This window comes from Ursus arctos, unplaced genomic scaffold (assembly GCF_023065955.2).
Source record: "Ursus arctos isolate Adak ecotype North America unplaced genomic scaffold, UrsArc2.0 scaffold_34, whole genome shotgun sequence".
Taxonomy (NCBI): domain Eukaryota; kingdom Metazoa; phylum Chordata; class Mammalia; order Carnivora; family Ursidae; genus Ursus; species Ursus arctos.
In genome coordinates this window covers 3,538,430-3,650,489 of record NW_026623030.1, presented here as the reverse complement: position 1 = coordinate 3,650,489, position 112,060 = coordinate 3,538,430, and the positions used below count along the sequence as shown (strand labels likewise).

The following is a 112,060-nucleotide window of genomic DNA, read 5'->3' as shown; positions in this document are numbered from 1 at the left end:
AGCAGCCTGTACTGCACAAAATGCCTGATTTGGTTTTCTATTCACTCAGCCCCACTATGATCACAGTAAGCTCTGTACCCTGAGAAAATCCCTCCATTTCTTCTTTAACAAAATGGGGACTGACGTGGGATGCCTCGGTGGTTTAGTCGGTTAAGGTCATGATCCCAGGGTCCTGGGATAGAGTCCTGCATCCGGCTCCTTGCTTGGCATGGAGCATGCTTCTCCCTCTGCTTGTGCTCACACTCGCTCTGACAAATAAATAAATAAAATCTTCAAAATAGGGGAGGGACTGACGTGCTAGGTGATTGGCAAGGGCACTTTCATCTTACTATCCAACCCATGAAACAAATCAAAAGCAGTCAGGAAAATCATTCCTGACTTTCAACAGAAAGCCATTAGAAGTTCATTGCCAACCTACCTGGCTCATTAAAATCTTACATTTATTGAGTCAGCTTTATCTACTCTCTGAAAAAATGATTTGAAACCTCCTCTGTTCTTTTCAAGCTCGGGCCCAAATGCTCTCTTCATGTTCTGGGCAGATAACCCTGTTCCCTACTTACCTAGAAGCTTCAGCTTCCAACCAGCAAATGTGCAGACTTTCTGCTCTCCTCATTCCTTTACTTTACAATAAAGCTATGCTTCCCCCGTCAGTGATCTATTGTTTCTATTGAACCCCTACCCAGCAACAGTCCTCAAAGTTATCTGGAGTTCCCAGGCCACTAGAGATCCATACACCTGTTCAGGATACATGGAAATTAAAGCAATTTCATAGTTGGGACTGCTGAGGTGACAGGCCTTCTCACCATATTCACAATTGCATTGATGGTGCATAATTAGAGGTGGGTACAACTGCTCATGCTTGAGCACAAATCGGGGTAGTGGCACCAAACTGTCCCAGTGTTCATTAGATTTTTCACATTTATGCACTCACAGTAATAAGACAAAAGAAAAAAAAGATCAATCTCATTTAAGAATGTTCACAATGAAGCAAAAATGATTATTGATTTTATAATTCTCCAACCTCGGGGTGCCTGGGTGTCTCAGTCACTTAAACGTCTCTCTCTTTTTTTTAAAGCAGATTTAAAAATTTCATTTATATTGGGGCACCTGGGTGGCGAAGTCGCTAAGCGTCTGCCTTCACTTAGGGTGTGATCCTGGCATTCTGGGATCAAGTCCCACATCAGGCTCCTCCGCTAGGAGCCTGCTTCTTCCTCTCCCACTCCCCCTGCTTGTGTTCCCTCTCTCACTGGCTGTCTCTCTGTCAAATAAATAAATAAAATTTTAAAAGAATATAATAAAAATAAAAATTTCATTTATTTATTTTTTAAAGACTTTGTTTATTTCTCAAGAGTGGGGGGAGCTGTAGGCAGGGCAGACAGAGGGAGAAGCAGGCTCCCCGCTGAGCAAGGAGCCCAATACAGGACTCAATCCCCGGAACCTGGGATCGTGACCCGAGCCAAAGGCAGACGCTTAACCGACTGAGCCACCCAGGCATCCCAAGCATCTGTCTGACTCTTGATTTCAACTCAGGTCATGAACTCAGGGTCCCAGGAACGAGCCCTGTGTTCATGGGGGAGTCTGCTTGAGGAATCTCTCTCCCTCTACCCCCCTCACACACTCTCTCTAAAATAAATATATCTACAAAAAAATAAAGTCTCCATCCTCAAGAACTGTGACAAAATGGAAAATATTCATAAAGTACTTGTGTACCTGCTCAAACACAGCTGCCTTGAGAAACGGTACTTGTGTGTGTTTTCAGTTGCCATGTGAACCAGCTGCTTTTGTCATGGAATGTTATTTTGCTACAAAGAGTTGACAAACTATGGCTATTCTGACTTGGGTATTTGTCATTTATGGTAACGTGTGTTGCCTTAAAGTGAACAAATATTTTTAAAGTTTCTCGTTTTAAATTTCTAACATGACAAATGCCTATAGATGTAACCCACATAAACAAAAGCTTTTTGGGAGTCCTGTTTAATTTATAAAACTGGACGGATGTCCTGGGACCCGAAAGTCTTGAGAACCGTCCTACAATCGTCAGGAAGCCATCACTATGGCCAGGCTCCTCAGAGACTGAGTCAAGGCCACCCAACAATCCAGCTGCCACCCTGGCTCGTTAAAGGCACAATTTCTCACTAGCCGCCTGCACCTGCCGACCCCCACGATGCAGGTCGCTACTGCCCTCGGGGCCCAATACACTCAGAGGACAAGCCAGAGGACGACCATCTGCTCGTCCCCATGGCCCCGGGCCTTCCGTGCCCACCCCAGCCCTCTCTTCTAGCCAACGCCTGCCCCCCCCACGGAACCCCGGTTCCGGCGTCTGTCCCAGTCTTGCCCCATCCTGTCGCCTCGCGTGGGGGACTTCGCCCACTCTCCCGCCTGGGCGTCCACAGACCAAGAGTGCTCGGGGTCCTGCCAATGCTGGCCAGGCCCCGGGGCCTTACCATGGTGAACTCAGCTGCTGCCCAACGCCGCTACTCGACCTCAACTGCCGCCAGAGACGCCACGCGCCCAACTGCCGCCCGCTGCACTGCGCACACTGAGGGGGATTGGCCCGCCGCTGCCCAGGCTCCTATTGGTCTTCAGCGCCTCGGGGCGGACCGAGGCCTGGAATCCCGCTTCCGATTGGCTATTGCTTGACTCACGGAGTATGGCCCCTTCTGATTGGATGCGTCTTTGGCGGGAAGGCTACCGCCTCGACAAAGGCGGAGCATTCTGGTGCATTTTTAGCCTTGAGGTTGGAGTGGCCGCGGTTTTCCCTGCGTGGGGCCCAGGACATTTTCATGCATGTAAGTCGCCAGCGTGCAAATGGCTTCAAGTCAAGATTGTGTCGCCTTCTCGCTTGGAGCCTCAGGCCCACTCATCTGCCTGGTCCTGATTCAGGTCTTTGCAAACATGACCACCTCGCGGAGGTCTGTCCGTCATCTACCTGTAACCAATCCAAAGGAGAGTTGCTGCACCCCATGCCCAGCAAGCCCGTAAAAGACTGGAGCCGCACTTTTGCCGTGAAGGTAGACTATTGGTGTGGTGCTGCACAGGGGAACGGGAAACCAATGCTCAAAGTCCTGAACTTCTGATGGTTTCTAAGTGAGGATTTTTGAGGGCAAGCTTTGGGTCAGGGGTCTCCCGAAAAGGCGGACGCTGTTGATCGGAGGCCCATGAAATCACGTTCACAGATGTTACCTTGTTACTTGAGGTGGCTTTCTCTGGTCCGCGGAAGTGTGCCCTATCTCAGGAGACTTGGAATCTGAAAAACATATTTGTTAGGTTAGAAATTGCATTAGGTACATGTGGTGATTGTGTGTTTGGGGTAGTGTGATCAGCTGCTTTTAAGTGACTGTTCCGTGAGTAGACTGGTGGGGTCATGGTCCTTTGAATAAGTAAGCATTCCTATCAAGAGATAGGCCTACTCCATTCCCTAGCCCGCCGAGCTGTGCTTGTGAAGGATATGACCTCTGGTGATGGTTCTTTCATCTAAACTAATAAGATGGATGTCAGCTTTATACCCAAAGTCTGCACACCCTTTCTTGTCCACCCCTTTTCTGGTGCACAAAGGCCTTTGCCATCCAGCACCTGGGAACCAGGCAGGATTTGATTACTTCTTTAATGTGAACTGGGTTTCTAGGGACACGGGACTGGAAGGGTATACCCCAGGCTCCCCCACGACCCCCAAGAGCTGGGTTGGAGCTCAGTGTCCCTTTTGGGGGACTATGGAACAATTGCCTGATTCTTCCATTCTGTAAAGACTGACTCAACTTTCTTTAGGATCCCATGTGTATTTATTTCTGAGAAAAGCAGGGTAAGAGGAATTCTGGCTTATTCCCGGTTTATCACCCGAATGCAACACCCTTTCTGGCGATTCCCTAGAGTGTGTTAGAACGGACTCTTACTTAGTCCTTAGAGAAGAATGGAGAACTCAACCCCTGCAATGGGGCACACAAGATAGAGGGGCTGGAATTTTTCTGTAGGCCTTGGGAACATAGGAATAGTATGATTAGGTCTTACCTTAGGCAGCTTTGGCAGCGGGGAGGAGGGAGATGGAAGGAGGTCAGGGGAGAGCCAGGGAAACCCGGAGAAACCTTCCCTGCTTCTTCTCCCCAGGAGAGTGATTCCTTCTATCTTAGTTCACCTGCCATAACAAAACACCACAGACTGGGTAGCTTAAGCACAGAAGTTTATTTTTTCACAGTTCTGAAGGCTAGAAGTGCAAGGTCAAGTTCTGGAACATGTAAGTTCAAGCCTACATGGGTGGGAGGACAGAGCAAGTTCTCTGGTGTCTCTTCTTATGAGGACACTAATCCTATCAGATGAGGACCCCACTCTTACGATCTCATTTGACATCAATTACCTGCTATCTCCAAATACAGTCACATTGGGGATTAGGGCTTCAATGTAGGAATTGGGGGGTACCCAATTCAGTCTATAGCACCCTCCTTTCTCAGGGCTCCAAACAAACCACATACATAATTGAATTGTAGCCTGTACCACATTTTATTATTTTTCAAAAACATTTATTTAATATTTAGAGAGAGGGAGAGAGCACAAGCAGGGAGAGGGGCAGAGGGGAAGGGAGACAAGCCGAATTCCCGCTGAGCGGGGCAGGGTGGGGGTGGGGGTCTGACGGCAGGCTCCATCCCAGGACCCTGAGATCATGACCTGAGCCAAAATCAAGAGTCAGATGCTCAAATGACTGAGCCACCCAGGCATCTCTCACTTTTTTTTTTTTTTTTTGGCCTCACGTTTTAAAGTACTATTCTTTTTCTGGTTATGAAAGTAACGCATATTCAGCATAGAAAGTGTGGAAAATGAAGAATAATAGGAAAAAAATTAAAATCATCCCCAAACCCATACTTTAGAGCTAAACATTATTAATATGTCAGGGTTTTTTCAGTCTTTTCTCCTGCATATATACACTTATACGTGTTTCTTACACAATTTGGATCCAACAATATGATTTGTTTTGTTTTGGTAACAGCTTTCTTGAGATACAATTTACATACTATACAATTCACCCATTTTCTAAAATATTTTTTACTTTTAAGTAATCTCTACACCCGATATGGGGCTTGAACTCACAACCCAGAAATCAAGAGTCACATGCTCTACAGACTAAGCCAGCCAGGCGACCCACAATTTTATTTTATTATTATTAGTGTTTAAAGATTTTATTTATTTATTTGACGGAGAGAGAGTGAAAGCACAAGCTGGGAGACAGGCAGAGGGAGAAGCAGGCTCCCCACTGAGCAGGGAGCCCGATGCGGAACTCAATCCCAGGAACCTGGGATCATGACCTGAGCCGAAGGCAGACACATAACTGAATGAGCCACTCAGGCACGCCCCCACAATTTGAAAGTGGTGTACAATCCACTGGTTTGTAGTATATTCACAGAGTTGTGCAACCATTACCACAATCAGTTTTAGAACATTTCATCACCCCACATTTCATTCCTGTTTCTGGCCAAATTCTAGGGGTATTCCATTGTATGGGGATACCATATTTTATTCATCCATTTATCCGTGGGTGGACATTTGTGCTTTGTGGATATTATGAATAAAGCTGTGAACATCTGTGTGCAAGGTTTTGTGTGAACATATGTTTTCATTTCTCTTGGAATTGCTGGGTCTATGATAAACTACATGTTTACTCTTTTGAGGAACTAACAAACAAACCATGTGATTTTTTTATCCTGATTTTCTCACTTAACATTAATCATGTGCATTTTCGTAAATGGTTAAATGTTCTTTGAACACTTGGCTTTTAATGTTTGCAGACTTCCAAATCGTAGTTAACCATTGCCCTGTGGGTGGGCATTTCGATTATTTCCAATTTTCCTATTATACACAGCATTTCAGTGAACATCGCTGGGCATCAATCTTTTTATGCAGCTCTGGTTATTTCTACAGAGCAGATTAACCAGACCATTGAATCGAAGAACACAGCAGTCTTAAGGCTCTTGGTGCATAATGATAAATTGCCTTCCAAAAAAGTTGTGTTAGTTTGCATTCTGGCAAGTCGAATTTGTACTTTCATTGTCTCCTGAGGTCACCAAAGTAGGGACTTTGGATATCTCTGACCCCATACCCAGCTCAATATGTAGCACATAGTACAAGTTACACAACTTAGAGTGAGCATAGGAAGACCCAGTCTCTGCGTTAACAGAGGCCACAGGATGGAGAGGAGGGTACAGGTGTCTGAGACCTCATCAACACAAGCTCCACAGGACTTACCGCCCAGTTGACATGGGGACTCCCTGCAGACACAAGTCTTAATAAGGCATCGTGAGGCCAAGAACCCTCGATGCTGACGCTGAAGTGGCCAATGTGAGATGAGGAGCCTCACACCACAGTCCCTGAGGGACAGACGCTGGTAGGGACGGGCTGAAGACCGGCAGTAACTTTTTCGTACTCTACTCTGTGGGCAGCAGTCTTTACATGGAGCACTGGAAGAAGTACCTTCACTGAGCTGGGGAGGTCATCAAACTCTCTGTCCACTTGGATATCCTGAGGAGAAACCCATTACAAGGCAGTACATTACCACCTTTTGAGAACTTCACTGTTTTTTTACTTAGACCACAAGGTATTGAAGAAACTCCTTAGGGCAGCTTCTCTCGTATGGATGACAATGTCATTACTCCCCAAACCATGAAAATAGAGAAGGGGGTGGCTCCAGAGGAGCTCCTTGGGGCCTGCACTATTTCTCAGTCTAGGGCCTGGTTGCATCGGTGTGTTCTGTCTGTGGACATTCCCAGCCCTGACCCACGTGCACTCTTCAGCATAAACATTACTCCTCAATAACAAATGAAAAGTGAGGGGAGGGGAGGAATACTAGCACCAATGGGGTCTTTCTCTACACAGGCCTTTTCTGTGGGGTCTGTTAGCTCATCCCCTCTTCACAATGAGCCTGGCTGGAAGATTGTAGCCCCATTTCACCTAAAGACGAGGCTGAAACCTGGGAAGGGTTTTACATGAACTGTCAGGATTCAGAAGTATTTCCCTTAGGGGCGCCTGGGTGACTCAGTCAGTTAAGTGTCTGCCTTCGGCTCAGGTCATGATCCCAGGGTCCTGGGATCGAGTCCCGCATCAGGCTCTCTGCTCAGCAGGGAGCCTGCTTCTCCCTCTCCCTCTGCTGCTGTTCCCCCTGCTTGTGCTCTCTCTCTCTCTGTCAAATAAATAAATAAAATCTTAAAAAAAAAAAAAAAGAAGTATTTCCCTTACAGCTAAGGAGAAAATCTAGGCTGGGGAGATTAGACTAATAACAGCTAAGGAACAGGAAAATAGAATATTGCATCTAGACTAGTGTTACTCTTCAATTCAGAAGATCCCATGTTGATGACTCAGGATTTGGTCCCAGGCTTATCTGATTCTCACCTCTGTGGTGCTTCCATTACATTAAAAGCTCCTGATAATAGCCATAGGTTGTATTGAATGAGCATATATTTTTGCAGAACATTTTTATATATCATTCCTTTATTTATTTTTTAAAATATTTATTTAAGTAATGTCTGCACCCAACGCGGCGTTCAAACTCACAACCCTGAGATCAAGAGTCACATGCTCTTCTGTCTGAGCCAGAGATGTGCCCCCTTCTTCTTCTTTTTTTTTTTTTTAGTGATAGAAGCCAATGCTAACAGGAATTCTCAGAGCGGGAGGAACAAGGTCAAGGCAAGCTAATCTCTGGCTTTGGAGCTGTAGAAACCGGGCAGGCAGAAGGAAGCAATGAGGCCATTTGGCATCAGTTGTCCCAAGCCTGAAGGATTAGAACTATAAAAACATGCATCTGGAACGGTTTTGACTTAAATCTGGGTTGACCTCAACCGGGGTTAGAATAAGCAGTGATGTGTGACTAGACTTCCTTTTAATAACTCATATTTGAGGATTCTCTCTTTAATGTTTAACTACTTTTAATTTTCTATATTAAAAAGGCACAATTGAATGAAAAGGAGTCTTAAGTTCTCTCAAGGCCACGTGAGTGAATCTTCCAGCACCATGATCCCCCTGCAGACAGAACAGGCCCGGGGGGGCCTTGCAAGTACTCAACGTGCAAATCCAAACATCAGTGAACAGCGAGCTTCCTGTCCTCTCAGCCACCGATTCTCTCTCAGCCAATGAGGAACCCAGGCAGGGGTTGGAGGTGAGACCATGGCGGTACCCCCCAGTCAGGAGTGGCACTGTGACCTTACAGTCAGGCCGGAGGTGGGACTCAGAGTCAGCCACACTAAGTATGTGGGCAGGGCACTCTATTTCTCTAATCCCCACTTTCTTCCTCTAAATGATAACTCAGGGGGCTGTTGGGAGTGTCACAGATGAGATTTATGAAAAGCTCTTACAGAGAAATCCAGGAGTTCTAGGCTGGACATTGGATTATCCCGGACAGACTTTAGAACTCCAAAGCAGCCTTCGCCTCGCATGGGATTCCTGGACATCTGAGAAACACACACACAGTTGAGAAAAACCAAGCCCAGGGAGGCTGGTGGAGCAACTCCAAAGGGAAGGAGGGACTCTTGATACCCACTGACGTGACTCAGGACAGCCCCACTGTCTCAGCTCAGAAGTTGTCTCCACTGACAGAATGCCCTTGGTGAGCCTGTGGGGCCAGGATAAACACTGGCGGAACACCCCCACCCCCATGTCCAACTCTGCCGGGCACCAAAGGTACCGACACACAGGGCACATCCCTGCCTTTAAAGAGCTCACCCATTGCGGGGAAGAGAGGAAGGAAACATTATGGAAATACTGGTGCACTGAGAGTGTGCATCGGCTCTCCTTGGGAGGTAAAGGGTAGGCAGGGGTTAAAACACCTGCCCTGACTTTACAGGTGAGGGGCGCAGCGCTGGGTATTTCAGCAAGAAGAGCAAGAAGAGCGAAGCAGAGGAGAGAGATTGCACCATGTGCAGAAAATTGAGAGCAGCTTGGGTGAGAGAATGAGTTTCACAGGTGGAAGGCAGAGGGGATGTGGCAGAGCCCGGAGCCCAGTGTGCAGTGAACGATGTACTGCTGAGCTTGGATTTATCCAAGGGGAGCTGCTGACACGCCAAGCAAGGAGGGACAGGAGCACGTTGCTGGTTTAGAGAGATCACCTAGTAGGTAAGAAGGAAGGGCCAGAGATAAGAAACCAGCTGGTCCACAGAACGTGAGGGGAAGTGAGAAATGGGAGCAGGTAGCCGGAGCACTCTGCAGGAAGTAAGATGAACGATGGAAGGCAGGGCAAAGAAAGGGAGGGGTGAGCACTGGGCCCCCCTTCTGACTCCATGCGGAGGCCCCCCACCTCCCCCCAACAGGAGGCAGCCCTTAGAGAGAGATGTCTTCAGGTTGCGCTTTGTGCCCATGGGGCATCCAGGGGACTATCCAGCAGGTGGCTGGAAATGGGGATCCAGAGCTTAAGAGAGGTCTGGGTTGCAGCCAGGGTGGGGTTGGAGGGGTGGGTGGGAGAGGAGTGAGCCTCAGGCTGGGTTGGGAGTGTATACAGGGCTCCTCTGCCAGCTGAGGGAGCTGAGAGCCAGGCAGGGCTGGGTGCCCCCTGGACCTGGCAGTACTGTCCTCTGAGCACTTGCTGTGGGCACAGTGGCCCTCACGGGCCTGCTCCACCCCCGGGTGCACACTCCCTTCTCTGTCCTTTGCTCTCAGCCCCGCCTCGCCTCTCCTACCCACTGGCAACTCTGAAGGAAAGGAACCCCTTGTGTGCACACGAGGCCTCGGGTAGGTCTGAGTATGGCCAACAGTACACCTGGGCTGATTGGGTGGACTGAGAAAGAGTAAGGACAGCTGGAAGGTGGGGTGACACTGCTGGGAGGGAAGGAAGGGCGAGGGAGAGGTCTGAAGAAGCGCATGGGTCAGGCCAGAGATGGGTGAGTGAACGGCAAGGGAAAGAAGTGGTCACAAGAGGAAGCCAGGAGGCCCCCTCCCTTATCTGGGCTCTAGACCCTGTGTACCCCACTGGAGTGGAAAGACGTTGCAGGGGAGGGATCTGCGTGGACACTTATAGGGGGCCTCGCCCATCAGGCTAGCACTCACAACAAGAATCCTCAGTGTCTGATTGGCCCGGAGGCCCAGGCCCAGGCTCAAGGCTCCCACTGCAGAGATGCGGTTGTTGCTGTAACAGAAAGACACAAGCATTTTGCTGCCTTCGGAGCGGCTGTGCAGAGCCACACTGCCCCAGGGGCCCAGCTGGTGTGCCCCGTGCATCCACCTGGTGGGACTTCACGTTCCAGCCTCCACTGATGCTCCAGGGACCCTGGGCAGGTCACCAGGTAATGGATGGATGGTGACCCTGCTTCGAGGCTCCCAGTGCTCAGGGAGATCACTCAGCAAACACACTAGAGCACCCCTCCCCCCAGGGGAAGTCAGCTCCGACTCCCAGGCCCTCAGAGCTCAGCAGGTCCTCCCACAAGTTCCACCCCCCATGAGCACCCCATTTCTATCAGCATGACATTGTCTGTTCTGGAAACCACCCAGCTCCCCCCTCACGTCCTCTCCTCCTTCTCAAGATGGACCTACACTCTGGCCCCAGCACCTCTCTTGGCCACTTCATCTCAGAGCCAGTCCCTCTTCCCTCTGACCTCGCAGACCCCAGCTCTGGCCTCGAATTCCAGCATGTCTCATAGCCTCTTCCGGCCCTAGTTCCTTCCATGGGAAGGACAGAATTGCATCGGGCAGACCCTGCCCACTCCAGGAGCCCCCTCCCGGGGGAAGTGCTCAGCCACAGCAGTCCAGGACCCGTTGGGCTTCTGGCTCTTTCTTTGCCTGTGGTTTGCGGTCCCTGCTCTGGTTCCTTGCTGAGGACTGGGATGCTGCCGGGGCCTGGAGCAGCAGCTCACACTCAGCAGGCACCCGGCGGTCACGTGCTGAGCAGAGCATGAGCACTCACCCCCACCAGGCTCGGCTGAAGATGTTTTCTTTGTTTGTTTTGTTTTGAAGTAGGCTCCACGCCCAGCATGGAGCCCAATGGAGGGCTTGAACTCACCACCCTGAGACTGAGACCTGAGCCGAGAGCTGAGATCAAGAATCAGACACTTCACTGATTGAGCCACCTAGATGCCCCTCTACTGAAGATGTTTTATATATATGTTTTCAATTCCCAGCCCCCACCCATGTAGCAGGAATTATGAGATCCCAACGTACAACGCTGAACTTGAGTGACGAGGACACAGCTGGGTGCTTGCTCTTGGATTGTGGCGCAAGCGCCATCATGGGTAGACAGTGGCATGTTTGGGAGGTAAGGAGGTAAACAGCAGCAGGATCATGGAGTCCCTGATCCCTCAGGTGGCTTTGGACTTGGAGGCTGTGACACGGGGGCCATCCTATGCTCCTCACCTCATGTTGAGTTCCTCCAACACGTTGTTGGTCTTAAGTGCCTCAGCCACTGCAGATGCCCCAGGATCTCTAAAGCCATTGTATGAGATGTCCAGGACTCTGAGGAAGATGTTTGCCTGGAATGCAAAAGAGGGAAGCCAGGAGACTTCCCATGAACGTGGCCAGGGACCACAGCCGCAGAGCCCAGGAAGCCTGACGTACAAAAAACACAGACTGAGAGCAGAAGGTCAGAGGTTCCAGGTAAGAATCTTGTGGCTTGAAAGATGGCGACCAGGAGAACGGAATGACTGGAAGCATAGAACCAAGGGTGGGTGTGGGTGTGGATGACCCTCAGAGCCTGACACAGCGATCTGACTCATGCCTACGTGGGGGGACCCAAGGGCAGGTACTCTGAGGCACAGAGCAGGATCCCAAAGGGGCTCCAGTGAAGGGTAGTTGGGACACTGTGATGGGGAGAAGGGAGGAGCTTGTAGCTGCACTGGGAAGACAAAGCCTGACCTCCCACTTGTGGAGCCAGAACCCTAGGTCAGCTCTGGGGGAGTGGGCAGAGCAAGGCAGCTGCTGCCATTTCCTGAGAACCCCACGAAGGTAGCCCGCACCAGGGGCATCCTGACAGGGGCTAGGAGCCACCCATTCCCAAGGCCTATGAACCACACCATCCAAGGAAGCGAGTGGGATGTTTGAGAGTGTGTGCTGGGACCCAAGGGCGCAGGGTGTCACCTCAGAGAAGCGTCTGCATATGCCCACAGTGAGCACGTTTCACCAGACCACACGGAGTCCCCTACCGGCCAAGCGTCTGTGACATCTATAGTATCTGGAGAAGGTATGCAACATTCACCCGTAGACCCTTCGGGAAGCGTCATGAGAGTGAGCATCGTGGTTTGGAGTCACGAAATGGGGCCGGGAAAATTAAAGTCACCACACAAAATATTTTTTAAGCTCTTCTTAAAAGATCCAAGGCTCATTTCTGAAGAGCTGTAAAAACAGGGAGCTGGCACCTGGGAGACCTGTCCCCGTAGGACAGGCGGGAAGGGTAGACAGGCTGCTGGGGTGTTCATACCTCCAGTCCCCGGGCAAAGGCTACAGCTCCCGGTCCTCGAAGGTGATTCCAGCTTACATTAAGCTCAGTGAGTCCTGTATTTTCTGCCAGGGCTGGTCCAAGTATCTCCCCTTCAGAAACACCAAGACAGGTGTTATTCATTCTGTTCATTCCTTCAGAAAATGATACTAATGACCGTGGTGTGCCAGGGTCTCTGCTGGGCTGCAGAGTCACCAAGCTGAACCCAATATGGGCCTGCCCGGTCCTCAAGGAATTCACATTTAATGGGGGAGATATAGTTGATCCTTGAACAACATGGGGGTTAGGGGCACCAAACCCCAGTGCGGTCGAAAATCTGCATATAACTTTGACTCCTGCAAACCTCAATGACTGACAACCTACTGTCGACCAGAAACAAGACCGTAGTGAGAACGTACAGTGTTGATTAACACAGTTTGTAAGTTACCTGTATTAGATACTGAATGTTTAATTTTAATTTTAATTTAATTTTTAAAATTTAAGTTCAACTAGACACTGTATTCATACAATAAAGTAAGCTAGAAAAAATATTATTTTTTTAAAGATTTTTGTTTATTTATTTGAGAGACAGATCGCATGCAAGAGAGAGAGAGCACAGAGGGAGAGTGAGAAAGAGAAGCAGACTCCCTGTTGAGCGGAGAGCCCGATGCAGGGCTCCATCCCAGGACCCTGAGATCATGACCTGAGCTGAAGGCAGACACCTAACCGACTGAGCCACCCAGGCGCCCCTAAAGAAAATATTACTGAGAAAATCATGAGGCACCTGGATGGCTCAGCTGGTTGAGCATCCGGCTCAGGTCATGATCTCAGGGTCGTGAGATGGAGAACCCTGCCAGGCTCTGCACTGGGTGTGGAGCCTGTTTGAGATTCTCTCTCTCCCTCCCCCTCTGCCCCTCCCCCTCTGCACACTTCCAATATCTCTCTGTCCCTCTCTCTAAAATTAATAAATAAATCTTAAAAAAGAAAACCAAATGAGAAAATACACATATAATACTGTACTGTATTTATAAGAACATTTGTGTGTAAGTGGACTCATGCAGTTCAAATCCATGTTGTCCAAATGTATATACAGATTAATGGGATATGAGATATTATAGATTACAAACAGGGATGTGTAGGAATAGGGTAGGGACTAACCCGGCCTTAGGGGGGTTGTCGGGAAACTGAGGACAGAGAGATAACCTTGAAGACTGAGGGACTCACCACCTGTTGATGCACGCACACTAGAGAACACACACAGGAAAGAGCGAATGTGTGGAGGCACGAGGGAGCATGGAGCACTTGCGGAAATGCCCACAGGCCTGGCAGGTGGGAGGAAGCCAGTGAAACAAGGTAGGAATCATGGGCACTGGAGAGATGCCAAGAGGCCTTCAATGCTCAGCCAAGGCTTTGGGGCACCAACCAGTTAGTGGTGAGTAGGCAGGGAGGGCTTTAATAAATGGCCAAGCTGGGCTCCTTAGCGGCAGGCGTAAGGGATGGACTGAGGTGGGCAGGGACAGAGATGAGAACCTTGGGAACCAGTTGGAAGGCTTGTGCTATGGTTTATAGACAAGAGGAGATGAGGCTGGTGCAGCTGTGTGGAAAGAAGGTACACGTGGCAGAGAAAGGAAGGAGGAAGCAGTGCAGACTAAGAAACCTTAAAATTTTTAGCATGTAAAAATGGACAGAAGACCCACCCAACCACCATGCTCTCTACTCTGTCAGCATTCAGCCAGTCTGATCTGCTCCCAGTCCTCAAAAGCACCAGCAACAACATGAGTCTGGGCTGTCCCCCTGGGTAGAAATTTGACCCCCTTCTTCACCTGGCTAACAGCTCCTCATCTTTCTTTTCTTTTTTTTTTTTAAGATTTTATTTATTTATTTGACAGAGATAGAGAGACAGCCAGCGAGAGAGGGAACACAAGCAGGGGGAGTGGGAGAGGGAGAAGCAGGCTCATAGCGGAAGAGCCCGATGTGGGGCTCGATTCCAGAACACCGGGATCACGCCCTGAGCCGAAGGCAGATGCTTAACAACCGAGCCACCCAGGCGCCCCAGCTCCTCTGCTTTCTAACCTGGGTTCATGGCATCAGGAAGCCTTGTCTGCCCAGCTGGGCTGTGCTGCCTTGGGCCCCATGTTCACTGTGCTTCCATCCGTCCAGACCCTGGTCCAATGACCTCTCTTTGCCTGGTCAGTCTCTCCCACCAGCCCGGGAGTCCTTCAAGGATCTGAATTTGACCCCTCCCCCTGGTCTCAGCTCCTCATGTGCTTTAGTAAGGCTAGTTTGAAGAAAGGCACAGAGGAAACACAGATGCTCTAACTGAGCAGAACTAGCTTGCTCGGGGGCGCCTGGCTGGCTCAGTCAGTACAGCTCGCGACTCTTGATCTCAGGGTTGTGAGTTCAAGTCCCACGCTGTGTGCAGAGTTTACTTAAAAATAAATTTTCTAGGAAAGGAGAAGGAGAAAGAGAGAGAGAGAGGAAGGAAGGAAGGAAGAAGGAAGGAAGGAAAGAAGATACACAAAAAACTAGCCTGCTGGGATGCCTGGATGGCTCGTCAGTGGGGCCTCTGCCTTTGGCTCAGGTCATGCTCCCAGGGTCCTGGGATCAAGTCCCACATAGGGCTCTTTGCTCAGTGGGGAGCGCTCTTCGTCCTCTGCCTGCTACTCCCTCTGCTTGTGCTCTCACTCTTTCTCTCTGACAAAGAAATAAATAAATAAAATCTTAAACAAACAAAGAAAAATACCTAGCCTGCTTGGTCAGATCCCACTGCAGCAAGATGTTTTAGTACCTTGGAGAGCTCCCTGCAAGACAACTGGGACTCCCTGTGCTGCCTCCCTGACGACAGGACTCTGGATTCCAAACCCAGCACTGGGTCTGACACCCAAAGATTCTCAGGTACAGGTATGTATTTCCCCCCTTCCTCAGACACTTCTAGGGCTGGGAGGAGAGGGTGGTGGTCCCCACTTTGTAGGGAAGCCCCTTCTTTGCTGAACAACTAGAAGGTGAGACGGTTCCTCTACATACATGAACTGGCCTCTTGAAATTCCAATGCTTGGACTTCACGACCTCTGCAGCCAATTATGAGGTAGGTGCTACCTTCGCCATGGGTCAGATGGGGAGACTGAGACCCAAGCTCTTCACCCTTCAAGGGAGTCAGGCCCACCCACAGATCCCCACTTGGGGAAACAAAATGGTCCTGCTGAGTTTGTCCTTTTCCGAGATGAAGACCTCCCTGCCACATATTTGCGCAGCCTTCCCAGGGCCTTAGCTTCCTGCCTTCTCCATCCTGGCTGCCTCTCTGGTACTTGCTTTTTTTACTGTGAAGGCCCAGGGGGACATCTATACTTTGTTTGTTGGAAGTCTGAAATGATCTTGTTTATTTATTGAGAGAGAGAGAGAGAGAGAGAGAGAGAATGGGCAGAGGGAGAGGGAGAAGCAGACTCCCCGCTGAGCAGGGAGCCCGACAGAGGGGCTCCATTCCAGGACTCTGGGATCATGACCTGAGCCGAAGTCAGGTGCTCAACTGACTGAGCCACCCAGGTGTCCCTGAACTTCTCTTTTAATTTCACAGACTTCTCATAATGATTTTCTTAGAAGGGAAACAGGCTCTCTGGCACTTAACTTCTAAGGCTAATCCTCAAAGGCTAAGGTTGGTACCACCCCCACTCGAAGCTGCTTGAGACAGGACAGTAATTCCCAAACTTTCTTGATCAGACAAATCTCCTAGGGCACCCATTAAAATGTAGATGCATGGGCCTCGCCTCACCAAGATTCTGGTTCAGCAGGTCCAGGGCCCAGGAATCTGGGTTCCTAACCCAGGGTCCCAGGTGATTCCTATACTTGACTGGAGTGGTTGAGGATGGACAGGTAGAAGTGCATGCTCCTAGCAAAGCAGATAGCCTTGTACGAAGGCCCTGGGGCATGAAAGTGGTGAGATCAAGGAATCCCATCAATGTCTTCCACAGCACTTGCAATAAAATATTCATATCTGCCAAGATTTATAGTCCTGCAGCCCTCTACTGCCTCTTCTGCTCCCAGTGCAGCCCCTCTCTCCTGGCTCACTAGGCCCGTCACAACAGTGTCTATCAGTCTGGGAAAGAAGCCTGCATGTTCACTGTTCCTCTGCTTGAAATGCTCTCTCCCTGGTCTTGCCATGGCTCATTCCTTCCCATACTGCCCATTTCAGCTTAAATGTCATCTCACAGAGCCCTCCCCAGCCACCCCTCTAAGGCAAGGGATCTCTATTCATCTCTAAAATCATGCCTTGTTTGTTTATTTTGTTGCACCAATAATTAGGGAGAATTCTCTTGTTAATAGGTGTTCCCTGAGGCCAGGGACTCTGTTTTGTTCACAACCAGGTCACTAGTGGCTAACTTAGCACCCAGCACATGCCGTAGCAGGCAAGGGCAATCTGGGGAATGGATTAAGAGTTCTGTGTGGAAGGAGTGTAGGAGAGCGGCCGGCCAAAGTGCGACATGGGAAACAGGAGCCAGAGTATGAATGTTCAGAGTGGTGCTGCCAACCTCCACCCGGCCCTGTCCCAGGAAGATGGGCTCCAGGGCCCCATAGTGGCCCTGGCTGGATGGTACCTGCATGGTCATTCAGCTGGTTATAGCTCAGGTCCAGGGATTTCAGGCCCGTGTGGGCCAGCAGGAGTTCAGCAAGGGACTGGGCTGCGTGCTCCTCCAGGCTGTTCCCTGCCAGTCGTACCTTCTGCACCGTTGGGTTCACCGTGATGGCAGCACAGATCGCCTGGGCTCCCGCCGCTCCCATCTGGTTCTCCGACAGGTCCACATCTAGGAGTTGGCAGCACTCCTCAGTCAGTGGGATCCCAAGCCAGGCGCCACCCTCTTCCACTTTCCTCTCTCCCCCAAACCTGCAGGCCTGAGGCAGCGGAGGAGACGATACAGCTGGACTATCCTGGGCTTGCATGGTGACTCCACCTCTCATCAGCTACATGCATCCCTTCGGGCCCCAGGCAGCTTCTCTGATGCCCAGCCCCCCTCCATGCAACAAGCTTCTTTGTCTAAGGGTTCCAACCTCCTACTTCACGGTGCTGTATAGGCACCCCGTGGACGATTCATGCGGGGCAGCAATATAACACACCCACAGAAGTCTTCACCGATGCATTTCTGGGAACTGGCAATGACAGCCCCGGTGGCCGTGCACGGAACACATACGTGAGTGAGGCACCTTGCTGAGCACTTCAATGCGGTTTCATTTCATACTCAGCACAACCCCAAGGGCTAGGTGCTAGTGCTGGGGCCATTTCACAGATCGAAAGACTAAGGCTTAGCAAGGTGGAGCAGCTTGCCTGGGGCCCCCTCGCTCATCAGTGGTAGAGGTGGCATTTGCATCCAGCCCCACTTCATTTCCACCCAGCCATCCACCTTCTCACATTGCCCATCCCCTGCCTCTCTGTTGGAAGACTTTCTCACCCATTTAGGGAATAGGAGGCCACCACATGCAGGGGATGCTGGCCAGAAGAGGAGAGGGGAGTGGGGGGCGGGCCGGGTCAGGAGAGGAGTAGTATCCAGCATTGGGGGCACCATAGAGAGTCTAACTCCACCCCCACCCACCACACCGTGTGATGAGGCCCCTGCCCCAGCAAAACCAACAGGGCCCAGGTGAGAAGGCCTGGCTGTGGAGGAGCCCACACCCCCCAGGAAAGGGAGGACTCAAATCTGCCCACCTGTCCCAGGCTCAGCACCTACCACAGATACTGCTGCTTTTACTCAGGGCACCTGCCAGGGCCTCCACGCCAGCCCCACAGAGCCCATTGTCTCGAAGATCAAGCCGCTTGACATAGGGATTGGACGTCAGTGCTGAAGCTAGAGCCCGAGCACCCTGGGACAAAGAGGGGCCTGAGGGACCTGGTCCTTCCCAGGGGTGAAGGCCCCACACACAGCCGGCTGCTACCCTGGCTCATTTCCAGGGCTCAGCCCCCCAGTGCCCTCCAACTGGAAGGCCCTCTCCTTCCCACATGCCCAGGGGGCACCTTCTTATCCTTCTAGGCTCCACCCAGATCTCACCTCCTGGAACCTTCCCTGACCGCCCCGCGCCCCCCCCCCCCCCCGCAGCAGGTTAGGGGCCCCCTGCAGACCTCCCAACCATTACACTGAATTCTGTCATAGCCCTGATCCCACCCGTCACCCAGATGCGGGGGATGGGACATGTCTGACGCTCATACAAGGCCGGGGAGTGTGTGGTATGGGCTCATGAAGGGGCCACTCCCATGGCTGCTGTCTCCCAGGTCCTGTCACTCCAAGCCTGACCCCAGGGTCTCTCCAGGGTTACCTGGGGCCCCAGGCCACGATGCCGCAGGTTCAGCTCTGGGCTGCTCCCTTGACGCAGAAAGCAGGAGGCGGGCACAACACTATGGGCCTGGCAAGACCTCAGGTAGAGGGGGTTCTTGACCAGTTCTCCAGGCCCACAGATGCCTGACAGGAGACAGGGAGATGATGAATGTGGATCCCTCTCCAGACACAGTCGCCCACTCCCCTGCCCCGTGTCACCTTGCAGCCTGTGTTTCCCTCTAGAGGCATTTCTTCCTGTGCTAGTAGGGGCACTGAAAGTCAGAGAAAGCAAGTCCTTTCCCTAAATTCAGACAGCTAGTAGTAGTGAACCCTGGCAGAGCCAGGATTAGAACCTTTCCTGTCTGGATTAGAACCTTTCCGTGCCAAAGTGCTCGCTGCGTCTTTTCCACTCGTTTGCAGAGCACGTTGTTTTGTGAATATTTTATGGGGGAAGAAACGGAAACAATTCTAAGTTCTATATACTTATTAGCTTAGTTGTTCTGTGGGTTGGGAAAATCCAGCCCTGATCCTGTTTTGGGGTGGGACACGCCTTCTTACACTGCTTGGCGGGCTTTAACATCACTCACTTTGGAGGCGTTTTCTAAAGGTGGAACTCCTGATGTCGCCAGGAGCATTGTGGGGAGGGCCCAGGGCTGACTGGAGGGGCCGCCGGCTGTCCTGAAGGTGTCCCACGGAGGGGTGCGCTCCCTGCTGCACAGGGGTCCCTTGCCCACTTGGCCCCAGCCTGCACCCTCCAGCCCTGCCAGAGAAGCTCCCTAGGTGAGGGGACAGGCCTGCCCACATCCCTGCCCGGGAGCACCTTCCATCTCCTGGTCCGAGTCTGAATCAACGCCCGAACCCTCCTCGGCCTCCTGGGCCCCTGCAAGACGCCCAGCGGCCACTGCCACCTCCTCCTCCTGCTCTTCCTCCTGCTCCTTCCCAGACCTTTTGCAGGCTGCCCTCATGGTTACGCCCATTTCTCAGTCGCTGGCACTGAGGCCGGAACTGCGCGGCACAGCACCTAGAGCGCGGCCCGGGGATATGGGCGGACCCTCCGGCTGAGTTGACCAATCGCATGTGGCGGACAGCAAACAGGCGCCCGCAGCAGCCCATAGTGACGCTCCTCCCCGGTAGCTGTCGCCCGGGCAACCCGGTGTTGTTGGTTGCTACGGAAACCGCCGCTGGCGTGGGCAGACATTAAGCCTACTCCCAGGTTAGGCAGATGAGAGCGTGCGCCAGGGTTCCAGCATCGCCCCCACGCCTTCCACGTACTGGGGAACGTGGCTGGCCTCAATGCCTGTGCTTTGTGCCTACGGCCTGCGGGCGCTCTGCGCAAGAGAGCCTGGGGAACCTTGCAAAGCCTGGTCACCCTCCTCCCTGGAGCCAGAGTCACCCTCTCACCCTGTGGCTGCCACGTCTCTCTCACGCTCTAGCGTCGCATATGCTGCTTCCTCCACCAGGAACATTCCTCTCCAGCTTTGCTTATTGAACTTCAGAATCTGCCAGTGTCAGCTCAGAGGTCACTTCTTCCCAAAGCTTTCCTTGACCCCTCCTCTGGACTCCTGCAGCCCCCATGCTGCCCTCTCACAGTACCTATGACACTTGTCATCTCCTCCTCCTCCCCTCCCCCAAGGAAGTGAGGCCAGAGGGTAGGGTTGCAGGGCTTCTCTCTGCAGGGCCCTGGGCCCCCTCAGGGGGACAGGGTGGGAGGTCCTGGGCAGCCAGGGGTTGGGACTGAACCCAGGGCTGGGGGGTGGAGGCTGGATCCTGTCCCCAGTGGAAGTGTCCCTTTAATAGCTTGCTGGCCTGGTCCAGCTAGGGCGCCTGCTTTACCTCCTCCTCAGCTGTGGCTGCAGCTGCTGTGCTGACTCATGCGCCCCCAGCAGCCGGCAGGAGCTGGAAGCATGGGCTCCCCAGGGGCCTTGGCGGGCTGGGGGCTTCTGGATTACAAAACGGAGAAGTATGTGATAACCAGGAATTGGCGGGTGGGCGCCCTGCAAAGGCTGCTGCAGCTTGGAGTCATGGCCTACGTGGTGGGGTAAGAGAAAGGCTCCTGGGCCACACTGGCTGGGGGGGGGATAATTACAGGGCCTACTGGGCTGAGGTTTGACTCTTCAGGGGTTGAGCTGGTGGTAGCAGAGGGGAGCAGCTTGGGACAGGGGAGGAAGTAGGCAGAAGGGAGGATCTTTGTCTAGATGCCAGGGGATACAAGAGCAAGCCCTGTACTTTTGTCTTCCTGTCTGCCCACCTGCTTTCTCTCCTGGGCCTTGTTTTCAGGTCCATATTAATCTCTGGGCACAGAGCAAGATGGGTCCCCATCTGTACCCAGGAGGCCCCTAGTGGGGCAGAGGTAGTCCCTGATGCTTGGGAGAGCTGGAGCACTAAGGTCTCTATAGGGACCACCAGTTTTAGCTGGGTCAGGGGAGTCTTTAAGGAGGAGTTGGGCCAAGTCAGGGCAGGGGGAGGGTGTTGGCTGTGAAGGAGGTGGTGCTGGGCATCTCTAAGCCCGTGAATGCCTGATAGGGGACACCCATGAAAGGCACTGGCTCTCTGATCATGGTTGGAGGTTCTGGCCTGTGCGGGGTGTTTGGGGTGGGAAATGAGGCTGGAGGGGAGGCGGGGGCCCTGAATGCTGGGCTGGGACCCCGGAGGGTGTGTGAGGAGAGAGGCCGAGAGGGGGGGGGCCGCTCTGCCACTGCTCACCAGGGACCAGGGACAGGCCACACTGCCCATCGCTTCTTCTTAAGGTGGGCTCTCCTCGCCAAAAAAGGATACCAGGAGCGAGATCTGGACCCTCAGATTTCCGTCATCACCAAACTCAAAGGGGTTTCGGTGACCCAGATCGAGGAGCTGGGTAACCGGCTGTGGGACGTGGCGGACTTTGTGAAGCCACCGCAGGTAGGTGGCTTGGTCCTGCTGCCGGGCAGTGACACCTCTGACACCGCCCTTGCGGCGAGTGTTGTGCGTGAGGGGCATGCGATGCCCGAGCGGGGTGCTGGCTCTGCATAGCACCGGGCTGGGGAAGGGCCTTACAGAGGAGTGGTGCCTGGACGGGGCTTTCCGGAATGTGTAAGAGGTTTCCAGGTGGACAAGGAAACGGACCAGGAAGCCAGGCCAGACAAGCAGCCTTTAGAAAGGCTGTCCCTGGCAGAGTGGAATGTTTCCGAACTCCAGGCTGGAGCTTGAGGGTGGGGCAGGAGGAGCCTAGAGACCAGCTTCTGGAGCTTCCTGAAGGCTCCCCTCCCTGACCTGGGGCACTGCGGTCAGGTGCTCCTCCTCTGCCCCTCCCACGCAGCATTTCTGGCTCCTTCTTCCCCCACCCAGACCGTGCACAGCCTCAGCTTCTACCTTTATCCTGCCAATGCCATAACTGTAGCCCCAGTGACCACCTGCCCCGAGTGCAGCTGTCTCCTGGGTGCACACCCACCACATCCAAAGAGAAATCATCTCCCTCTGCCGATATGGCCTCTTTTCATCCAGGGAGGGCCAAAGCTGGACCTGTGCCTCCCTTCTGTGCATTCCATCTCCTGAGGATATAAAAACACATGACTTAGAGGCCGAAGCCTAGACTGCTGTGGGAAGACAGGAATTCTCATATATTGCCAATAAAAGGGAATCTGACAATATCTACAAAATCACAGCCATCCACTTCTGGCATCACATATACAGCTACACCAGTTAAGAAAAGGCACAGGCACGGATTACTCATTGCAGCTTCATGCGTAAAAGACTGGAAAAAAACCCAAGTATCCAGTGACCCCAAACAGGCTGAATGATCTATAGGCACACAGTAGAATACTATGCAGCGGTAAACAACAATGCCGATCTTTGTGTGCTGGTACGGAGGGCGCTGGACTTTTTGTACAATGCAAAAACAAGGTGCAAGAGTGTATACTGTGTGCTACTTTTGGTGCAAGAAAAGGGAATATAAGCATATCTACTTCTGTTTGCTTGGTTTTGGGCTAAGAAATCTAAGTATAAACCCACCTAAACAGTGACGCCTGGGTGGCGCAGTTTAAGCGTCTGCCTTCGGCTCAGGGCGTGATCCTGGTGTTCTGGGATCGAGCCCCACATCAGGCTCTTCCGCTATGAGCCTGCTTCTTCCTCTCCCACTCCCCCTGCTTGTGTTCCCTCTCTCGCTGGCTGTTTCTCTCTGTCAAATAAATAAATAAAATCTTTTAAAAAATAAACCCACCTAAACAAATAAATACACACCTTATCTAATGAAGGAAGCAAGAATTTTCATCATATATATGCGTTTTCTATCATTCTTAATTCAAGACGCTGTAAATACTACCTATATAAGCGCCCTCATGAGCCCACTGAGTAAGAGAAAGTCGGAGAGAACTCGAGTGCAGCACCTGGTGTTGCTTAGGCAAAGAAGAGTCTGGAAGGGCGAGGATAGCGGGCACCAATCCATGACCCGCACGCTCCTGGGTAGCACAACCGTCCCGAAGCTACGGAGTCAAGGACACCCTCGCCCCACACTGCCACCTGGGTCTGCCTTCCACGCCCCCCCCCCCCCCCCCCCCCCGGCCCGAGGCCTCCTGTCATACTATGGCAGTCGCCTCCTGGTCACACGCCGGACTTCACCTCCTCTCAGTGTAATACCAAGAGCCCAACTGCCTGCCCTCCACGCTGCGTCCCGCATCCTGATTGGCTCGCTGCTCACGCGAATGCCATTGGCTCCGACCGCTTCAGGGGGCGGGTCCCAGGTGGGGACCTAAATCGTGATTGGGTATTTTCTTGCTGGGCGAAATCGCTTTTGATTGGTCATCACTTTGGGCGGGAAGTGGCGACCTGGTGGCGGGAATGCAGAGGCAGAGCGTCTCTTGGAACGTTGGCAAAAATTGCGGGGCTAATGCCCGCTGAGCGACTCTGGAGGGGTGGCCGCGGGGCGCCCCCGATTAGGGGTGGAGGCCATGCTACCATACCTTACACCAACCCAAGCCCCACATGTTAATCTGTAAAATGTAGTCCCCCTACATTTTTAGTTTTTACTTGTACAGGGGTGTTGGAAGTGACAACGGCTGTTAACAGTGAAAGGGTTTTGCAGACTTAAGCTTGAGCAGATACATTTAGGGGTTATTTCGTTATCAGCTTTTTACTGGTGCTGATGTTAGTATTCTGGGCTGGTAAGAATTTTTAAGTCCTGGGTCTCTCAGGGGCAGATGTATCAGGACTTCCGCAAGAAGAGGATATGATGTGGACCACGTGACAGGCTCCCTGCAGGAAGTGGCTGGGGAGCTGTAGGAAGGAGGGAGAGGTTAGTTTTCCCTTCTAGGAGGCCGGATTTACCGAGGTCTCAGAGAAAGTATCGCGAGTTTTCCAAGCAGCAAAGAGGCATAGGTGGCGTGGGCGGAGCGGGCCTGCAGACAGGGAGGTCTGAGAGTTGCAAGATTCAGCCAGGAGCACCTGGACTGCGGCGAAGAGGGTGACATTGAAGGTTCTGAGTGGGGCCGGCATGACCGTGACAAGACCAAGGAGTTTGACTTTACTGGGTGGGTTGGAAACCAGCCACAGATACAAATGGGATTGGCCAATTAAGGGAGTGCATAAGGCCACAGGGTGAGTTTCGGGGCAGGAGACCCCACATTGCTGAAAGCCAAAGAATTAGGCACCCGCCCACTCACAAACCTTGGTGAAAGGACACACAGAATTTGCAGGGTTTCTGGAAGGGAGTTTGATGCCTTCGTTTCACTACCCCATTCCTACTGCTGGTCCACGGGAGAGTCTGTGTTTACCCTACAGAAGAAAAGAGCCCCTTCTCTTGGCGCTTCTAAGTACTACCTGAATGAACTGGAATTTTCATATAGAAAACAGACCAGGGGCACCTGGGTAGCGCAGTCGTTAAGCGTCTGCCTTCGGCTCAGGGCGTGGTCCCGGCGTTCCGGGATCGAGTCCCACATCGGGCTCCTCGGCTGGGAGCCTGCTTCTTCCTCTGCCTCTCCCCTGCTGTGTTCCCTCTCTCGCTGGCTGTCTCTCTGTCACATAAATAAAATCTTTAAAAAAAAAAAAAAGAAAAAAAAAAGAAAACAGACCAAAAAGGAGCTAAATATTGAGAATATAAATAAATAAATACAAAGTATATATAGTAATATAAACATAAATTGTGTTATAATAATTTATCAATATAATGTAAAAATTTTCAAAAACACAGATGCAAAGTGCAGATTTCCTGCCCTGCCTACCACTTCTAAATCAATTGAGGTATGAGGTAACGTTCACAGTGGCAGTTCAAATGGTCTGGGTTTGAGCAACACGCCCACCGTGCAGTCAGTGGGAAGAACTCTTCAGATACTCCTCCCTTGCTCTGGCGGATTGCAGATAGAGTGTGGTCTAGAAGTAAGAAGAATTAGTGTGTTGAGAAGCCCAACGTGCTGTATTGACTTAAGAATATGTAAGGGTACCTGCTGGCTCAATCAGTGGAGCATGTGACTCTTGATCTCAGGATGGTGAGTTTGAACCCTATATTGGGCATGGAGACTACTTAAAAATAATAAATAAATAAATAAATAAATAAATAAATAAATAAATAAATAAATGTATTTATTACTACTTGCAGATCCCGAAAGTGCGAAGGTGCAATTGAGTGGCAACAGGGTTGGGGTGTGGGGTGAGGAAGGACAAGTCCTCTTCTAGGGTCACAAAACAGCAGAAGATAGAGAGCAGGGCAGCAAGCACCTATTACTCATAAGGTGGTTAGGGCGGAGGTCACTAACTTTTCCTGGACTTAACCGTCAGTAAATATTTTTATGTTTTATATTTTTTAAGACAGATTTATTTATTTATTTATTTATTTATTTATTTATTTATTTATTTCGATGACAAGAATCTTTCCGTGTGCTTACTGGATGTGTGTATATTTTCTTTGGGGAAATGCCTACTTAGATCCTTTACCTATCTATATTTATATATTTTTTTTATTATTTGAGTAGAGTTGACACACAATGTTACATTAGTTTCCGGTGTAAATCCTAGTGATTTGACAAGTTTATATATTATACTATGTTCACCACAAGTACAGCTACCATCTATCAGTTCCATTACTGATCCTTTACCCATTTTTTGACCCCTCCATTTTTTTTTTTAAGATTTTATTTAGGGGTACCTGGGTGGCTCAGTCAGTGGGCATCTGCCTTCTCCTCAGGTCATGATCCCAGGTTCCTGGAATCGAGCCCCCCATCGGGCTCCCTGCTCAGCCGCAAGTCTGCTTCTCCCTCTCCCTCTGCCTGCCGCTCCCTCCCGGCTTGAGCTCTCTCTGTCAAATAAATAAATAAAATCTTTTTAAAAAAATTTAAAAATAAAGATTTTATTTATTTATTTGACAGTAGAGTGAGCGAGCAAGCGAGCAAGAGAGAGCACAAGCCGGGGGTGGGGGGGGAGGGAGAGGGAGAAGCAGGGATCATGACCTGAGCAGATGGCAGACGCTTGACTGACTGAGCCACCCAGGCGCCCCTCTCCCCCCATTCTTTATGCATTTTTAAGTTAGGCTACTTACCTTTTTATCATTGGATTGTAAGCGTTCTTTATATATTCTGGATACAACTCCCTTACCATATATATGATTTGCAAATATTTTCTCCCATTCTGTGGATTCTTGCCTTCACTTTCTTGATGGTGTCCTTGAAGCACAAAAGTTTTAAATTTTAATGAAGTCCAGTTTATTTATACTTGTCTTAGGTTGCTTGAACATTTCGTGTCATATTTAAAAAAACATTCCCTAAACCACGGTCATGAAGATGTACTCCTATGTTTTCTTCTAAGAGTTTGAGAGTATATCTAAACTAGTCCATAATATTGCTGCCTCAGCAACTATTTTGTGTGGCTAAGTAGCCCGCAGGGCGCTTAAACTGGTATTGACTCCTCCCAAGAGTATATGCCCTAGATAACAGCCCACAGAGTCACAAGTAAATGCTAAGTTCCTGATATGACTCTCTTAATCGTCCTTGTGATAAGCATTCTCCAGGCACCTCCCAGGTGAAAAGTTTATTTTTTAAAAATCAATTTGCCCTAGATTAAAATTGGACAGAAATTTTTAAAAATTAATTGGTGGTGTTTCTGGATTCTCAGTCCCATCCCATTGATTCATATGTCTATCCTTTTTTTCTGTAACACACTGCATTGAATACTGTAGCTTTGTAGTCAGTTTAGAAATCAAGACGTGGAGTACTCTAACTTTGTTCTATTTTTTAAAGATTATTTTATTTTATTTTATAATTTTTTTTAGATTTTATTTATTTATTTGATAGAAAGAGAGAGCACAAGCAGGGGGAGCAGCAGGCAGAGGGAGAGGGAGAAGCAGGCTCCCCGAGGAGCAGGGAGCCCAATGCAGGGCTCGATCCCAGAACCCTGGGATCATGACCTGAACCGAAAGCAGATGCTTAACCGACTGAGCCACTGAGGCGCCCCAGATTTTTAAATTTTTTTAATAAAGATTTTATTTATTTATTTGAGAGGGAGAGTGAGCGAGAGAGAGAGAGAGAGAGAGAGAGCACAAGCCATGGGGGAGGGGGGCCGCCGGGAAGGGGGTGGGGCAGAGGGAGAAGGAGACTCCCAGCTGAGCAAGGAGCCCCAAGCAGGGCTCAATTCCAGAACCCTGGGATCATGACCTGAGCCAAAGGCAGACACTTAACCGACTGAGCCACCCAGGTGCCCCAGATTCTTTTATTTTTTTAAGTAACCTCTCCACCCAATGTGGGGCTCCAGTTCACAACCCTGAGATCACATGCTCCACAAACTGAGCCAGCCAGGCGCCCCTCCAACTTTGTTCTTTTTCAAAATTGTTTTGGCTATGCTGGGTCCCCTGCATTTCCATACGAATTTTAGAATCAGCTTGATAATTTCTGCAAAACAGGCAGTTGGGCCTCTGATAGGCATTACATTGCATCTGCAGACAGATTTGGGGAGTACTGTCATCTTAATAATATTGTCTTCCAGTCTATGAACATGGGATGTCTTTCCATTTATTTAGGTCTTCTTTAATTTCTTTCAGTGATGTTTAGTAGGTCTCAATGTGCAAGTATTGCATTCTTTTGTTAAATTTATTCTAAGCATCCTTTTTCGCAGCTTTATTGAGATATAATGGACATATTATTCTAAATATCTTTATAAATATATTTATTCTTTTTGAGACTATGTAAGCAGAGTTATTTTCTTAATTTCATTCTGGAGAGTTCATTGTTAGTGTATAGGAATACAATTGATTTTGGAATTTTTTTCCAGCTTTATTGAGATATAATTAACAAAAATGTAAGATATTCAAAAAATACATCACAATGATTTGATTTACTTATAAACACTGTGAAATGATTCTTCCCATCTAGCTCATCAACACACACATCACATACTTACTTTTTTGTGTGAGAACATTTAAGGTCCACTCTCTTAGAAAATTTCAATTATGTAATAACAGTGCTGTCAAATATAGTTACCACATTATACATTACATCCTCTGATTTATGTATATTGCTCTTGTATCCAGCACTTTCCCTGGATTTGTTTAATAGTGATTTCATTGGGTGGATTCCTTGGGATTCTCTATACATAAGATCATGTCATCTGTGATTAGAGATAGTTTTCACTTCTTTTCCAATTTGGATTCCTTTTATTGCATGTCCTTGCCTAATTGCTATGGCTACTACCTCCAGTAAAATGCTGAGTACAAGTAGTGAGTAGACATCCTTATGTTGTTCTTTATCATAATGGAAAGCTTTCAGTTTTTCACCATTGAGTATATAAGTCAAAGGTTTTTCATAGACAGGTTCTAGCAGGCTGCGAATGCTCCCTTTTATTCCTCGTTTGTTGAGTGGTTTTTTTCTGTGTATGTTAAGATGATCATGTGGTTTGGTTCTTTATTCCATTAGTCTGTCATGTTACATTGCTTGATTTTCCTATATTAAATCAACCTTGCATTCCTGGGATAAATTCCACTTGGCCCTTTTTATATGTTGCTGGATTCAATTCGCTAGTATTTTGTTGTTAAAGTCTGAATCTATATATATAACAGGTAGCAGTCTGTAGTTCTTCTTTCTTGTGATGCCTTTGGCTTTGTAGAATAAGTTAGGAGGTATTCCCTTCCCCCTCCCCCTCTTCCTTCTCTTCCTTCTTCTTTTTCTTTTTTGGTGCTTTAGGTTTCACTGAATCTTCATCAGGTTGCTCTTTGTAACTGCCTTTTTCAGCGGGGTTCCAGAACTTGGCCCAGTCATATCCCTGATATTTACAGTTCACTGTGTCAACCATGTTTGCCCTCAAATACGTACTCATATATGTGGGGAGAGCCTTCCCTGGATGGATGAAAAGTCAGTTCTCCGAAACGCTGCATACCAGCTCTCAGGTGGTTGTTGATAGGGCCTTGGGGGAGCTTCTGTTACAAACCTGCCCCAGTCTCTTGGGTTGAAATGCATTTTTCTACATTTTTGTGGTGGCATTTCAGAACAAGAAACATCTGCTCATTTATGTTCAGGCCAAGGGGGAGCAAGGTAAGAGAGATGTCATCCCTGCAGGAAGTGGGAGCCCATCTGAAGCTCTTCGAGGCAACATCAGCCGAATCTCAGAGGGGATCAAGGGGGGCGGCCAAGCAGAGTGCTCCAAGTGGCACCATCTTGTCTGGGAGCCCACCATCCTGTCACCAGCTCATTGATCCAGAGTGGCTGCCGGTACCCCTAACCCATCTGGGTTTTGCTTTGCTTGCATGGATTGTCATCATTTTGCTGTCACACCAACTTTTCCACTTTCAAAAAGTAGAAAGAGCAGGACAAAGACCCTTCAGCCCCAGGAATAAAAAAGCCTGAGGGGAATTTGTGATGGCTACATGACGGGACACGGGGACTGCCTGTGGTATGGGGAGTGGCATGGAGTAGGTGCTCAGCATATCACCTCTCACTGATACCCACAAGTGAGAAGCTGCTATTGGGGTCCCCCAGGGTTCTCCAAGCCTGACCGGTGCTCCTAGACCAGGAGGGGATGTCACTGGCATCTGTAGGGCCCTAGGGATGCCCTGAGCTGGAAGGCTATGGATTGCCGCCTTTTAGGACAAGGCTTAGAGCAGCCAGAATGAGTTCTTACAACTCACAGAATACTCCCAAAAGCTGTGCACTCCCTCGCCAATGTGTGAGGGTGGCTTACTGCCATCCCATTGTACAGGACATGTCAGGGATTGCCTGGGGCCACTCAGCCAGACCCATACCCTCATCTTACCAGAGGCTTGCCTGACTCTCTGCAGCCCCCCAAACGCCCCAATGTTGGGGGAGGGGAATTTGGATGGTGACCAGCTGAATGGAGTACATGTGCGGAGATGAAGAATCAAGGAGGGTTGGGCGCCTGGGTGGTTCATTTGGTTAAGCAACTGCCTTGGGTCAGATCGTGATCCAGCTGTCCTGGGGTTGAGTGCCACATTGGGTTCCATATTCAGCAGGGAGTCCGCTTCTCCCTCCAACCCTCCCCCCTCTCATGCGCTCTCTCTCTCTCTCTCTCTCAAATAAATACATAAAATCTTAAAAAAAAAAAAAAAAAAGAATCAAGGAGGGTTACTGCAGCAGTGTCAAGCGGGTGGGTTCCAGATCCCTCCAAACCAGGTCCTTAACCTTGCGTGCCTCCCAAGACCGCCCCAGCGATCTGGATTAGTCACTTACCTGGTGGCCTGGGCTTCCTCATCTGTGAATCAAACACAGTTAACAGGACTTCCCTCGATCTGGTGAGTTCAGGTCTCCATCGTGTGAGGTATGGATACAGTGGGCCAGCTGGGTGCTTGTGTGACAGCGAGGTGGGTGGGGCCTCATGCTGGATCTGGCGCAGGAGGAGTGGGGGCGGGCTCTGCGCGCAGCCGGCGTCAGCCGGGCAGGGCAGGCAGAGCGTGCAGAGCAGCGGCGGCGGTGACAGCAGGTGAGTCTCAGCGACTCCTGTAGGGACATGGTTAAGCCTGAGAGGAGGAAAAGGCTCGGACACCCGGGTGGAAGTGGCTCCGCCGGCGGTGGCAGCGGCGGTGGCCTGTCGGGGCGGGGGCAGGGCAAGGAGCTTTGGCTTGGGGTGCCGGGCCAAGAGCGCCCCGCCTCCTGGCCGCCGGGGGCGCAGATACCCAAGTCCCACAGGGCGGTGTGTGCGTGTGTGCATGTGTGGTGGTGGCAAGTGCCACTGTCTGAGCCAGGTGGCCACCTGGCTCACGCCCAGGACAGCAGAGCCCCTCCTGTTCCGGGTCCTGGAGGCCGGGCCCAGCTCCCGGGAAGCCTGGGGTTTCCACCTTGCTCTCCGATGCCAGACCAAGGAGCGTTTCCCACCCGCACTTCCTGGAGCTGCACCCTTTTCACCCTTAGCACCTCCCCCCCCCCCAAAGCGCCCAGGTCCAGCTGCACAAGGCTCCCTCACCTGCCCAGAGGCAGACAGGAGCTCCGTTCCTCCCTGTGACTGATCCCAGCCCTCAGGCAAGCTAGCTGTGCCGGCATTTGGGGCCCCAGGGGGATGAACGGAGCAGACTGAAGCCCTGGCTGGGCAACCTGTCATTCCCCTCTGGCCCTGGTAGGTGCCGGCAGCTGGCTTCCTGCTCCTCTCAGCTGCCCATCATGGTCAGGGGGCTGCCCAGCACCGCCAGCCTGGCGCGCTTCTGCCAGAAGCTGAACCGACTGAAACCACTGGAGGACTCTACCATGGAGACGTCACTGCGGCGCTGCCTGTCCACGCTGGACCTGACCCTGCTGGGTGTGGGCGGCATGGTGGGCTCAGGCCTCTATGTGCTCACAGGCACTGTGGCGAAGGAAATGGCTGGCCCTGCGGTGCTCTTGTCCTTCGCGGTGGCCGCCGTGGCCTCCCTGCTGTCCGCCCTGTGTTACGCAGAGTTTGGGGCCCGGTTGCCCCGCACGGGCTCTGCCTACCTCTTCACCTACGTGTCCATGGGTGAGCTGTGGGCCTTCCTCATCGGCTGGAACGTGCTCCTCGAATACCTCATTGGTGGTGCCGCTGTGGCCCGTGCCTGGAGCGGCTACCTGGACTCCATGTTCAGCCACCGCATCCACAACTTCACCCAGGCCCACACAGGAACCTGGCAGGTGCCCCTGCTGGCCCACTACCCAGACTTCCTGGCTGCTGGCATCATACTTTTGGCCTCTGCCTTCATCTCCTGCGGAGCCCGAGTTTCCTCCTGGCTCAACCACACCTTCTCCGTGGTCAGCCTGGTTCTCATCCTCTTTATCGTCATCCTGGGTTTTATCCTGGCCCGCCCGCACAACTGGAGTGCTGAGGAGGGGGGCTTTGCGCCTTTTGGCTTCTCCGGCATCATGGCTGGCACTGCCACCTGCTTCTATGCCTTCGTGGGCTTTGATGTCATTGCCGCCTCCAGCGAGGAGGCCAGGAACCCGAAGCAAGCTGTGCCCATAGCCATTTCCATCTCGCTCGGCCTGGCAGCTGCCGCCTACATCCTCGTCTCCGCCGTGCTCACCCTCATGGTTCCGTGGCACAGCCTGAACCCTGACTCCGCACTCGCTGACGCCTTCTACCGGCGGGGCTATAGCTGGGCTGGCTTCATCGTGGCGATTGGCTCCATCTGCGGTAAGGGGACTTTCAGGCAAGGTGGGAGTGAACAGGGCAGTGGGGCCCTGCCCTAAGCTTCCCGGGGAACACGTCTCCATCTGGGTCTGTTGCCAGTTGCATAACAGGTCCAGGATGGTGCTAATCATTAGACTCTCCACCCAGGCTTGTTGGAAGGACCCTACTCCCTGCCCGCTCCCAGTGGTACCTAAAATGTCAGTTCTGAGCATGAGCTTCCAGGTCCTTTCCTGGGAGAAGGACTCAGCCCTCATCAGATTCTCTGATGGGCCTGTCACCTAAATGAGGGTGTCCCATTCCTGGTGGTGGGGGTGGGGGGGTAACAATCCAACACCCCACATAGACTCAGGCTCATTCTGAGACCCCAGACAAGCTCATGCCCATGTTCCCGAGGGGTTGTGCATGCCCCGGCTCCCAGCAGGGGCCCCTTGGGCCTATCCACCATGCTGACCAGTCCCCCGCCCTCTGCCACAGCCATGAACACTGTCCTGCTCAGCAGTCTCTTCTCCCTGCCGCGCATCGTCTATGCCATGGCCGTCGACGGGCTCTTCTTCCAGGTGTTTGCCCGAGTGCACCCCCGGACGCAGGTGCCCTTGGTGGGCATCGTTGTGTTCGGGGGCCTCATGAGTTTACTGGCGCTGCTGCTGGACCTCGAGGCACTGGTCCAGTTCCTGTCCATTGGCACACTGCTGGCCTACACTTTCGTGGCCACCAGCATTCTTGTGCTACGCTTCCAGAAGGCCCCTCCATCCAGTTCCCCAGGCCCAGCCAGCCCTGGCCCTAGGGTCAAAGAGTACCACTCTTTCTCAGACCACATACAGCTGGTGGGCACCGAGCAGGCCTCAGCCCCCGAGCCCGGGCAGCTGCGGCCAGCTCTGAGGCCCTACCTGGGCTTCCTAGCTAGGTGCAGCCCTGGAGCTGCTGTGGCTTGGGCACTCAGCATCCTGGTGGCCTCGGCCATCACCCTGGCCTGTGTGCTGGTCTTCGGGGACTCGGCCCTGCACCTCCCGTACTGGGGCTACATCCTGCTGCTCCTGTTCTGCTCTGTCGCATTTCTGCTCAGCCTCCTCGTCCTGGGGGCCCACCAGCAACAGCACCAGCAGGACACCTTCCAGGTACCGCCCCCAGCCCATGCCCACTGGCTCTCAGCCCAGCTAGCTCGTTTTGCCCCTTCCTCCTCTGCTATGCCAGGACGAACCAGGCTTCACAGGGTGGGGGAGGCCCGTACACCCATCCCTGTCTCTTTCGGCATGCTAAGCGGGCTCTTGTTTCCCAAATCTCCAGAGATGGAGAAAGGCTGTGTGGACTCTTGAGAAATCAGGCCCTGAGCCAGCAGACCTTCCCTGCAGCCCAGCCCAGCCCCGCTCTTGCCCCGCAGATCCCCGTGGTGCCCCTGACTCCAGCCCTGAGCATCCTCCTTAACATCTGCCTCATGCTGAAGCTAAGCTACCTGACCTGGCTGCGCTTCTCCATCTGGCTGCTCATCGGTGAGTGGAGGCCAGGCTTGGGGCCCTGGGTGGGCCACAGGAAGAAGGCAAGCCAGGAGGGCAAGCAGGGCTGCGACCTGCCCCTCAGTCTCCCACAACTCCTGCAGGACTCGCCGTGTACTTTGGCTATGGCATCTGGCACAGCAAAGAGAACCAGCGGGAGCCGCCAGAGCTGACCACGACCCGCTACGTGGTGTTCCCCAGCACCAGCCTGGAGGAGACGGTACAGACCGTGCAGCCTGCCAGCCAGGCGCCCGCCCAGGAGCCCAGCCCCACAGAGCAGCCTGCCGGTCCGTGAATGGAGCTGGAGGCCTGTCCATGCGTGTTCTGCCGTCCCCCACATCCTCAGGAGCCCAGAGGGGCTGGGAGTCCCTTCTGTCCGAGCCAGCTCAAGTTTGCAGGCCTGCCCATGCTGAGGGGTCCTCGAGACCTTGGGGCCTTAGCCCAAGTGCCTAGTTTGGGGATGAGGGGAGTGGGCCATGGCCAGTGCCGCTGGGGTGAATATTTTGTCCAGCACCTTCCTGCTCATGAGCAATTCCTGCTATTCGGGTAGGTGGGGTGGGCTGGGGTGGGTGAGGGTGGGCGGGGGAGAGGCCCGCAGCCCCAGATATCCACAATAATAACCTCTTGGCCAGCCACGTGACCTGCTGCTGTGTCCACCATTTCATTCCTTGTGAAAGCACTGAGTGCTTTCCTGCCCCCAGGAACTAGGTGATTGTCTCCAATCCACAGCAAAGATGCCGCGGTTTGGCAAGAGGGAGGCACGGGCTCTGGGACAACCCTGAATCAGAGACACCACCCAGCCTGGGTCCTGGGGTCCTGTCCTCAGGCTGGTGCCCTCTGCCCAGCTCAGAGGGGAGCTATATACACCCCTACACACACCAGGAGAGGAGGGGGTCCATGAAAACAGCAGAGTCAGGCTCCCCCCCCCCAGCTCCCCCATGTCCCTTGAGGGGGCAGATCCAGAGAGCAGAGCCTGGGCCCCAAAAAGGTCGTCTAGAAAGGGCAGTGGAGTTCCAGGGTCTTCCTGGGTTCCCAAGGCTCCCAGAAAGCATAGCATTTCCCCGAGGCCTGCCCAGGGCTCCTCTGAGGCGTGTGCCCGCATGGCCTGCAGGGCTCCCTTGGCGGTGCCCACCCACCTGCAGACTGAGCAACAGCTGCTTCCAGCCTCGGGCTCTGGCCACAGCTGCCTGCTGTCACACCCGGCACTTCTCCCTCTCCCCCCCTTCCCTCAAGGGCTTTGCCATAACGGCTCAGGATGGTACGTGCATGTGTGGTATACACGCCTGCGTACGGACGCACAAGCACCTCCGAGCCCAGCTGGTGGCCGTGAGGCCCCGGTCCTTTGGGGGGGGTGTCCCCAGGCCCCCCCCCCACCCCTTCCCCCACTGGTCTTGCTAAAGCCATGCCATGTCCATCATAGATGCTTCCAACTCCCTGTTCTGCCTATAAGGACTACACAGGAAGCTGCTGGGTTTAGCAGGCTTTACTCCTTGACTCTCTGCAGCTATAACAGCTTTCTCAGGGCCCTGAGGACAACCAGGTACATGTGACCCCACGCCAATAACCAGGCCTCAGAGCCATGTTCTCTCACCATGGCTCTCCTGAACCTGCCTCCGCATGGACACTGCTCTGGGGATTGAGAAGCGGCAGAGACCCCTGAGGCTCCAGGTGCCAGATAATGCCAGATGCTAGGCCAGCCTGAGCCCCAGCCCTGGCCTCCCAGCTGGTCTTTGTTGCTCCCCCGCCAAGCTGCCAGCACGCCCCTGGTCACCAGGGACCCATGAAAGAGAAGTCCCTTGGCTTCCTCGGGAGGGCACTCCCAAATTCCTGCCTCTGCCCTGGGACCACAGGGAGTTTGGCTCCTGCAGCCCATGACTGTGGGACTCTGGGACAGGGGAAATTCTCCAGCAGGCGGGACTCAGACCACAGAAAGATACCAACCCAGCCCGCTGGGGGCTTTTGTGTCCTTTGTTAGGGACATTCCTTCCTGCCACTGGGCTCTGCCTGGGGTTAGGGTTAAGGTCTCCTGCATGCAGTTGCCTCGGGCTGGGACGAGCAGATGCTGGGACAGGTTCTTAGATATGACCTTGGGTAGCAGTGAATTCCAGATGTACAGCCTCCCTACCCCCATGGCTCCAGTAGGCAGGTTCTAGGGTTTGGGCTGGGGCTGGGGGGTTAATGAGGAGGCTTACAGAAGATCCCAAAGGACCCAGTGACCACCATCTCAGCCCCTCCGTACCATCCTCCCTATCCCAAACCCCATAGCCCAAGGGCTACTACCAGCGAGGGGCTGATGCTGATAAACAGCAGATGTGAGACCAAAGGGTGAATGTGTCCTGCCTGGGGTCCCAAGGGGTTGGATTATCTGCCTACCCACTCTTCATTCCATGGGCTAGGCCCAGAGTTGGGTAGGAACCTGGCCCAGGCAACCCAACAGCAGAGCAGCCTGACCTCTCTTATCAGGCTTCTTTCTACCTTGCTTCAGACTCTGGTTGCACAGTCCCCAGTGGAATACAGCTGAGAGGGAGGGGCTCTACCTATGATAGGGGTGCTACAATAGGGGTGCTGGCAGAGGGAGGAGGGCTGGAGTCTGCCACAGCCAGTGGGAGGGTCGGTGCTGACAGCTGGTGAGCAGGCCACTGCTGGGAACACTGGTGATGGAGACTAGGAGTGAGTTCTCTAGACCTACACACGGCAGGCACCCCACTGGACCACAGCCCTGCTGCGTGGGTGCCCCAGGGTCTCCCCTTCTCCGCGGCTCCTGTTCTGCTTCAAGTCTCTACACAGAACTGGCTTCTGTGCCTCCCTCCGCCGCCAGGCAGCACCCTGCTGAATCTGGATTCAGTGGAAGGACAGTCGGTCTGGGAGTGGAAGGGTGGGATTTTCCCCCAACCCCCACCCTGGTCCTGCTGGGGCTTTATCCAGCAGGTCCCCAAGACAGGACCCCCACCCGGCAAACGAGCAGGAAACAGTCACAGGCCTCGGGAGCAGGCCAGTGCGTGGGGGCTGGAGCTTGGGCATGGCCACTCTGGTGTTGGTGTCTGGTTCCCAGACTGGGTCCCCTCTAAGACACCTGGGCAGCTACGTGCGGGGGTGTAGAAGCTGGCTCTGTCTCCTCAGAGTTGGTGGTCACCTTCGGGGCCTTTGCCTGCAGATGAGAACATCAGATCAGGGTTCTGGTCAATATCCTCCAAAGTGTACAGAGCGAGGGTCTGGACAGGCCCGCAGCTCACCTCCTCATATTTGGTACTCCAGTAGAAATGGGCTTCTTCATCCACGTACAACAGCAGCAGGTCACAGAAGAAGGTGATCTGGGACAGGCGGGGCAGATCTGTGTCTTGGCCTTCAGCCTGCCCTTCGGCCACCTCCCCAGCTCTCACCCCCAGACTCAACGCCATGCACGGTGGGGGTCGGGGCGCTCGGTGTGCCCTTGGGCAGGCTGGGCGCACAGTCGCTGCAGCCAGAGGGAGCCCACGTTGGCCAGACTCACCACACCCAGCCAAGCTGCTCCGGTGCCCAGAGTGATGGTTGTGGGGATGAGCCCGAACTTCCCTGCCTGAGACCGACGTGGACTGAGCCTCCGGGGCTATGACCATCTCCCCCTCACACGCCCCCCCCTCACCCAGCGCCTCCTACCTGTCCAGTGACGAGGATGTCGAAGCGGACCCCAAAGAGCTTGAGCAGACTCCGGGCCTCCACACCTGAGGCCTTCCACCAGTGAGTGGCTGTCCTGAGGGCAGGAAAGAAAGTCTGGTGGCTTGCTCTGCTGCCACTCCTGGGCTGGCCCGACCCTCCCAGGCTTCTTCTTACTCATCCATTGACTCTATAAACCCCCAGCCCCAGCTGTCTCAGCCATGTGTCATTGTTTGGGACAGAGGGGAAAGACCAACTGGGACCTACCTGCCTCTTGGAAGCTCCTTGCCTGCTGAGGGGACAGAGGGGACAGAAAAATCCCTACACAGGCACTGGCAGTGGGTATGAGGGCAGGGAGGGAGGCAAGCCCTGGGCTGTGTGAGTCTAAAGGGTGAAGGGGAGGTCAAGGGGCATCCCTCCAGGCCTGGTGTCTGTTGTGTGCGTATGCGTGACAATGACCAGGTGACAAGAAGTGACAGGAGGATTCTGGCGGGCGGGCGGGGGGGGGGGGGGTGTCTGTTTAGGAGACTCAAAGATGTGACAAAAAATGCAATGCAAGATCCCTGGGTGTATCCTGGGTTGGAAAATAAAAAGATATAAGACTATTACTGGCACAGTGGAGGAAATTTAAATATTAGATTTATTCTTGAGTGTGACAATGGGACAGCAGTCACGTGGGGAAAGTCCTCATCTTGGGACAGTGTTGAGAGAAAGAGTGTCAGATGTCTGGCACTCACTTTCAAACAGTTCCCTTTCAAATCTATCTAAATATATCCAGCTCACTCTAGAGAGGGAGAGAGAAAGCAAATGTGGCAAAATGGTAAAAAATAAAACGCAAACCAAAAAAAAAAAAACCCAGTGAACCCAGATAAAGGGTGTATGGGTATGGATGTTCACAGTACTAACCTTTGAACTTTTCTATAGGTTTTTGAGAATTTTAGGATAAGACCTAAGGCAAAAGTAAAAAAGAAATCCCCCTGTGCTAAGGAGGGAGATGCGGGAGGTGGGGTGGAGTGGGGGAGGAGCTGGGGGTGAGGAGCCCCAGGGGACAGAGGGGGACCAGATCAGGAGAGAGGCTTGACAAGAGCCCCTGCGGGGGGTACCTGGTGCTGAGGAACACCCCTCCTGCCCCTGGGGCCTTCCTCGTGCACACAGTGGAGTGCCTGGAGGGATGGGCCACCATGTGGTGGGTCCTGGCTACCACAGGAGGACAGGTGGAGGGGGGACCTGGCCAAGGAGCAGGAGGAGGGCAGTGGGGGCCGCACCTGAAGTTGTAGCTCCTCTCCTGAAGCTGGAAGGAGTAGTGGGGCCGGCAGTCGGAACCCCCAGCATCCAGGTCACAATTCCAGTGGATTCGGATGCCCACAGCTCCTCCCTGCACATGGCACATTGCTGCTTCACCAGCACACAGGCTCCGGACCCTCTCACTGAGCCCTCCTGGAACCCTGTCCCCCATGGACACACCAGTAATGCCAGGTCCTCAAAGACCCCTCCAGCCGCAGCCACGAGGTCCCCAATGCGGAACACAGGGCAGTAGGGGCTGTAGCGTGAGTCATAGCGGCAGCGCTTGAAATAAGTGGCGTCCCAGGTGTCCAAGGCATTGGACCTGGAGGGTGGGGGATGGGACGGGGGGGAAAAGGTCAGGTAGGAGACCAGGAGGGTCTGGGGGCATCATGACCCACCCACGCTTACTTGGAGAAGTTGAACTTGCTGAAGGTGACAGTGTTCTTGATGAATAGGGTGAAGTTCTCCGCCTGGATCAGTAGGGGCTTCCTGTGGGGGGAGGGGAAGTGAAGGGCAGGAAGTGAAGGGAAGTGAAGGTTCTGGGGCCCTGCCCTGGAAGTGGGGGGGGGACACTTACACGGGCACAGTGCCGCTCTCCACGGGGCACCAGCCCTGGATCTCACAGGTCCTGTGGGTCCCGTTGAATTCCACACATTGGCCCGTTTTTATGCCTTGAAAACACAAGACAAACTCCAGGCCCTCAAATTTCCACAGGGCCGCTGCAGCGGTGGGGGCGGGGGGGGGGGGTCAGGGGGTGGCTGATAGAAAGGAGAGACGCAGAAACACCACTAGGCCTGCCCTCAAGAGCCACCCAGGGTCCCAGCCCAGCCCCTGGAGCCCCCACCCAGGGGAGGCACTGGAAGACAGGGCCCACAGTTACCGTGGCTGTGCATCCCCGTCTCCCCTTCGGGACAGTCCTCATCGGCCCAGCAATTAGCCAGCGGAATGGAGGGGTGCTGAGTGGGGAAAGCAGAGTTGCCAAGGGCCCGGGCTGTGAATCCCCTCTGTGACCCAGCCTTGAAGCCTGCAGGGACACAGCACTTTCCACCTTAGCCCCATAGAGATGCCTGAGTTTGGGGGGCGCATGAGAAAGCCAAGCCGGAGGCTACAAATAAAAGGAGGTGGTGAGAGGAGGGTGGCGAGCAGCCCCCCAGCCAGCTAGGTATGCAGGTGCTGTATTCCAAGGCAGAGCGAGCCTCCTTCCTTCCTGATACTTCGCTCCCCACCAGAGGCCCAGATCCTCTGGTCCAACTCAGGTGACAGAACGAGGAAGGTGAAGGGACTGTGGGAAGGGCAAGTTCATGCCAGGGTGGAGGCACGGGGTGTGGGGAACGAAGGGCGGGACCCTGGTTTGGCGGGGTCTGGGTAGGGAAGTAGGTAGGGCCACACACACTAGCTGGGGCCACAGGCCAGTCCCTTCCCTGGTTGTTCTTCCGTAAAACAGGGACGTTAGCGCCTGCACACTCACAGGATTCTAGGGATCCCTCAGTAGGGCGAGGTGGCAAGCTTTCTGGGCCATAGAGCCCTGGAGAGGAAGGCACACTCTCACAGACACCATTCTGCACCAGGCTGACGATAAGCACCACTGTTCGGGTTACCCGGCTCACGAGCAGCCCGAGGAGCACTGTGCCAGGCGGCAAGAAGGGCTCGGGGACTCCAAGCCAAATGAGACAGTGGGACTGTGGGGGGTGGGACTGTGATAAGTGGGCAGAGGACAGAGCAGGGCCACCTGTGTTCTGAGTCCACCCCTCCTCTCCACCCTGGCTGGGCTGCCATCTCCTCTGATCAGACCCCACGATGACCACCCCAGGGCCTGCACCTGTACCTCCACGCATTCAGCAGAGACCATCTCTGCCTCCGCCACGCTCCTGTGATGGAGTTCAGCTCCCAGCAGAGTTCACAGGGCCCCCCTGGCCACCTCTTTCCCAATCTAGGCTCTAACCCCACTCCGCAGCAGGTGACCCCAGAGGTGCCTCATCTCACACAGCTTGGGGCCTTTGCTCACACAGCTCCCTCTGCTTGGACATTCTCAAGATCCCGCTTGAGTCTCGAGTCCTGTGGGAAACCCTTCCTGAGGCCCTGGGCTGCCAGACACACCTCCCTGGGTCTCCAGCTACAGCCTGTGCCCGCATCACAGGAACTGCCGGCTTGGCTGCTTGAGGCACAAGGGGTGGAGTTTTGCATCCCCAGCGTAAGGCCTGCTGCCACATACACACAACACGCCCCGGGGCTCGGCAGGTGTTTGCAGGAGGCTAGCCTCTCCAAGGAGGACAGTGCATGTGTCGCGAGGGACCGGACGACCAGGAGCCCCGAGAGGAGCGGGCAGGAACGCTGGCTAGCCTCAGGAAGCCTCGTTGTCAGATCTGATGAATTCCTTCCGAGCCCCGGAAGTCTCATGGGAAGAGCTCAAAGCTGGGACATGAGGCAAGGAGGAATCCCATGGATTCCAGAAAACACCGAGTGAGGGCTTCAGCAGAATTGCAGGACAACCTACACACTGAATATCAATTAGATGTCTTCTGAACATTTAGAAAAGGAAAGACAGTGGGTGCATTTGCACACCCTTTGTGCACATGCTTCGCCCCCTTTGTGGATGGGGCCAGCCTGGGACATGTGATGCCCCCGCATCTGTGGTGGCACCAAAAACCAGGACATGGGGGACACGTGACCACATAGCCCTGTAAGCAATTAAATGTTAGGCTTGATTTTAAAAAGAGGTCACCATGGAGGTAGGCTTCCAGGGCTATGCCCTGGGTCCCGACTGCTCAAACAAAATCCACAGGTGGAAACCATACACTTAAAAATGGGTAAGAAGGTAAATTTTCCGTTACATGTATTTTATCACAATAAATTTTTTTTTGGAAAAAACCCCACAGCTGGAGAGAAGAGCAAGTGTGCTCTGTGACAGACACTGGATCCATGGGACATCCTTAGGCAAGGGGAAAAGGTGAGATTTCACGCGGAAAACCTGTGATTCTGGATGAGAAATGGACAAGAATAGGGAGTGGGAGACTCTGGTGTGACCACAGCTGTAGTGAAAAATCTCCAGGGATCATAAGTGACCCTGAGCTCAGCATCAGCAGGGTGTGCTGTGTTTGCCCACAAAAATGGAAGCTGACTTGGCACACGTTAATAGAGACTGTCTGGGGGCGGGGGGTGGGGCCCCCAGTCAGTTAAGCAGCTGGCTCTTGATTTTGGCTCAGGTCATGATCTCAGGGTCCTGGAATTGAGCCCCATGTGGGGCTCCTCCCTTACCAGGGAGTCTGCTTCAGGATTCTTTCTCTCCCTCTGCACCAGCCACCCCCCCACCACGCATACCCATGCTCTCTCTCTCTCTAAATATAAATAAATAAATCTTAACAAAAAAAAAAAGGAAACGAGAAGGTGATCTTCTAGCTTGTCTCTTGCTATTAGAGCTTACCTGAACCTTGTACCTAATTCTGGGTGTTATATTGACAACCTGGAGGGTGCCAGAGGTGGGACCAGGATGGGAAGGGCCTGGACATCTCACAGAGAGCTATGGTGGAAGGCTCCAGAAGACAGCTCAGAGGCCCAGAGGTTGGACAGCCTTGGCCACGTGAGTCTACCTTGCTGAGACCCTGGCTTCTCATCTTAAATGGGATCGTAGTAATTCCTTCCAGGCAGAGTATTTGTGAAGATTAAGTGGAATGATTCACAAAAAGGTTTTAGCTCAGTGCCTGAGACACAGTAGCACATACTGAACGGTCAGTTACATGGGAAGAAGGGGGGACATGGCTGGTGACCCAGGGCTGGCAGAGGAACAAGGGACCTGCTAGGAAGCTCCTAGACAGCCTTACCTCTGGGCATCTGTCCTGGACTTGTTCTGGCGTCACAAGAAAATTGGTCACCAAGAAGAACACGTTCTCTCCCTAGAAAGCAAGCGTCAGGGTTGGTCCCTGCTTCCCTCCCCCAAAGGGAGAGGCCAGAACTGGCAGCTCGGCCGGTGGGGAAAAGGGTCCTGGCCCGATCCCGTCATCAACTCTGTCCCAGGAAAGTGCCACCAGTGAGGCCAGCTGAAGTAGAGATGAGAGAATAGCTGGGTTTCTGGCTATTTCGAGAAGCCCACAGCTGCCTCTTTGAGACAAGCATATTTTTCATGTTCATACCCATTCTCTCAACCAGCATTGTCCAAGAGCCTCCTGCTTCTACGCACTGAAGATCTAGAGCTGAGTTGGACCGGGGACCTGCCTGAGCTAGGACCCCTCAATTGCACTCACGGTCAAGGGCCAGGGGAGCAGGTGATGAGCTCCACCTGGGCAAAGAGTGGCTAAGGACAGGCAGGGTGGCTGACATCCACGTGCCACATGTGTGCACTCTGCAAGTCTGGGGCAACGCACACACAGGAAGGAGAGAAGGCAGCGGGTGTGACAGTGGTCAAGAACTGGACTTGGTGGTCACCACCATGGAAAGGGAGTCTCCCCAGGGTGGAAACAAGGGCTGGCAGGCTCTGGTTGATATCACATAGGAAAGCTCAGGGTGGCTGCTGGGTGGCATGCACCAGGGGACCCACTAGAAGATGATGGCCTCATCCAGGTATGACCCAGACAGCAGTGAACACCACTAGGAGATAGAATGCACAGAAGGGAGGCACAGGTCCAGCTTTGGCCCTCCCTGGATGAAAAGAGGCCATATCGGCAGAGGGAGATGATTTCTCTTTGGATGTGGTGGGTGTGCACCCAGGAGACAGCTGCACTCGGGGCAGGTGGTCACTGGGGCTACAGTTATGGCATTGGCAGGATAAAGGTAGAAGCTGAGGCTGTGCACGGTCTGGGTGGGGGAAGAAGGAGCCAGAAATGCTGCGTGGGAGGGGCAGAGGAGGAGCACCTGACCGCAGTGCCCCAGGTCAGGGAGGGGAGCCTTCAGGAAGCTCCAGAACCTGGTCTCTAGGCTCCTCCTGCCCCACCCTCAAGCTCCAGCCTGGAGTTCGGAAACATTCCACTCTGCCAGGGACAGCCTTTCTAAAGGCTGCTTGTCTGGCCTGGCTTCCTGGTCCGTTTCCTTGTCCACCTGGAAACCTCTTACACATTCCGGAAAGCCCCGTCCAGGCACCACTCCTCTGTAAGGCCCTTCCCCAGCCCGGTGCTATGCAGAGCCAGCACCCCGCTCGGGCATCGCATGCCCCTCACGCACAACACTCGCCGCAAGGGCGGTGTCAGAGGTGTCACTGCCCGGCAGCAGGACCAAGCCACCTACCTGCGGTGGCTTCACAAAGTCCGCCACGTCCCACAGCCGGTTACCCAGCTCCTCGATCTGGGTCACCGAAACCCCTTTGAGTTTGGTGATGACGGAAATCTGAGGGTCCAGATCTCGCTCCTGGTATCCTTTTTTGGCGAGGAGAGCCCACCTTAAGAAGAAGCGATGGGCAGTGTGGCCTGTCCCTGGTCCCTGGTGAGCAGTGGCAGAGCGGCCCCCCCCCTCTCGGCCTCTCTCCTCACACACCCTCCGGGGTCCCAGCCCAGCATTCAGGGCCCCCGCCTCCCCTCCAGCCTCATTTCCCACCCCAAACACCCCGCACAGGCCAGAACCTCCAACCATGATCAGAGAGCCAGTGCCTTTCATGGGTGTCCCCTATCAGGCATTCACGGGCTTAGAGATGCCCAGCACCACCTCCTTCACAGCCAACACCCTCCCCCTGCCCTGACTTGGCCCAACTCCTCCTTAAAGACTCCCCTGACCCAGCTAAAACTGGTGGTCCCTATAGAGACCTTAGTGCTCCAGCTCTCCCAAGCATCAGGGACTACCTCTGCCCCACTAGGGGCCTCCTGGGTACAGATGGGGACCCATCTTGCTCTGTGCCCAGAGATTAATATGGACCTGAAAACAAGGCCCAGGAGAGAAAGCAGGTGGGCAGACAGGAAGACAAAAGTACAGGGCTTGCTCTTGTATCCCCTGGCATCTAGACAAAGATCCTCCCTTCTGCCTACTTCCTCCCCTGTCCCAAGCTGCTCCCCTCTGCTACCACCAGCTCAACCCCTGAAGAGTCAAACCTCAGCCCAGTAGGCCCTGTAATTATCCCCCCCCCAGCCAGTGTGGCCCAGGAGCCTTTCTCTTACCCCACCACGTAGGCCATGACTCCAAGCTGCAGCAGCCTTTGCAGGGCGCCCACCCGCCAATTCCTGGTTATCACATACTTCTCCGTTTTGTAATCCAGAAGCCCCCAGCCCGCCAAGGCCCCTGGGGAGCCCATGCTTCCAGCTCCTGCCGGCTGCTGGGGGCGCATGAGTCAGCACAGCAGCTGCAGCCACAGCTGAGGAGGAGGTAAAGCAGGCGCCCTAGCTGGACCAGGCCAGCAAGCTATTAAAGGGACACTTCCACTGGGGACAGGATCCAGCCTCCACCCCCCAGCCCTGGGTTCAGTCCCAACCCCTGGCTGCCCAGGACCTCCCACCCTGTCCCCCTGAGGGGGCCCAGGGCCCTGCAGAGAGAAGCCCTGCAACCCTACCCTCTGGCCTCACTTCCTTGGGGGAGGGGAGGAGGAGGAGATGACAAGTGTCATAGGTACTGTGAGAGGGCAGCATGGGGGCTGCAGGAGTCCAGAGGAGGGGTCAAGGAAAGCTTTGGGAAGAAGTGACCTCTGAGCTGACACTGGCAGATTCTGAAGTTCAATAAGCAAAGCTGGAGAGGAATGTTCCTGGTGGAGGAAGCAGCATATGCGACGCTAGAGCGTGAGAGAGACGTGGCAGCCACAGGGTGAGAGGGTGACTCTGGCTCCAGGGAGGAGGGTGACCAGGCTTTGCAAGGTTCCCCAGGCTCTCTTGCGCAGAGCGCCCGCAGGCCGTAGGCACAAAGCACAGGCATTGAGGCCAGCCACGTTCCCCAGTACGTGGAAGGCGTGGGGGCGATGCTGGAACCCTGGCGCACGCTCTCATCTGCCTAACCTGGGAGTAGGCTTAATGTCTGCCCACGCCAGCGGCGGTTTCCGTAGCAACCAACAACACCGGGTTGCCCGGGCGACAGCTACCGGGGAGGAGCGTCACTATGGGCTGCTGCGGGCGCCTGTTTGCTGTCCGCCACATGCGATTGGTCAACTCAGCCGGAGGGTCCGCCCATATCCCCGGGCCGCGCTCTAGGTGCTGTGCCGCGCAGTTCCGGCCTCAGTGCCAGCGACTGAGAAATGGGCGTAACCATGAGGGCAGCCTGCAAAAGGTCTGGGAAGGAGCAGGAGGAAGAGCAGGAGGAGGAGGTGGCAGTGGCCGCTGGGCGTCTTGCAGGGGCCCAGGAGGCCGAGGAGGGTTCGGGCGTTGATTCAGACTCGGACCAGGAGATGGAAGGTGCTCCCGGGCAGGGATGTGGGCAGGCCTGTCCCCTCACCTAGGGAGCTTCTCTGGCAGGGCTGGAGGGTGCAGGCTGGGGCCAAGTGGGCAAGGGACCCCTGTGCAGCAGGGAGCGCACCCCTCCGTGGGACACCTTCAGGACAGCCGGCGGCCCCTCCAGTCAGCCCTGGGCCCTCCCCACAATGCTCCTGGCGACATCAGGAGTTCCACCTTTAGAAAACGCCTCCAAAGTGAGTGATGTTAAAGCCCGCCAAGCAGTGTAAGAAGGCGTGTCCCACCCCAAAACAGGATCAGGGCTGGATTTTCCCAACCCACAGAACAACTAAGCTAATAAGTATATAGAACTTAGAATTGTTTCCGTTTCTTCCCCCATAAAATATTCACAAAACAACGTGCTCTGCAAACGAGTGGAAAAGACGCAGCGAGCACTTTGGCACGGAAAGGTTCTAATCCAGACAGGAAAGGTTCTAATCCTGGCTCTGCCAGGGTTCACTACTACTAGCTGTCTGAATTTAGGGAAAGGACTTGCTTTCTCTGACTTTCAGTGCCCCTACTAGCACAGGAAGAAATGCCTCTAGAGGGAAACACAGGCTGCAAGGTGACACGGGGCAGGGGAGTGGGCGACTGTGTCTGGAGAGGGATCCACATTCATCATCTCCCTGTCTCCTGTCAGGCATCTGTGGGCCTGGAGAACTGGTCAAGAACCCCCTCTACCTGAGGTCTTGCCAGGCCCATAGTGTTGTGCCCGCCTCCTGCTTTCTGCGTCAAGGGAGCAGCCCAGAGCTGAACCTGCGGCATCGTGGCCTGGGGCCCCAGGTAACCCTGGAGAGACCCTGGGGTCAGGCTTGGAGTGACAGGACCTGGGAGACAGCAGCCATGGGAGTGGCCCCTTCATGAGCCCATACCACACACTCCCCGGCCTTGTATGAGCGTCAGACATGTCCCATCCCCCGCATCTGGGTGACGGGTGGGATCAGGGCTATGACAGAATTCAGTGTAATGGTTGGGAGGTCTGCAGGGGGCCCCTAACCTGCTGCGGGGGGGGGGGGGGCGCGGGGCGGTCAGGGAAGGTTCCAGGAGGTGAGATCTGGGTGGAGCCTAGAAGGATAAGAAGGTGCCCCCTGGGCATGTGGGAAGGAGAGGGCCTTCCAGTTGGAGGGCACTGGGGGGCTGAGCCCTGGAAATGAGCCAGGGTAGCAGCCGGCTGTGTGTGGGGCCTTCACCCCTGGGAAGGACCAGGTCCCTCAGGCCCCTCTTTGTCCCAGGGTGCTCGGGCTCTAGCTTCAGCACTGACGTCCAATCCCTATGTCAAGCGGCTTGATCTTCGAGACAATGGGCTCTGTGGGGCTGGCGTGGAGGCCCTGGCAGGTGCCCTGAGTAAAAGCAGCAGTATCTGTGGTAGGTGCTGAGCCTGGGACAGGTGGGCAGATTTGAGTCCTCCCTTTCCTGGGGGGTGTGGGCTCCTCCACAGCCAGGCCTTCTCACCTGGGCCCTGTTGGTTTTGCTGGGGCAGGGGCCTCATCACACGGTGTGGTGGGTGGGGGTGGAGTTAGACTCTCTATGGTGCCCCCAATGCTGGATACTACTCCTCTCCTGACCCGGCCCGCCCCCCACTCCCCTCTCCTCTTCTGGCCAGCATCCCCTGCATGTGGTGGCCTCCTATTCCCTAAATGGGTGAGAAAGTCTTCCAACAGAGAGGCAGGGGATGGGCAATGTGAGAAGGTGGATGGCTGGGTGGAAATGAAGTGGGGCTGGATGCAAATGCCACCTCTACCACTGATGAGCGAGGGGGCCCCAGGCAAGCTGCTCCACCTTGCTAAGCCTTAGTCTTTCGATCTGTGAAATGGCCCCAGCACTAGCACCTAGCCCTTGGGGTTGTGCTGAGTATGAAATGAAACCGCATTGAAGTGCTCAGCAAGGTGCCTCACTCACGTATGTGTTCCGTGCACGGCCACCGGGGCTGTCATTGCCAGTTCCCAGAAATGCATCGGTGAAGACTTCTGTGGGTGTGTTATATTGCTGCCCCGCATGAATCGTCCACGGGGTGCCTATACAGCACCGTGAAGTAGGAGGTTGGAACCCTTAGACAAAGAAGCTTGTTGCATGGAGGGGGGCTGGGCATCAGAGAAGCTGCCTGGGGCCCGAAGGGATGCATGTAGCTGATGAGAGGTGGAGTCACCATGCAAGCCCAGGATAGTCCAGCTGTATCGTCTCCTCCGCTGCCTCAGGCCTGCAGGTTTGGGGGAGAGAGGAAAGTGGAAGAGGGTGGCGCCTGGCTTGGGATCCCACTGACTGAGGAGTGCTGCCAACTCCTAGATGTGGACCTGTCGGAGAACCAGATGGGAGCGGCGGGAGCCCAGGCGATCTGTGCTGCCATCACGGTGAACCCAACGGTGCAGAAGGTACGACTGGCAGGGAACAGCCTGGAGGAGCACGCAGCCCAGTCCCTTGCTGAACTCCTGCTGGCCCACACGGGCCTGAAATCCCTGGACCTGAGCTATAACCAGCTGAATGACCATGCAGGTACCATCCAGCCAGGGCCACTATGGGGCCCTGGAGCCCATCTTCCTGGGACAGGGCCGGGTGGAGGTTGGCAGCACCACTCTGAACATTCATACTCTGGCTCCTGTTTCCCATGTCGCACTTTGGCCGGCCGCTCTCCTACACTCCTTCCACACAGAACTCTTAATCCATTCCCCAGATTGCCCTTGCCTGCTACGGCATGTGCTGGGTGCTAAGTTAGCCACTAGTGACCTGGTTGTGAACAAAACAGAGTCCCTGGCCTCAGGGAACACCTATTAACAAGAGAATTCTCCCTAATTATTGGTGCAACAAAATAAACAAACAAGGCATGATTTTAGAGATGAATAGAGATCCCTTGCCTTAGAGGGGTGGCTGGGGAGGGCTCTGTGAGATGACATTTAAGCTGAAATGGGCAGTATGGGAAGGAATGAGCCATGGCAAGACCAGGGAGAGAGCATTTCAAGCAGAGGAACAGTGAACATGCAGGCTTCTTTCCCAGACTGATAGACACTGTTGTGACGGGCCTAGTGAGCCAGGAGAGAGGGGCTGCACTGGGAGCAGAAGAGGCAGTAGAGGGCTGCAGGACTATAAATCTTGGCAGATATGAATATTTTATTGCAAGTGCTGTGGAAGACATTGATGGGATTCCTTGATCTCACCACTTTCATGCCCCAGGGCCTTCGTACAAGGCTATCTGCTTTGCTAGGAGCATGCACTTCTACCTGTCCATCCTCAACCACTCCAGTCAAGTATAGGAATCACCTGGGACCCTGGGTTAGGAACCCAGATTCCTGGGCCCTGGACCTGCTGAACCAGAATCTTGGTGAGGCGAGGCCCATGCATCTACATTTTAATGGGTGCCCTAGGAGATTTGTCTGATCAAGAAAGTTTGGGAATTACTGTCCTGTCTCAAGCAGCTTCGAGTGGGGGTGGTACCAACCTTAGCCTTTGAGGATTAGCCTTAGAAGTTAAGTGCCAGAGAGCCTGTTTCCCTTCTAAGAAAATCATTATGAGAAGTCTGTGAAATTAAAAGAGAAGTTCAGGGACACCTGGGTGGCTCAGTCAGTTGAGCACCTGACTTCGGCTCAGGTCATGATCCCAGAGTCCTGGAATGGAGCCCCTCTGTCGGGCTCCCTGCTCAGCGGGGAGTCTGCTTCTCCCTCTCCCTCTGCCCATTCTCTCTCTCTCTCTCTCTCTCTCTCTCAATAAATAAACAAGATCATTTCAGACTTCCAACAAACAAAGTATAGATGTCCCCCTGGGCCTTCACAGTAAAAAAAGCAAGTACCAGAGAGGCAGCCAGGATGGAGAAGGCAGGAAGCTAAGGCCCTGGGAAGGCTGCGCAAATATGTGGCAGGGAGGTCTTCATCTCGGAAAAGGACAAACTCAGCAGGACCATTTTGTTTCCCCAAGTGGGGATCTGTGGGTGGGCCTGACTCCCTTGAAGGGTGAAGAGCTTGGGTCTCAGTCTCCCCATCTGACCCATGGCGAAGGTAGCACCTACCTCATAATTGGCTGCAGAGGTCGTGAAGTCCAAGCATTGGAATTTCAAGAGGCCAGTTCATGTATGTAGAGGAACCGTCTCACCTTCTAGTTGTTCAGCAAAGAAGGGGCTTCCCTACAAAGTGGGGACCACCACCCTCTCCTCCCAGCCCTAGAAGTGTCTGAGGAAGGGGGGAAATACATACCTGTACCTGAGAATCTTTGGGTGTCAGACCCAGTGCTGGGTTTGGAATCCAGAGTCCTGTCGTCAGGGAGGCAGCACAGGGAGTCCCAGTTGTCTTGCAGGGAGCTCTCCAAGGTACTAAAACATCTTGCTGCAGTGGGATCTGACCAAGCAGGCTAGGTATTTTTCTTTGTTTGTTTAAGATTTTATTTATTTATTTCTTTGTCAGAGAGAAAGAGTGAGAGCACAAGCAGAGGGAGTAGCAGGCAGAGGACGAAGAGCGCTCCCCACTGAGCAAAGAGCCCTATGTGGGACTTGATCCCAGGACCCTGGGAGCATGACCTGAGCCAAAGGCAGAGGCCCCACTGACGAGCCATCCAGGCATCCCAGCAGGCTAGTTTTTTGTGTATCTTCTTTCCTTCCTTCCTTCTTCCTTCCTTCCTTCCTCTCTCTCTCTCTTTCTCCTTCTCCTTTCCTAGAAAATTTATTTTTAAGTAAACTCTGCACACAGCGTGGGACTTGAACTCACAACCCTGAGATCAAGAGTCGCGAGCTGTACTGACTGAGCCAGCCAGGCGCCCCCGAGCAAGCTAGTTCTGCTCAGTTAGAGCATCTGTGTTTCCTCTGTGCCTTTCTTCAAACTAGCCTTACTAAAGCACATGAGGAGCTGAGACCAGGGGGAGGGGTCAAATTCAGATCCTTGAAGGACTCCCGGGCTGGTGGGAGAGACTGACCAGGCAAAGAGAGGTCATTGGACCAGGGTCTGGACGGATGGAAGCACAGTGAACATGGGGCCCAAGGCAGCACAGCCCAGCTGGGCAGACAAGGCTTCCTGATGCCATGAACCCAGGTTAGAAAGCAGAGGAGCTGGGGCGCCTGGGTGGCTCGGTTGTTAAGCATCTGCCTTCGGCTCAGGGCGTGATCCCGGTGTTCTGGAATCGAGCCCCACATCGGGCTCTTCCGCTATGAGCCTGCTTCTCCCTCTCCCACTCCCCCTGCTTGTGTTCCCTCTCTCGCTGGCTGTCTCTCTATCTCTGTCAAATAAATAAATAAAATCTTAAAAAAAAAAAAGAAAAGAAAGATGAGGAGCTGTTAGCCAGGTGAAGAAGGGGGTCAAATTTCTACCCAGGGGGACAGCCCAGACTCATGTTGTTGCTGGTGCTTTTGAGGACTGGGAGCAGATCAGACTGGCTGAATGCTGACAGAGTAGAGAGCATGGTGGTTGGGTGGGTCTTCTGTCCATTTTTACATGCTAAAAATTTTAAGGTTTCTTAGTCTGCACTGCTTCCTCCTTCCTTTCTCTGCCACGTGTACCTTCTTTCCACACAGCTGCACCAGCCTCATCTCCTCTTGTCTATAAACCATAGCACAAGCCTTCCAACTGGTTCCCAAGGTTCTCATCTCTGTCCCTGCCCACCTCAGTCCATCCCTTACGCCTGCCGCTAAGGAGCCCAGCTTGGCCATTTATTAAAGCCCTCCCTGCCTACTCACCACTAACTGGTTGGTGCCCCAAAGCCTTGGCTGAGCATTGAAGGCCTCTTGGCATCTCTCCAGTGCCCATGATTCCTACCTTGTTTCACTGGCTTCCTCCCACCTGCCAGGCCTGTGGGCATTTCCGCAAGTGCTCCATGCTCCCTCGTGCCTCCACACATTCGCTCTTTCCTGTGTGTGTTCTCTGCTGTGCGTGCATCAACAGGTGGTGAGTCCCTCAGTCTTCAAGGTTATCTCTCTGTCCTCAGTTTCCCGACACCCCCCTAAGGCCGGGTTAGTCCCTACCCTATTCCTACACATCCCTGTTTGTAATCTATAATATCTCATATCCCATTAATCTGTATATACATTTGGACAACGTGGATTTGAACTGCATGAGTCCACTTACACACAAATGTTCTTATAAATACAGTACAGTATTATATGTGTATTTTCTCATTTGGTTTTCTTTTTTAAGATTTATTTATTAATTTTAGAGAGAGGGACAGAGAGATATTGGAAGTGTGCAGAGGGGGAGGGGCAGAGGGGGAGGGAGAGAGAGAATCTCAAACAGGCTCCACACCCAGTGCAGAGCCTGGCAGGGTTCTCCATCTCACGACCCTGAGATCATGACCTGAGCCGGATGCTCAACCAGCTGAGCCATTCAGGTGCCTCATGATTTTCTCAGTAATATTTTCTTTAGGGGCGCCTGGGTGGCTCAGTCGGTTAGGTGTCTGCCTTCAGCTCAGGTCATGATCTCAGGGTCCTGGGATGGAGCCCCGCATCGGGCTCTCCGCTCAACAGGGAGTCTGCTTCTCTTTCTCACTCTCCCTCTGTGCTCTCTCTCTCTTGCATGTGATCTGTCTCTCAAATAAATAAACAAAAATCTTTAAAAAAATAATATTTTTTCTAGCTTACTTTATTGTAAGAATACAGTGTCTAGTTGAACTTAAATTTTAAAAATTAAATTAAAATTAAAAATTCAGTATCTAATACAGGTAACTTACAAACTGTGTTAATCAACACTGTACGTTCTCACTACGGTCTTGTTTCTGGTCGACAGTAGGCTATCAGTCATTGAGGTTTGCAGGAGTCAAAGTTATATGCAGATTTTCGACCGCACTGGGGTTTGGTGCCCCTAACCCCCATGTTGTTCAAGGATCAACTATATCTCCCCCATTAAATGTGAATTCCTTGAGGACCGGGCAAGCCCATATTGGGTTCAGCTTGGTGACTCTGCACCCCAGCAGAGACCCTGGCACACCACGGTCATTAGTATCATTTTCTGAAGGAATGAACAGAATGAATAACACCTGTCTTGGTGTTTCTGAAGGGGAGATACTTGGACCAGCCCTGGCAGAAAATACAGGACTCACTGAGCTTAATGTAAGCTGGAATCACCTTCGAGGACCGGGAGCTGTAGCCTTTGCCCGGGGACTGGAGGTATGAACACCCCAGCAGCCTGTCTACCCTTCCGGCCTGTCCTGCGGGGACAGGTCTCCCAGGTGCCAGCTCCCTGTTTTTACAGCTCTTCAGAAATGAGCCTTGGATCTTTTAAGAAGAGCTTAAAAAATATTTTGTGTGGTGACTTTAATTTTCCCGGCCCCATTTCGTGACTCCAAACCACAATGCTCACTCTCATGACGCTTCCCGAAGGGTCTACGGGTGAATGTTGCATACCTTCTCCAGATACTATAGATGTCACAGACGCATGGCCGGTAGGGGACTCCGTGCGGTCTGGTGAAACGTGCTCACTGTGCGCATATGCAGACGCTTCTCTGAGGTGACACCCTGCACCCTTGGGTCCCAGCACACACTCTCAAACATCCCACTCGCTTCCTTGGATGGTGTGGTTCATAGGCCTTGGGAATGGGTGGCTCCTAGCCCCTGTCAGGATGCCCCTGGTGCGGGCTACCTTCGTGGGGTTCTCAGGAAATGGCAGCAGCTGCCTTGCTCCGCCCACTCCCCCAGAGCTGACCTAGGGTTCTGGCTCCACAAGTGGGAGGTCAGGCTTTGTCTTCCCAGTGCAGCTACAAGCTCCTCCCTTCTCCCCATCACAGTGTCCCAACTACCCTTCACTGGAGCCCCTTTGGGATCCTGCTCTGTGCCTCAGAGTACCTGCCCTTGGGTCCCCCCACGTAGGCATGAGGCAGATCGCTGTGTCAGGCTCTGAGGGTCATCCACACCCACACCCACCCTTGGTTCTATGCTTCCAGTCATTCCGTTCTCCTGGTCGCCATCTTTCAAGCCACAAGATTCTTACCTGGAACCTCTGACCTTCTGCTCTCAGTCTGTGTTTTTTGTACCTCAGGCTTCCTGGGCTCTGCGGCTGTGGTCCCTGGCCACGTTCATGGGAAGTCTCCTGGCTTCCCTCTTTTGCATTCCAGGCAAACATCTTCCTCAGAGTCCTGGACATCTCATACAATGGCTTTGGAGATCCTGGGGCATCTGCAGTGGCTGAGGCACTTAAGACCAACAACGTGTTGGAGGAACTCAACATGAGGTGAGGAGCATAGGATGGCCCCCGTGTCACAGCCTCCAAGTCCAAAGCCACCTGAGGGATCAGGGACTCCATGATCCTGCTGCTGTTTACCTCCTTACCTCCCAAACATGCCACCATCTACCCATGATGGCGCTGGGGCCACAATCCAAGAGCAAGCACCCAGCTGTGTCCTCGTTGTCACTCAAGTTCAGCGTTGTACGTTGGGATCTCATAATTCCTGCTACATGGGTGGGGGCTGGGAATTGAAAACATATATATAAAACATCTTCAGTAGAGGGGCATCTAGGTGGCTCAGTCAGTGAAGTGTCTGATTCTTGATCTCAGCTCTCGGCTCAGGTCTCAGTCTCAGGGTGGTGAGTTCAAGCCCTCCATTGGGCTCCATGCTGAGCGTGGAGCCTACTTCAAAACAAAACAAACAAAGAAAACATCTTCAGCCGAGCCTGGTGGGGGTGAGTGCTCATGCTCTGCTCAGCACGTGACCGCCGGGTGCCTGCTGAGTGTGAGCTGCTTCTCCAGGCCCCGGCAGCATCCCAGCCCTCAGCAAGGAGCCAGAGCAGGGACCGCAAACCACAGGGAAAGAAACAGCCAGAAGCCCAATGGGTCCTGGACTGCTGTGGCTGAGCACTTCCCCCGGGAGGGGGCTCCTGGAGTGGGCAGGGTCTGCCCGATGCAATTCTGTCCTTCCCATGGAAGGAACTAGGGCCGGAAGAGGCTATGAGACATGCTGGAATTCGAGGCCAGAGCTGGGGTCTGCGAGGTCAGAGGGAAGAGGGACTGGCTCTGAGATGAAGTGGCCAAGAGAGGTGCTGGGGCCAGAGTGTAGGTCCATCTTGAGAAGGAGGAGAGGACGTGAGGAGGGAGCTGGGTGGTTTCCAGAACAGACAATGTCATGCTGATAGAAATGGGGTGCTCATGGGGGGTGGAACTTGTGGGAGGACCTGCTGAGCTCTGAGGGCCTGGGAGTTGGAGCTGACTTCCACTGGGGGGAGGGGTGCTCTAGTGTGTTTGCTGAGTGATCTCCCTGCGCACTGGGAGCCTCGAAGCAGGGTCACCATCCATCCATTACCTGGTGACCTGCCCAGGGTCCCTGGAGCATCAGTGGAGGCTGGAACGTGAAGTCCCACCAGGTGGATGCACGGGGCACACCAGCTGGGCCCCTGGGGCAGTGTGGCTCTGCACAGCCGCTCCGAAGGCAGCAAAATGCTTGTGTCTTTCTGTTACAGCAACAACCGCATCTCTGCAGTGGGAGCCTTGAGCCTGGGCCTGGGCCTCCGGGCCAATCAGACACTGAGGATTCTTGTTGTGAGTGCTAGCCTGATGGGCGAGGCCCCCCTATAAGTGTCCACGCAGATCCCTCCCCTGCCACATCTGTCCACTCCAGTGGGCTACATAGGGTCTAGAGCCCAGATAAGGGAGGGGGCCTCCTGGCTTCCTCTTGTGACCACTTCTTTCCCTTGCCGTTCACTCACCCATCTCTGGCCTGACCCATGCGCTTCTTCAGACTTCTCCCTCGCCCTTCCTTCCCTCCCAGCAGTGTCACCCCACCTTCCAGCTGTCCTTACTCTTTCTCAGTCCACCCAGTCAGCCCAGGTGTACTGTTGGCCATGCTCAGACCTACCCGAGGCCTCGTGTGCACACCAGGGGTTCCTTTCCTTCAGAGTTGCCAGTGGGTAGGAGAGGCGAGGCGGGGCTGAGAGCAAAGGACAGAGAAGGGAGTGTGCACCCGGGGGTGGAGCAGGCCCGTGAGGGCCACTGTGCCCACAGCAAGTGCTCAGAGGACAGTACTGCCAGGTCCAGGGGGCACCCAGCCCTGCCTGGCTCTCAGCTCCCTCAGCTGGCAGAGGAGCCCTGTGTACACTCCCATCCCAGCCTGAGGCTCACTCCTCTCCCACCCACCCCTCCAACCCCACCCTGGCTGCAACCCAGACCTCTCTTAAGCTCTGGATCCCCATTTCCAGCCACCTGCTGGATGGTCCCCTGGATGCCCCATGAGCAGAAAGTGCAACCTGAAGACATCTCTCTCTAAGGGCTGCCTCCTGTTGGGGGGAGGTGGGGGGCCTCCGCATGGAGTCAGAAGGGGGGCCCAGTGCTCACCCCTCCCTTTGTTTGCCGTGCCTTCCATCGTTCATCTCACATCCCGCAGAGTGCTCTGGCTACCTGCTCCCCTTTCTCACTTCCCCTCACGTTTTGTGGACCAGCTGGTTTCCTATCTCTGGCCCTTCCTTCTTACCTACTAGGTGATCTCTCTAAACCAGCAACGTGCTCCTGTCCCTCCTTGCTTGGCGTGTCAGCAGCTCCCCTTGGATAAATCCAAGCTCAGCAGTACATCGTTCACTGCACACTGGGCTCCGGGCTCTGCCACATCCCCTCTGCCTTCCACCTGTGAAGCTCATTCTCTCACCCAAGCTGCTCTCAATTTTCTGCACATGGTGCAATCTCTCTCCTCTGCTTCGCTCTTCTTGCTTTTCTTGCTGAAATACCCAGCGCTGCGCCCCCCACCTGTAAAGTCAGGGCAGGTGTTTTAACCCCTGCCTATTTTTACCTCCCAAGGAGAGCCGATGCACACTCTCACTGCACCAGTATTTCCATAATGTTTCCTTCCTCTCTTCCCCGCGATGGGTGAGCTGTTTAAAGGCAGGGATGTGCCCTGTGTGTCGGTACCTTTGGTGCCCGGCACGGAGTTGGGCATGGGGGTGGGGGTGTTCCGCCAGTGTTTATCCTGGCCCCACAGGCTCACCAAGGGCATTCTGTCAGTGGAGACAGCTTCTGAGCTGAGACAGTGGGGCTGTCCTGAGTCACGTCAGTGGGTATCAAGAGTCCCTCCTTCCCTTTGGAGTTGCTCCACCAGCCTCCCTGGGCTTGGGTTTTCTCAACTATGTGTGTTTCTCAGATGTCCAGGAATCCCATGCGAGGCGAAGGCTGCTTTGGAGTTCTAAAGTCTGTCCGGGATAATCCAATGTCCAGCCTAGAACTTCTGGATTTCTCTGTAAGAGCTTTTCATAAATCTCATCTGTTACCCTCCAAACAGTCCCCTGAGTTATCATTTAGAGGAAGAAAGTGGGGATTAGAGAAATAGAGTGCCCTGCCCACATACTTAGTGTGGCTGACTCTGAGTCCCACCTCCGGCCTGACTGTAAGGTCACAGTGCCACTCCTGACTGGGGGGTACCGCCATGGTCTCACCTCCAACCCCTGCCTGGGTTCCTCATTGGCTGAGAGAGAATCGGTGGCTGAGAGGACAGGAAGCTCGCTGTTCACTGATGTTTGGATTTGCACGTTGAGTACTTGCAAGGCCCCCCCGGGCCTGTTCTGTCTGCAGGGGGATCATGGTGCTGGAAGATTCACTCACGTGGCCTTGAGAGAACTTAAGACTCCTTTTCATTCAATTGTGCCTTTTTAATATAGAAAATTAAAAGTAGTTAAACATTAAAGAGAGAATCCTCAAATATGAGTTATTAAAAGGACGTCTAGTCACACATCACTGCTTATTCTAACCCCGGTTGAGGTCAACCCAGATTTAAGTCAAAACCGTTCCAGATGCATGTTTTTATAGTTCTAATCCTTCAGGCTTGGGACAACTGATGCCAAATGGCCTCATTGCTTCCTTCTGCCTGCCCGGTTTCTACAGCTCCAAAGCCAGAGATTAGCTTGCCTTGACCTTGTTCCTCCCGCTCTGAGAATTCCTGTTAGCATTGGCTTTTATCACTAAAAAAAAAAAAAGAAAGAAAGAAAAAAAGAAGAAGAAGGGGCACATCGCTGGCTCAGTCAGAAGAGCATGTTGTGAGTTTGAGCCCCGCATTGGGTGCAGAGATTACTTAAATAAATATTTTAAAAAATAAATAAAGGAATGATATATAAAAATGTTCTGCAAATATATGCTCATTCAATATAACCTCTGGTTATTTTTTTTTTAAGATTTTGTTTATTTATTTGACAGAGATAGAGACAGCCAGCAAGAGAGGGAACTCAAGCAGGGGGAGTGGGAGAGGAAGAAGCAGGCTCATAGTGGAGGAGTCTGATGTGGGGCTCGATCCTATAACGCTGGGATCACGCCCTGAGCCGAAGGCAGATGCTTAACCGCTGTGCCACCCAGGCGCCTCAAAACCTCTTGTTATTATCAGGAGCTTTTAAGTAACGGAAACACCACAGAGGTGAGAATCAGATAGGCCTGGGACCAAATCCTGAGTCATCAACATGGGATCTTCTGAATTGAAGAGTAACACTAGTCTAGATGCAATATTCTATTTTCCTGTTCCTTAACTGTTATTAGTCTAATCTCCCCAGCCTAGATTTTTCCCTCAGCTGTAAGGGAAATACTTCTTTTTTTTTTTTTAAGATTTTATTTATTTATTTGACAGAGAGAGAGAGCACAAGCAGGGGGAGCAGCAGCAGAGGGAGAGGGAGAAGCAGGCTCCCTGCTGAGCAGAGAGCCTGATGTGGGACTCGATCCCAGGACCCTGGGATCATGATGTGAGCCAAGGCAGACGCTTAACTGACTGAGTCACCCAGGCGCCCCTAAGGGAAATACTTCTGAATCCTGACAGTTCATGTAAAACCCTTCCCAGGTTTCAGCCTCGTCTTTAGGTGAAATGGGGCTACAATATTCCAGCCAGGCTCATTGTGAAGAGGGGATGAGCTAACAGACCCCACAGAAAAGGCCTGTGTAGAGAAAGACCCCATTGGTGCTAGTATTCCTCCCCTCACTCCCCTTGCTTTTCATTTGTTATTGAGGAGTAATGTTTATGCTGAAGAGTGCACGTGGGTCAGGGCTGGGAAGTCCACAGACGGAACACACCTATACAACCAGGCCCTAGACCGAGAAATAGTGCAGGCCCCAAGGAGCTCCCCTGGAGCCACTTCCCTACTCTATTTTCATGGTTTGGGGAGTAATGACATTGTCATCCATACGAGAGAAGCTGCCCTAAGGAGTTTCTTCAATACCTTGTGGTCTAAGTAAAAAAACAGTGAAGTTCTCAAAAGGTGGTAATGTACTGCCTTGTAATGGGTTTCTCCTCAGGATATCCAAGTGGACAGAGAGTTCGATGACCTCGCCAGCTCAGTGAAGGTACTTCTTCCAGTGCTCCATGTAAAGACTGCTGCCCACAGAGTAGAGTACGAAAAAGTTACTGCCGGTCTTCAGCCCGTCCCTACCAGCGTCTGTCCCTCAGGGACTGTGGTGTGAGGCTCCTCATCTCACATTGGCCACTTCAGCGTCAGCATCGAGGGTTCTTGGCCTCACGATGCCTTATTAAGACTTGTGTCTGCAGGGAGTCCCCATGTCAACTGGGCGGTAAGTCCTGTGGAGCTTGTGTTGATGAGGTCTCAGACACCTGTACCCTCCTCTCCATCCTGTGGCCTCTGTTAACGCAGAGACTGGGTCTTCCTATGCTCACACTAAGTTGTGTAACTTGTACTATGTGCTACATATTGAGCTGGGTATGGGGTCAGAGATATCCAAAGTCCCTACTTTGGTGACCTCAGGAGACAATGAAAGTACAAATTCGACTTGCCAGAATGCAAACTAACACAACTTTTTTGGAAGGCAATTTATCATTATGCACCAAGAGCCTTAAGACTGCTGTGTTCTTCGATTCAATGGTCTGGTTAATCTGCTCTGTAGAAATAACCAGAGCTGCATAAAAAGATTGATGCCCAGCGATGTTCACTGAAATGCTGTGTATAATAGGAAAATTGGAAATAATCGAAATGCCCACCCACAGGGCAATGGTTAACTACGATTTGGAAGTCTGCAAACATTAAAAGCCAAGTGTTCAAAGAACATTTAACCATTTACGAAAATGCACATGATTAATGTTAAGTGAGAAAATCAGGATAAAAAAATCACATGGTTTGTTTGTTAGTTCCTCAAAAGAGTAAACATGTAGTTTATCATAGACCCAGCAATTCCAAGAGAAATGAAAACATATGTTCACACAAAACCTTGCACACAGATGTTCACAGCTTTATTCATTATATCCACAAAGCACAAATGTCCACCCACGGATAAATGGATGAATAAAATATGGTATCCCCATACAATGGAATACCCCTAGAATTTGGCCAGAAACAGGAATGAAATGTGGGGTGATGAAATGTTCTAAAACTGATTGTGGTAATGGTTGCACAACTCTGTGAATATACTACAAACCAGTGGATTGTACACCACTTTCAAATTGTGGGGGCGTGCCTGAGTGGCTCATTCAGTTATGTGTCTGCCTTCGGCTCAGGTCATGATCCCAGGTTCCTGGGATTGAGTTCCGCATCGGGCTCCCTGCTCAGTGGGGAGCCTGCTTCTCCCTCTGCCTGTCTCCCAGCTTGTGCTTTCACTCTCTCTCCGTCAAATAAATAAATAAAATCTTTAAACACTAATAATAATAAAATAAAATTGTGGGTCGCCTGGCTGGCTTAGTCTGTAGAGCATGTGACTCTTGATTTCTGGGTTGTGAGTTCAAGCCCCATATCGGGTGTAGAGATTACTTAAAAGTAAAAAATATTTTAGAAAATGGGTGAATTGTATAGTATGTAAATTGTATCTCAAGAAAGCTGTTACCAAAACAAAACAAATCATATTGTTGGATCCAAATTGTGTAAGAAACACGTATAAGTGTATATATGCAGGAGAAAAGACTGAAAAAACCCTGACATATTAATAATGTTTAGCTCTAAAGTATGGGTTTGGGGATGATTTTAATTTTTTTCCTATTATTCTTCATTTTCCACACTTTCTATGCTGAATATGTGTTACTTTCATAACCAGAAAAAGAATAGTACTTTAAAACGTGAGGCCAAAAAAAAAAAAAAAAGTGAGAGATGCCTGGGTGGCTCAGTCATTTGAGCATCTGACTCTTGATTTTGGCTCAGGTCATGATCTCAGGGTCCTGGGATGGAGCCTGCCGTCAGACCCCCACCCCCACCCTGCCCCGCTCAGCGGGAATTCGGCTTGTCTCCCTTCCCCTCTGCCCCTCTCCCTGCTTGTGCTCTCTCCCTCTCTCTAAATATTAAATAAATGTTTTTGAAAAATAATAAAATGTGGTACAGGCTACAATTCAATTATGTATGTGGTTTGTTTGGAGCCCTGAGAAAGGAGGGTGCTATAGACTGAATTGGGTACCCCCCAATTCCTACATTGAAGCCCTAATCCCCAATGTGACTGTATTTGGAGATAGCAGGTAATTGATGTCAAATGAGATCGTAAGAGTGGGGTCCTGATCTGATAGGATTAGTGTCCTCATAAGAAGAGACACCAGAGAACTTGCTCTGTCCTCCCACCCATGTAGGCTTGAACTTACATGTTCCAGAACTTGACCTTGCACTTCTAGCCTTCAGAACTGTGAAAAAATAAACTTCTGTGCTTAAGCTACCCAGTCTGTGGTGTTTTGTTATGGCAGGTGAACTAAGATAGAAGGATTCACTCTCCTGGGGAGAAGAAGCAGGGAAGGTTTCTCCGGGTTTCCCTGGCTCTCCCCTGACCTCCTTCCATCTCCCTCCTCCCCGCTGCCAAAGCTGCCTAAGGTAAGACCTAATCATACTATTCCTATGTTCCCAAGGCCTACAGAAAAATTCCAGCCCCTCTATCTTGTGTGCCCCATTGCAGGGGTTGAGTTCTCCATTCTTCTCTAAGGACTAAGTAAGAGTCCGTTCTAACACACTCTAGGGAATCGCCAGAAAGGGTGTTGCATTCGGGTGATAAACCGGGAATAAGCCAGAATTCCTCTTACCCTGCTTTTCTCAGAAATAAATACACATGGGATCCTAAAGAAAGTTGAGTCAGTCTTTACAGAATGGAAGAATCAGGCAATTGTTCCATAGTCCCCCAAAAGGGACACTGAGCTCCAACCCAGCTCTTGGGGGTCGTGGGGGAGCCTGGGGTATACCCTTCCAGTCCCGTGTCCCTAGAAACCCAGTTCACATTAAAGAAGTAATCAAATCCTGCCTGGTTCCCAGGTGCTGGATGGCAAAGGCCTTTGTGCACCAGAAAAGGGGTGGACAAGAAAGGGTGTGCAGACTTTGGGTATAAAGCTGACATCCATCTTATTAGTTTAGATGAAAGAACCATCACCAGAGGTCATATCCTTCACAAGCACAGCTCGGCGGGCTAGGGAATGGAGTAGGCCTATCTCTTGATAGGAATGCTTACTTATTCAAAGGACCATGACCCCACCAGTCTACTCACGGAACAGTCACTTAAAAGCAGCTGATCACACTACCCCAAACACACAATCACCACATGTACCTAATGCAATTTCTAACCTAACAAATATGTTTTTCAGATTCCAAGTCTCCTGAGATAGGGCACACTTCCGCGGACCAGAGAAAGCCACCTCAAGTAACAAGGTAACATCTGTGAACGTGATTTCATGGGCCTCCGATCAACAGCGTCCGCCTTTTCGGGAGACCCCTGACCCAAAGCTTGCCCTCAAAAATCCTCACTTAGAAACCATCAGAAGTTCAGGACTTTGAGCATTGGTTTCCCGTTCCCCTGTGCAGCACCACACCAATAGTCTACCTTCACGGCAAAAGTGCGGCTCCAGTCTTTTACGGGCTTGCTGGGCATGGGGTGCAGCAACTCTCCTTTGGATTGGTTACAGGTAGATGACGGACAGACCTCCGCGAGGTGGTCATGTTTGCAAAGACCTGAATCAGGACCAGGCAGATGAGTGGGCCTGAGGCTCCAAGCGAGAAGGCGACACAATCTTGACTTGAAGCCATTTGCACGCTGGCGACTTACATGCATGAAAATGTCCTGGGCCCCACGCAGGGAAAACCGCGGCCACTCCAACCTCAAGGCTAAAAATGCACCAGAACGCTCCGCCTTTGTCGAGGCGGTAGCCTTCCCGCCAAAGACGCATCCAATCAGAAGGGGCCATACTCCGTGAGTCAAGCAATAGCCAATCGGAAGCGGGATTCCAGGCCTCGGTCCGCCCCGAGGCGCTGAAGACCAATAGGGGCCTAGGCAGCGGCGGGCCAATCCCCCTCCGTGTGCGCAGTGCAGCGGGCGGCAGTTGGGCGCGTGGCGTCTCTGGCGGCAGTTGAGGTCGAGTAGCGGCGTTGGGCAGCAGCTGAGCTCACCATGGTAAGGCCCCGGGGCCTGGCCAGCATTGGCAGGACCCCGAGCACTCTTGGTCTGTGGACGCCCAGGCGGGAGAGTGGGCGAAGTCCCCCACGCGAGGCGACAGGATGGGGCAAGACTGGGACAGACGCCGGAACCGGGGTTCCGTGGGGGGCAGGCGTTGGCTAGAAGAGAGGGCTGGGGTGGGCACGGAAGGCCTGGGGCCATGGGGACGAGCAGATGGTCGTCCTCTGGCTTGTCCTCTGAGTGTATTGGGCCCCGAGGGCAGTAGCGACCTGCATCGTGGGGGTCGGCAGGTGCAGGCGGCTAGTGAGAAATTGTGCCTTTAACGAGCCAGGGTGGCAGCTGGATTGTTGGGTGGCCTTGACTCAGTCTCTGAGGAGCCTGGCCATAGTGATGGCTTCCTGACGATTGTAGGACGGTTCTCAAGACTTTCGGGTCCCAGGACATCCGTCCAGTATTATAAATTAAACAGGACTCCCAAAAAGCTTTTGTTTATGTGGGTTACATCTATAGGCATTTGTCATGTTAGAAATTTAAAACGAGAAACTTTAAAAATATTTGTTCACTTTAAGGCAACACACGTTACCATAAATGACAAATACCCAAGTCAGAATAGCCATAGTTTGTCAACTCTTTGTAGCAAAATAACATTCCATGACAAAAGCAGCTGGTTCACATGGCAACTGAAAACACACACAAGTACCGTTTCTCAAGGCAGCTGTGTTTGAGCAGGTACACAAGTACTTTATGAATATTTTCCATTTTGTCACAGTTCTTGAGGATGGAGACTTTATTTTTTTGTAGATATATTTATTTTAGAGAGAGTGTGTGAGGGGGGTAGAGGGAGAGAGATTCCTCAAGCAGACTCCCCCATGAACACAGGGCTCGTTCATGGGACCCTGAGTTCATGACCTGAGTTGAAATCAAGAGTCAGACAGATGCTTGGGATGCCTGGGTGGCTCAGTCGGTTAAGCGTCTGCCTTTGGCTCGGGTCACGATCCCAGGTTCCGGGGATTGAGTCCTGTATTGGGCTCCTTGCTCAGCGGGGAGCCTGCTTCTCCCTCTGTCTGCCCTGCCTACAGCTCCCCCCACTCTTGAGAAATAAACAAAGTCTTTAAAAAATAAATAAATGAAATTTTTATTTTTATTATATTTTTTTAAAATTTTATTTATTTATTTGACAGAGAGACAGCCAGTGAGAGAGGGAACACAAGCAGGGGGAGTGGGAGAGGAAGAAGCAGGCTCCTAGCGGAGGAGCCTGATGTGGGACTTGATCCCAGAATGCCAGGATCACACCCTAAGTGAAGGCAGACGCTTAACGACTTCGCCACCCAGGTGCCCCAATATAAATGAAATTTTTAAATCTGCTTTAAAAAAAAGAGAGAGACGTTTAAGTGACTGAGACACCCAGGCACCCCGAGGTTGGAGAATTATAAAATCAATAATCATTTTTGCTTCATTGTGAACATTCTTAAATGAGATTGATCTTTTTTTTCTTTTGTCTTATTACTGTGAGTGCATAAATGTGAAAAATCTAATGAACACTGGGACAGTTTGGTGCCACTACCCCGATTTGTGCTCAAGCATGAGCAGTTGTACCCACCTCTAATTATGCACCATCAATGCAATTGTGAATATGGTGAGAAGGCCTGTCACCTCAGCAGTCCCAACTATGAAATTGCTTTAATTTCCATGTATCCTGAGCAGGTGTATGGATCTCTAGTGGCCTGGGAACTCCAGATAACTTTGAGGACTGTTGCTGGGTAGGGGTTCAATAGAAACAATAGATCACTGACGGGGGAAGCATAGCTTTATTGTAAAGTAAAGGAATGAGGAGAGCAGAAAGTCTGCACATTTGCTGGTTGGAAGCTGAAGCTTCTAGGTAAGTAGGGAACAGGGTTATCTGCCCAGAACATGAAGAGAGCAGTTGGGCCCGAGCTTGAAAAGAACAGAGGAGGTTTCAAATCATTTTTTCAGAGAGTAGATAAAGCTGACTCAATAAATGTAAGATTTTAATGAGCCAGGTAGGTTGGCAATGAACTTCTAATGGCTTTCTGTTGAAAGTCAGGAATGATTTTCCTGACTGCTTTTGATTTGTTTCATGGGTTGGATAGTAAGATGAAAGTGCCCTTGCCAATCACCTAGCACGTCAGTCCCTCCCCTATTTTGAAGATTTTATTTATTTATTTGTCAGAGCGAGTGTGAGCACAAGCAGAGGGAGAAGCATGCTCCATGCCAAGCAAGGAGCCGGATGCAGGACTCTATCTCAGGACCCTGGGATCATGACCTTAACCGACTAAACCACCGAGGCATCCCACGTCAGTCCCCATTTTGTTAAAGAAGAAATGGAGGGATTTTCTCAGGGTACAGAGCTTACTGTGATCATAGTGGGGCTGAGTGAATAGAAAACCAAATCAGGCATTTTGTGCAGTACAGGCTGCTTGGATTTAAGTAAGGCAAAGTGCACAATCTGGATATGCAAATGGTGTGATTGGGTGGATTCCAAGACTTTGCAGAGAGTTGATGACTTCCTTCTCTGAAGGGAGTGAGTTCATTGTCATTGGAGAAGTTCTTTCTGGAACTGCATGCTTCCTTCTGGGATAGATTCTTGGGGGATTGCAGCATAGTGTGAACCTCTGTGCCCCTAATTTGAGATTTGATGCTTGTGTAATAGAAAACAGGACTTCAAGTTCTTGGTGTACTGTGCACTAGGATTTAGGGTAGATGGGACACTGAATTTCATTTGATTTTCCTCTATGTATTTGTGAGGATAATGTGTCTAAAATAGAACAAATAATGAATGACTGTACAGTTAGTTCCTGGCAGGAAAGGTATAACGCAGTGAGAATACGTACTTTGAGGAGAATCTTTCAAAAGGTACTATCTATATAGCTGTGGGCAGGGTCTAAGGAAACCACCAAAGGCAGTGCAGTGTTGTAGCATCTGTGATGTCTGGTACCCTTTAACGCCCATCTTGGAAGGTGAGGTGAGGGAGTGGTTCCTAGAAGTTGAGAAGGCGGCTTTATGAAGAGCACTGACTGCTGAAAGTTTGTGGTCTTAACACACTCAAGGAACCCATGGCTTTCTGGCAGGGAGGGAGCCAGGGAGTGAGCACCCTAACCTCCCAGTCTCCTGCTGATGCCTGCCATTGGCTAAAGCAACCAGAAGCCAGGGACAAGGAAGCCCTTTTGATGCAGTCCACGTGGGCCAGCATTCCTGAGCACAGACCTAGATGGAGAAAAAGAGGGTAGATGTAGACGGGTAGATAGAAGACACACATACGGTGACCGGTGCCACTTGAACCGTGGTGACCCGTGTCCCAGTCCACTTTTCCTCCCCTAAGTCTATATTACCTGTTACCCTGTCTTTGGACAGGACACCATCAAGAACTAATATTCTTTAGATAGTAACTATGACTAGCCATAATGCGGAGTTTACTATTGACAGTACGTGTATATTAGCAAATACTTTTGTACAGGGGTTCAGTGTGGCACTTAGTACCTAGGGTGGTTTAGAGCATCTCAGTTTTCACAGTGACAAAAGGGTCACATAAGCCTTCTGGGAAAGGCTTGTAAAAGCTTTAGACACTGAAACATACATATATATGTTACTGCCATATATATGTTTTTCATGCCATATAGTGCTGATTGCCTTGCAAACAAGGAGGTCTCCATGTTTGTGTTCTGGTTCCCAGCGCGAGTGCATCTCTATCCACGTGGGGCAGGCAGGTGTCCAGATCGGCAATGCCTGCTGGGAACTGTACTGCCTTGAACATGGAATTCAGCCTGATGGTCAGATGCCAAGTGACAAAACCATCGGCGGTGGGGATGACTCGTTCAACACGTTCTTCAGCGAGACTGGGGCTGGCAAGCACGTGCCCAGAGCAGTGTTTGTGGACCTGGAACCCACCGTGGTCGGTCGGTACTGGGGCACTTGGGCGGCTTTCCTGGGACAGTGGGAGGGCCTCCTGAAGCCCCGTCCATGTCCCCTGTGCTCCTTTGAACCCTTCCACAGAAAGGATGGGACGTGCAGGTATAACCCTGTGGCTGTGTTAGGTGAGAAACTACAGGGTTAGTGCTTCAAGGCTCCTCATTTAGGAGAACCTAATGTACAGAAAAAAGGGGCTGGTAATAGACTCGCTCGTGGCCACCTCAGACCCAGGCAGGTGGTTGCATAGACCCCCCCCCCCCCGCAGGGTGCCTGGTCACGGCTCCCTCCTTAACCCTGTGCACATGGCCATGCTGGTGCACAAGAGTCGTGACCTGCATCTTAGACACAGAAGGTAAATAGAGGACATTCCTTGGGATCCTCCAGCTGAGAAGCCTGAGGTGGTGGTCAGGGAGAGCTGCACAGAAGGGCACCTTTCAGTGGCCACCCAGGAGAAGACAGAACGTCAGCCCAAAGTCTGTGAGACGCAGGCCCCCTAGGGTGCCCTGACGGGACTGCCTGGCGGAAGTCATGCTGACCTGGTGACCGTCTAGTATGTCAGGGCTTTTTAGTCACACTCTGACGTAGCTACAGTTGGGGAGAAATAATCACAGTGTGCGGGTGTGAGCGCATCCCCTTCTTTGGGCACCAGTCAGAATGGACCTTGTACCTCCAGTTGACTTCACCTGCTAGAGCCACAGGTCGCCATTGTGGTCTGCATGTGACACAGAGACGTTTGCCGTAAGACACTGATGCTGCTGACCGCAAGGCACAGCATGTGTGTGGTAGATGCAAAGGGTCCCCGAAGCCCTCCCCCTCGGTGGGCTAACAACAGGCCTTAAAGACCCGCGGCCCACGCGTCCTCTTTGCAGATGAAGTGCGCACGGGGACCTACAGGCAGCTCTTCCACCCAGAGCAGCTGATCACCGGGAAGGAGGACGCAGCCAATAATTACGCCAGAGGCCATTACACCATCGGCAAGGAGATCGTCGACCTGGTCCTGGACCGGATCCGAAAACTGGTGAGGGGGCGCCGAGAGGGCTTCCTGTGGACGTCGCCCTGGACGGGAGGGTAGGCGGGGATGGGGACCGGGAGGTCACTTTGGCCAAACCCCAGGCCAGAATCTTGAGTCCACGTCTTCCTTCACGGGTGGCTTCAGTGCAGCCATCGTCCGTCCATCTTAACGTCTGCCTTGCTTTGCTTCTGAGTGTCACGCGTGTGCGCTGCAGACGATTTGAACGCGTAGCGTCCTGCAGAGCAAAAGAGAAGTGACCGGGTCATTGGAGGTTGGGGGTGTGGCTTCTGCAGGCACTGACCCACGGTTTGTGATTTCTCTCAGGCGGATCTGTGCACGGGGCTGCAGGGCTTCCTCATCTTCCACAGTTTCGGGGGCGGCACCGGCTCTGGGTTCGCGTCTCTGCTCATGGAGCGGCTGTCGGTGGACTACGGCAAGAAGTCCAAGCTGGAATTTGCCATTTACCCAGCCCCCCAGGTGTCCACGGCCGTGGTGGAGCCCTACAACTCCATCCTGACCACGCACACGACCCTGGAGCATTCTGACTGTGCCTTCATGGTGGACAACGAAGCCATCTACGACATATGTCGGCGCAACCTGGATATCGAGCGGCCCACGTACACCAACCTCAATCGTCTGATCGGGCAGATCGTGTCCTCCATCACGGCCTCCCTGCGATTCGATGGGGCCCTGAACGTGGACTTGACGGAATTCCAGACCAACCTGGTCCCGTACCCCCGCATCCACTTTCCCCTGGCCACGTACGCCCCGGTCATCTCTGCCGAGAAGGCCTACCACGAGCAGCTGTCCGTGGCCGAGATCACCAATGCCTGCTTCGAGCCGGCCAACCAGATGGTCAAGTGTGACCCTCGGCACGGCAAGTACATGGCCTGCTGCATGTTGTACAGGGGGGACGTGGTCCCGAAAGATGTCAACGCAGCCATCGCCACCATCAAGACCAAGCGCACCATCCAGTTTGTGGATTGGTGCCCGACTGGATTTAAGGTAGGACTGGGCGCTGTGCAGTGGTTTTACCTGTCAGCAACAGCAGACCGAGCGCAGAATGTCCTTTGTGGGGCATACCCCTTTTCCATGGCAGCTAGGCTGCAAGGAGAACAAGTTTAGTAATTAATTTGCTAAGGGCTTGTCAACTACTTCATGAACCCTTATTTCTTAGAACCACCCTATAAAATTCCCTGGGCAGTATTACTAACATCTTACAGTTTAAAGACTGAGCTGAGAGCAGTTGTATCTTAAAGGCCCCATGGGCAGCAAGTTATGAAGAGCGCAGAGACGGCCTGACTGTAGGCCTGGTCTCTCCACATTTCTCTTTTGCTTACGGAAGTTTGTTAGGTCTGTGGTGTTGTTTTGTATTAGAAATAGTGTTTTTTAGACTTTACATAACTTCAGACATTTCTGTTCACTGTAGTTTAGGCAAAACTTACACATTTGTAAGCATTTTAAATGGGTTACACAGCGTTTATTATAGGGGCAGAAGAGTTCACTCCTGTTTGTCCAAACAACACTGGGATACTGCTTCGCATGTAAAATCACATTGATAATAGGTGGCTCTTTCAACTGTGTTTACTGTCACAATGAAATGTCTGCCAAGAAAAAGGGAACACGTACTTGGAAGGCAAATAACAGAATGTCAGGCTCTAGACCTATTGTGATTATGCAGTTAAGTGCCTCACCATGCCAGTGTTTGAGAACTCTGTTCACCCTTGGTTTTCTGCACTAGACAAAGCTCTGGACCCTGCATTTGTACATCCTGATGATTTCCTAAGGTGTTTGGAGAGTTGTATGTTCCAGAGTCATTCCAGTCTGAAAATGTTTAGAAGCAGAAGAAATGTGTGTCATCTGGTCCCACTTGGAATGGCTGTAGCTTATGTGTAACTGCACAGAAGTTGTTTAACCTGTCGGGCCCTGTCATCCCCCCTTTTGTCTGTGTTGGATACCTTGTGTGTCGGATACTTTGACACAGATCATCTCTGAGGGCATAAAAGTGATGGATTGATAGTGCCTCACAGGAAAGGGTAAACTTTATGACAGGTTTCACCAATCTGGAAATAGTCACTGATCTTACATGGGAAATTTGCAGACCTTAGAGGTTAGAGGTCAAAGTTGAAACCTTCTATTCCGTGTGTCTAATTGCCAAGTTCTTGACTTGAATGGAGGAAGTTCTCTCAGTCACTGTGAACTTCGGAAGTTAAGGATATGCAAGACAGCTTCAGCAGGAAGGCACTGTGGGGGGTGCCTTGTGCCCAAGCTTCCTCTCCTGAATCTCTGGCTCCTGTGAACTAGTAGGGAGGCCAGTCTGTGAGGAAGTACAGGAAGCCACAGCTTTTACTGTCCCTACAGAAGACAGTCCAGCCCCAGAGGGACCGTATGCATTCTCATGGCTCTAAGCTCCTTGTTGGCTGGAGTGTGGTTTCACTCCGTGTTCTCTATTTGCTCAGGGATACACTATATTCAAGTCTTTTCTATGCTTAAATGTTTAGTTTTTTATTATAAAAATGCATATATGTGGCAAAATATTAAAACAATATAGAAGGCTGAAAAGCTAAAGTCCTCTTCCCCTTCCCCAGAGCTTGCTTTGTTCTTCATTCTGTGCATTTTCAAGGGAATTTATACTTTTTGTTATCTAGGTGATGTTGAGGCCAGCAATATGGGCAAAGGATACAAGTTCTTTTCTTGTTGGTGGCAGAGTTGATTCAGTCCACACAGCCAAAGAAAGCAGGGAACTGGTGGTGCTCCCACTTGGGATGGACCAGCTGGCCTGGCCTTAAGAGCTGTGGGAGGGCACCCCTTGGTCAAGGTCAGAACCCCTGGGCCCCTCTCTCTCCCCCTAACAATTCTGGAGACTGGCTATGTGCCTAGCTGCTGCTAACTGCTATGTGCTCATCAGGACACTGCCTCAGCACACTCCCAGGTGTTCATCCTCCTCCACAATGATGTTCCCCCAGCCATTGAAGGCTCTAGCCTGTTTATTACTCTATAGGTATTTTAAAACATAAACACATAGTAAGCAACTTGCTTTTCTCTTTGCCAAGTATATAATATACCATGGTTATATGCCAAGACAGTTTTCTCATTCTTTTTCATGATCAGTGTTCCATGAAATGGGTTTATAAAAATTTAGTTCTCCATGAGGGACATTTGTTTCCATTTTTGCCATTTCAAACAGTACTTTAAACTAAATACCTAAAAATGTTTATACATGTAGCTTTGTGCTCTTGTGTGGGTAAATCCAAAAATTGAAAGCATATGGTCAAAGGATATTAAATTTTGATCAGTACTGTCAAAAAATAAAGTACCAGTTTACGTAGGGCATCATTTAAACTAGGTCCACGGCTCATTTTTAAAAACAAGCTACTGGGGTGCCTGGGTGGCTCAGTTGGTTAAGCGTCTGCCTTTGGCTCAGGTCATGGTCCCAGGGTCTTGGGATTGAGGCCAGCATGGGGCTCCCTGCTCAGCGGGGAGTCTGCTTCTCCTTCTGCCTTCCACTCCCCCTGCTTGTGCTCTGTGTCAAATAAATAAAATCTTTTAAAGAAATTTAAAAGGCTACCATTTCTGAGGCCACATTATAATCTCACATAATGTTCCCTTTCTCTTGCAGGTGGGCATCAACTACCAGCCCCCCACCGTCGTCCCCGGGGGGGACCTGGCCAAGGTGCAGCGGGCTGTGTGCATGCTGAGCAACACTACCGCCATTGCCGAGGCCTGGGCCCGCCTGGACCATAAGTTTGACCTCATGTACGCAAAGCGAGCCTTTGTGCACTGGTACGTGGGGGAGGGCATGGAGGAAGGGGAGTTCTCTGAGGCCCGGGAGGACCTGGCAGCTCTGGAGAAAGATTATGAAGAGGTGGGTGTGGATTCCGTGGAAGCAGAGGCCGAAGAAGGGGAAGAATACTGAATGGGAGTGCACCTGGCAGCCATCCCTTTGTATCGCCCCCACTATAACGATATGTTTACCTATTAAAGTTTCTGTATTGAAGCATCGTTTCCCTTGTGCTGCACCTTGACAGAATTCCCGATCCAGATACTCGCCTTTTCCAAGTGCATTTCCAGGGGAAAAAAACATTTTCCTCTCAGAAAAAATTAAGCATGTTTAGTTACTACTTTTCCCCTAGAAAGAAGGCTTCAAAAGGCATGGCTGAGGGAATTAGGAAAAATGTTTTGGTTTTTCTTAAATCTTTCACTTATTCTTGATGGTCCTTTGGAGAATGGAACAGTAATCTGTTTTTTTTTTTTTTCCCTAAATGTGGAGTGGCTACTTTCACCCAGTCTTGTGGGAGGGTCCAGGGAGGCAGCCCCACCCTAGTGCAAACTCATTTACTGAGGCTGTTTCCAGCAAGGCCTTTGTTTTTGGGATTTTTTTTTTGTTTTAAATCTTTTTCTTTTTTTAATCTATTTGAGAGAGCGAGGGAGTGAGCACGAGTGGAGATGGGGGGCAGAGGGAGGAGGAGGCTCCCTACTGAGCAGGGGGCCCAAACTGGGGCAACCCAGGACCCCAAGATCATGACCTGAACTGAAGGCAGATGCTTAACTGACAGAGCCACCCAGACACCCCATTTGGTTTTTTTAAAGAGATTTATTCATGTTCATTTTAGAGAAAAACAGACTGCAAGCAGGAGCGGCAGAGAAGGGGGAGGGAGAATCCCCAGCCAACTGCACTGCGGGCAGAGCCAAGGTGGGGCTCCACCTCAAGACCCTGAAATCATGACCTAAGCCAAAACCAAGAGCAGAATGCTCAACCGACTGGGCCACGCAGGCGCCCCTAGGCCCTTGTTTTTATACCTAACTCAGCCGCCTCCCTGCCAGAAGGAACTACAGCAGAGCCTTCTGCCCATCACATTTTCCCAAAATGTGATCAGTGCCCACCGCCCACCCATCCGATTTATAGGCACCTCTCCCGGAGTAAGCTGTGAGCACTGGACTTTGTCAGGTTCTGATCACGCATCCTGGCCCCTTTTTGTTCTCGCTGGTTTCCTTTCTTGCAGTCTAGCCTTTCCCGGGAGCCAGTGTGCTTCCTTCCCAGGCCCCTGCCGGTTTCCCGCTGCCGCGCCGCCAGACCCGGAGGCCGGGACTCCGCGCCGCCAAGCGAGGCCGCTCCTTGGGTGCCCGGGTGCTGACAACGAAGAGCTAACGCCCAAAGACAAAGAGGAGCCCGCGTGTGCGACGGCGCAGGCGTTCAAGGAGGCTGCGACGGCGCAGACGCGGCGGCGACCTTACGCTCCCGCTGCTTCCGGGGCCCGCCCCGCCCCTCGGGTCAGAGCCTCGCTCTTCCGAGTCTCTATGGTACCAACTTCCACCGCGCGCCACTCCTCGCGAGACTTCGGCGGCGCAGCAATGGCGAGATCGTGAGTGCCGCTGACGGGAGTCAGGAGAACGGGCTGGGACGGGGCTCGGGCGAGATCGGGCCGGGGGAGACCCGGCAGGCCAGGGCCGCCAGGAGCGGAGCGGCGGCTGGGGGCGCGAGGCCCCTCCGGGCCCGGACAGCCGCCCACGACCAAGCTCCCGCCTCTTCCCCAGATGCCGCGTCACTGCTCCGCCGCCGGCTGCTGCACACGGGACACGCGCGAGACGCGCAACCGCGGCATCTCTTTCCACAGGTCAGCGCGCGTGCGTGCTGGCGCGCGAAGGTTCACGTGCGCATGCCCCCCTTTCTCCCTCTTCGTGGAGCCACGATTGCGCACGCGCCTTCCTCCGTTTGGCGCGAGGCTTGTACTTGTAGGTGGGAAAGGTGAAGGGGGCGGTGCCGGTGCGACTGAGGCTAGGTGGGAGAGGGAGCACGGGAGGTCCACCAGCCTGGGGCCCTCCGTTCCGTGACTCTTACCTGGTAGGTGGTACTAAGGAAGTTGCTCTCTTGAGGCCTCAGTTTCCTCATCTGGGCTTGGGCGGACGGTGTTCACCGGGAGGGTTGAAGGGAGGTCTGGTGGCGGCATGTGCAGGACCAGACCTTGCCCTCTGGAGAGCTTGGGCAGCTGGAGCCCAGGGTTGCAGACACCCTGGGCTCACTGGTTTGTGGCCCTGCAGACTTCCCAAGAAGGACAACCCGAGGCGAGGCTTGTGGCTGGCCAACTGCCAGCGGCTGGACCCCAGCGGCCAGGGCCTGTGGGACCCAGCTTCCGAGTACATCTACTTCTGCTCCAAACACTTCGAGGAAAACTGCTTTGAGCTGGTGGGAATCAGGTGAGCCCCCTTGGCGGCCATCACTGGGGCAGGGTTTGAAGCATGAGTAGCTGGCCGATTGGGGCAGCTGTAGAGTCAGAAGAGGAGTATCCTGGAGTCACTGGCTGGGGGACAGACGGACCTGGTTCCCAGCGTGGCTGCCTCTTCCCAGCTTTGTACCTCGGTGACAGTAAGACCCATGCCTCAGGATAACTATGCCAGTGACAAGAGAGAAAAACATTAGCTCTTTCAGAGGCTTTTCCTTAGAACCCAAGTCCTCCCAGCAAGTCCACAACGAAATTATTCTTTTCGGCTGCTCAGCCCAGTTCCGGTGCAGCCTTTCTCCACACCTTAACTTTGAGGAGTCCTGCAGGGAAGAGAATGGTGTCTCTACCCTAACTTTGTATTCCCTAAATTAAGTGCTTGCAACATGCCTGCCCACCTCCCACAGTACTAGCATGGGAGAGGCTGACCCAGGGTGCTGGGGGCATGCTAGCTCTGTGCCCTGCGGGTTGCCCTGGGTGGAAGTATGTGTTATCCATCTCATCCAGGCCGCTTTCCCCCACAGTGGGTATCACAGGCTGAAGGAGGGGGCAGTTCCCACGATATTTGAGTCTTTCTCCAAGTTACGCCGGACAACCAAGACCAAGGGGCACAGTTACCCACCTGGCCCCCCCGACGTCAGCCGGCTCCGGCGATGCAGGAAGCGGTATGTGTGCTGTGGGTGGAGGGTGCCTCGTTCCCACCCCAAGTCTGAGAGAAGGGTTTATTTAGGGTGTCTGCCAGCAGCCTTGCTGGACAGGGTCCTGAGCCAGCAGAGTGGGCTCAGTGGGCTGGTGAATTGGGGTCTGCCAAGGCCTGGGCCTGACCTATTAAGTCTCTCTTTCTCTCTTCTCTCAGCTGCTCTGAGGGCCGAGGGCCCACGACTCCGTTTTCTCCACCTCCACCTGCTGATGTCACCTGCTTTCCTGTGGAAGAGGCCTCAGCCCCTGCTGCTTTGCCTGCCTCCCCCACCGGGAGGCTGGAGGCTGGCCTCAGCAGCCCCTTCTCAGACCTCCTGGGGCCCCTGGGTGCCCAGGCAGATGAAGCAGGCTGCAGCGCCCAGCCCTCGCCGGAACGGGAGCCAGAGAGACAGCCGTCCCCCCTCGAGCCACGGCCCGTCTCACCCTCAGCCTACATGCTGCGCCTCCCACCCCCAGCCGGCGCCTACATCCAGAATGAGCACAGCTACCAGGTGGGCAGCGCCCTGCTCTGGAAGCGGCGGGCTGAGGCTGCACTCGATGCCCTGGACAAGGCCCAGCGCCAGCTGCAGGCCTGCAAGCGGCGAGAGCAGCGCCTGCGGCTACGGCTGAGCAAGTTGCAGCAGGAGCGGGCACGGGAGAAGCGGGCGCAGGCGGATGCCCGCCAGACTCTGAAGGAGCACGTGCAGGACTTTGCCATGCAGCTGAGCAGCAGCATGGTGTGAGCGAGGGGCTACTGGCCCCAGGGCTGACTTGCAGGGCTGCCTCTTGGGCCTTCAGCCTCTTCCTCCCTTGGAATCCACCTGGAAAGGGATCCAGTCTGAGCTGTGTCCACCAGACCTGCCAGATGCCACAATAAAGTGGATTCTAGGAGGCCCTGGTGTCTGGCTCAGCTGGGGCTGGGACCCCTCCCCTGGAGTCTGAGCTCTCAGCTGTGGAGAGCAAGAAAGCCCAGCTCTTGCCCACCCTTCCTCATGCAACTCCAGGCCCCACAGGGTTTTCTGAGGGACAGGATAGTGTGAGCACAGGCCAGGGGCAGCACCAGGAACCCTCCTTGGTACCTGAAATGGCCTAGACTTAAGCATTCTCGTCTCTTTGAAAACACTTATGAAACCCAGGCCAGACTCAGTCTGTAAGGACGCCTGCATGGCTTCCATCCACTGGCCCAGTCTGCCCAGCAGTCAGTAGGGTGCAGCACCTCAACCTCAGCCTGCAGACCAGCCACCCCCTGACCACTGGGTCTGGCTTATCTGAAAAACACACAAGGATGGCGATTTCTGACCTGGCGCTGTATGCTTGGCAAGTAGGAGGAGCCCAGCAATGACCCTTCTAGTCTCCAGAGGTCTGGGAAGAGGTAGGGAAGCTTGGAGGCAGCCTTGGGGGCAGCAGTCCTGGCCTCGACCTGAGACCCCATTGTTCAAGCTGACTGGAATGTGGGCTTCCCTGCATCTGTGACGGCGAACAGCTCAGGGTACAGGGTGGTTTTAACTGTACATGGAACCTCCCTGCTGGGCTTTAGCCACAATAGCCCCAAGAGCATAGCTGCATTTCCCCTAGTCCTGGAGTGTGCCACACAATGTTCTGAAATTGGTTTTCTAGAGTCCTTGGTGTGTAAGTCCATTTATTCGTATGTTTAGAAGAGAAAGTCAAGCGACCACTGTAGAGCAGGGTTTGCAGATCATTCACTGAGGTTTCCAGACTCACAGAGGCTCATCTTACGCAGGGCCATTTCAGCTTGCTAGCGGCCTTATGGACTTGCCTTACTGGGGGTGCCCACCTGCCACCGGGACTCCCCATCCGTGTGTACACAGCACCTGGGGTTCTTGAGCAAGGGCTGAGGGGTGGCAGGTGCCATGTTTGCGTGGGGGGACAACTGGAAGGAGGATGTGAAGGACTGTTTCCCCCAAAGTAGTTTCCTGGTAGCCAGGGCAGAAGGGTCCCTGGGGTGCTTGTTGCCAGAAAGGAGGCAGACCAGTGCTTTTTGCGTCAGGGTGGACTCCCAGGGCCTTCTGTTGTGGGATGGGGGAGGATGCGGTGGCCAGTCCTTAGCTTCCCAGCCTAGGCGGGAGCCTCTAGTGAGCGTGGGAGCGAGACAGCCTCGGGACTCCAGGGTTTCCCTCGGGAGGGGAGCCGCTAGCCTGGATTTCTGCCACAGCCCTCCCCCTACACCCCCTCACCACTACTGGGTCGCCCCAAATGGGGCAGGAGTTGCTGACACGGATAGAGAACCGGACAGGACCGGTTGGTCCCAGCACTTGGGCCACAAGATCTGTCGTCCTCAGCTCAGGGAGGGCCTATGGCCATGAGGTGTGCAGAGATCAGCACTACTGTGGTCTTCATAGCATGTCTATGAGAAAGAATAAATATTTAGGGACAGATGGGGACCTGGGGGGGCACCTTCACTGACTCTTCCCTGGCACAGCCGGGGGCCCCTGATGTGCACACAGTGGAGTGGGATCCTGCAACCCGTCTGGAAGCCAGGCCCAGGACAGAGTGGCTGCCCCCTCAGGCTCGGAGCTGACTCAGGGCCCTTCACACCCCAAAATTCATCCGGAGTCAGATTCCATGTGCCCATTACTGTTGCCCACCCACAAGCTCCTGGCGATAGGGGCCCTTACAGCAACCTCGGTGAAGGCGAGGGGTTACTGTGTAGCCCCCACATCAGAGGGGCCTTGGCAATAGGACCCAGTGGCCAGATTCACAAGCCATGCCGTCCCTGCTGGATGGGCGGCCCCACCCCAGCTCCCTGGTGGGCTCTCCCATCGCTGGGCCCTGGCTTCCCATCCATGCCTCCAACTGAGGAGAGGGTTCCGCCTGGGGGGCTTGTTTCGCCATCCACTCCCTGTGGGACCTGTGTCCTCAGCAGTGCAATGGGGGCATTCAGACACCCCCATGACCCCTTTCCCTTTGGCGGCTCTGGGCACCCTGCCCCTTGGCTGGCAGGTCCAACCACTCTGCCTCAGGCCTCAGCGTGGCCGGCGTAGTCTGCAGCGGGCAGGGCGGGAGCAGGCATGGTTACTCTCGAGGGGGCCAGCACCGCGGGGGCCCTCATATGTCGGCACCCAGCTCCGCGCACTGCTTGTCGGAGATGTGGGAGGCCAGGGAGTCTATGATGTCAAGCAGCAGCTGCTGGCTCAGCGAGCGCAGGGTGGGCAGCTTGGAAACCTGCAGGAGGCAATCAGAGGGCCCAAGCAGGATGGAACCGGATTCTCCTGAGGGCCAGGGGTGGGCTTCGGAGTCTCCCCGGAGCGCCACCAAGCCAGGGCGTGGGCTGACTCCGAGTGGCCAGCGGCCGGGCCCTCTGCCTGGCTAACCCCGGGGGCCCACTGCTGTGGGAGATGAGCGGCTTCCACGCGCCCCACCCCGCACCTGGCCAAGGCCAAGGGGCAGCGGCTCCCGTGGAGGGGAGGGCGGCGAGCGCGGGGCCGGGAGGGCCCTGACCTTGGTGAACTGGTGCACGATGATGTGTAGGCAGTGCCGCTTCATGTCCAGCGCCTGCGTCTTGTCAGCCGCCTCCAGGATCTGGAACGGCAGCTTCCTTGAGGGGCTGCTCCCTCTCTCACGCACCCGCCCAGGTTCAGGGAGGCCCGGGGGCCCCAGTGAGCTACCTGAAGTACATTCTGCACCGTCACGTTCATCTCCAGGTTCTGCTTGCAGTACGCCTGCAGCCGGTTGTTGTAGAAGCCGTAATAGTAGGGGGCCGCGAACAGGTAGCTGCGGGCTGGTTAAGGAGCTGCCGGCCAGAGGGGCTCATCTCCCCACCACCTCCCCATCTCCCCCGAGCGGGCGCAGCCGGAGTCCGGGCCCAGCAGGGGCGAAGAAACCCGAGCCGCCTCCTGCTTGCTCAGAACAAGGAAACCACCCCAACTCCAGAGGCTGGCCCAGGGCTCTGCTCCAACTCACTCTCTACACGGACTCTTGAAGTACTCAGGGGGTCGAAGGCCCTAGTCCAGACCCCAAAAAAACCCCAGGAAGCCTCTCCCAAGAAAACAGCCACATGCCCATTTGCAGGACCGACTATGGCCTCACAGAGCCCTGAAAGTCCTCTCGCACCCGGTTCAGACCCCCAAGAAGTGCCGTGACCAGGAATGCCTGCGTGGCAGTCTACTCACCTGTCACACAGGACACTGACCGACCCCGTCCTCTGGGCAGTCATGAGGGTCAAGAACCCACCCACCCCTCCTGGCTGCAAACCCCTCCATGCCTGCCGACCAACCCCTTCAGGGAACCCCGGGAGAGCATGAGGCACCGGGGAGCCCCTGGGAGACCGCGCGGCCGAACTGCCGAGCGTGGGCCCCGGCGGGAGGATGCAGGGAGTCCTCGGGCGGCATGTTGACCTCGCCGTAGTAGATGTAGCGCAGCATGGACTCGAAGGCCTGCCTGCTGGGCACCATCTCCCCGATGGAGATGTTCACCTGGCCGTCCTCCGGCATGAAGGACCGGAACATGGCCTCAAAGTAGCTGCGGACAGGGGCGGTGGAGTCCCGGCTCTCGGCAAATGCAGCGGGGCGGACACCTGCCCGGCCCCGCCACCCCCCCCAACCCACCTGGAGCGGGCGGCCAGGATGGCCTTGTGGGCCGGCCTCGGGTGCCCATCCAGCAGCAGAGTGATGTCACAGAACTCCGCACCCGCTCCCTCCAGGTACGCCTTCATGTCCTGGATCAGAGACGTGCCTGGTGCGGAGGCCAGAGGGCAGTGTGGAGGGACCTGGAGTAGACGCCCCCGCCCCTCAGCAGACCCTGAGCCATCGGATTCGGGCCTTGGGGCCCCATGGACACTTCTTGCACACCTGCCCATGTTGCTGCCCTGAAAAAACCTCCCCCAGGGCCAGAAGCCCTACTCTGGCCCGCCCCCCAAAGTCTGACCTCCCCGACTCAGCCCAGTGAGGCCTCCTCCCCGCCCTTGAGCTTCAGCCCCCTCTGGGCCTGGCAAGCACCGTGTCCTGCCAAGTGTCAGCCAGGGCCAAGGGCCAGAGGCAGCACAGGCCCCGGGGAGTCAGGGGATGAAGGAGACTGTGCTGTCCCTTCCCGGCTAGGTGGGGACAAGGGAGGCACCAGGAGCGTCGGAAGTCTTCGGACCACGCTTACCCCTCGCTGTGCCCCAAAGGCTGGCCGCGCCTAGAAGGGCAGCTTAGCGACAGCCATTGTGACCGTGAGCACGTGGCTGCCAACGGAAGCCCTCAAACCTGATGTCAGTCAGGGCAGCCACCCTTGCCAGCCAGGGGCCCCGTGTCCGCCTCCACGAACGGGCTCAGGAGACTCCCCGCCCTCAGGTGCACAGCCGCAGTCGGATGGCCCGTGGGTCGGGGGCCTCTTCCTTCTAGTGAGCCTGAGCTGACTGCCCGTGCCGCTGAGCCCCAGGAGTGCTCTGGGTCCCCTGCGCCCATACCCCACCCCGAAGGCCAGGCCGGTACTTCCATGGCTCCCAAGTCTCCACCCAAGACGAATGCCATCCCTGTGTGCTGCCCTCAGGGATGGGGCCTGGGTCCCTACCGATGTCCACAGGCTGCTCTGAGGGGGCGCGGGGAGGCGGCTGCTGCTTCCGCCGCACGATCTCCACGATCAGTGGGGAAGAGAGGCGCTCGAACTCCTTCATCATGATCACCTGGTTGAAGTGGGACTCCTTCACCACGAAGTTCAAGCAGTGCTCCTGGGACACACAAGCCGGAGCAGGCAGGCAGGGTCAGGCCTTGGCTGATGGGGCAGCAGCCTGGCTGGGATGACTTTCGGGGGGTGGGCGGCAGCAGCCTGGGGTGGGGGTTGGCAGCGGGGGACAGGGCTGGCGGCGGCAGGCAGGGTGGGCCGTGCGCACCGGGCCCGCACCTTTAACTGGCCCAGCTGCAGCCTGGCGGCGCTCTCGCACACGACCAGCACGTTCTGCAGGTCCACGGAGGCCTCGATGTACTGTCGGCACAGCTGCTCCAGGCGGCACAGCTGGAAGCTCAGCGCCAGCTTGTACACGTCCATGATGAGCAGCACGTCCTCCACGTGGCCTGCAGCCAGAGCTCCCTGAGCCACGGGGACGCGGGGACGGGGAGGAGGTGGGGGCAGGGCAGGAGGGGGGAGCGTGGGTCCGGGACATCGGGCAGCAACTCCACCGCACGGGTGGTCGTGGCTTCCGAGCCTCGGGCTGCCCACCTGCCCACCCTGCCCCCACCCCCAGCAGCGCACCTTTCCGTGGGTACTTGATCTTGTCTGTGTAGAGGAACTGCATGAGCACCTCGAAGGGCCGGGCCTCAGCCTCGCGGATGGCCACGCGCAGCAGGGGTGGCCGGGCCCCCCCTACGGCCCCACCAGGGACCTCCCTGGGAGCCGGGGCTGCCTCCTCCTCTGGTTTCTACAGGGAGAGGAAGGGGAGCTCAGGGGCGCCCCGTGGATGCCGCTGCCCTGGCCGGAGGGGGCTGGGCAGCACCTCACCTGGGCCAGCCGCTCCCGCGCCTGCACGATCTTCCTGCGGAGCCAGCGGCTCCGGGCGGTGACAATGGCCACGTGGCCCTGCACACACTCCTCCTTCTGTAGCAAGAATGACATCTTGGTGGGGAGCACAGGACACTCCTCCTGGCAGGCACGAGTGGGAGGCCAGACATGCCTTGGTGCACAGCACCCACCCCGCAGCATGGCGGGCCGGCTGGGCACAGGGAGGGCACCCACCTCGCCCAGCACAAACTCCACGTCGCAAAACTGGCGGCTCTCCCACAGACGCCCGTAGTCCTCATGCAGCGTGCACTTGGGGTAACAGGAGAACTGCCAGAGGAGACCCCAGTGTTGCCACGGGAAGCCACCACTGGCCCAGGCCCTGCCGTCCTCCAGGCCACGCATCCCCAGCCCAGCTCAGCCCGACTCCAACCACCGGCCCACGCCTGCTCCCAGGCTTCCACTGGCTCCACTGTGAGCCCCCAATGCCGCCCCATCCACCCCACCCTGCACGGAGGTTCCTCAGACTGCCCTCGGCCTAGAGCCCCCTACCCCACCTGCCAGACTCCCCGGACGGGCTGTCATCCCACCAGACGCAGCCCTGACTCCGGTGCCTCGGACAAGCCCCACCCCCCGACTGGACCTCAGTTTCCATCATCTGGGGCCCCTCCACCCTGGCCAGCGCCCCTGCAGGCGGCCCATGAGCCCCACCTGGAACCGGTACATCTCCCCACTGCGGATGTTGTTGTCCACGGTGCCCCCGAAGATGTACATGGCGTCCGAGATGACGGCGGCTGCGTGGAAGAGCCTTCCGCTTGGCAGCTGGGCGGGAGAGGGGGCGGATAAGTAAGCCCGACACGGACTCCTCTGAGCCTCAGTCTCCCCGTCCGTGAGAGGGGCCGACCGCAGGACTGGCATCAGGGCGTGAGGGAGAGCGGTCAGGGCGCCAACCCTCACCTCGGAGGCCGGCGGGGCAGGCTGCTTGGCTGTGGTGGTGCCGAAGTCCAGGCCAAACACGTCTCGGGACTTCTTGAAGCCACCCCGCTCCTCAGAGGCCAGGGCAGGCGCCTCCTCGGACGCAGCTGCTCGCTCTGGCACCTCAGCCCCGCCGACCTGGAGCGGAGAGACAGGCGGGCATGGGGCCAGTCCGCAAGGGCCCCGCAAGGCAGCAGACACCAACCTCCTGCCGACCCTGTTCAAGAGCCAGAGCGCAGGGGGACACGTGGGAGGGGCGGGGCCGAGGACGGGGCCCTGGCGGCGCGGCTCGGAGGGGCAGCCGGCAGCAGTCAGGGTGGGCGTTCTGGGAGAGCATCCTCAGCACCGTGCAGACGGAATGGGAAGTGAAATGTTAAAAGCCCACAGGCTGCAAGAATGGAGGAGAACAGGGGCGCAGGGCCTCGGGTCGGGCCAAGGCAGGTGTCCAGGGCTGAGGGCCTCAGTCATCCTGGCTCTGCTCCTGGTGGCCGTCTGGAGCCCCGGGAGCCCTCTGAGGCTGTGAGGAGCTGAGGGCAGTGGGGAGCAGGTGAGTCAGGACCCCCGCCCCTCAGGCCACGAGCCCTGGGCACCCCGGCCACCGTGCCCGGCAGCACTCGCCTCGCTGTCGGAGCTGGGCTGGACGACCTCCCAGGTCTGGAAGTCCACATCATAGCAGTGCAGCTCGTTAGGCAGCGTGTTGTCCGCCGCGCCCCCGAACACATAGAGGTGGCGGTCAAAGGCCACCATGGTGTGCCCGTAGCGCCGCTGTGGGGGTGGTGGGGAGCCACGAAGCAGGTGCTCCGTGGGGATGCGCGTCCACCTGGGGGCGTGGGACAGTGAACCAGTGCTGGGGGGGCTCCTGCTCCCCAACCTCCACCTGGGTTCTGAGGCCTCCCTACAGCAGCGCCTGGGCAGACCAGCCGGCACAAAGGCGGGCCTGAGCACGTACGCTCAGCGCCCCTCATCCCCTTTCGCTCTGGCACCAGCCCGGCCTGAGCCCCGTCCTGCCCCCAGCCACAAAGTGGGCAGCAGCGACAGGCAGGAATGGGGGGCTCTGTACAGTGAGGCCATCCCACTCTTGGGAATGGCGACGCGCCCATCACTCTGACATGTGGAATGGTTCCCACAGCCAAGGCCTCACTCCCGGGAGCTACCGGGACCCCGTCTTCCGATGCTGCTCCTATGTCCGCTACCCTCCCAGGACTTCCCGACACCTTCCAGCACATCCTGTCTTTGAAACCCAAATGATCCAGGCGGGCCACGCTGCCAGGAGGCTGTTCAGCAGACGGGAGATCGGCCTGGGCAAAGCCCAGCTGGGGTGGGGCGGGGCGGAGGGTGCTCTGTAAGAGACCCCCGCGCTAAGCATCCGGCGCTAAGCATCACACCAGCAGCCTTCTGTGTGTCTCCACGGGAGATGGTACCTGGGTGATGCCCACACCGCGGGATCTGCCCACCTGCGCACAGCCTCAAGAAAGCCAGGCGCGTTTGTTCCCACCTCTGGGAGGGCGGGGGCAAAGGGCACAGGCATGAAGCTGGGCAGGCGGCCATGTGGGGGGCTGGAAGCAGGCCAGCCTGAGGAAGGCGGCACCACACTGACTCCACCCCATGGGACTCCCCTGCTGCCGGGGGCCACTGGGGTCTCCTAACACCTGGCCTGGGCTGCTGCTGGTGGCAGGATGCCCCCCTGGTTTCCTTCATACCCCTGTCCACTCCGCCTCGAGCTGCAGCTCTGCCCCCAGTTCTGGCCTGGGTCCCTCACCCTGCAGCCCTCTGTCCCCTCAGTGCACCCTCCTCAGCCCCACACCCCTGAGCAGCCCTCAGGCCCTGTGCCTCCCCCAGTAGCGGCACCCCGAGAACCCTTCATCGATTAGCTGTCTGTGCGCCTGGCCAGAGCCTGCATGTCTGCCCCAACCCCTCCCCACATCTGGGCATCGCTGGCCTCTGCTTCCAACGTCCCTCACCTCTCCAAATCTGTTCCTGCTGGCTTGGAGCCCTCCTTGCAGCCCACCGCTGTAAGCACCGAGGCCAGGACAGAGATGCAGGCCTGTGCGCAGTGTGGCTCCCCTCCCAGGCCCGGCCAGCCCAGGCCAGGAGAGCTGGGTGGGTGTTAGCGGAATCTCCCGGCCTGGATGTCCTGACCTTTCTCCTTCCCAGCCCATACCTCTGGCCTCCAGGGCAGCTCCAAGTCCCCTCCCGAGCCTCCCTGACCTGCAGCAGAAGCTCCCTGTTCGCTCCCCATCCTTCGCTCCCAGAGCCAATACCCGGCCTGCACCACCTCTGGGCTTGGTCCCCATCGCGAGGGCTGGCCTGCAGCTTAGGACGGCATAGGCTGGAAGCTCTCGGGGCCTGAGCACGGCTCCAGTCCTCTGCCACGGTAGCACTGGTGGCAGTGACCAGGCCATTCACGGGGCAGGAGCCATCCTCCACACTGGACAAAGAGAGAGGCCAGCCGGGCCCCCCTTGCTGAGCCACAGCCACAGCCCAAGGGGCGTGCTTGCGCGGTCTGTATGAGAACAGCCACATCCCCTGGCTCTGGAAGGGCAGCTTGCGCTGTTGTTCCACGGACGCAGGTGCCCACCCTGGGGCCCACCACCAGGGCACTCACGTCTTGTCCTTGAACTCAAACTGGAAGAGGTTGTTGGTTATCTTGGCTCCGCTCTGTCCCGAGAACACAAACATCTTGTCCCGGCACACGGCCACCGGGAAGTTGCAGCAGGACGGCGGGATCTCGCCACTCTGGGCCACCTGGGGAAGGGAAGGCGGCTCAGCCAGAGCCCTCCCGGGACCGGCTGCACAGGGTCGAGACTTACACCACTGACTTGGGCCTACTTTCGTTCTTGAAACTTCTTCCGTGAATGAGAGTTCATGGATTAATTTCTGTAGAAGAGCTTAAAGCCCCACCTCGTCCACCCAAAATGGGCCCAGTTTCTAACAGTTGAGGCTAAAACTCATCACTACAAGGGAAAGACACCCCAGGGGGAAGACAATGGAGATCGCCCAGAAACAGCAGCGAGCAGGACACCCGCCAGCAGGCTGAACTCGCTGTGTTCAAATACGGGTGGCTTCTACCCAAGCTGCACCAGTGACTGAACACGCTACCGTGCGAAGCACAGAGCCTTTAGTCACTAGGTGAGTGCTGCTGGCGTCGGACAGGAGGTCGGTGAGGAGCGCGAGGCTGGGGACAAGGCTGGGCTTTGGCAAGGGGAACAAAGCAGCCCCCACCCCGGCCCCCCAAACCCCTCACCTCCCTGCCTCCCCTGCCCCACCCCGGCCCCCCAAACCCCTCACCTCCCTGCCTCACCCCGACCCCCCAAACCCCTCACCTCCCTGCCTCCCCTGCCCCACCCCGGCCCCCCAAAACTCTCACCTCCTCCCAACATGTGAGCTCCCGGTCCTGGAGGCCAATGGTCCACATGTCGTTCAACCTGCATTAGGACAGAGGGGTCAGGGTCTCCACAGCTGGGGCTGACGGCAGGGTGGGCCTGGGCCCGGCCAGGAGGGATGGCTCCGGGGAAGGACACATCATGCAGGACTCTGATCGGGGGCCTAGGGAGCAGCCATGAGGTAGGAGCTTCGGGGGGGGGGGGCCTGCATCGAATCCCCCCAGCCCAGACGGCAACACGTGGCCTCATTCACAGTGTCCAGCCAGTGTGGCAGGGTCCATCTCACTCTGACCCCTGGGGCTTGGAGAGGACTTCAAAGAGGCAATCCTTGCGGAAACTACCAGTAACAGTGCCACCACTTGGAGCTGCTGCTTCTTCTTTTTTTTTTTTAATTAATTTTTTTTAGTAATCTCTACACTCAACATGGGGCTCAAACTCACAACCCCAAGATCAAGAGTCACGTGCTCTGCCAACTGAGCCAGCCAGGGGCCCCACCTCTTGGAGTTTCTGTGGTGTTGAGACCTTGGGGAATGAGTACATGCTACTTTTACAATCAGAAAAATACAGCAAAGCCCATTTTCTAAAATGAGGAGGAGAATGCCTGGTACATAGGCGGGAACCCTGTGATGTCATCCAGGGGGAGGGGCTGGGTCTGAGGCCTGCTGCTGCCACTACCTGCCCCACAGGGTCCCTCCTCACTGTGGGCCTGAGTATTTCCACCCCAGCAATTCAGGGGGCCACTCCCCACCCCACAGCTCTGACAATACCCAGCTATGACACCTACTGCCGTGGAGACCAGCAACCCGTAGACAGCAGCACAAAAATGCGCCAGGCCTGCCACCCCTCAGACGCTCCCGGGAGGGACCGCAGGGGTGCTAATCCTTCTCACTTCTTGGGGTTGGGAGGAAGCTCCCTCAGTTGCCCACCACATCCATCCCCCCCATCTTCTTCTTCCCTCACTCCTGTGCACGACACTCCCCTCCTGAGATACCCCCAGCCTGAGCTTTCACATGCCGGGAAGGCCCGCTCTGGGCCTCAGTCCACTTGGGGGCTGCTCAGAGGCAGGGTGCTGGGGCTGGGCACCACCTACCTGGCATTGCCGTCGTAGCCCGCGAAGATCCACAGTTTGTCACTATACACCGTGGCGCCATGGGCGGACCTGGCGACTGGCAACCTGCAGCACGAGGAGGGGATGAGGAGAGAGGCCCCCCCAGCACGGACCTGGGCCTCACAGCCCCACGAGGCCGGCCGGGACCCCAGGGCTGCCGTGCCTACATCTGCTGAAACCAGGCTTCTGGGGATGCCTGCCGGGTGTCATGAGGCTGAGCTCACGACAGGCAGGGGGATGAGGAATTCAGATGTCCACAGGGTAAAGCCCTCTCCCGGCCATCACCAAAATATCAAAGGGGAGGGGGTGTCCTGGCAAAACAGGACCTGAGAAGCGCCCATCAGCAGTCCGTTGGGGCCCCTTCTGCAGTTTGAAAGGAGAGAATCTAAGAGCAGGGAGTAGGCCTCAGACAGGCACAGCTGGGAGTAAGCACAACTCAGGCCTCTCTTGGCCTCGGGCTCTTCTTCTGTAAGCTACAGGGGACCCAGTGCAGTAGCCTTTCAGACACCCCCCAAAGGTTTCAGCAAAGTCTCTCACCGTCCTTCAATCTTCCACTCCGTCCACTGGCCAGTTGCAAACTTATATTCAAAAAGGTCATTTTTATTCTTCAAGTTAGAATTGGAATAAATGTCCCCAGTGTAGCCCCCTGGGTAGAGAGAGGGAGAAAGTGTCATACTCAAAGAGAGCGTCCCAGAGGCTTCAAACCCCAGGAGGTGGGGGGCAGAACCTGGCCTCACTTAAGATGTATTCTGGGCCTCCCTCCATAAACCTCGGGGAGCACCTACTGCCTGCCTGACTCTGTACTAGGCTCTGGGGACGCAAGAATGAGCAGAACCCTGTCCCTGGTGGAGTGACAGAGGAGGGAAGAGAGCCACCCTTCCGCCCAGTCACAGAGGCGGATCATTCCAACCCCGTGAGATAGGGACAGTTAGGGAAAGGGGTCCTTGAGAGGTCCCCCGGCCACTGCAGGAACCGAGGACTCCCGCGGAGAAAGACAGGGAGTGAGCCCCGGGCCTGGCGGCAGGACAAGGCAGCTGCGAGCCCGGAAGGGGGCCCGGGGCCCTGGAGAGGGGGGCAGCTCACCGAAGACAAACATGCTGCTCCCGGAGACAACGGCCGAGTGGTGGTAGCGGGGGGCTGGCGGAGTGCCGGTGGTGAAGGCCCTGGGCGTGGGGGGGGACAAGGAGCAGGGGGGTCAGTCAGCAGGGTCAGCTGTGCGGTTCACACCACACAGGGCAGCCCCTGCCACCCCCAGGATTCCTTTCCTTTTTCTATTTTGTAGGCAATACCTACCTCATTGTAGAAACTTTAAAAAAAAAAGGGGGGGGTTAACCTTTGTATTATTTTTAGTAGGCTCCACGTGGGCCCAGCGTGGAGCCCAACACAGGGCTTAAACTCATGACCCTGAGATCAAGACCTGAGCTGAGGCCAAGAGTCAGGTGCTACTGAGCCGCCCAGACGCCCCTCGTTACAGAAACTTCGAACAAAAAGTGCTGATAAGGAAAAGCACAAAACTAGCGCTAAGACTTGCCAGAAAGCACCATGTAGACCATTAGGTCACCCCCCCACACCTCTCCCATGCATAACGATGCCTCTGAGTAATGCTGTAAATGGAGTCACGTGGTGCGTATTCTGTAACATCTGCGTTTGGAACTCACCAGCAGAGTGCGGCTCTGGGCTCCGGCGCCCCTGCTGCCCACCTGCAGCGCCGCCACACGCTCTCCATAGTGAACTAAAACCCCATTTCTACCGCTTTCCTGGGGCTGCTCCTTGTCAGAGTTTTATCCCACAGCACTTATTAGTAAAGGACTTACGGTCTTTAGGGTGATTTTTAAAATTAACCTGTAACTATTGGCTATGTTATGAAAGCAAGGTGTGAGAGGAACGAGACATAAACTTCTTCGGCAATCCCAGCACTCAGTGATGCCACCCTGGGCCCGGACGTCCTCCTCCGTCAGAGGGGGTGGTGAGCCCCCACCACAGAGGGGACTCGGGACTGGCGAACGCACGCAGAGCCCCTGCCCAGAGGGTGGCACCCAGGTGACTCGTGGGTTCTGTGCCCCTCCTGCACGAGCAGACGGCAGAGCTCAGGAGGAAGCCCGTACCTCCTCATCCTGGGGTCCCTTTCTCCCCCTCAGCTGGGAGCTGCCCCCTGGGCAGGGCTGGAGACTGGAGCAGATGGGTACAAATATGCCGTGCTCAGAGAGGGCAGGTGTCTTGCCCAAGGCCACACAGCTGGGAGGGCCATCTGTGGAAGGCAGCCAGGGCTCGCATGAGACCCACTACCCATGTGGGGTCTCTGGGCAGAAGAGGGTCCCCACAGGGACACGGAGGGAAGCAAAGCCAGTGCTGCCAGCCCCTGGGCAGCACCCCTGGGCAGCACAGGGTTGGTCCTGGAAGGACCCATTGGCCGATAACCCCCACCCCCTCGCCCCAGGTCACCTCCCATAGCAGCGGCTGGCCCAGGAGACAGGCCCAGTGACTGAAGGGCTCTCCGGAGGCAGAATTTGAGGACTAGTAACCAATCAAACAGATCCCCGTAATTAAGAGGATTCGGAATAATTAATCTGAGTTGTGGACTGGGAAAGGAACCCAGGAAAGGGAGACGAACGCTAAGGGCCACTGTTATCTGCTCCTGGAAGCTTCTCTCTGGCTTTCCCTAGCACGACTCTGCTGGCAGTCAGGGCCCGGCACAGGGCTACCGAATTCTGGGGGAAAGGGGAGCTGGGGCTCAGAGGCCACCCACCTGCACCAGGAGCAGTCCTTCACGTCGAACCGCAGAAGGTCGTTGAGCATGGTCTTCCTGAAAGACAGCCAGGGACATGTGGGGTCAGTTCTGGGCTGGCCCGGGTCTGCTCTCCAGGACCCGGGACAGGACACTGCAGCCCCTGGGGTGGGGGTGGGGCCGTCGTGGGGACTCAGCCAGGGCCAGGCAACCAGCTGATGCCCGAGGGACCAGAGAGTGACCACAAAGGAAGTTTCCAACTAGTGCGGGTACCAGGATGGTGACACACGTGGGACCCGCCTGCCTGGGGTCCGGTCCGAAGCATGATCCTGGCCACCCAGCAGCTGCTTGAGGGCTCCCACTCCAACGTCTCAGCGCCCCCTTCTCTGAGGCTGTGCCACGGCAATGCAGAGCTTCCCACATCTCAGGGGAGGCCCCTTTCCTCCTCTCTGATCTTCCTTCCACCTCTTTATTGCAAAGCCAAGGCAACCACATTGAAGATACAATAAAATGGAAAACAAATCCACTGGCCACCTACCAGGACCTGCATGTTACCATGCGGCCTTTGTCAGTTAGAAGAAGGGAGTCTTGCACACCAGGCCTGTACAGGGCGCCCCCCTGCACCCCTCCCTCAGTCTGCACCAGGGGGCTTCGCTCCCCACCTGCATTTACAGAAGAGGAAGGGGCCTGGGACGTAAAGGGCTGCCTAAGGCCATGCAGTCAGGAAGCCGGGAGCTGGGAAGCAGAGATGGGACTATAATCTCTCCCCTCTCCCGCCTCCCCTCCCCTCCTGCCCCCTCTCCGGCCCAGACACTGCAGGAAGCCATCTTTCTTTGTACCCAGTCCACCTTTACAAAGTTGCACCTGGAGTGAGACAAATCTGTATCCTGTTTCTCGGTGCCACGTTGTAGCAAACTATTTCTGCTTGTTGCTACACCGTTGTCATGCCAACTCCCCCTGCTACAGAACACTCCTGGGGAGGTTCCCCACCACTGCTCTGGGCTGGACCCCCGGCCTCTTCTGGTTCGGGGGACTGTCATGAAGGCTGCAGTGAACATCTGTGGGTGGATGCCTCTTCCTATTTCATTCCTTCATGTGACACACATTTACTGAACCGTCCGTGTGCGGTACAGGCCCCGCCCCGGCGGAGGACAGGTAACAAACCTGTGTGCGCTCTGAGATAACTGAGATGAGCTGTGCGATCTGTGTGTGCTCTTACCACAGAGCCAGCAAGAGGGGCAGAAGGGAGGGGAGGGCTGACAGCTGGTCCAGTTGGCCTCACGGCATATTCCAGAGAGGCAGAAGGGCAGGAAGGAGGGAACCGCCAGTACAAGGGCCTGAGCTGGAGATGCTTGGTTCACTCAGAACACAGCAAGGCCGTGGCAGGGCCCAGGGCAGAGGAGTAGGGCGGGCACAGGCGCACAGGGCCGCGCGGACCGCCAGGACAGCTCGGGCTTCTAGGCAGACGGAGGGGAGCCATCCCCAGGTTACGTGCTGAGGAGGAGCACACTGAGACTTGCGCTTTCGAATGGGTCCCTCCGGCTGCTCATGGGGAAAGAGGCTGTGGGGGAGACAGGCTGGAAGCCAGGGCCCATGGCCAAGGAGACCATTCTGCCCAGTCTGCAGGTCCTCAAAGGGTCCAGCGTACCCCACCAGCTCCAAGTCAGCCCCCCCAGGGAGTCCTGAAAGACCGAGGCTGCAGAACCATCAGAGGCCAGCCCTTCTGGGCTTCAGGCCAAGTCCCATAGTTGAGAGGCATGGACAGAATCGGTCCCGTGCAAACACTGCACCCGCATTACAGCCAAATCTCCGTCCTGAGCCCTTCCCAGCTCTGTGCTCGCCGACCCCCAGGAGCACGCTGCAGAAGCAGGGTAAACAGGGGCGCCTGGGTGGCACAGCAGTTAGGCGTCTGCCTTCGTCTCAGGGCGTGATCCCGGCGTTATGGGATTGAGCCCCACATCGGGCTCCTCCGCTGGGAGCCTGCTTCTTCCTCTCCCACTCCCCCTGCTTGTGTTCCCTCTCTCGCTGGCTGTCTCTATCTCTGTCAAGTAAATAAATAAAATCTTAAAAAAAAAAAAAAAAAAAGAAAAAAGAAAAAGAAGCAGGGTATACGGTCCCCCATATACAGAGGAAGAGACCAGGGTGCAGTTAGTGCTGTTAAGCCACCTACCTGAGCCCAACCAAAGTCACAAAGCTCTAACTTGAACGGAGCCCAGTCTATCCAGGAGACCAAGGTCCAAGCCTCAGCCCCCCATCTAGCTGGCTCCCAAGCCTCCCAGAGCCTGGTGGGCATCCCTAGCCTTTCCCGACCACATCAGCGAGTGAATGGGGGCAGGGAAGCCCTGCCCAGACTCCAGGCCTGATGCGTTCGTTGCCCTGCTGATCCCTCTGCTCGGAACACTCTTCCTCTTTTACCTGATTCACTCCGACTTATCTTTCAGGTCATCAAACCCTCCCGGAAGGCTCCCTTGCCCGGACTAGGCCCCCTTCTCCTCTCCAAGCACGTCTGCTATGCCCACACCCAGTACTTAACGTGGCCCAGCTCCTGATAAGAGCTACAACAGCTCTTTCCCTCTGGGAATGGGTCTTAGGGGAACACCGCCCGAAGGAAGCGGCTACACAAACCGGAGGTTTACCTCAGCCATTATCTTTCACCAAAGCAGATGAGCCACAACTTAACAGGGAACAAACAGTTCGTGGGATGGAGGTAGAGCCCCCCAACAAAACACCAGGTCATTGTCAGGAAAGTTGTTTCCCAGGAATTCATAGCAATGTGGGAAAACCTTTACAGAAAGTGGAAAATACGGGAAATAAATAAAACTGTCCTCTAAACGCTGCCATGTGGCGTATGGTGATGAAGTGCAGTGAAGGAAAAGTGTCTGGGGAAGGTGGCAGCCAGGGCGGACGCGTCTCGTTCAAGGCTGTGTCCACGCACTCAGAACAAGAGGCACATTTCTGTGTCCTAAGCATGTGCTACCCATTGAATGATGTGCTGAGGGCCTTGAGGGCCGAGACTCTCACATGGAGAAATGAGGCTGAGTACTTAGCTAGCCCAGTCAGAACCACCATGTTTCTCCCTCCCTGGTCCAAATACCCTGGGCTCATGCTCACTCACCCATTGTCTCCACCAAATACATAGATGGCATCTTTATAGGCCACCACTGTGTGCTTGCTGCGCCTGGAAAAGAAAGAATGGGTGGGCGGCAGTGAAGCTGGGACCCTCCTGGGGGCACCCAAGCAATGAGAATAAGCACCCAGGCTGCTGCAGAAATTAGATAACACTTCTCAACTGCCAAGATCGATCGAGATCCCTAAATTCACAAGTACCCCAGGACCCTGTATACGGGGACCCCGACATTGCCCTGGGACTGCCTCTCTGGACTCCCCGCCCCACTGCAGAGCAACTAGGACCCCAGCTCCAGACCCACAAACCCAACTTAATTCTAGTACTCTGCCCCAGGCCACCCGGCGCCGAGACTCCCTCAGAACACCATCCTCCTGGACATCACCACTTCCTCCCCACCCCCCATTACCAGATCCCATTCCTGGACACCACGCCCCAGCCTCGGCCCCTGGACCCCGCCCCGGGCCCTCCTCAGACACCCCCCTTCCCCAAGACCCCCTGAACTCCGCCGTACCGGGCCCCCACGAACTCGTCGCAGGGCGGGAGGCGCCGCCAACGATGCACTGTCTCGAAGGGCCCGAAGTTGAGTGTCAGGTACTCAACACTGTCCGAGCAGCTGTGGTCAAAGTCCACGCTCGGGGCTACCTTGGACCGTGCGCTGCCTGCCAGGGCCCCGGCCCCGATCGGGCCTCCCGAGCCCCCCGGCCCAGCCATCCCCGGTCCACGCCCGATCGGCCACCCGGTCCGCGGGACGTGCGGCCACCGCCCCGGGCCGCCCCGAGGGACTACATTTCCCGGCGAGCCCTGTGCCAACCGCGCCGCACTTCCGGCCTGCGCCGCACTCCCCGGCAAGCTTAGCGCTCGTCGTGACTCCGCGGGCCCGCGCAACTTCTGGAAGCCGGGAGTGTGTAACCCTCTGAGGAGCGTTTCCCAGCAAGTACGCGCGCCAGATGCCCCCTTCCAGTGAAGGCGGCGTCCAGTCTCCAGCCCCGTCCGGACTGCACTTTCCCGGCGCCGGCCAGGCCCACGCCGCCCGGAGATGGGCCACACCTCCCGGCATGCCCTGTTTGCCCGGGACTCGGCCTTGACCGTCCGCCGCTCCTGGGCTTGCAGTGGCCTAGGAGGAAGCCGGACTATCCCCTTCCTGCCTGCGCCCCCACTTCTGGCCCCCGCGTCCCCCCCTGCCTCCGCATTCCTCTTGACTGGGAGGCAGAGTGCCACAGAGGCTCTAGATTCTCTTGCCTACTTAATAGCTGGGCCTTGTTTTCTTTACCTGCAAAATGGGGGATTCAGAGAACTCTGGTTGCCATGAAAAGCATGGGCTCTGTCTCAGGACCCAGCCCTTACAGCCCTAAGTAGGCACATGCCCCCAAACTGCCAAGCTTGAGCTGCCTCTGACCTCTGAAGAAGCACTTCCCATCTCAAACCCTTGGCACATGCTATCCCTTCTACCCAGAGTGCCCTTCTTTCAAAATGCAGATCCAAGACCCTGGCTAGAGAAGCTTTCCCCAGCCCCGGGGGCAGAATCAGTTGCTACTCCCCCTGAGTTCGTGTAGGCCGAACTGGTGTGGCCCTGAGCATTATGTGGTTGTGCTCTCTCCCTCATGAGTGTCTGTCCAATCACAATGGAAGTCACACAGCTCTGCAAAGGTGTGCGTTTTAATTTTAAGATAATATCTAATATGTTTCAGGGTCCCGCAGGAGACCAGTCTCGAGAGGGAGAAGAGGATAGGCCTGTCCTGCCTCCATTGCCAGCCATCAGTGGCAGCTGAGGCCTTGGGAGGTAAGCATCTTTTGGAGGCAGCAGAAGCCTCTCTGGAGGTGAGCCAGGCAACCAAAGGCAAGCACTGGAAAGACTCAGGTTCTGCCCTGGGGGATCCTGGGAAATTGGAGGTTGGCACCTGCCCCCAGGGCTTGGCCTCTGTCCCTGGTGCCCAAGCGTGCCTGCCCAAGTCTGCTGCATGCGAGCTCAGGATCCTTTCCCTGTGAGCCAGGACATGTCGCCGGTCCTGCAGGAATGAGGGGAGGAGGAGTCAGGGTAGAAGACAGCAGGTTACCCATGCAGCACCATGATCCCTGAGGACAGCAGGGGGCCTGCTCTGTGCCGGGCCCTGGTGCCCAGCAGGAATGGGTACTTAGGCAGAGAGGGGAAGACCATGGGGTACAGGCTCTGGGCTGAGGTGGGAAAGGCTTAGAATGGTCAACAGGAAGGACAGAGGACCACGTACTTGCTGTGCAGCACAAACAGCCTTTTCGAAGGCGAGAGAGAGAGAGAGAGAGAGAGAGAGAGGGAGAGAGAGGAGGCCAGGGAGAATGTCATTCATCATGTTCCCTCTTGGTTCTCCATTGTTACCAGCCTGAGGTCTACCCCTGTTCCGTGGCCTCCAAGCTTTCCCCAGTCCCTGGGCAGGGGGAGGGGGCCTCTCTGTAGGCAGTTTGAGCCCACAGGGTGACTCCCACTGGCACCATCCTGGGGTGAAGGTAATGGCTGACATCCAGCATCCCCCAGGCACCAAACAACCACCTGACATCTCTGCAGGGCACCCCAGAGGCATCACTAGCTGCTTTACCCGTCACGCCACACACCCCCCACCCCCGGCTCTGCCAGTCTCAACACAACCAAATCCAGTTGAGTGTCCCAGGCCAGGTGATGCCCAAGCAGTGGCTTTGACCAAGGGCTTTGACCCCTCCCCATAGCACTGGCCCTGCTCTAGGACACAGCCTCTTTTCCTTCTTCTATCCCCCCAGGAGCACAAATAATCAGCCCATTCGTAAACCACAACCCTTGTCCCACACCACCCATAGTACTGATGCCCCATAGACTGATGTGGACCAAGAATAAATAGGGGGAGGGCTCTGTAGGGCTACAGGAGTGTAGGGCTACCAAGGGCCAGTCTCTTGGGGGACCTCCCCCCACCCACACCAGACCTCTGAAGCCCACACTCACTCCACCTCCCGCTTTCGGATGGTACGGCCGGAGGCTAGCACCTCAGCCACCTTGGACACGATGGGATCATAATTCATGCTGGCCACAGCAATCACCTCATCGCCTCTGCAGGGACAGAGTAACAGCCTGAGGACCGCCCAGCAGTGGCTTTCCTTCTTGGAGACCCTGATGCTCTCTTCTTCAGCTGGGGTCCAGGGAAGGATCTTACTCAGGGCAGCAGGAGTATACTGAGCACCCAACCCTCCTTGCTTTGTTTGGCCCAACATGGGTTTGGGGATCCTGCCCAAGGCCCACGGAGGCTCCAACCTTCCTCAGTGGAGTTCAAGGCTGAGCTCCCGTCCTGGGATCACCACTCTACCTGTGTGACTTTCCTCAGTGTAAAAGTGGGAGTCCACAACACCCACCACAAAGAGCTGTCCTGAAGATAAAATGTCCTGCCTCAATGGGTGGCTGCTGGAGTTAATACTACCCCGCCTCCTCACTTGGCCCTGGAGGGTCTCCTGCCTAGCTGCCTCCCTTGGCCACTCGGTCCACCTTTCAGGTAGGTCCCCTCTACTGGAGCAGAGCTCCTCAGGAATGAGCTCCCCTTCCCGACCGAGCTCCCGCTGCTTCGCGCCTCATTCCACCCCGTTGCTCTCACTTGGTGTAAAAAGCCACGAATTTGAGCTCTTCCAGATCCCCCTGGATGATGACGTCGTCGAAGCCTTCTCCGTACCCTGTGGGCCGAACAGGAGGGGATGGGGCTCCCCCAGGTGAGCGCCCTGTGCCCTCCTACATCCTCCCTGAACCTCCCACCCGGCCCCGCTCCCTTTGTCCCTTTAGGTGGCCCTTAGAGCCGCCCCCAGCCAGTTTTTGCTCCTCCTATGGCGGACGTGGCCACGCCCCTAGGATGCTCATAGCCCCGCCCTAACCTCCAAGCTCCACCGCCGCACTCCGCCAACACCTTAGCCACACCCCTAAATGCTCTCGGCCCCGCCCCTGTCAGGCGCCCCTCCGTTACCCGCGTAGCGCAGGCTCTTGCCGAACATGGCTGTCCACAGGTAGGGCACGGTGCTGATCTCCGCCTCCTGCGCCAGCATGTTCTGGGCCGCCACCCGGCCTGTAGGACCCAGGGTCGTGAGAGCCCCGACCCTAGCCCTCATCACCCCTACACTGCCTGCCAGGGCTCTCTGGGGGCCTCTGACACGTGGGGCTACTCCCCCTCCTCCTCCTGCCGCCCCCCCCCCCCCCCCCGCCTCCCCAGAGGTCAAGTAATGCATCATCGCTCAGCCCACTGCCCACCCTCGATCGCAGCTGATCCGTGCAGAGGGGACACCTGGCTCAAAGCCGGTCGCTCAGATCACTTCTCTAGAGAATTTGAATGAAGTGCCCCCCCAGACCTGGAAGGTTTGCTTCCTGGGATTGTGAGGTTGTGGGGTTGCCCACCATTTCAGGTGTGCACACAACTCATCAGACACATCAGGTATGAAGAGGGGGGCAGGAGAATGGGGCCCAAGTACCTAGGGAAGCAGAGATGACAGCCACACCCAGGGCCCCACAGAATAGCATGGGTGGCTTCCTAGTTCATATGAGGCCCCCTCGCCCCTGTAGATGGATGGCTGTGATCTCCTAGACCCTCCCAGTTAAGCCTTAATTGTGCTTGGCTGATGAGGAGGCTTTGGTTCCTTAAAACTAGCACCAACTTTAGACCTTGGACCTGAATGGAAGTTGGTACCAGGAATGGGATTTCAGGCAGCGGACGCTCAGATAGCGCGAAGTCAGGGAGGAGAGGCCAGGGCAGAGTCTGCTGGCCCTCCCCATGAGGCAGCCAACGTGCTGGCTTGTTCATCTTAGGGACCCAGACCAGGCATGCACCGTAAGTGAGGCTTCAGGGCTTGGTGACCACCAAGTCGGGGGGGGGGGGGAACCACTCGGTTCCCCACTGAGCCCAGTTCCCAGGCCCAGATGGCTGCCTCCCAAGGGCCAGCATGAAGCAACTGGGTTCACAGAGACAGTCGAGCGGCCCGAGGGACACAGAAACATTGAGTGGGAAGGTGGCCCATATCCTACTAAATCGCTTTCTTTCCCTGGGTGACTGCACAGGTTGGTGAGGATAAAAGGAAGGAAGAGGCTGGTGGAAGGGTGGGGTGGGACACTGTGGCTAGACGGAGGGGGTGTCCTGAGGGCATGGGGTGTGGGGAGGGGGATGTCTATGGATGGGCCACAGGGCTTGCTCTTAACTGGCTGGTCAGACAGGCCACCACCGAGCCCTGAAAGGCTAACCCAGAGACCAGGACCCAAGGCCAACAACTGGGGGGTGGGCCTGGGGGAGGCTGAGACCCTGGGACAGCCTCCCACCCCCCATCCTGCCACGGGGCTGGTCATACCCTGGGCATGAGCCATCTGCCAGTGTGGGATGTTCACTTTCCGATTGTTCCTCCAGGCCAGGGGGAAGGTGACAGCATCGCCAGCTGCAAACACTCCTGGGACGTTGGTCTGCATCATCTGTGGGGAGAGGACCCGGGGCTCTGTGGGTGGGACGGGGGCCTTGGCCTGGACCTGCCACCACCCCCACCCAGCCCAGCGCCCTGCCCGGCCGGCGCGGCCCCACCTTGTTGACAGGGATGAAGCCTCGCGAGTCCAGACCGATGGAGCTCTGCCTCAGGAAGCCCGTGGCGGGCACCGCGCCTGACAGGACAGGGGCCGCCATGTCCGTCCCCTGGTGCCTTCTGTCTCCGCCTCATCGTCCTCCATGACCCATACCCTTCCCTCACCACGGTCCCGCCCCACACCGATCGTCCGACGGGCTGCCCACCCCACGGCCTTCGCGCGTCCTGCCCCCTCCACCTGGACCCCCCCAGACCGCTGGCCTCCCATCCGGCCTCAGCTATCACCTCCTCCGAGAGACTCCGGGAAGCCCTGGGGGGCGGGGGGGGCGGCATGCCATACCCCCAGCTCCTATGCTGCCACCTCCCAGCTCTGTCCCTCCCTGTCCTGGCACCTCAACTGGAGCAGGGCCCAGCTGGAGGCTTGTGGCCGGCAGCCCACGTGGGGCAGGCCGTGGAGGTGAGTATCTGTGGGCAGCGGTCACTGGGAGCGTCCTCCACGCCAAGCCCTGGCTAAATGTGCGACACCCACCCCCCGACGGCCCTGGGAGGTGGGAACGGGTGGGGTGGCCATTTTTAGACGTGGAGCCCAGGCTCAGGGAGGGGAAGGCACTGGCCCGAGGCCCGTCCGGAGCGTGTGCACGTGCTCCCTGGCACCGGCCTGCCCGCCCGCTCACCAATGCCCACAACGCAGACGTCAGCCCGCACGACCTTGCTGCTCTTCAGCACGACCTCCTTCAGCTGTGGGGAGGAGGCAGGTGAGCAGGTGGGCCCAGCTCCCGGGACCAAGGGAGGGGGCAGGACGAAGGGCCCACCTTTCCCTCCTGGGCCCGCAGCTCGGACACCTCTGTCTGCATGTAGAACTTGACCCGGTTGTTCTCAAACATCTGGGAGGGCAGGTGGGCAAGAAGTCCATGCATGAGAGCGTGGCCAGGGGTTGGGCTGGGTGCCTGGGGTTCCGAGGGGCTGAGTGCTGGGTGCCAGGGTGGGCTCACCTTCATGAGGGCACGACCGACACGTTCCCCCAAAAATCTCCTGAAAGGCGTCTCCTCCAGCTCCACCACGGACACTGAGTGGGCCTTTTCGGTCAGATAGGCAGCCACCTCCATCCCTGGGGCCGGGGTGGTGGACGGCAGGCTGGCACCCTGCACCTCCCGGGGCCAGGACCGCCCAGCCGTCACAGACCATCGCCCCCACCAGCCCTGGCCGCTCACCCAGGAAGCCAGCTCCCACGACCACTGCGTTGCGGCCCCGGGCCAGCCTCACCACACGATTGGCATCTTCAGGGGTCCGGATAGTGAACACGTTCTCCACCTCTTTGCCTTTGCAGCTCAGCGTCTTAGGGCTGAGTCGTGGCCAGCATCAGTGAGGGGCTCCCGGCACCCCAAGCCCTCCCATCCTGGCTGGTGCCCTGCAGAGTGTCCGTCAGGGGACAAGGGGGAGACACCCTCCCACCTGCTCCCTGGTGCGAGCAGCAGCTTGCTGTACTCCAGCTTGAAGCCATCCTTGAACACAACCTTCTTGTTTCTCACGTCCACTGTGACCACCTGCAACCCCCGTGGGGAAGAGTCTGGGCCTGGGCGTGGACTTGAACTTGGCTGCCCCTCCCACTCCTGCCAGACCCTCTGAACAGAAGGTTCACGGGGCTGTTCCTGCCACCTGGGTCATCCTTCCTCCCAGCTTCTCCTCCTGACACTTCAGACACCACCTTCCCCTCAAAGCCGTCCTCACGCTCCCCCGTCCCAGCCCTGAGCAGATCTCTGCATGTGCCCATAAGCCTGTCGGGAAGAGCTGGTGCTGCCGTCCAGGCCCGGAGCACAGGTGCCTGGACAGCAGGGCCCAGCGGGCAGGACACCCGCCCCCAAACCTCCAGGGATCCACGTGGCCTCACTTCATTTGTGGTTCTCACTAAGACTTCCCCAGGTTTGTTTCCGAGTCTCGGCCCCCTACCTGGGCCTCGGTGAGCACCTCGATGCCATAGGCCCGGAAGAACTCCTTGGGCCTCAGGGCCAGCTGCTCAGGTTGGGCGTCCAGGGACTGCAAGAGATAGCTATCTTGAGATAAGGCCAGGTGGCCACCGTTCCATTTTGCAACAGAGGACCCGAGGCTTAGGGAGGGTAGGGCTGGGCCCCGTTCACAAAGGGGCTGTGGGATAGAATTCAACAAACCCGCATCTTTCTGGGGGTACCACAGATAGGACTGGCAAGAGCAGAGAGGGCCGCTGGCCGGAGCCCCAAGGGGAGACAAGCAAGGTGCTGAGAGGGGCTGACTGTGCCCAGAGGGCTAGGGGTCTGGGCCCTGCTTGGGCCCCATTTGCCCCTCCTCCCACCTTGCTGAGCTTCGGTCGGTCATAGGGGAGGTGCCGGTCCAGTGTGCACAAGACGATCCTGTCTGAGAACCCCTCCTGCCGCAGTGTCTCTGCGCACACTAAGCCCGCTGCACCTGAGGGGAGGGTGCTGGGGTCAGGGACCATCTCTCCCCCACCCCACCCCACCCTGCCCCCCATAACCCCACCACCAACCTGCGCCTACAATGAGCACGTTGGTGCTGCTGCTGTGGCCAGCACTCGGAGAGATACACTTGGCCATCACCTTGGTTCTTCGCTGTAGCTGCAAGGCCTGGGGGTGGCCGGAGAGCGGAATGGAGCTGGGAGCTGGAGTCACGGACATCCTCCCTGTGCCATCATCCCAGCAGGCCGGGTCCTGCAGCTGCAGTCCAGCCGCATCCCCACCATGTAGCCTTTCACTCCGTTCCCCAGGCACAGGGCCTTTGCACATGCTGATCCCTGGGCCAAGACACTCTCCTCACTTCTCCCTTTTGCCTGAGCCCCAAGCCACACCCTCACCTGCTTGCTGGCCCGGACGTACACCTTCTCCTTCTCAATCTTCACCTGCAAGGGCTGTGTTGCTCAGGACCAGGTTTTGGGGGCTCCATCCCCTGCCCTGCACTCCCAGGCTCCCACCCCACTGCCCGCCTGGCCCCACCTGGAATTTGTGCAGACTGTCCAGGCCAGGGAAGTCCTCTAGGTCACCGGTGCTGATGTTGAAGCAGGCGCCATGCCAGGGGCAGCGCACCCGGCCGCGGGACAGCACGCCTGGGGGAGGGTGGTGCTGGGCTGGCGCACCAGCAACAGTCCCTCTCCCCTGTCCCAGCAGCTGCTGGCTCTTCCCCACAGCCCAGGAGACCCCACTAATACATGAGACTCTGAGGGTCCAAGGAGGACCCAAGCACCCTTCAGGGAGGTCCCACCCCACCTCCTGTGTGTCCTGGGACAGCTCACCTTTCACCAGGGGCGCGCCATAGTGTGGACACTTGTGGCCCAGAGCGTGGAACTCCCCATTGTCCTTCACCAACAACACCTTCCCCCAGCCCAGCTCCACTTCCCGCATCCTGGGGAGGGGCTGCACTCAGACCTCAGGCCACACACCAGGCCCCACTTCCGGTGGACACCTCTTCCCAGAGTTCAGCTTTCTGGGGAGCAGGCCCAGACCAGGAGAGGCCACGACAGTGGTGGCTGGTGCAGGCGCTGGTCAAAGGCCCCTTCCAGGCCTCCCAGCCCACCCCATCCACAGCCTGCGCTTCGCCTTCCCATCTTGGGCCCTCGGACGGCCCCCGCCACCTTCCCCCAAGGCCCAGCACCCACTGGCCATTCTCAAGGTCCTTGACGTGGCAGACAGCGGCCTCCACACAGTCCTGAGCGCCAGGATAGGGGTGAGGGGCGGGCAGGCGCTCCTCAGCGTGGAAGTGGCGGGCTGTGCCATTGCCCTGGTAGGCCCGGGGGCTGCCCTTCCCGCCGGCCGACAGCTCCTCCTTGCCTCGCTCCTTCTCAGGCAGCACCACCTCGATCTTGAGCTCCACTGTGGGTGGGCAGGACAGCACCGTGAGCCCCCAGCCTGGCCCACCCCCTCCCTACCCCACCAGCTCTGGGGCTGGCCCCTTGGAGTGAGTTCTCTCCCACGCCTCCACCTTTCCAGAAAGCCCCCTGCACCATCAGCAGAGAGCCTTAAAACAGGCGAGAAGCACAACAGAGGCAGCAGGTGGGTGAGCTGTGTTGGCTGGAGTTAATCTCTGCATGTTTTCTTTTTCAGTAACACATGAGTGAGGGGGGCACAACTGGGGGTCCTTTGACCTTGACATTGCCTTTTCTCCAAGAATCTATGGGGGGGGACGGAGAATACTGGTGCCCTGAGCCCTGCTCTGACCCCAAGGGCATGGCCCCTGATGGAGGAGGACACCCCTGAAGGATCAGGGCACGCGCAGAGCCTGACTCAAGTGAGCGTAGGGCATCCAAACCTGGGTGCGGCTCATTTCCTGCCCAGTGAATCTGGGTGACAGCAAACAGACGGTCTGTTGTTCTGTTTGCAACTTTCCCACAGGTTTGAGGGTTTGTTTTTTAATTAAAAAAAAAAAAGTGTACACAATGTATTTTCAACTTCTTAAAATACCCATGCTCACCAATTTAAGAATCCATCATTTGCCAAGCCCTGGGTTTTCAATGTTCTCATGTGCTGGGGTCTGGGGCCTTGGGCGTGACCCCCACCCAAAGGGGTATGTGCAGAGGGGTGCGGGGCCCACCTCTTGAAGCCTCCACACAGAAGACACTTCCCCAGAGTGCCCATGGGGCCCACTCTAGCAGGCAGTTAGCCGGAGACTGTCGTTTTCATCTTTATATTTTTCTGCATTTTCTAAATTCCCTAAAATGTGCCTGGGGTGTTTTTCTAATTAGAAGGGAACAATAAACAGAATTTTTAGCAGCGATAATCCGGCCTCCTGGGCTGAGTGATGGAAGCTAAGCCCCTGGCACAGCATGGGCCTGATGGGGAAGCAGGAGGTGCCTCCCCCAACTCCCAAGGCACGGGAGCCTCCAGGCCTCTCCCCATTTCACCTCTCATCCCCGCCACCCCAGACCTGACGCTCCAGAAACAGGACATGGAGTCACAGCTCTGGGCCTTTGCCTATGCGCTTCCCTTGGCCTGAGCTGCCATTCTTCTCAGCCCTGGCTCACTCCTGCCCATCCCCCTGGACAGCTCAGGTGCTGCCCCCTCCGGGTGCCCACTCCCGGCATGTGCCTCCCCTCGTGCTGTGCTCATCTCCCACCCTGGCCTGGCCCGGAGCCCAGCAGGCAGGCCCGCACCCCCTTATCCTCAAGTCCCAACCCTTAGCCTGGCCCAGGCACGGCAGGGGGCAGGGGTGAAGGTCTGCTCCGTGATTCCAGCGGGGCCCCGGAGCACACCACCCGGCTGAAGCTGTTGGGTCAGGTGGGAGGGGGGTTGAGGGTGGGGTGGGCTCTTTGCCTCCATTTTCCATACTTTATGTAATGGTGTTAGAATGTTTTGAGAAGATTTAAAAAGGAAAATACTCCCAACTCAGCTGACACCAGCTATGTGAACTGTAGAGAGGAAGCTCACAGGAACAGCTTGGCAGGGGCCCAGATAACAGCCAAGCCAGACTGTTTGCATCCACCACCTCCTTCCAGAAGGCTCCAAGGAGCTCACAGATGCAGTCTAATGCGAAGCCATCAAGTCAGAGCCAGTAGTGGAAAGGTGGATGGAGAGGGGGTCTCTGCTCACCCACAGAGCCAGATCAACCCTAGTCTCATGATTCCCAGGAGCCCATGTGACCACGGGCCCCTGTCTTATCCCCTTTGGACCTCAGATGCCTTCATTATAAAACAGAGAACAGTGCCTATCTCTTTGGTGATAGTGAATACTGAAGGATTTAATATATGTAACTCAGAGTAGAAGCTCAACAGATGAAGTTGGGTAGTAGCATTTTATTGATTAGCTCTGAGCCTCCTGGCAGCCATGGCAAAAAGGGAAAGCCTTTAAGTGGCACTTGTGGCCTAATAAAAGGCAAGTGACTAGATGCCAAGAGATCTGCACTTCTTTCTAGTTCTGAGCTTGGCAAGGGTCTGCCCTGGAACACTTCTTATCACGAACATAGAGCCAGTGGAACATGGGGAGTACAGAGTGAGCTCAGGAAACATGTGCTGGTGTTCTCCAAGCCAGAGTCGAGCAAGATAGAAGGTAAAGAGTTTGCACAAAGACCTTCAGCTTGCTCTGTTCTCCTTGTAGCCCCTCCTGACCCCAGGTGAACTTCTATGGCCCAAATGCTCTCAATCACGCACCCTGAAATTCCCTGAACCTTACCCCTGACCTGCTCAGTGTGGGTGCCTACCCTCCTGCCATAGCCCCACAGGGGAGTCCTGAGCATAGGGAGCTTACCTCCCAAAAGAGGGGATAATAGTGTTCTGCACATGCCTCCTTCCTGTGTGCCAGGCCCTGTGCTAATCACAACAGTCTGCATGGGGTGGGGTGGGGGGCGAGGCAAAAGTGTTAACCCCACTTATACATGAGAACACAGAGGCCCAGAGAGGTGAAGTCATCTGCCCAGGGCCACACAGCCAGGAAGGGACAGGGCTGGATTTGGGCTCAAGAACGCAAGTTCTTATCACTGCCTTTGGGGTGGTGAGAGCTGCCAGCTCCGACCTGGTTGCTGGTGGCCAGGGGTCTCAGGCAGGCCAGCCTGGTGAGGGCCTTTAAAGAAAGCTGCAGGTGGTATCCTCTGCTCTTGGCCTCCGGCCAGACCAGCTAGCATTTTCCTGCCCACTTCTGTGGGGGGAAGGCTGAGGCAAAGACAATGGCCATCATTTGCCCAAGTCATACGTGGAGCCAGGAAGGGTGTTGGGATCGGGCCCAGGGCTGGGTACTCACAGCAGGGGCATGGGGGGAGGGACAGCTGGCTCCTTGAGGCAGGTGCAGGGGGTTCCCTCTGCCTGTCAGGGCATTAAAGGTCTCCTCTTGTCCCCAAGTTCTCCCTCAGACCCAGGATAAGGAGAAAAGCCTCATGCGTTCCAAGGTAATGGAGCTGATGGGTATCAGGTATAAGGGGAGCCGGCTGGGGCAGGGTAGCTGGGGTGGCAGGTGGGTGGGCACTGACTGGCCACTAGAGAGGCCTCTCTGGGCCTCCATTTCTTCATCTGTGACATATCTCCATTCTTTTGCCTTCCTGAGTGTTGTGAAGAGAGAAGAGGGAAAATAGGGGCTGGAGAGAGAGCCCAACAGACAGAAGTCTCCATGGAGAGCAGACCCAGGCCTCCCTCAGCACCCGGGAGGTCCCCACCTCGAACTGGAGCCACTTGGGCCAGGCAGGGCAGGATGTCCTGCACAAATGGGGAAACTCGGCCGAAGGTCACACAGGGCATCAGAAGAGGTGAAAAGGGCTGTGATCTGTCCACTCCACCCTCGTGGCAACTTTGAGAAGTCAGGCTCATTTTGTAGAGAGGGAAACTCAGGCTCAGAGAGGTAACTCGCATGGCCTGGGTCACACAGCGGCTGAGGGTGTCCTCAGAGTCCCTCTTCCCCAGCCTTAAGGGGAAGGCCCCCCTGCCCTATCCTGGAGCAGGAGGAACCCTAACTTTTACTTTCTGAGAAGGGTTCAGTGGCTATTCCCACCAGAAGCACCCAAAGCCCCAAATAAAGAGGGGGACCCATTGGAGGGGGGCCAAGAGAATGCTCCAGGCCCCCACCCCCTCCTGCTTGCAGGGAATTAACATTCAGAGCAGCCTGCCGCCCAGCCTGACCTACTTTGGAGGCAGAGGGGGGAGGGGGAGGAGGAAGGTGGCTGGAGGAGGGAGGGAGGGAGGAGAAAGGGAGGGAGGAGGGAGGTGGGCTGGGGGAGGGAGGGGGAGAGAATGAGGCAAGAAGAGAGAAGGTACCTGGCTTGGGCTTGGAGAAGCACCCACCCATGGCGAGTGGCCCACAGATGAATGGGGGCAGGTACACAGATGATAGGCAGGCTGTGGGAGGCCTAGGGTGCCCCCCGCGGCGGCGGGGCTGGACTCCCCATGGCCCTTAGAGATGCTGGAGCTGCCATCCCAGCTGGAGCTGCCTCCAGGACCTGCAGGGGAGACAAGGGGCATCTGTAGGGACCAGGGCTTTGATGGGGGCTGTGGGGAGAGACACAGAGAGATAGAGACACACGGGGGCGGGGGGGGGGGGGCTGGCTTCCGGAAGATGCGGACATTTGAGCTGGGAGCCACTGCTGCAGCGGACCCTGGAAGGCACCTCCCTTCTGAGAACCTCCAGGCTCCCTACCCTCACTCTCCCCTCCCATTTTTGCCTGTGGGCTGTGCCTACTGCCTAGGGGGCCCTCCGCTCAGATCTCAGCCTCTCTTTTAGGTCTAGCCCCACAGCTGCCTTGTCCGGTAAATCCTGATTTCTGCAGCCCACTGGAAAGTCAGCAGCCTGGGAGCCCTGGGACCCTCTGTTTTTCAGGGAGGCCACAATGCCTGGGGTCCAAACCCAGGTCCCTTCAGGCAGATCAGAGCCCTCTTGATCCTGGGGTTTCTCCTTCCTACAATGGGGGTGACATTTAGTTCTCCTAGGTCCTGGCCCCAACTCTGGCTGGCAGCCCCTGGATACCCACCTCCTCCAGGGGCAACCACTGCTTCTTCCTCCCCGGCCCAGCAGTAGATGGAGGCTTCCCAGCAAAGGGGGCAGGGGTCCAAGAGGCCACCCAGCCTCCACCCCTCCTCCCAGTGTGAGTGAGGCCAGGAGAGGCTAGGGGGGTGGGGTTGGGCTGGGGTTGGTCCCCAGGGAAACCCAGCTCCATGGTGAACAGAAGTGGGCGGCCAGCCCAGGCCTGATGGGGTTGGGGGAAAGGCAGCCCAGGCACCCAGCCCATGCCCAGCAGTCATGAGCTCCCACCCTGTACACAGCACCCCCTTCACAAATGCCCTCGAAGCCTGTGGTGCTGAGATCACGATCAATAGCAGATGGAGAAACTGAGAGGCCAAGGGCTCACCAAGGTCAAGCAGAAGGAAGGGGCATCCAGGAGACCCCCCCCCCTTGGTTAGTTTCAAGATGAGCAGGGACCCAGGAAGCCCCATATCACCCTGCAAGCCACAGGGCTTGGGGAGAGGTCACCAGATCAGCAAAGAGATCCCTGCAGCCAAAGAGTCCTCAAGGCCACAGGGTGGGCCTTCTGGAAGATGCAGTTTACAGACTGGACTTTGGAAGGCCTGGGACAAAGGTGTAGCTGCACTGTTTACAAATGACCTCCCCCCAGTCTTGCCCAGATCCCAGCAAGGGCTTTGAGTGGCTGCCTGAGAGCAAGGGGGCCAAGAAGACAGGAGGGACAGTTGGGAAGGACCGTCTACTTCCTGGCCTCTGATCTTACCTGCGCGAGAGGCACCCATTACATTCAGGAGCCAGTGGCAGCCAAGGCCACCTGGGCATAGCGATACTCTTTCCCCCACATCTGTAGGACTTGGCTACCACCTGCCCCGCCTGGCCCCTCCCTGGGCACAAAGGGGGCCTTCCCCAGATCCTGGCTTCTCCTGGGGCTCAGCCCTGCCCACCTCCTTCCTGCCCGGCCTCAGGCTTCACCTGCTGGGCCACAGACATCAGAAAAGGTGGGACTTCCCCTTGCTGTCAGGTCCCTGTCTAGGCGGTTTCTCCCTTCCCAGGTGCCCAGGGTTCCTAGACCCTCCAGGGCCTTGGGCCCGGAAAGAGATTTGCTGGGGATTGAACCTTCTCCGGTCTACCATGTGTGCAGGCTCCGGGCGCCGATGCCTCTAAGGCTAAGGCTCTTGCCTGTGGAGAAGCAGGAGGCGCCCCCAAGATTTTGTGGAGTGCTGTCCCTTGCCCACAAACTACCCAGTGCTGAAAAGTTGTTAACTGTGCCCAAGTGCTAACTACCCACCAGGAGCCTGTGTCCTGATTCGCGGGACATCATCCCCCCAGGCCAGTGCAGGCTGGGCAGAAACGGGGGGGAAGGTGCTGTCCAGTTGGGGGCCTCAGTGGCTTCCAGCCTTCCTGGGGATGGCAATCAAGTTTGAGGCGCGTCCGCCCTCGCCTGGTCCCCCGCGGGGCTCAGGCGCAAGCCTCCCGCGCACTCTCCTTGCCTTTGCACGTGCAGTCCTCTCTACCTGGGAAGACCTTTCTAGCAGCCTTCCCGCTCATCCAGGTGTCCTCACCCAAACCGGCGGCCCCGGAAGGGGGACGGGCACACAGCAGGGCGCCGCGGCGGGCAGGGAAGGGCCCGGGCCGGGAGAGGAGAAGGAAGAGTGGCGCTTCGGCCCCCAGCTTGTCTCTCTCTCTCCCTCTCCGGCTGCCTACCCCAGCCCCCATCGCGCCGGCACCGGGTCCGAGACCTGCGAGCGCGCCCGCTGGCCCGGGGCGCGGAGGCAGGGGGGCCGGGACCCGGCAGCCGAGCGGGGGTGGCGGGGTCGGGGACCGGGATCCTGGGGGCTGGGGTCCCCGGGGCGGGCGCTCACCTGGGCTCGGCGCGGGCCTCTGCTCTGGAGCCGCTCGGGGCCTCGGCCGCGGGGGGGAGGGGGGGACGGGGGGAGGAGCGGGCGGGGGCGGGGCCGGCGCTGCGGCGACACTGCGGCCGGGGAGCCCGCGGCGCCCAGCACCGCCCCGCCGGGTCCCTGCTCGTAGATGGGGGTCGGTCCCGGGTCAGAGGCCGGGCTGGTGGCCTCGGAGTCCGCATGCGGGTCGCGGGGTGTAGGGAGGCATTCGGGGGCCCTTCTGGCCGTGGACGCCCCCAGCGGGGTCTGAGTTCCCGGGGATCCTCTGGACCCTAGAAGGGCGCCAAGCTGGGCTGCGCACCGGCTCTGATTCTTGTTCCGGTTCTTTCTTTTCTAAGTCTTGGAATCCCGGGCGGCGGAGTGACGTGAGGGGTGGGAGTTGAATCACCCGGAGTAACCTCCCCAAGAAGGAAAATCCGAATCACTCGCGACTGCCCTATAGGTACCTTGCTCCCTTTGAGGGCTCAGTCTCCTCGTTCTCCTAGCTCCCTCCCCTCTCCCCACGCTTCCTAAGGTCTCTTAAATTATATTTAATACATTTTCTTTTTCCCACCTGTCATTATGTCAGGAGAACTTCCCGGGTCCCTATAAATCATGATGCACCCTGGTGTTGTGTCCCCTCTTCCAGGAAGCCCTCCTTGATCAGCCGTCCTGGACTCAGAGTTGGTCAGGCCCTGATATCCTGGCTCCTGGTTACCTGGTTTCACTGTCCTGATTGTCCGGATCTTTGCATTGTGTTCTGGTAGAGCTTGGACCCGGGCAAACCAGGACTCAGTAACTATGTGGGAAGTGAATGAAAGACACTTTTCAGGGAAGCAATGTCACATCTATCATTCAACACATCAGGGCGCCCACCAACCCTGTCCTATTAGTGCTCCTTTGGCGGCTCCCATTGGCTTCTCTTTTTTTTGCCACTTCTCCCCTTTCTGGGCCTTGGTCTCCTGTAAGGATGACAAAACAAGACAGCAGTGAGAGTCGCCTGCGCCAGGCAGATCCAGCCTTCAGAGGAAGTCCTTTATTTCTGACCCACCCCGCCCAGGGGCAGAAGCACAACTCCCCCTTATTTTACAGATGTAGACGTTCAGATTGCAGAGTCTCACCCAGGGGCAGGACCAGGGCCTGCGTGGGTCACACCTATGCGGGTGGGTGTGGGGCCCAGACCTTGGAGGGGACAGGTGGTTCTCTGCTCAGACCATCCCTCTGTGGCCACTTGTGTGGTTTCCACAGTATGAATGTTGCCCCTGCCACAGGAGAGGCCTCATCACTGGACAGATGGCGTATTGGGCCTGGTGCCCTTGGCCTCCAAAGCGCAGCCCCCATCCCACACACTTGCTGACCTTGCAGCTCCAGGCCCCTTAGCCAGGAAGACAGTGGCACGGCTGTGGCTTCGCATGCATGTATTCCTTTCCTTCGCTACAGCCTGAGGAGGAAGTTTCTCTGTGTATCATCTCCATTTTACAGTTGGGGAAACTGAGGTTTAGAGAGGTTAGGGACTCCCCAGGTCTACCCACTGGCGAGTGTCAGAGCAGAGACTTGAATCCTGGCAGGCTGGCTAGGCTGTGCTGGGCTTGCAAGTGGAGGGATAGCAGCGGGAGGGGAGAGGCCTGCCAGGCCTGGCCAAGGCCCCACGGTCTCCAGGGCAGAGTTCAAGTCCGGCTCAGGGACCTATTTGTGTCAGTGAACCCCTGTGCCTCAGGTTCCCCAGAAAATGTGGGTTAACTGCTCTCCTGATGAGGCGGGCTGCCAGGTCACCATGACAGGTGCAGACCCACAGGAAATAGAAGATGCTCAGGATGTGGGGTAGCGGCTGCTGAGCGTGGGGTGGCAGAGCTGAGATTGGGGAACAGGTCAGTGAGGTTGCTGTGTGAAAGCCAACAAGCTGGAGACATGCACTGACACGGGACTAGTGCAGCCCTGACATGGGGCAAATCCGCTGCGGCACCCTTGACACTAGAGATTGGGCTTGAGCTCCAGCTGTCCTGTGGGGGCAGAGACTGGAACATCATCAGGGTACAAAAGCTAAAACCAAAGCTAGGCTAGGAGTGCTGCCTCAGGGACGCCTGGATGGCTCAGCCCGTGAAGCGTCTGCCTTCAGCGCAGGTCATGATCCGGGAGTCCCAGGATCGAGTCTCGCATCGGGCTCCTTGCTCGGAGGGGATCCTGCTTCTCCCTCTGCCTGCTACTCCCCCTGCTTGTGATCTGTCTCTCTCAAATAAATAAAAACTTCTTTAAAAGTTAAAAAAAAAAGGGCAGGGTGCCTGGGTGGCGCAGTCGTTAAGAGTCTGCCTTCGGCTCAGGGCGTGATCCCAGCGTTCTGGAATCGAGCCCCACATCAGGCTCTTCCGCTGGGAGCCTGCTTCTTCCTCTCCCACTCCCCCTGCTTGTGTTCCCTCTCTCACTGGCTGTCTCTCTCTGTCAAATAAATAAATAAAATCTTTTAAAAAAAAGTTAAAAAAGATTTTAAAAACTAAAAAGAAAAAAAAAAAAGGACTGCTGCCTCATAGAGGGCCCTTAGATTTGGGGGTGATGCGTGTGGACAAGGGGACCTAGGGAGATTCAGGAGGCCTCTGAGCCTTGGGCAGTCTGAGGTCCTGGTCTTGCCCTCAGGATGATTCTGGCAAGGCAATAACATCTGGTCTGGAGAATACCCACCGAGATGATAGTAAAGAGGGAGATCGAGCCCCAGGTGACCTGGGGTGGCTGAGAGACCCCTAGACCCAACAGATACTCCAAAGGCATGGAAGCGGGTTGCCAACGTTTGAGAAGCAGGTGTGTGTGTGTGTGTGTGTGCATGAGAGAGAGAGGGAGAGATCCCTGCCCAGGCCTGTCTCTGTTCTCCTTTCATCTACCCCCTCCTGTCCGTTTCCCCTGTTCCCTATTCCGCCTCAGCCTAGGGCCCAGAGGCCAGGGTGTGCAGGATGAGCCTCTGGAACGTGACCCAGCCTCAATACTTAACATTGGGATTGACACTGGTGCCCCCTGGAGGGCAGTCTGAGGGCCAGCAGGGCCTCCGGGAGCTTTGGGACTCTGAGGGCAGAGGCTGAGTCAGTAGGGCCCTCTTCCCTGCCAGACTTCAGTGGATTTTCAGATCTGGAGACCTCAGTTTAACTAACTGATTCCCAGGAAATATTGGGGGGCTGATACAGCACAGCCAACGCCAGACCTGAGGCCGGCTGTGCCCACAGCTTCACAGTAATTCAGTCATAAGGAAGCAGAAGTTGGGGGATCCCCAGGTTGGGGAGCCTGGGCCTAACCCCACACCCCAGCCTCATTCCGGACTTGCTCTGGCTACTGCAACCCGGCCTCCCTGCCAGCCTGGTTTGGTCTACACAAACCGTGTCTGAACACCGTGTCCTCAGCACCTTCTGGGTTCTCTGACTCTGGGGAGGCCAGCTCCAGCACCTACTGACCTCTTCAGCCCCACCTTGCTTTGGATTGCTGCCAACACTGACCTGTTCCCAGGCTGTGGGGTGACCAGTCCTAATTCCAGTCC

General features: G+C 55.4%; 8 protein-coding genes and 3 long non-coding RNA genes across 16 annotated transcripts; 5 read left to right on the top strand and 6 right to left on the bottom strand.

Moving 5' to 3' along the window:
- Positions 1-2,726: 2,726 nt before the first annotated feature.
- On the bottom strand, positions 2,727-4,103 carry LOC125283046 (uncharacterized). The gene is made up of 3 exons (XR_007190585.2): positions 4,006-4,103; positions 3,184-3,247; positions 2,727-2,929 (listed from the first exon to the last, which is right to left on the bottom strand). It is a non-coding gene; the product is annotated as an uncharacterized LOC125283046 (long non-coding RNA).
- A 1,423-nt stretch (positions 4,104-5,526) lies between these two features.
- On the bottom strand, positions 5,527-19,628 carry LOC125283028 (leucine-rich repeat-containing protein 74B-like). Its single transcript, XM_057305969.1, is given in 10 exon segments — positions 5,527-6,402; positions 6,404-6,501; positions 8,328-8,423; positions 10,012-10,090; positions 11,311-11,426; positions 12,371-12,480; positions 16,957-17,163; positions 18,082-18,214; positions 18,665-18,807; positions 19,484-19,628. Coding segments are annotated over 10 exon segments (1,263 nt in total). The 3' UTR covers positions 5,527-6,266.
- Positions 19,629-20,305: 677 nt separating this feature from the next.
- SLC7A4 (solute carrier family 7 member 4) lies at positions 20,306-34,327 on the top strand. Of its 2 annotated transcripts, none has more exons than XM_048221461.2 (5): positions 20,306-20,701; positions 31,181-32,202; positions 32,674-33,314; positions 33,578-33,686; positions 33,794-34,327. In XM_048221461.2, the coding sequence occupies exons 1-5, from the start codon at positions 20,535-20,537 to the stop codon at positions 33,982-33,984; spliced, it is 2,130 nt and encodes a 709-aa protein (XP_048077418.1). In that variant the 5' UTR covers positions 20,306-20,534; the 3' UTR covers positions 33,985-34,327. The 2 variants fall into 2 exon arrangements, with proteins under 2 accessions (XP_048077418.1, XP_026342043.1); XM_026486258.4 differs by lacking the exon at positions 20,306-20,701 and adding an exon at positions 30,481-30,546.
- An 827-nt stretch (positions 34,328-35,154) lies between these two features.
- P2RX6 (purinergic receptor P2X 6) lies at positions 35,155-45,069 on the bottom strand. 2 transcript variants are annotated; one of them, XM_026486275.4, is made up of 12 exons: positions 44,681-45,069; positions 43,821-43,971; positions 42,425-42,496; positions 39,487-39,562; positions 39,184-39,277; positions 39,015-39,095; positions 38,787-38,928; positions 38,588-38,697; positions 37,326-37,419; positions 37,180-37,245; positions 36,923-37,000; positions 35,155-36,837 (listed from the first exon to the last, which is right to left on the bottom strand). In XM_026486275.4, the coding sequence occupies exons 1-12, from the start codon at positions 44,845-44,847 to the stop codon at positions 36,754-36,756; spliced, it is 1,215 nt and encodes a 404-aa protein (XP_026342060.1). In that variant the 5' UTR covers positions 44,848-45,069; the 3' UTR covers positions 35,155-36,753. The 2 variants fall into 2 exon arrangements, with proteins under 2 accessions (XP_026342060.1, XP_057162074.1); XM_057306091.1 differs by lacking the exon at positions 43,821-43,971 and having other exon boundaries at positions 44,681-44,898.
- A 654-nt stretch (positions 45,070-45,723) lies between these two features.
- On the top strand, positions 45,724-59,314 carry LOC113245912 (leucine-rich repeat-containing protein 74B). The gene is given in 10 exon segments (XM_026486264.4): positions 45,724-45,898; positions 46,575-46,717; positions 47,167-47,299; positions 48,218-48,424; positions 52,894-53,003; positions 53,948-54,063; positions 55,287-55,365; positions 56,954-57,049; positions 59,080-59,177; positions 59,179-59,314. Coding segments are annotated over 10 exon segments (1,275 nt in total). The 5' UTR covers positions 45,724-45,741.
- Positions 59,185-72,079, top strand: LOC113247033 (tubulin alpha-3 chain). The gene is made up of 8 exons (XM_048221470.2): positions 59,185-59,352; positions 61,451-61,574; positions 62,333-62,396; positions 62,651-63,135; positions 66,830-67,052; positions 67,935-68,083; positions 68,402-69,082; positions 71,697-72,079. Exons 4-8 carry the CDS (start codon positions 63,133-63,135, stop codon positions 71,991-71,993), a joined length of 1,353 nt encoding a protein of 450 aa, XP_048077427.2. The 5' UTR covers positions 59,185-59,352; positions 61,451-61,574; positions 62,333-62,396; positions 62,651-63,132; the 3' UTR covers positions 71,994-72,079.
- LOC130542449 (uncharacterized) lies at positions 69,533-71,860 on the bottom strand. Its single transcript, XR_008957010.1, has 2 exons — positions 70,761-71,860; positions 69,533-70,277 (listed from the first exon to the last, which is right to left on the bottom strand). It is a non-coding gene; the product is annotated as an uncharacterized LOC130542449 (long non-coding RNA).
- Positions 72,080-73,340: 1,261 nt separating the features above from the next.
- THAP7 (THAP domain containing 7) lies at positions 73,341-75,866 on the top strand. 2 transcript variants are annotated; one of them, XM_026487858.4, is made up of 5 exons: positions 73,342-73,440; positions 73,613-73,692; positions 74,117-74,272; positions 74,820-74,960; positions 75,152-75,866. In XM_026487858.4, exons 2-5 carry the CDS (start codon positions 73,613-73,615, stop codon positions 75,714-75,716), a joined length of 942 nt encoding a protein of 313 aa, XP_026343643.2. In that variant the 5' UTR covers positions 73,342-73,440; the 3' UTR covers positions 75,717-75,866. The 2 variants fall into 2 exon arrangements, with proteins under 2 accessions (XP_057161899.1, XP_026343643.2); XM_057305916.1 differs by having other exon boundaries at positions 73,341-73,440; positions 74,820-75,866.
- Positions 75,867-76,595: 729 nt separating this feature from the next.
- LZTR1 (leucine zipper like post translational regulator 1) lies at positions 76,596-93,520 on the bottom strand. The gene is made up of 21 exons (XM_026487853.4): positions 93,235-93,520; positions 92,712-92,774; positions 89,618-89,674; positions 87,955-88,034; positions 87,409-87,517; positions 86,854-86,937; positions 85,748-85,805; positions 84,986-85,125; positions 82,999-83,200; positions 82,363-82,518; positions 82,117-82,227; positions 81,643-81,735; positions 81,409-81,504; positions 81,163-81,328; positions 80,815-80,984; positions 80,485-80,641; positions 79,539-79,665; positions 79,303-79,452; positions 78,600-78,705; positions 78,433-78,513; positions 76,596-78,156 (listed from the first exon to the last, which is right to left on the bottom strand). The coding sequence occupies exons 1-21, from the start codon at positions 93,432-93,434 to the stop codon at positions 78,040-78,042; spliced, it is 2,523 nt and encodes an 840-aa protein (XP_026343638.1). The 5' UTR covers positions 93,435-93,520; the 3' UTR covers positions 76,596-78,039.
- Positions 93,521-93,570: 50 nt separating this feature from the next.
- Positions 93,571-102,673, top strand: LOC123000429 (uncharacterized). Of its 2 annotated transcripts, XR_008957009.1 has the most exons (5): positions 93,571-93,657; positions 94,412-94,503; positions 96,044-96,419; positions 98,090-99,010; positions 99,583-102,673. It is a non-coding gene; the product is annotated as an uncharacterized LOC123000429 (long non-coding RNA). The 2 variants fall into 2 exon arrangements; XR_007190582.2 differs by having other exon boundaries at positions 93,574-93,657; positions 94,412-96,419.
- On the bottom strand, positions 94,366-108,593 carry AIFM3 (apoptosis inducing factor mitochondria associated 3). Of its 2 annotated transcripts, XM_057305915.1 has the most exons (20): positions 108,532-108,593; positions 105,970-106,151; positions 101,896-102,109; positions 101,533-101,642; positions 101,237-101,346; positions 101,098-101,142; positions 100,774-100,870; positions 100,582-100,694; positions 100,203-100,289; positions 99,708-99,799; positions 99,467-99,597; positions 99,248-99,363; positions 99,068-99,139; positions 98,930-98,993; positions 98,258-98,334; positions 98,034-98,151; positions 96,668-96,766; positions 96,308-96,383; positions 95,668-95,772; positions 94,366-94,729 (listed from the first exon to the last, which is right to left on the bottom strand). In XM_057305915.1, exons 2-20 carry the CDS (start codon positions 105,998-106,000, stop codon positions 94,690-94,692), a joined length of 1,797 nt encoding a protein of 598 aa, XP_057161898.1. In that variant the 5' UTR covers positions 106,001-106,151; positions 108,532-108,593; the 3' UTR covers positions 94,366-94,689. The 2 variants fall into 2 exon arrangements, with proteins under 2 accessions (XP_057161898.1, XP_057161897.1); XM_057305914.1 differs by having other exon boundaries at positions 101,237-101,642.
- Positions 108,594-112,060: the final 3,467 nt, after the last annotated feature.

What these genes read in the sequence shown, in the direction of transcription:
- SLC7A4 (XM_048221461.2), top strand. Translation starts at nt 20,535, where the DNA reads ATGCGCCCCCAGCAGCCGGCAGGAGCTGGAAGCATGGGCTCCCCAGGG. An exon ending in GGCGATTGGCTCCATCTGCG is followed by an intron (nt 32,203 to 32,673) that starts GTAAGGGGACTT and finishes CCTCTGCCACAG; the next exon opens with CCATGAACACTGTCCTGCTC. An exon ending in CTCCATCTGGCTGCTCATCG is followed by an intron (nt 33,687 to 33,793) that starts GTGAGTGGAGGC and finishes CAACTCCTGCAG; the next exon opens with GACTCGCCGTGTACTTTGGC.
- THAP7 (XM_057305916.1), top strand. Translation starts at nt 73,613, where the DNA reads ATGCCGCGTCACTGCTCCGCCGCCGGCTGCTGCACACGGGACACGCGC. An exon ending in CGCGGCATCTCTTTCCACAG is followed by an intron (nt 73,693 to 74,116) that starts GTCAGCGCGCGT and finishes GTGGCCCTGCAG; the next exon opens with ACTTCCCAAGAAGGACAACC. An exon ending in TTTGAGCTGGTGGGAATCAG is followed by an intron (nt 74,273 to 74,819) that starts GTGAGCCCCCTT and finishes TTTCCCCCACAG; the next exon opens with TGGGTATCACAGGCTGAAGG.
- LOC113247033 (XM_048221470.2), top strand. An exon ending in TGGACCGGATCCGAAAACTG is followed by an intron (nt 68,084 to 68,401) that starts GTGAGGGGGCGC and finishes GATTTCTCTCAG; the next exon opens with GCGGATCTGTGCACGGGGCT. An exon ending in GGTGCCCGACTGGATTTAAG is followed by an intron (nt 69,083 to 71,696) that starts GTAGGACTGGGC and finishes TTTCTCTTGCAG; the next exon opens with GTGGGCATCAACTACCAGCC.
- AIFM3 (XM_057305914.1), bottom strand. Translation starts at nt 106,000, where the DNA reads ATGGGTGGGTGCTTCTCCAAGCCCAAGCCAG. An exon ending in ACCGACCGAAGCTCAGCAAG is followed by an intron (nt 100,290 to 100,581) that starts GTGGGAGGAGGG and finishes TATCTCTTGCAG; the next exon opens with TCCCTGGACGCCCAACCTGA. An exon ending in CGTGGGAGCTGGCTTCCTGG is followed by an intron (nt 99,364 to 99,466) that starts GTGAGCGGCCAG and finishes CCCCGGCCCCAG; the next exon opens with GGATGGAGGTGGCTGCCTAT.
- LZTR1 (XM_026487853.4), bottom strand. Translation starts at nt 93,434, where the DNA reads ATGGCTGGGCCGGGGGGCTCGGGAGGCCCGATCGGGGCCGGGGCCCTG. An exon ending in GTATTTGGTGGAGACAATGG is followed by an intron (nt 89,675 to 92,711) that starts GTGAGTGAGCAT and finishes GCTGTCTTTCAG; the next exon opens with GAAGACCATGCTCAACGACC. An exon ending in AAGGACTGCTCCTGGTGCAG is followed by an intron (nt 88,035 to 89,617) that starts GTGGGTGGCCTC and finishes CCCCACGCCCAG; the next exon opens with GGCCTTCACCACCGGCACTC.
- P2RX6 (XM_026486275.4), bottom strand. Translation starts at nt 44,847, where the DNA reads ATGCGCCCCCAGCAGCCGGCAGGAGCTGGAAGCATGGGCTCCCCAGGG. An exon ending in GTCATGGCCTACGTGGTGGG is followed by an intron (nt 43,972 to 44,680) that starts GTAAGAGAAAGG and finishes CTTCTTCTTAAG; the next exon opens with GTGGGCTCTCCTCGCCAAAA. An exon ending in TCCAGGACAGATGCCCAGAG is followed by an intron (nt 39,563 to 42,424) that starts GTAAGGCTGTCT and finishes TTCCCCACTCAG; the next exon opens with CACCCCTCCATTCCGCTGGC.